This window comes from Martes martes, assembly GCF_963455335.1.
Source record: "Martes martes genome assembly, chromosome: 5".
NCBI lineage: Eukaryota > Metazoa > Chordata > Mammalia > Carnivora > Mustelidae > Martes > Martes martes.
Genome location: NC_137892.1, coordinates 138018337 through 138140232, shown reverse-complemented (window position 1 = coordinate 138140232; position 121896 = coordinate 138018337). Strand labels below are relative to the sequence as shown.

General features: G+C 40.8%; 2 protein-coding genes across 3 annotated transcripts; one reads left to right on the top strand and one right to left on the bottom strand.

Moving 5' to 3' along the window:
• Window positions 1-7116: 7116 nt before the first annotated feature.
• On the top strand, window positions 7117-32020 carry IL7R (interleukin 7 receptor). Its single transcript, XM_080803774.1, has 9 exons — window positions 7117-7315; window positions 11233-11371; window positions 22477-22634; window positions 25886-26043; window positions 28234-28396; window positions 29319-29412; window positions 30310-30385; window positions 30785-31028; window positions 31172-32020. Exons 1-9 carry the CDS (start codon window positions 7234-7236, stop codon window positions 31453-31455), a joined length of 1398 nt encoding a protein of 465 aa, XP_080659900.1. The 5' UTR covers window positions 7117-7233; the 3' UTR covers window positions 31456-32020.
• Window positions 32021-45032: 13012 nt separating this feature from the next.
• Window positions 45033-65259, bottom strand: CAPSL (calcyphosine like). 2 transcript variants are annotated; one of them, XM_080804894.1, is made up of 6 exons: window positions 65131-65212; window positions 60823-60959; window positions 57604-57781; window positions 57094-57303; window positions 52448-52551; window positions 45033-46587 (listed from the first exon to the last, which is right to left on the bottom strand). In XM_080804894.1, exons 1-5 carry the CDS (start codon window positions 65185-65187, stop codon window positions 52450-52452), a joined length of 684 nt encoding a protein of 227 aa, XP_080661020.1. In that variant the 5' UTR covers window positions 65188-65212; the 3' UTR covers window positions 45033-46587; window positions 52448-52449. The 2 variants fall into 2 exon arrangements, with proteins under 2 accessions (XP_080661020.1, XP_080661021.1); XM_080804895.1 differs by lacking the exon at window positions 52448-52551 and having other exon boundaries at window positions 65131-65259.
• Between the last annotated feature and the right edge of the window lie 56637 nt (window positions 65260-121896).

The window sequence follows — 121896 nt, the reverse complement described above, 5'->3', positions numbered from 1 at the left end:
GTTACTATTCTCTTGGTTCAGAGTATTTTCTCATTGGTTCATTCAGCCCCTCCCTCAAGTATAGTCTGTCTATGGTGGGACTAAGAAAAGAGAGGGATTTTCTTTTCCCTATTTCTAGCCCCATCTGAACGGCCATTCTCCTCCAGCACTTAGCAATTATATGAGACTTTGTTGGGGGGAAAGCCAGATCATATTAGAGCATTGTCTTCATTGGGAATTTGGAGGGGAAACTGATGACTGTGGTGAAATGAAATCTTCACGATTTCTTGTGGGAAGGATGGCTGGCAGAGTTCTGAATTATGGCATTGTGTACAGTCCCCAAGAGTGGAAGGAAGTGGCTCTGACTCACCTTGCAAGAAGATCCCAGGTGCTGGCATGTGGTTTGCAGTTGTGGACCCCATTCCTTCCCACCTGAGCTCTCCCAGGTGCTCCCTCTCAGCCTGGGAACATGCCCTCTTTTCCCACCTCATCTCTCCATTCTCCTTTCCCTCAGTGTGGATACTCATCTAGTCTAAGGGATGGAAAGAGTGGTATTTGAGAGGGCAGAGGAGTTGAGAATCCTCTCCTTTGTGACCCTATTTATGCCACTCTTCTCTTTTACTACCTCCAAGGCTCAGACTTCTGAATTCAAAAGCCAGGAAGAGACTCTCCACTTAAATGTTTTCAACGGGCAACTTTCCTCCCTGAGTGAAGAGTTCGGAATGTCTGTCTCTTGTATGAGGAGTGGGGGACGGGAAGAGCCAAAGCGGGAAGGAAAACCCATGGGTTGGAGCAGGGAGGAGGCAATGGTTAATATTTCCCAAACATCACCATGCTGGAGATAGACCCACAACATGCTGCCTCACCTTCCCTCTCTTTTCTTCCTGCATCCTCTGGTGGCCCATAAGGCCTTTATGAGAGACACTGTGAAAATCTGTGTACAAAACACTGCCCAGAATGACCTAAGATTTTACTTGAAATAGGATTTTGCCTTTCTGAAAGACACTGTAAAGTAACCAGTGCAGGCAAAATTCAGCTTCTCATAATTAACTGGAGAAAATTGGAGTCCTTTCAGTGACAACACAAATATGAGATGTACACGGGTACACAGTCTATAGATCCCTGCCTGTCCCTGCCACCTTTATCATTCTGCATTTACCCAAAATAAATCCCCTCCTTTTTGCTTCTAGTAGTGGAAAAGAGTTTAGTTAAGAAACCACACAACTTGGTCTGAAGTTAGGGAATAGAGTATGCTGTTTGCAGAGAGGAAGAGAGTTGCTTTAGAAAGGGTGCATGCAGAGCCTAGACAGAAGAAAATGGTGAGGAGCCTCCCTAGCAAGGTCAACCCCTTTCCAGGGAATGGGGGTAGAATAAGAAAGGACAGCCTTACCTGCTCCAGAGTAGGGAGGTAGAGGCCAGCACAAATATTCAATGTCATACTGTCAAACATAACTCCCCTCACCTGCCAAGATTGACGTGAGAGAAATAGCCAGGAAACTCAAACCAAGAGTCTCAGACACAGCTGCCTGACTCTCTAATTGTCCACGGTTCCCCTGTGAACAGCTCATCTACTTTGTCATGGTGTCTACATCCCCAGGTCCGTGTATTGGATTTTAAAGTTTTGTGTCACTGTCCCTTCTAAGGTTCTAATAAGAGAGAAACCTTTGATCCCCATATATGGCTTAGAGTTTCAAGAGATGCATGGAGTACCCAAATTTAGAACCCTAGCTTTAGAGTTTTAATTTTCTTTAAAGCTCCTTGGGATCAGAGACCTGAGATCAGAAAAAATGGCCCTGGTTTGAATATTAAGTCTTACTTCTCCATTGGGCAAGTGCAAGTTCTGTCCTGCCGGATCTAGGTCCATTCACCTGATAAGTCACTTTGCATTCTTTAATCCCGAGATCAAATGCCTCCTCTCTGGTCCTGCAAGTGGAATTGGCTACCACTGCCTGTGTTCTTTATGATGTGTACTTTGGCATAACTACTGAGTCTACGACCCTTGTAGAGGCTCCTTGTTGGTGCCAACATTCATTCTCCCCTTCTTCCTTTTACTAATAGATTCTCCAGTTTTAGTTTGAAACATAGTTACTGCTTTTCAGACTGTATTTTCCTTTCTCCCTTACCACTAAAAGTGGCCGTGGTGACTATGTCTAGCCAATAAGACAAGAATAGAAGTGATAAACACCATTTTCAGATCATGTTCTTAAAAAGGAAACTGACTCCTCTTCACTCTCTTGTTGTATCTGCTTCTCAAAGTCTGGAATAAGATCCTGGTACAGATCAGCTGACCTTAAAGACACAGATAAGAGCAACATCCTAGGAAATGAAAGAGTGGGCTGGGCGCCAAATTGAATGAACCCAAAGAACTGCCTCACTGCCGTGGGCCACCTTCTGAGAGAGCAATAAAACGTCATCTTCCTTAGAACCACTCTATTTCCAAGTTCCTTCATTTCAGCTGAATAGCCCAACTAATACATACAAAAAGAAATGAAAGTCCTATATAAAATTCCAAAGTCTCCTGAGACTGATAAATAAAAGCCCAAAAGTTTACACATCCATAAGCGAAAGTAGGCAGGACTTCTCTGTTTTCTTGGAAAGTATCTGGAAGTCACAGTTGTGTCTTAAAAATTCAGCGCAGTCTCATGTAATCTGCCAACAGACAGACCCCTTGCTCCTTCTTTTCCAGGAACATCTGCCGATTCTATGTGGCAACTCCATGAACAATATCACTCAGGGTCACTTCGCTTATGTTGATATTTAGCTTAGGAAATTATCAGACACCAGTGCTATTCTTGAGGACTTAATTGCACCGTTTCTGGGTTCTAAGGGGGCAGGGAAACATAAGAAGTAGAATTGAGGGCTGGCTCTTACCAGTTTTTCCAGTTATCTGGATTTGGATACTGGTGCGGCAATCAGCACCACAGTTCTCTGGAAAGTGTTCTGCAGGCATAGCCTTTCCTGCATAGAGCTTCCCTGAAAGGACATCTGCGCAGAAAGAGTCACAGGCCAGGGCTCAGGATGGTGTCACTTAATCCAGACTCTTCTCCAAAACACTACAAGGCACTGACTCTAGAGCTGTGAGCAGGAGCCTTCTGTGAACTGTCTGTTGGGAAGGGCCTGAAGGGAGAGACAGACCCACACCTTGCCCCGGCTGCCCCCCGAAGTGCCAGGATCTGCACCCATTGCCAACAGGCATACCACTTTCCTCAAGGATCGACATTCAGGTTCATGTTTGTATCAAAATTTGTGTGTGTGTTGACAGCAAAACACTCTCTTTCTGGCAGAAATGTCTTCAGCAAAGAGTGAAAAACAGGCACTCAAAGACTGCATTTTTGTTGTATCCAAAGACAGAGACTAAAATCTTGTCAGGGCAAAAGAGATCTGACATTTCAAACTCTGCTCAGAAAGAACTCATTGCATGACATGACAGCAAGACATGGGGCTGAAGACACAGGGTAAGGAGGAAAGGGAAATGAAAGAAGAGCCACAACAAGGAAAACGTTGTGCTCCTGGAAATGAAACTTCATGATGTTGGGACTCCCCCTCAGAGCCCTAGGGACTGACTCAGCACACACTGATAAAATGCTAAAGATAATTCATTTAGGACTAGAGCAAGATTACGTCTGCTTACAGTCATCCTCACCTACTTGACGCCTTGGGGGGTTTCCTCTTTTGTTTCATAGTTTTTGGGGGTCCCCAGTTACTCCACTGAGCTACTGTGGATTTCTTTCTTCCAGCAGAAAGCAGGTGGCCAAGACTGTTTCCCATCTTATGGATAATATCTTACTGTTAATTAAGAAAGGTAAGTGATGGTGGGGGACGGGGGGACACTTCCACAGATTTCAGAGAACATGTTTTGGAAATTTCTAAGTATTTTTTAAACATCAGATTTTGCCCAGGATATTCCTGTAGCAACATATACTGCTTATTATTTCTATTGGAGCTGCCGTTTCATTTTATTGTCCTTCAATGTCCAATCACAAGGTGAGTAACTTCTAAATGTTTCTCATTGGGGACAAATTACTAAATGTTACTGACTGTTTTATAAGCCTTGTACAAAAATGGACTCTGAGAAGTGCTTTTGCTCTTAAAACAGTTTGTTTCCCAAGGGTGCTGAAAGAGTGTTGGTGCCTGACCCACTAAATTAATACTTTCTGTCAAGGATGGAAATGAAATTTCTGGTCCTAAGGGATGAGTTCAGAGAGTGAGGATGAGTAATAAGCCAAATTTGCCTAGGAAAATCTTTGTCCCTACAGATTGGGACAAAGAGACAAAACCTGGGGCTTCCTGGAGTGGATTTTCACTAAGAAAACAAACAGTAAACAGTCAAGTAAAGAGTACACACCGTTTCCCACCCCCTATCCAGGAACCTCAAATCTGGCTAAAAGGTGAGTTCTCTGAGCTCCTCAGGACTCTACTTGTGATATACAAAGTTATAGACATAACTTATTACAGTAGGAAAATAAAAGAAAATCATTCTTGCTTTCTCTGTTTAATAGTCTGAATGATCACGCGGCGCGCGCACACACACACACACACACAGGAAGAAAGGAAAGTTGTGACCAACGGATACTGGGAGTCTTACAAAGTCACTGAGTTCTGTTTGTATATGAGAAACAATAAAATGCCTTTCCTTTTCTATGATTCACCACATCATAGGAACGCGTGAGACTAAAGGAAGACAGAATATAAGAGAGGGAAGAGAGAAGGTAGTGATATAAGGAAATGACAGGAAAAGAGAAGGGGGACGTGTACAATGATCAGGCTTCAGCGTCCAAGGATCTGCTTTGTCCTCAGTCCACTGCTGGGATCCTGACTTAACAGGTGGAGACTCAAGTGCCCTGAGCATCTTTCCTGATCTGCTTATCTTAGCTCTCCACTTCTCTCACAGATTGATGACAAAACAACACAATGAAACTCTCTCATCTGGAGAAGTAGGTAGAAGGAACTTCTTCCTAAGTTTCCAAAGGCCTAGCCAGACCTGGGTGAAGAAAGTAGAGAAGGCACCATTGCTCCCCCAGAATCTCTAGAAGGACTAGTGAGGCTTCTCTTTTCTTTGAACTCCCCGCACTATATCTAGGTTTCTCTCTAGGTCCTTAGGCATCTCCTGCCCCACCCAAAAAGAGTAAGTACACAAGTGGAAATCCCCTGAGCAAACTAGCACATGCTGTACCAAAATATTGTGTCTTGGCTTTGTTCTTTTACATCTTCACAACTAAAGGAAAGAGATACAATCAAAATGATAGTCCACTAAAATGATAAACAAGAGAATTTAAAGAGACACAACCCAATTACTCACCCATGGAGTGACAACTTGAGCAATCCATGGGACCTATGTTGGTGGAGAGATACAATACATGATTCCTTCTCTAACACTTACTTAGTTTATGGGAATTCATAGTTATATCTTTCTTGAAAGGATATTCAGCTCATTGCAAAAACATACCAATTTTCATGAATCAGACTCGTGGTTTTTCTAGCCAAGCTTTCAAGACAAGATTAGAAATGAGGACACAAATTATTATTTGATGCACAAAATTGTTACTCTTTGAAATATGTTTGAAAATGCCAAAAGAAAACCTCAGCAGGTGGAGGAGATAGATTGTGTCCATGCAGCTGGCTTCTTGCTCTGAAATGTCCCTTGAGCTTGCGGTCCAGAGTGTGATCTTACGAACAGGGCACCCCTTCTCTTTCACTGGATCTGCCTCAACAATGGAGACAGGCTTCCAGAAACTAGTACTGATGCCCCACTTCCTTTCTTATTTTATGAGTCTGCCACAATAACTGTAATGATGACATCCACGAACTCATGCAGCTTTCAAAGACTCTCTGTGTTTTACACTTTGGGGTGTTGTTCATCTTTGCTAGTTCAGCCACTTTTACAGCCCTGTAGGACCAATATCTATTCAATGTCTGTAAATCAAACAAGAGTTCACTATCATTGTCTACTCCACATCTCAGTACTCATCACCTTGTAATTTTAGTCTTATGGCTTTTTTTCTAAAAAAGAGCTGAGGGGTATTTTATAGCTCCAGTCCAGGTGATTAGCCAGTGAAGACCTGAGCAGTCCTCAGTGTTATGGAAGGCCTGTCTGTCTGTTGATAACAGGATTGCTATCAAGCAGCACCTTCATTTGAATACTAATAGCGGTTTAAAGAAAAAGATACAACAATTACCAGGAAGTCTGTTAGACTTAACAAATATGACTACTTTAACCCAGGAGCCTGGGAGCAGTTTTGTTTGGCAGAAAAGTTTGGGGAGAGTCTGAATTATTTTTGTCATTTTCCTAAGCTTTTGCCCAGTACGTGTAGGGAGGTACCAGTGTGGTTTGCGAATGCCGTATGTTCCCAAAATGTTGTGTGGCAATCACATTTTCACAAATATAATACTACTAAAAACGCACAGAGAAAATAACTGTTTTATCCAATAAGCAAGGGATCAACAGCTTTTTTCTGTGAAGGACCAGAGCATAAAGATTTTACATTTTGTGTACCATATAGTTTCTGCAGTAGGTCCTCAACTCTACTGTTGTAACACAACAGTAACTCTGTTCCAATAAAACTTTATTTGCAAAAACAAGTGGTGGGCCAAATTTTGTCCCTTGGCCATAGTTTGCCACCTCCTGAACTAAATAAATAATTCTTGAATGCCTACTTTGATGAGCAAGGCATAAGTAAGTACTAGGGACACACAGAAAACCAAACAAAATTGCTATTCTTATGAAACTCTCTAGTGTGTATGTTCAGAGATTGGAGGCAAACTATTTAAAATAACAATATATTACCTCATAAAGTGCAGAACCCTTCCTTAAAGAGAAACTCGTCCCAGACAATCAATTGATTAGATTTCTAAGTTTAGAATTTTATCTTGCTTTTTTTTTTTTTTTAATTGAACCTTATTCACACTCTAGTCTCAGGTAGTTTGGGGCTAGATTTGAATGTGCTACCTTACTCTGGAATAAGCTGAATAAGTCTGGGGGCTGACAGGAATGTCAAAGAGGCACAATAATTCAAAGGCTCTATCCCTTCATTTCCGCTACCTCTGCTTACAACAGCAATACTTTTACTCAGACTTCCTGTTTCTGGCACTTGCCTTCTTTTTTGCTGTGTTTATACTTCCCCCTGTCTGTGGTTAAGTAAGTATAAAGTGCTAAAGCTGTAGATTTGTCTCTGTCTCTCTCACTGCTGCTCTTTCTCATTCATTCCTACACATAGGCTCACACACCTCCTCTCTCCTTTCTTTCTCTCTCTCAGAATGATGATTCTGGGTACAGCTTTTGGTATGGTTTTCTATTTACTTCAAGCCGTTTCTGGAGAAAGTGGCTATGCACAGAATGGTGAGTCATTTCTAACTTTTCTTTAGGATTTCAGATTATCTCTAGCATATGCTTCAGGTTACTCAGATCCCTAACAGACCTGATCTGGACACTGGGATAGAAAGGAGTTGGAGACCTTACCACATACTCAGTCATTTCATAAGTTCTAACCACCAGGACGGGAGGTCTTAGGGACAATACTGTGGGTGGTTTATAAAGTCTTAGAATTGTCAGAGAAGAATGCATTTGACTCTCTAAATGTGGATCTTAATTGTTGGTCAATGTCTCTACTCTTACAAAAAGAACACCCATATAGACACAATGGTTGTGCTTATTGGAGAGTCTCCAAGGAAGTTTTACCTTGTTAAAAAATCAAGCTAGATTTCTTTTGCTTAGCTTTTCAGGAAGTTCCAAAAGCATGACTTTCATGATAAAATAATTTCCAGAAACAACAGCTTTGTCTGCATTCACCAGTGCCATAACTCTAGCACCTAAAAGAGTGTCTAGAACATGTACACATTCAGTATTTGAATTGAGTATTTGAGAATTTCTTCAAAATACTTTACTTTTGATAGACTTATGTGAGATTCTTACTGAATAACTGAACAGAGAAAGATCTGAATGAGTTGTCTCATTGAAATATATTTAATTTTCTACATATTGGCAAATTTATCATCCTATAATAATCTTTGGGATCCTTGAAATACTTAACACCTAGAAGCCAGTGCTGCCTACTTAGTAAACAGGTTGTAATTACAACAGGACTGTAGACAAAGGCAAAACAGCCACAACAGGAGCCAACTGGGAATTTGGACCACCCATTTGTTTCTGATAATTAAGCCCTATCACTTTAAGAGTTAAAAAGGATTTTCTTACCAAGGTTATCAAATACATCAGCCTAATGATTCAGCTTAGATATGTCAAGTCATGTATTTACTAAGGGTGGAAATTCCTAGAATATTTTCAGTAGGGGAATTATCAGAGGGCTGACATTTTTCACAGCGTGACCATGTATGCTCTTTGTGGGGATGATTATTATTTGAAAGTGTTGCCTAGTGTTTGCACAGATAGCTGGTTAGCAAGAAACACCTAATTCTTACTCTTCAGAGTATAATCTATTCCCTCTATTTCTTCCTGGTGGCCATACTTTCCCCCCCCCCAAAGAAATAAGAATTCTAACTGAAAACTGAGTTTTCACTTCAACTTTTTAAATTTCAGATGGATTTAGGAGATCTAACCACTCATCCACATTGATCATCTGAAAACACGTTTCAGTTTGGGGTGTATAATAATCAGCTGCTATTTGTTGAAAGATTCATTCTTTGATAACCACAAGGATGAACAAAAGAAGAAAGGGGTATTTTTTAAAAATCCAAGCCATTTATGCTTTTAATTAACTAATTTCTTTCAGTAGGAAGATTTCTAAACCACATGGTCTTGTCTATAATACATATTCAAATAATTAAATTTTTATAGAAAAATATGCTTAGATAGTGAGCATTTAAAGAAGGATATGTTAACTCACTGTTTAAAAGTTCTAAGTAATTTCAAGCCATAGTAATAATACTTTTTACATAGGATTCTTTTTCAAAGGAGCCCCCAAATTTTCCACATATATTTCAGAATTAGAATTCTTATTTTACCTTTTCATTTCTTATTTCTCAAAAACAACAACAACAACAACAATAAAGATGATAGTCATAGCTAACCTTTATTGGGTGCTTACTGTGTTTTAAGCTAAGTCTTTGCATATATTTTGTTCAATCAGTCTTCAAAATAATGTGAATTTCCATATTGAAACAATGAGACATAAAGAGGTTGAGTAACCTGACAAGAACCACAGCTAAAAAGTAGAATAATAAGAATTTAAACCCCTATCTCTCCAGCTGTGGGTGCCGGAGGCCTTAACCACTATGTATATAACCTTTACCTAAGGATTTTTCAGCTTAGATCAAGTATAATATTCTCTTTGTAAAATGCCTTGCAATTTTGCAAGTTGTTGAGGGGAACTTTTCTTGGTTATAAAGCAACTTTATTGGCTAAAGAGCCAATGAACTGCTTCTCAAAACATAGCCACTTTAATTGTATGACTGGTGCTTTGTATATTGTATGAAAATGTACATCAGACTCATTCCACCAGACAGATGGCTAAGGTAGGTGGCAGTGCTTTGTTCTACTGGTGCTCAACATCTGCTAGACTGTGTTCTCTCTCTGGTTTATACTGATCTCGAAGAATTTTGGAGACAAAGCTGATCCACAAAAGCCTGAATCCAAACAGTAATGTAGGTTCTGTTGTATAGGATTGGTGGAAGATTTATAGAAGAGAAAACATCAAGACAGAGTGAGGACTGCTGAGTAAAAGGCAGGCTAAAGACACCTAGAACCATTCCACTGAGAAAACAGTCAGTTCTTAGGAGATAAGAGCTTAGTCCTATAAGATTAGGAATGAACATGTTTTAAAAGGTGAGCCCTAAATGATGGGTTTCCCCTCATTATTTAAAACTGTCATCAGGAAGAAGGCTATACCTTGCTGAAATTACATAAGAAGTCTTTGCTAGTGGCAGAATTGTGAGCCTAGTGGGTTCTAGGAATGGTCAGAAAGAGAAGTGCCAACAGCTCTTATCTAGATCTAGCTTTTCAAGATTTGTGGCTTTAACTGAACCAAGCTGTCACTCAGCTAGTTGGTCCGCTCACAACCAGCTTTACTAAATTTCTCACAGACCTACTTAGTTATTGAAATAAAGAAGATGCTGTTTCTACATTTCATTGCATTCAGGACACTCAACTGGGGTTTAATTTTAGTACATTCTATATCCTACTTAAAACCCTAAGAGATTCTAATTTCTGTTGTTGATGGGTCAAAGTAATTTCTTGTATTGATGGACCTGGAAGCCATCACAGGCTCACATTTGACCACTCTGAGAATGGCTTCAGTTACGCTGGATTTTTTTCAGGTCCCAGTCCAAGTGTATTTGCTGGCAATTTTTTTTATTAAATACTGTGAAATATATATACAAAATGTCTGTTTAATCTTAGGGTCCTCAACCCAGTCTAAGAAATTTAGTACTATCTGTGACAGATTGTACTGCCCAAAAGTGGCTGAAAAAAAATTCTGGTTCCCTCCATACTTCCAGAATTCTGATGTCTTTAAGATATAATATCTATAGAGGAAGGATCTTTATACTTACAGAAGCAGTACCTGTAGGATTCATGCGAAGGTCTACTAGATCTGAGTCCTGGCAAATCTAATTTTTTCTAACCACATTTGTCTTAGTAGCTTAAGACAAATTTTTTTAAAATAAATATTCATACAATGGAGATAATCAATTATACTTTTGGTTGGGATGCCTATTTAAGCAAGGAAAAGCTATCCCTTAAAAAGTGAACTTCTGACTGTGATATGGTTCTCGTTTTCCTTCATTCAAAAAAGAAATACTTGGGAGTAAATAAATGAAGATTAGTGATAAAGTCGAAGGCTAGATTAGGTAGCATTTGAATAATGGAGATAAAGTATCTCATATTTGAAATGTACCATTTAACAAAAGAAATTAACAGTATAAAAAAAGAAAGAGTATATTTAGTATTTTATTCTAAAGAAAGAGTATACTTAATATTTTATTCTAGATCTCTGGTGCACTAACTCAATAGCAGAAATACTTAGAAATATTTGGAGGTTATTTAGTAATTGTGATGATTTGTTCCCTGTTAGAAAAATCTGTGCTCACTAGAGATCAATTTGGTTTGGGTTTGGGCTTTTTCGGTTTGGGTATTAGCATTGGTTTTTCTGTCTTTTCCCTTGGGCTTTTCTTCTTTAAATAAACCTATAATCATTCTTTCATTTCTGCCCCCAAAGGCTACCATTTCTTTAATGTCACTCCAGATTTCAAAAGGAGGCACTCATTTGCTTCATTAACAGCTGCAGATTTGTTCTTCCCCAGGAGAGTTTGAAGATGCCGAACTGGATGACTATTCATTCTCTTGCTACAGTCAGTTGGAAGTGGATGGAACCCAGCACTTGCTGACCTGTGCTTTTGATGACCCCGACGTCAATATCACCAATCTGGAACTCGAAATATGGTGAGGTGCCTAGAAATCCTGCCTCTCCTTTCATGTGCTACTTAGCAAAGGAGGGAGTATGGGACCTAATTCTCAAGTACTAAAGTCAAATAGATTCCAAAAACTTCCTGAAACTCCCTGTTCTTCACCAAAAGACTCCAGCAGAGATGTTCTCACAGGTTCATCCTTCAGGCCTTGCTGCTACAGCAAGCTGATGGGATGGAGCTTGGAGACCTCACAATCCTGACTTCATGGCAGAGTTTAAATCTTGCCTTCCTAGGACACTCCTCCCCCAGATTTCTTTGTCCAACATGAGACAGTCTAGTGCTTTGTTGCACTCTGGAGCACAGTTACCTGGTTTCTGATCCCAATACTGCACGGATTTGGTTTTTTAACCTAAAGCAAGTTATGTAACTCATCTATGCCTCAGTTTCTTCAGCTGTTAAATGAAATATACTAAATCATAAGGAGGTTTGGATGATTAGATAATTTAATACTTTAATAATTTAATTAGAAGACACATGCAGTATATAATAAGTAACGGGGAAAGAGCATTAAAATAACAAAATCTGAGTACAGACCTAACTTCAACTCTCTTGACATAGTTTCACTTCACATGATACCCTCAGTATCAATTTTCCAAAAATCCACAGGAAAACCCAGCTCTTGGTTTCATGAGGTCTCAGAGAAATGGCAAGGGAAAAGAGAAAGTCTCTCTCTGGTTTGAAAGTTTGGTGAAGAGTTCAGGGAGCTTTCTTCTCCCTCCACAAACCATCTTTTGTTGCTGAGGGTTACTCTCTCTGATGACTTGAAAAAAATACTCCAATGTGAAATTCTAACTTAGGGTTATCTCCAAATTCATATCAGATGACCTAATTAGTTTCTTAGAAAAAAAAGTAAGTCAAGATCCACCAGTCGGAAAAGAGGGCTTCTTAAACTCAGTAGACCTTCAGCCAAGCCCCTCTAATACAAAGTCTAGACAAGCCCTAAATCACATGTGTTACATTAAATTACAGGAGCTTTCCTGCATGTGCTCATGCAGTGCTTCCTGATGGAGTCATTGGAGAAGAATGGTCTTGGACTTGAATTCCATAGTGCGTTCTCACTCTGTCTCTGTAGGTTCGCTTCTCTAACACACTTTCCAGAAATAAATCATCAGAAGAACAGCAACCTTCAATGTCCAGAATCTCTACTGCAACTAGACTATACCAACACAGCCAAACAACTCATTCAAACCATCCACTCATTTTTATGGACAAAACTCCCTCAACAGAGGTTTGACGTTGGGTTTTCCACTCAGCTCTTTGGTGGACTGTCGTGCTGCATAGTTTCTCCTTGGGAGGCTGAGATGGCCTTTCTGGCCACTTTTCCTTACACCACTTCCTTGCCTACTTGAACAAACTTGCCCACTTCCTTTTTCAAATTTCTTGATTTTTTTTCCTGTCATATTGTAATCTGTCAGCAGCTTCTGTTGGGGGTTTTCAACTGGATTTAGATATTTTAGTTGGAAAGGGATTGTCTTAAGACATGGTTTGCAGCATGAAACAAATATGAGGAGGTTAAGGTGCTCCTGGAGACCAGCTGTTTTTATAAAGGTATATGTTGACAGGGATTCTCATGCAATTCCTAGGCCCAGCAGGGACATTGTTTCTCAAATCAAAGTCACCTGGTGTGCTATATTTGCTGGATAGGCTAGGTTGTTTTTCCAGTGAAACTAGATTTATTGGAACTTTATTGGAATAGAAAGTTCCAATGTTAATAAAGAAGAAATGTTAATAAAGAAGAAATTGGAAATGACTCAAAAATGTGCTTTCTGATGAGGTCTTTACACAGTTCAGATTGTTGATAGAAACCAGGTATTATTTGCCAGTTTACTAGGGGCATTTTCCTAAGTGAGTTTACCACCTGTCCGATCTGGCCACCAATCTCCCAGTGTTAGAAACCAAATGACTTAGTGTTCAGTGAGAGGATCCGCCTCTCAGGAATGTACTTGGATTAGCCAAAATCATAGGATTAGATTACTGGCATGCCAATTGATGATTTCACAGTGGTAGATAACAATTATTATAGATACACAGATATTCATACTGGACTCAGGACCTATGAGACTTGGTCTTGGGGAAGAAGAGAAACAGAGAAGGCCAGTAGGGTGTATATCAATATAAATCCACTCTTACTGGGTGATCTGAAAATTTTTCATTCACCAAAACATTAACCACTTTGCAGGTACCTAGAATGACAAAACAGAAGCACCAAAAACAGTCACCTAGGTTAGAATCCTAATAACAACCCTTACGGAGCTCTGTGACCAAGGAGTTACTTAAGCTCTCTGATCAGAACAACCACCTTTCATTGGGGTTTTTGGCATATGGTCAGTACCTGTAAATGGCACTTAATTCTCAGTGTAGACTGATTTTCGTTAAAAATGTGATCAAAAGTTTGTTCAGTAAATACAAAGTAAAACAAAGGAGTTTGTTTGTTCATTTTAAGATGAAGGTTATTTGGTTCAGACTTTAAAGTGCTTATTAATTTTTTTAGGATTAGCTGCCAGCACTTAAACATCTAGTTTATCTCTTTAAAAATCAGGTTTGATAATAGTGGGCCCATACAGCACAAGTACAAAGTAGAATTCCAGCTGCTTCTGTGGGTGGACATTCAAATCTCAGTCCAGAAGTTAGGCCCACTCTTATAGATACCATAGGCACTTGAATTGGGAACCCTGCTTTTTAGCTGTTTGTGTAAGTTCTACAGTCAGCATTCAGAAGGCAACAGATTTCCTTTATTCCCACATTCTTGGGGGCACCACATTCACTCCCAGTTGCCACCTACAGATATCACTTCACATACGTCACTCTTGGTTTCATCATTTACCACCTGTGACACAGGCACCCTGCCAAATCTACCTCTAGAATTACCTAGCAATATCTGTCAGGTAATTAATTTACTCTTTCTTCAGTAAACCATATTAACTTTCAAAGTTGTTCAATATATCTGAGATTGATTCTATCTTTCAAGGCCAAATGAGGAATAAAAGCTACAGTTTGCTTTTGTTTCTGTTTTTAATATTTCCATGGAGATACCTGTCTGCCCCCCTCAGGAGAAATGCATTTATCCAGATAAACCAGACATGATTGCAGGAAATTTAGGAAGCTGGAGACAGGGTAGAGAGGCAGGCACTATGGTTTTCCCAACAGCCTCTCCCTGTTTTCAGAAACAGAGGGTTTTTGTGAGTGGCTTAGGGTTGAGGTCCCCCGGGAAGGTCCTACAGGCCCAAATTTGTTAGCCTGAGGTCAAAAGTACATCAACAACAACAAAACAAACCAACAAATAAAACAAACAAAAAACAGAAGTAAAGCCAGCAAATCACTGAAGTAGTAATTTCTGAGAGTTTATTGTGCATGTACCAAAAAGTTTGCAAACCAGGAGCACTTAAACTAAAATATGGAATGAGGCTTAGAGATATATTGTTATAAAGCAACTTATATAGTGTAAAGGCGATGAAGGTTTATTCTTTACAGTGCTTTGCTATAATGTTAGAATTTTCTTAACTGAATGGAAACTGGTTAGTGGTTACCTCCTATCAATTTTGGCAAATGATTTAAGTTTTGCTTGTGATTGTCAGAAGCATAAGCAAGAAGTCACCAAGGTTAAGTTAATCTTGCTTGTCTTACAAAGTAAGCTAAAACATTTGCTTACATGACTAACTTATTCTCTCTGCCCAGAGAATATTCAAGTTTGGTTTCTGTGTTTAATTTTAACATTGGATAATTATAATGCTTTTTTTTCTCCCCCCAAAATACCCTAAAATGGCTCTATCTGACAGAAATACAGTGCAATCCACAAACATCTGAGCCATATACGTAATTCTAAATTTTCTAGTAGCCACATTTTAAAAAAAGAAAAATAAATAGGTGAAATTAATTTAATTTACATTAACATATTTAATATAATAATATATTTAATTTAATAATATATTTTATTTAAGTTAATATATCCAAAATATTATCATTTCGACCTGCAATCAATATAAAAATATTAATGAGATATTTTACACTCTTTTTTGCATGCTAAATCTTCAAAATCTGTTGTGTATTTCATAGAGTACATCACAGTTTAGACTAGCCATATTTCCAATGTTCAATAACCACATACCAAGTAGTGGCTATTGTGTTGAACAGTGTAGTTCTAGAATATGTCTAATCTTAGCAATAACTACTCAGCAACCAAGTAAATTGTTTTAACCTAGTTAAGTTAATTCAAATTCAATTGGATTGACTTGAGTTTAACTAATCATGGGGAAGACACTAAGTTTCCTCTAATCACCTGAGGCCAAGGCCACTGGCACAAAGTGAGGTTGTCCACTGTAGGCCACTGGGTTTTCTTATCTCCTAGCATGGCTTCCCCTCCATATAGCGTGGATCCTGGAATTCAGACACTTAAAAGGATGCCAAGGCTCACAAACCAACCGTATGGTAATCCTTTCTATTTCATTGCTTATTAATCTCATTCTCCAAAGGTGGGAATGAACCAAGAATACCATTTTAGGTTCTTCTTAAATTTCCAACAATACCAAGAACTTGCTTCTTGTTAAGAATTTATAATTGAATATTCTACCATGCTTTACTTACAAATATATGCCAAACTCGATGACTAAACTAAAAGCTATTATCTTTCTAATTTCTCCACATCATGTCTTACCTAAAATTCAGAAATGCAATACCACTCCAATTCTCCCCTTCTATCCTTATTCATCTAATTATGATGCATTGCCATCTTCAGAACTTTCCATGTGACACTCGTCCCAAGTTTGTGCCCTGGAATCCATCTGGCCTAACTTAAAAATTTGCTTTTGATATTTACTCTACCCCAAGGGGAAAAACCTCAATGAAGGATATGCTCTCTAGAAAGTCCAACACACACACACACATACACACACACACACACACACACACACACACACACACACACAAAGCCAAAACAATTGCATACCTTAAAATATAACAACAAAAAAACTATAATTGGGGGTGGGACAATTTTAAGGAAGGTGCCACAAGTAGTAAATATATTTAGCCAATTAATAAACTTAAAATTTCTTCAACCATCTCTATCTTTGTCTGAATGCAGAAGCATAACCAGTCACTCAAAGATCACAGCAACCCAGAGCTGGGAGACTCTGCCCCTAAAGCTGAGGCATCCTTCTCAGATTTTAACCCAATGCCCACCTCATCCCAAGCCACAAACATGTTCTTTCTGCTCAGAGTCCAAGAACAATCCCAGAGAGGGCTCACTTGAGCACATGTTAAGATAAGTACACCCACATCCAGTTTCCCAAAGAAAACCAACACATTCTGGATTGTAGATAGTAAAAGATCTTTTTAGAAGATACTCCCTATGATCTTTTTAAAAAATAACTTGTTATTTAGAAGAATTCTTTCCCTGTAAGCAAATCTGTACAAAGCCTTTATTTTTCTGCCACTATCCCCACTTCAAATTTGAGCCAGCTATACTGCTATTCAGGGCTATTTGGCTAGAAATGCATGTAGAGAAAAATAATTGGTAACCATGTTTATCACAGGAGAGGGACATTAAATTGAGGGTTGAGGAAGGAAGAAAATGAGTACTTTTATTTTTATTCTTCATTGCTTAATTATTTTTACAATGAGAATACATATTTTGCTTCCTTCTTAATATGGAACATTTCTTTCACCCTAGAAGGATCCCTCCTGTCCCCTTTCAGCCATTCATCCCATGTGAGCAATCTATCACCCCCCTGGTTTTGCCAGTTTCCAATAGTTCTTATAAATGGAATGACATACTGTTTACTCTTTTCTATATGAATTCTCTCACACAACAAAATGTTTTCAAGAATTACCCATGTTGATGTATGTATCAGAGCTCATCTTTTCAACTGCTATTAATTCCACTGCATGAATACATCACAAGCTTTGAATCCTTTCTCCTCTTGACGGACACTGGAGATTTTTCAAATTTGAGACTATTATTTTTTTAAGCTGCTACTAAATTATTTTGCAGATGTGTTTGTTAATGCACACTTTCATTTCTCTGTGGTAAAAACCATAGTGGAATCACTGAATCATAGGGTAGGTGTGTGTTTAACTTTGTAGGAAACTGTCCAGCAGTTTTCCAAAGTGGTTATACCATTCTACTTATCAACCAACAAAATGTGAGAGCTACACATCGTCTCCAACATGTGGCTTTGGAAACAGTATCTCGTGATTTTTCTTTACCTTTCTCAAATAACAAATAATGTTGACCATCTTTCTGAGTAGTTGCTGGCCATTTGTATGTCTTCTTGTGGCAGGTGTCTGCTAAAGCCATTTGTCTTTTTTACTGAGTTATTTATCCTTTTATTGTTGATGGGTATGAATTCTTTGTATGTTCTGGATATAATTCCTTTGTCAGATATACGGATTACAACTATTTTTTGCCAGTGTGTAACTTGTCATTTCATTTTCTTAATGGTGTATTTCAATGAGGAAGAAGCTTTCATTTTGATAAAAGTCCAATATGTCTTTTTTTCTCTTTTATGTTTAATTTTTGTGTGTGTCAATACTATTTTTGTCCACTCCCAAAGTCAGAAAGATATTTTCGTATGTTTTCTCCTAGATATTTTATAGTTTGAACTTTAAATTGAGGTCTATAATTCATATCTAATTAATTTTTCATGAGATTAGGGTTCATATCTTCCATATATTTATTCAGTTGTTTCAAGACAGTCTGCTGAAAAGATTTTCTATTTCCCATCATATTGATAAGGCACTTGTATTGAAAATCAGTTAAACTTCTATGTGCAAGTCTATTTCTGAACTCTACACTTTCTGTTGATCAAGTTATTGATTCTTTTTTTTAACATTTTATTTATTTATTTTTGAGAGAGACAGAGAGAGTGTGCACATGAGCAGGGGGGTAGGTGCAGAGGGAGAGAGACAAACAGACTTCCAACTGAGCGGGGAACCCAGTTCGGGGCTTGATCTCAGGACCCTGGAATCATGACCAGAGCCAAAGACACAAAAGACTGAGCCATCCATGTGCCCCAATTTATCTAGTCTTATGCCAGGTCTAAAGTAGCCTGATTATCATAGATTTATAGTAAATTTGAAATCATCTGCTCTGAATCTTCCATATTTGCTCTACCTTTTCAATGTTGTTTTGAGTATTCTGAGCTCTTTATATCTCCACATAAATTTTAGAATCAGCTTGTTTTTTTTCTTTTAAGTCCTGCTGAGATTTTGATTAATATTATATATGTTACATTGGGGGAATTTGCTATCTTCTCACTACTAAATTTGCTAATCCTTGAATATGCCACTCCATTTATTTAGATATCCTTTAATAGCTCTGAGGAATGTTTTATAATGTCCATTGCAAAGGTCTTGAACATCCTCTATTAATTTTATCTCTAAGCATTTTATGTTTATTGTTATCATAAATGGAGTTGTTTTTAAAATTTATTTTCTAATTGTTTGATACTAGCTTATAGAAATATAATTGTCTTTTATATTCTGACCTTGAAGAATTCACCCTACTAGTTCCTGTAATTGTGTTGGAGAAGCTATATAATGCTGTCTGCAAATAAAGGTTTTTTTCTTCCTTTTCAAACTGGGTGTCTTCTTGTTTGCTTTTTCCTCTTGCCTTACTCACTGGCTAGAAACAGTAGTACTCTGATAAATAAAAGTGGTGAAAGTGGTTATTCCTGTTTTGTCCTTATCAACGGGAGAAACGTTCACAATTTCACCATTAAATATGATAGTAACTCTAGACTCTGTAAATTTCCTTTATCAGGTTGAGGTAATGTTCTTCTATTAATTGCTGAGAGTTTTAATTATAGGTGGATGTTCAATTTTGTCATATGTCTATCTGCATTACTTAAGATAATCAGATTATGTATGACTTTTGTTCTGGTAATATGGTGAATTGTATGATTCATATTTGATTGCTGAACCTGCCTGGATTTCCTGGGATATGACCTACTTTCTCATAGTAGTAACATCAATGTGTTAATATTTTCTTGAGGAAATTTCAATATACACTCTAGGGGGACATTTACCTGTAAATTTCTTCTCTGTGATATTTTTGCCAGCTTTTGGTACAAGAGTTGAGCTAACTTCATAAAATAAGTTGGATAGAGTCTGTTTCTACTCTATTTTCCAGAGTGATTTCTGTAGAACTGGCACAGTTCTCAGTTTTCAGTTCTGTTCTTTCTAGAGCCATCTAGCTATTGCTAACCTATGCTTTTCTTAGTATGTTTCTTAAATATTTGCTAGAAGTCACCAACATTGAAGTATCTGGCATAGAGTTTTCTTATTAAGGAAGTTTGTTGATGATAAATGTAATTCCTCTGAAAGAAATAGAGCTATTGAGATACTCAATTTCTTCCTTATTTGTACTTTTGGGCAATATCTTTTTCTTAGTGATTGCTCTAATAGTTAACTATATTCAACCTTATCATATTTACTTAGAGTTAATATTGTATTATTTCATATATGAAATCTAAGAAACTTGTAATGATACATCAATATACTTTCACTTATCACATCCTATCTTATGCACTATTATTATATATTTTACATCTATCATACATTATAAATGCCACAATAATGTTATAATATTTGTTTTAAGCATTCATATAGCTTTAATTAATTTTAAAAAAGAAATATATATTGTCTTTTATATTTACCAAAGTATAGCCTTTCTGGTACACCTCGTTGTCTCCTATAGATCTGCAATCCCTTATGGTATCAATGCCCTCTGGTCTAAAGAAGTTAAAACAAATTATCTCAATTTTTATTTATCTGGAAATATCTTTACTTGGCCTTAGTTATTGAAGAATATTTTGTGCATGTGAGATTTCAAGGTGGACACTTTTTTTTTCTCTCTTCCAGAGTTTTAAAGGTATTATTCCAGGGTCTTCAGTTCCCATAGTTTTTGATCAGAAGTGATATTTTTCTCTAGATACTTTCAAAATTTTCTATTTGCCTTTGTTTTTCAGCCATTCAACCATGATGTGCCTAGGTGTGGTTTCTTTTGGATTGATCCTGCTTGGATTTCCTGAGTTTCTTAAACCTAAAAATAGACATTTTTGTTACACTTGGGAAATTTGCAGCCATTATTTTTTATGTTTTCCATCCTACTGTCTTTTCTTGTTCTGGAATTCTAATTACATATTTATTTATCCCTTGAGATCATCCTATAGGCTCTGACCATTTCTTTATTTCAGACTGAAAACTTGTCATTGCTCTATCTTCAAGTTCACTGACCCTTTCCTCTGCCATCTTCAATCTGTTGTTAAGCCCATCCAATACCCTCAGTGCGTTTTTACAAATTTTGGATTTACTTGTTCATTACAGTATTTTCATCTGGTTTTCTTTTACAATTTCCACTGCTCCATTAACATTACACATCTATTCAATCATTATGGCTATATTCTTTGTTTAGCCCTTGAACATATTTACAAAAGCTGCTCTAAAGTCCTTTTCTGCTAATTCCAATATCTGGTCACTTTAGAGTGACTGCTTTACATTGACTGCTTTTTGTCTTGACTATGGGTCTCATTTTTCTTTTTTTCATCAATTGTAGTAGCTTTTGAATGTATGAAAGACATTGGTAACAGGTTTTCTGGATTCTGTTAAATTCCTCTGCTGAATGTTAGTTTTACCTCTGTTAGTAGGTTAACAGAACTAGATTAATCTTCAAACTCTCTTTTATTTTGAGACAGCACCTAAAATCTCATTTCAGTACTTTCTAGAGCCATCTATCTATTGCTAACCCATGTTTTTCTTAGAGTCTCTCCCACACTTGACAATTAAAGGGACATACACTGATATAAGCAAAGTTTATATGCAGATCTGGTGTCATACATCCCCATTAAAAATATCCAGCCATGCAGACAAGTCCTCTAACTTCTCAAGAAAATAAAATTGTGGCTTTCCATTATATTCTAGATGCCTATCACAGTGTGACCTGAGGATTGCCTCTGCTTTTTTTTTTAAAAAAAAAAAAAGCAGAAACAAGGATACCATCCACCTCTTTTTAAAGGTTTAATTTCCCTCTCATGTCTGCATACTTTTGGTTACTCTCTAAAGCTTTTAAGTAGGATTTCCCAAAAAATAGCTTGTCTAAGGTTTATAATGGTTACATATTACAGGGCTAGTATGACATAAGTTGTTCTGCTATTACTGGAACTCAAATTTATACTTTTTATTTAAAAAGTACAATGTGGAACTTTTTAAAAAATATATTTATTTATTTATTTATTTATTTGAGAGAGAGAGAGAGAGTATGTGTTTGTGTGCACGTGCGTGTGCATGAGTGGGGGGGAGGGGCAGAGGGAGAGGAAAAAGCAGATTCCATGCTGAACAGGGAGCCCAACACAGGGCTCAATCCCAGAACCCCGGGATCATGACCTAAGCCAAAGGCAGACACTTAACTGATTGAGCACCCCAGTGCCTCAATGTGGAGATTTTGATGTTAGTTGTACAGTAGGCAACAATCTCTCTTCCTCAGTTTCCTGAAAGTCTGATCTGAATTGGGAAGAGGAAGTTACAGAATTCAATTCCTAGAGCATGGCTACTGTGTGTTAAGCTAGGGAACATGGGAAGAAGGGTTGATTTTAAAGTCTGTTGATTAGGTAAAAGTGGAGCACAGTCAAAATTACCTTTGAAAATCCCTAAATTACCCATTAAGTATGTATGGTTTTATGTATACAATTCTTTAGACTATTGTATCATTTCCTTTAAGTTTTCTGGGGGCAATATTTCTTTACAGGTTTTTTCTCAATTTATTTCTGCAGGATATCAAAAAGAGCAATTACCTTCTCACCTAAACAAGTATTTTTTTTCAATGATTGATCGTTTAAAAATAAGAATTTTCCATCTTTTTCATGAATATGCTTTGATTGTTTGAGATTCAGTATATCACTAGGTATGACAATAGCAAGAAGCCACATTATTTAATTCTCTCTCTCTCTCTCTCTCATAAGCATCTATGCATCCACATACCTATGGACAGAGTTGAAGTCACACAACTGAAATATCCATGTAATGCTACTCTATTGTATACAGAGACTCCGACTTGATTTAAGATGGATTCACTTTTTGTTTCTACAGTGGAGCCCTTTTGAATGTCAAATGCCTGACTTTTGATAAGCTGAATGAGATGTATGTCATTAAGACAAAGAAATTCTTACTCATTGGAGACAGCAAAATACATGTGAAACTTGGAGGAAAGAACATAACTTCCAAGAAATTGAACATAGTCAAAATAGGTAAGAAGTTATATATAAGGGTATGGTTGCATATATGAAGACACTGATTCAGTGTCATAATCTGTAAGTAATGGGAAAAAAATAAAGTTATTTTCAAAACCTCAGACAGACTTTGGTGTAGGAGAATGTCTAAACCTATTACAGTGCATCAGTGCAATGGAATAATAACTACCCATATTTATTCAACCTATGGAGATTAGATAAAACAATATACACAAGGAGGAAACTGGACGAAGTGATTGAAGAGATGCATTCTTTTGCTGGTTTTAAATACTATGGTTCACTTTCTCTCCCTATTTTTGACCCCTTCTTTGGCACCCAAAAAGAAAATTAAAGGTAAGAGAGCAGTATTCATTAGAGACAACAAGGAGGTGAGAAACTTTAAATCTACCTCAGCTTTGCTTCACTAAATTGGTAAAATATAGAGTAAAAGCAGAAGTTCTACCTGTAAAAAATTACCCTGAAAAAAGGCAGAGACAGTGAAAAAGACACATTAGGCAGAGGGTTGTGCATGTTGGCCACACAGCAACATAGGCCACAACCTATGTGAAAGCTAAGAAGGAGATAATAACAACAAGGTAATTATGAGTATGGGACACAAGAAAGTTGGGTTTTGTCATTTGTAGACTAGGCTGTCATGGGTGGATGGTCAGTGTGTGCACTGTGCAAGAGCATAGTATCTACAGGTTCATCACTGGAATTACACATATATATATGTGTGTGTGCATATATATATGTATATATACATATATATATGCACACACACATATATATATATATATGCACACAAACAAACAAATACACAACTACACACACACACACACACACACACACACATAATTGCAAATATGTATCTCTCACTTCTCTGAGAGCAGGTAGAAAAGGCAGAGATTCTCAGTCTTCTGACAGACTCCTGGCATTTTAGAGACTCCAGGTGGCACCCTGTCCATCTGAATCCCCAAATCATACCCAGTTCTCTCAGAGGCCCAATTTCTATATCCCAGCAGAAACAAATCTAAAAAACCACATCTGAGGGGCCAAGGGGAAAAAGCAGTAGTGCTTACACCTGGTAGCATGTGCCCCTGTGAAGTGGGAGTTAGGAGTCTCTTGGGGTTTTAGAAAGCACCCTGAAGCAACCAGGATGAGAGATAGTGGAGGCATATTACTCAGTAGCACCTTCTTCTGGTTCTTAAAGTTTTATTTCATTGGCATAACTGTCATTGAATTGAATTTAAACTGGAAGTCCCTGATTGAGCCCTAGACCAGAGTTCCCCTGCAACCACCTGGCCCTCACATACTTCCCCTTCTTTAGGTTTGGGCCCTCTGATAAGGCTAGAGGGGTAGCTTCCTCCATTCCCATTAGTCTTGGCGGGGTAAATCTGTTATTGTTCAGATTGTTTCCAGAATAAATTAATTTATAAAAATATTGCTTGAGAAATGAGCTACTTTTTCTAATGTGCTCAAAGGCACCTTTTGGACCAGAAACAGACCTATTTGGAGGACACCTGGCAAGCCAGTATGAGATAATGGAGCACAGAAACAAAAGCTAGAGAAGAGCAAGCCTCAGAATCAGACAGAATTGGCTTTAAATACTAACAAACTATTTTATAGAAGCCTGAACTTAATTAATCTCTCTAAGACTCAGTTTCCTCATCAGTATAGCAGTAATAAGGGATTGTTGGTGGAAGTTTGTGTAACTAAAGCACTTGGTGCTTAGTAGGTGTATAATCAATATCAGTTTGTTCTTCCCTTATTGGGAGTCCTTGGGAGATGGGAATGAGGCAAGGAATTCAGGGTCAGAGGTTTCATTGAGAAGGTGAATCTTAATTATTCTCTTGAATGAAGAGTAGGAACTGACTTGGCACGTGAAAATGTTGACAATATTCTCTGTTGGTCTGTTTCTTTATACCCACCTGCCTTTCCCCTTGTTCCCCCTGGGCACCTTCCCTTTCTATAGTGCATCTAAGAGTAAAAAAGAATAAACTTCCTCTTTTACAAGACATCGAAGGGCAAAGGAGACACTTCCTCTTTTTCAGGATCTCTGGGGCAATGCAGGAAAATCTTGGGTGGTTACCACTCTGAGCAAGTGACTACAATAAGTGAGCCAAATTCCACCACATGAGTTCACTTTACTGGGTCAGCAAGTCGGTCTTAAAGCCCAAATCAGGTAGCTTAGTCTCCAGCTCAGTCTACAGAGTAAGAGTTTGATGAGCACATACTCTCTCATTAACAGTAGGTTTAGCTTAGATTTTAGCCTATGTGCTCCCCATCTCTGTCTGAGATCAGCCATGCAAAAAAGTGGCTGTCCCATCTTTAGACAACTAACATCCCAGGCTTTGGCGATAGAGTAGCTAAGAACCCAAGACAGGATAGCCCCGGGACAATGGTGGAGAGGGCACCTGACACGCATGCTTTTCAAAGAATTTAGTACGTTTCTCTGGGATCGTTTTGCCTAGAATAAAACCTATCTCCCTCAATAGCATTTCATATATGGTGCACATGATCCTAAGAGGAACTTTGCATGGCAAGCAGGCAGAAGGAAGAGACCAGAGAAGAATTTAGAGCCAATACAAACTAGACTGAAGTCACACCAGAAGTTATGAGCTTAGGGCCAGGAGGCAGACACTCAACTTCTATATAGCTGAGATGTGCAGGTCTCCCAGCCTACAATCTGATTTTATTAGAATAATGAGTACTCAAAGTTCAAATACTCCTGTTTGGGGGCTAGTTATTAACAAGTTCTCTAGTTTCAAAAGGCAAAGAGAATATGTTTTAGTGTAGAATTGGCACTAGCTTCTATAACAAATAAGCCCTAAAACATATGATATCTCAAACACCAAAAGTTTATTTTTTGCTCACGTAAGAACCAAAATAGGTACTTCTAATCTGTGGTTGATGCTCCTCCAAGCAATATTCAGAGTTCATTCTGTGGTTCCATTGTCTTCAACATAATGTCCAAGTGTTAGAAAGGGAATAAGCATAGGGCCATACATGTAAGGTTCCTGGGCCAGGATGGGAGATGGTGCACATCACTTCCACCCACATTGCTGACAAGACCACACCCAACGGCTGGGGAGGCTGAAAAGTGTAGTCAGGCTGTGAATCAGGAAGAAAAAGAAACGGTTTTCTCAACAGTGGCCCAGTTACTCACTCAGAAAAAGAATGTGCTTTTCAGAGTAGATGAATTTTAAAAAGTATAATTATTTTCTTGACTCCCCTATAGACTGACCTCCTTTCTTTTTCCTTTCCAGTTAAACCTGAGGCTCCTTTTGACATAAGAGTCATCTATAGAGAGGGAGCAAATGACTTTCTGGTGACATTTAACACATCTCATTCACAGAAGAAGTATGTGAAAGAATTAATGCATGAGGTGGCCTATCGCCAGGAAAAAAATGAAAATGACTGGATGGTATGTAGATTACCCACATTTATCCATTACAACATTCATAAAGATGTATAGATGTATATATAAATATACTTCATAAGTAAATTTACATAAAATACACAAAATTTAAAACACTTACATAAAACTATAAAATAAAAACTTCTTAATGTTATAAATTTCATTGTCCCAGAGGTGAATTTACCTGGGGAGGGCCCCTAGCAATTTTGTGGTCAAAATATACCTTTTCTTGGGGAGTCTGCATGGCTCAGTCGTTAACCCTCTGCCTTCAGCTCAGGTTGGGCTCCCTGCTGGGCGGGAAGCCTGCTTCTCCCTCTCATACTCCCCCTCCTTGTGTTTCTTCTCTTGCTGTATCTCTCTCTGTCAAATAAATACATAAAATCTTTAAAAAACAAAATGTACCTTTTCCTGAAAGAAGCTTCAGGTTCCACAAAACCTAGGTCTTCTCGGGGCCATCCCATTCTAGCTCTAATTTTTTTTTTCTTGCTCTATTTTTTTCTTTTTATAATGTTTCTAAATTAGGCTGTTGAATTAACAATATAGATTAAGACAGAATCTATCCTCTTTATCTGGGGGTCTCAAAAAGTACACAACTCTCACAGGCAAATCAGGCAAAAACCATGACCAAGTCATAGCCACAGTCTGGGTCACAGGAGTTGTGGAATCAGCCTGAAGTAAGGAAGCGAGTGGAATATTTTTCTTCAGTTTTTTAAAAGCCTGAGTTCTTCATCTGCTTAGTAACAAGATTCATTTGTATCATAATTTGGAGGATTATTTAGACTCTATGAGTTACTGTTGTTGGAATGGTCTAGCTGTCCCTGAAATTTGTCTTGAGGAAGACAGGAGAAAAGTAGAGTGTCCCAAATTTTCAGGTTCCTCTTAGCCTACTGGCTTAACTTCTGTCTTTTTTGTACCACATGGACAAAAACCAAATGATGGCTTCTCCTTCTCAAGGTGAAGAGTGTCTACTTACCCATACTCTTCCCTTTTCTCAGGCCAGGATTAGCCTTCTTTTTCCACAGCATGTTGCTGTACAGTACTTATATTAAGTGTAATGTCTGCCCTAAACAGCCTTCTCTGTCTTTCTACCCATCCACCCCACAAACTAGGCTACCTTGATCCTGCCCTCTTGAACCTTCATCTGAAAATGCACCAATGGAAAAACAACTGTAGTGAAGAAAGGAAGGATCTTGAATAAATGATAGCAGGACAGTCAGTTTGCTACTTGCCAAAAAACTCAAGTTAAATGTTTAACTTGCTCCATATAAAAAAAATAATAAAATAAAAAGATGATTTAAGGAAATTGTATAAAAGTGAAACTACAAACAAGGTAGAGAAAATATAGGTAAATTCTTATATAATCTTGAGATGAGGAAGAATATTCTAAGCATAAAAGCAGTAAAAGAAGACAAAAGATTGATACGTGTGACTACATAAAAATAAAGGCTTATAAATGTCAGCACATAAAATAATCAAAGTCATTAGGCAATTTAGAAATTAGAAAGTAGGATTAAATTGCCACATATACAACTGACAGATAGTTAATATCTTTCCTATATAAAGAGGTCTTATAAATCATTAAGGAAAGGACAAATGTAGAATAGAAAAATTAGCAAGAAACTTGGAAATGTCTCATAAATTAGAAATATATAAATTCAATAAATACATGAGAACTAATAATTGAATAAGTATAAATGTAAGTAACAATGGAATAATAACTTTTTATTGATCAAATTGAAAGATGCTTTTTTTTTCCTTAAGGGTAATACACATTTTTGAAGATACTATTGTCTCTATATTGCTATCTACAATATAGAGTGGTATATTTTCTAGAGAGAAATTATTCCTGCTCACTAACCTTACCATTCCCTTTTATTTCCTTTTGGAATGTGAAATGGGGGGAAATGGGAAAAAAGAAATTAAAGTATAGAAAGGAAGGTGGAAGCCTGGGAGTGATTTATATCCCCCTGGAGTGGAGAGCCCAGCTCACCTGAACAAAGACTTATGGTACTGTTGCCCTCCTTGACCCTGGTAGCATCATTTAGGAGCTCACACATGGTCTTCACCATGTCATAGCTTCTTTTCCTAATGAGAGTATCCATGTGACTGAAGACATTCAACTTGAAATGATTCAGGGGATCTGGGTAGCACTTCTTTTTCAATCCTAGACATGTAACGGCGTACTTTATTCTTTAGCATGTGAACATATCCAATACAAAGCTGACACTCCTACAGAGAAAACTACAACCTGATGCAATGTATGAGATTAAAGTCCGGTCCATCCCAAATGCCAACTATTTTCAAGGCTTCTGGAGTGAATGGAGTCCAACCTTCCACTTCAGAACACCAGAGATCACAGGTGGGAAGTGACTGCAGAATCTTTGTGCCCTTCATAAGGCTTTGCATGTCAAAGTGTGTGAGCAGGAGTGAGAGCCAGAGAGGCTAAATGAACCCACAAGTTAGGACTCCCCTGAGGGCATTCTTACAGTTTTATAGAATGACCTGCCATCTTTGCCCCTTTGGTGAGGAACAAGGAAGTGGTGGGAGCAAGGTCCTTAGTTGTTGATCAAATGACTCTACTGGTATCATCAATGACTCTACTGACATAGATGCTCTTGGGAGATGCTAATTCTGAACAAAATGCCCACCTACTACCTCCACTTTACCAATTTAGACTGGAATTCCAGTGGCTGGTCTCTGTAAAGCACCTCTAGGGAACACCTGTGGTGATGGAAGACGGGCAACCAAATGCTGCTCTTCCATGCCTCCTTTTTCAGAATAACAAAGATACCCACATGGTCTAGGAAGCAAGAATGGCCAGAAAAAAAACAAAGAACATGGCTCAGGCAGGCCCCTGAGGAACAAAAACACTGCACACATATCTTATCTTTGAGGTATGAGGGGAACTGTTCTGCCATCCCAGACTCCCATTCTCAGACTGGAATTTGCCGAGTCTTCAGTATAGAGAATCCACCTCATCATTCTCCTACTGGGCTTCCTTCTCTTGGTGGTGGGAGTTGGGAGAGAGTTCTGGCAGCTTAATGCCTGTCACTTTTATATTTCAAGTGACAGATGTTCTAGACCTGGTCACCCAGTTCAGTGCCACTTACAGAAACCAAAATTCTTAGTTTATAAATCTAGTACATCATCCTATTCACCGTAAAGTAACTTTGAAGAAATAATAGATGGCCCTAAGTTACTAAATAAATTCAAAGCACCCTGAAAGCTTCCCCTACTACGTGGTTAATGATTGCTAACCAAGATCTATCCTTGCATTCCAGGGAGGATGGATCCTGTTTTACTAACTATTAGCATTCTGAGTTTCTTCTTTGTGGCTCTGATGGTCATCTTGGCCTGTGCATTATGGAAAAAAAGGTGAACTTTAACTAATAAAGAGGATGGTTACATGGGGTCCCAGGCAGTTGGAGCTCTAACCCTATTTATTGATGAAAAAACTACAAAGGGGAATAAGGCATTTCTGAAATTACAGTGCCCATATTCCTCCCCAGCCAGGGGCACTGTTGAATTTCAGCCATTAACTTCATAAGGGATGAAAATATGTAAATTTGACACAGGGCAAACCCTCCTCCCAAACTTTTTCTCCTAACAGAGTAGGAAGTATGCCTCCAAAATGTCTGGGCGGCTGAGGGTACCCAGGGAAAATGCAGAACATATTTGAAAGCTTGAATTTCAGAACATGACTTTATGGGGCTTTGCATTCTACCCCATGACAGAGCCATGTTGGCTTCATTATAAAAATGATGTTTTTGGCACATACCTTATTAATGTTCTAGAAAGCTGCCCACAGCACAGAGCCATGTATTCTCATAAGACTCCAACTTGAAAAAGAACAACTTAGAGCAATTTCCCTGGGTGACTTAGAAAATATTCCTCATCTCCACCAGAACAAGAGCAGAGGAGTCGCTGCCAGTAGAGAGGAGGAATAAGATAACAACAATTGTATTAGGGGTAGATGAACAGGGTGAATGTTGGCTTCATAGCTACATCATTGCCAAACTTCACTGTTCCTCTTCCCCAGGGCTCTCTCCCCACGGTGTTCACAGAGATGACTGACAATGACCCCTCTGTGAATTGATAGGACACTGAGGCCCAGGGAAAACAAGTCACTTACGCAATCTCACCCACCTAGTTGTAGCAGAGCCAAGACTAGAAATCCACTCTTCTGATTTCTGGCTCAGAATGAATGGAAAGACCTACTGTGCATGCTCCCACACCATTCATTTCCTCTCTCTCAATGTTCTTTCATTTCAGAATTAAACCCATTGTGTGGCCCAGCCTCCCTGATCATAAGAAGACTCTGGAACAACTGTGCAAGAAACCCAAAAAGGTGAGGGCTTCTGGCGCTTCTACCACAATGTTAGAGGCATCCCAGTACCCAAGAATGATACTGCAGGATAGAGAATAGTTGAACAACAAGTTTTGGTCTTTTGTGCATACCATGACTAGGGTCCCTCATGAGATCCTGGCTGTACCACCCTAGAGGTAGGAAACTAAAATGAGATAAAAGTTTCAGAAATCTCCCAGGGTGGAGGACATAGCCAGTCCCTTTAGACCTTGATGTGTCAGAGCGTTTCCAGAGGCAGAGTCAACTAGAACATGTGGGTAGTTCTCCAACATTCTCTGGTAGACCCCTGTCAGAAAGTTCTTTACATCCTTCCATGAACTGAACCTTTGCTTGTGTGTCCCTTTGGAGCACTCTCCATGCCTTCTCTCTTTTTTGGTGCAGAATTTGAATGTGAGTTTCAACCCTGAAAGCTTCCTGGACTGCCAGATTCATAAGGTGGATGGCATTCAAGCTAGAGATGAAGCAGAGAGCTTTCTGCAAGACACTTCTCCACAACTCGATGAAACTGAAAGACAAAGGCTTCGAGGGGGTATGCAGGGCCCCGTCTGGCCATCAGAGCATGCAGTCATCACCCCAAAAACCTTCAGAGGAGATTCACCCTTTGGAACCCTGGATGGGAGCATCGGTATGTGTGACGCCCTTGTGCAACCTTCTTCCAGGTCCCCAGACTGCAGGGAAGGTGGCAAGAATGGGCTTCGTATGTACCAGGGCCTGCTGCTTGGGTCTGGAACTACAAATAGTACTGGGCCCACTCCGTTTCCTTTCCAGCCAGGAATCCTGACACTGAACCCAGCTGTCCGGGGACAGCCCGGGCTCACTTCCTTGGGATCAAGTCAGGAAGAAGCATATGTCACCATGTCCAGCTTCTACCAAAACCAGTGAATTGTCAGAAATGCAGGACTGGAACCATGAAGACCAAGATGACTGAGCTCCTACTTACTTTCCCTCATAGGACAAAGAAGACAAAATTTATGCCAGCCCTCCGTATAATCTACAGGATTCAGAAACATAGCTTGGACCACTCCTCCCCACTCCAGGATCATTTGGCTTGAGGCAGGAGCACTCTGCTGCAGGCAACCCAAATTATTCCATTATTTCAGAAAGAAAAAGAAGCAGGAAAGAATGAAAGAAAGGGTGGAGGAGAGGGGAAAGGGGGGTGTAAGGCAGGAAGAAGGCAAGGGCAGACAGAGGGATGATATCTTTCATTACTAGGACTCGCTGTGTGTCCTGTGCTCTACACACCTTGTCTCCCTGCATCCTCATGGTAATCTCAGGCACTGGCGCAATGTTTATTGTTATTATTATTATTATTCTCTTTTCTAATGGATACTGCAACTGAGGCTTGGAGACGTTAAATAACTTGTCCATTTTGGTCCCCCTCAGCATGGGGTTTGATGGTTGGCATCTAACTGTGCCCACCGCCCCTCAAGCCATGTACCTTCTCCTTGATTAGGGGTCGTTCAATTTACAAGTGGCAAACTTCAATAATATGGAACAGGATGACTGTATAATTTATTGTCCAAATTGGGTCATTTTGAAAGTGAAAGGGGAAGTTATAAATACTCATTCCAGGACAAGCAGCATAAGCCAGGAGTTTCCCAGACACATGGGGACAAGGCCACCAAAAAAAAAAAAAAAAAAAAAAAGCTAAGAGAAAGAAAGGGTCATGTAGTATGTGAACTACCATGGCCAGCCACGTCTATGAAAACTGAATAAGGCAAGAAAAAGCCACAAATGCCACTTGATTTTGTTTTTCTGAAAAAGGAAAAGCCCAAAATTTCTACTGTTGGTTATCAAACACATTATTGTCTTGCTACCACCACCCAGCTGCATCCATTGACAATAGAAGAATCTGTTGCCAGCTCTGGATATAGGTGCATTTGAGCAATAAACCAAGAATAACCTTTCTATGTGTGTAGAGACTGCCCCAACCCAAACGTATCTACAGACTCTCCTGAGTTTTACGGCCTTAGATGCTGCCACAAGCTTCAAGGGAGAACTATAAACATACACAGTGAGTGAGCTGACTTGGCCCTGGTCTTGAAGATAAAGAAGATTTGACATGCGCCCTCTTGCATTTCTTGGTCTAGATGAATTTCTGGTTATTATTGCAAACCGGGTTAAGACAGCTAAGTAATCGCAACCCAGGGGAGTGCAGGGGAGGTCTCTCCCACAGGCCCCCAGCCCCTGGGCACCTGCAGAACCACACAGGACACCTGAGGCACAGGATGTCATGAAGGGCATGGGTTAATGATTTTGTTTGGTTTTGTCCAGGAGTTTGTCCCTGCTGTTGTTGGGGTTGATATTTCATATCTTTTTTTTCTGTTTTTAGTTTGTTGAGGAGATGATGTGTTTTTAATCTCTATTTGTTTTGTTTTGTGATATCTGGGAAGGGGGTTTTAAATTCTGTCTAACAGATCTTATTTGCTGGCTTAGCAGCCTAATTATAATAAGGTCATTTATTCTTCCATTGGGCATTGTACTTTACAAATGCTTTTCTCTGAATCGGTAGGGAAGAATATAATCTCACATTCCCTTAGATTTGCTTCGTGTTTTTGTGATTCTCAAAGCATTTCCATAAGCATTATCCTTTTCATTTCCTTGACAAGTATGTATGGAAAGACTGCTATATGCCGATCCCAGAGCTGGGCGTGAGGAATCGAAGACTAATAAAGTCAGGGGCCTCATAAAGTGAGCAATCTAATAAAAGTGGCAGCTTTGTAAACAAATAATTATAACCACATAAAGTGCTATAATAGAGGCATGTTCATTCAAAGTGCCCTGTTGAAGACAATCAGAGAAAATACCATGTCTACATGGAGGAAAAGCAGAATCTGCCCGGTGTGTCAACAGCAGACGACATTTTCCACCAGGTAGACGTGTGTTCTTTACCTTTTGTAGAAATGGGAACCAGGTCTCAAAGAGGAGGTCATCACAGGAAACTTCATATCAGCCTAGTTCTCTGGTACCTTATCCACAGAGGTCCTATGAAGTGTGTTGTTAGCTTTGACTTACGGAAAAATTGGGGGACAGAAAGGACAGGTAAGTCATTCCACCTGAGGTGTGAAGTCAGGACTTAAAGCCAGAAGTTTGTTTCCCTGACATAACAGACAATCTCTCAAAGAAATGAGAGCACAAGTTTAGAGGAAGATCCAGGTCGCTCCAGCTCTAAAATCCCGTTTCAGTATTGTTGGGTCCAGATTATCATTTGAATTTTGTGTGTGAGTGTCCGTCTTTTACTGGTGGGATTTAAAATCATTGTACTATCCTCTTATAATCATAACTGCTGCTAATGTGTGATCTTATACTCAAGGATAATGTATAATATCAGATTACAAGTTGGTTCTGACTGACCTTTCAGATTTCATTAAGAAAGAAAAGCTGGTGAGAGACAACGCAGAAGGCAGAGATGTAAACTGCTAGTTCTGTACAGAATGTAATGATTGCTGTTTGACAGGCAGCTCATTTGGTCAATTAAACAATCCTGGCTGGATCTAGGGAGCCTGAGCTTATTCAACTGATTTTCCACTAGCTTTTGCCTCGCCTGTCCTTCTGGTTTCCATGGAAACTGGCTTCAGAAAAGCCAAGGAGAGGCTATTTCAGATGTGCATGCATGTGTTTTCATAACACTTCTGGAGGCACTATAAGATGGCCAGGAAGGTGGTAAGAATATGTGGTAAGACAATTGGAATGGTACAGATTAGATGGCATTTGTGTCAGCTCAGTGGTTTTTCTCTGGGGTTCTAAAAACGCTCCAGCGTTCACTACAGTGAAGGTCTCTGATTGGACCACGTACTTCCCATGGGCATTACAAACATTTTGCAGAGCTGCTAAGTATCTAAGTGTCCAATGTGTGTTACCATCTCATATTTAATTAAATGCTATGGAACTCTCTATGCCTGTGCTTGTCTTCTGTGAGGAAAAAGGGACAGAATGGGCCACAGTTCTCCTCAGCCACTGAACACATTCTGGTGTCATTTACTGTTATTTTATATTTGGATCACTGGGGGAAACTCACTCGGTAATTAAGTAATGAATTCACAAATTAAGGAATTAACAACAGTTTGTTGAGTATCTGTTTCACATCACTTTGTCCTGTGCTAGGCACTGGAGTTACAGAGATGAGATGCCCTGTTTCCATTTCACCATCACCGGGGGCCAAAGACACACAGGAACAGTTACAATGTCATATCACATACTTGAAGGCCAGGTATCACCAGGATTCGCAGTTGAAGCAATAAAAACAAATGCAGGCTGATATGTCAGAAAAGGAATTTAAGAAAGGCTACTAGAGTCCTCCCAGAATATCTGAGAGGATCGAAGAACCAAACATGGAATTCACAAAGCCGTCCCTTCCCTCTAGCACAGGTACCTTCAAAAACTGAAGTCAGCCTCCTCCACCACCACCACCAACCCCAGAGCAGACCTGACCGCCATGTCTGGCAACTTCACGTCCCTGGAGTCTGCAGTTAGGTGTAACAATGCCTACCTAGCTCAGGTGCCTGGGCTCAAGCAATGGGAAGCAGAGAAGAGAAGAGCTTGTGTTTGCATCTTCTGCAGTAAGAGGCTGTGCCTCGTAGACTGGGGTTGTCTCAAATACAGGAATGAATTGCTGCTGCTGGGTGAGGAAGGAATACAAACAAACCAGGAGCAACAATGTGAAGGAAATCACACTTGATGTGACAATGCAGTGGAAGCAGGAATGTGACAGAGATACAGGAACCCTGAGGACGTTTCCTGGCAGAGAAAGCTGCTCAAAGTCACGGAGCTGTGACAGAACATGGGATGTTGGGGGAGTTATAGAAACAATAGGTGATGCCTCCTTGTCTGCCTCCATTGCGAACAGTAAGGTGTTGGTTTTTCCCAAAAGTCAGACCCAAGGCACTTTTATGAAAAGTAATACATTGCTGCCTGGAACACTTTATTTTAATTAAAAACATCTGACTGCGTGTCCATTCAGCACTCATCTGTAACAAGACCAAAGCTGCTCCTTTGGGTTGTGGGTTGTTGACCGTAGTTCCACGTCGTCTTTCTTGGGTAAAGCACACGGCAGCACATCATCTACTCTTTCCAATTTTGCCTTCTTTAAGATGGATAAGGACCTTCCAACACTTAAAAAAAAAACTAATTGTAGATGCCTAGCTTTGTAAAGGTATTTAATTTTTCAAAATTTTTTAATTTTTTAAAATTAAATTTAAAATTAATTAAATTTAAAATTAAATTTAAAATTAATTTTCTATTTTTTAAATTTTTAATTATTTAAACTCTTTAAAGGTATTCAATAGCCCTGTCTCGTGCCATCATGTTTTCAGCCCTGTGGCAGCATTCTTTCATGACAAACATGCCTTTGTCAGGTTTTTTTCAAACCATTGAACATAGTTCTCATAGATCCACATGAGTTTTCCTTTGCATACTCAAACTTCATCAGCCTTATAATATGATCACAGTAACAGCTCTGGTTGGCCTATACAAGTCTGAAACATGCAGGACTGACATGGGTGAGTTTATGTTTCACTAGAAGATAACCTGCTAGCAGCCAAGTCTCAGCGGAGGTGTCACTGTACCTCACAGAGAGAATGAAGTGTGCTGGTTCATTCAGCAGGTGGTTCAGTGGAAGCCATCCACAGGCAGAGATTCTGCTGAGTGGGGGCTAAGATGGTACTTAGGGGAACTGGTGGGGAGCAATGGTTAAGCATTTGACAGGCCAGTCTCAGAAGTTTTGATTTAGTCTTCAGGGAATATGTGGGAGGATTTTAATCAGGGTTGTGGCATAATAAATTTTATGTGTGTATCAGGGTTAATGGAGGAATCCTGTAACACCTTAGGCTTACCTCTATTCACCACATTGATTTGGCATTACCTGATCTGACTCCCCTTTGGGCTTCTAAGTACTCTGACAGAGAGAACTGTGACTTACTAGTGTGTATATGTGTTGTTAAACACAGTACCTAAGAATCAAGAAGGCACTCAGTCATAACATGGAATGAATGAATCAGCATGCTAGTGAATGATATTGTATTAGTCAGTGTGCTTCCTTATCACCATTCAGGATAGATTAATGCCAGGATAGGAGGCTCAGAGACAGGCACTGCATCCCTGAGAGAGTAGCACATCTGGGCAGCCACGTGTAAGGAGTCAGTTGCCTTCCCCATCCACAGTTACCTCCCCAGCTGCGCTCTTAACCACCGTAACCACAGAAGTGGGGAAACAATAGGGTGGGGGGAAGAATTTTCCAAAGCTTCATTTCTCTGGTGAATATCTGCATTTAATTTTGTTAATTTACTTATTTAGTGTATTTTTGATGCACATCAAAGTCTAATCTAACTTTACATTTTAATGGCTTGCGGCATTTCTGTGGGATTTGTGTATAGTTTGCAATGAGGTAGCTGTTCAGGCAAAGAAAGTATGATGCATAAAACTTCGTGGGTCAGAGGAGTACATTAACACTCATGAAAAAAAACTGGGGAAAGCAAATGTGAAGCAAACAACACATGAAGCCCCTGAGGTTTGAAAAATAAAATTTTGATGTTGAATTCTGCAGAAACAGTTGAGCTGATCTGGTGGATCCTTCAACTGTAAATTATGAGGGTCAATTCCTTTCTACTCTGGTAAAGGTTTCTCAATGAGAAGAAAACTCACAGAGGCTGAGAAGGACTTTTTCTTTTTATATGACAAATTATTTTGTTGCAAATTATGGACTGGTCATTACAAAAAGGACAAGTAATCAGAAAATATTTTAATAGTAAGCCAAAGACACTGTTGTCTACTGATAACAATGAAATACTACTTTATAGGTTAAGGAATAATTAGCTTAGATAAAAATTCAGTAAATGCTCTTCCATGAGACTGATGAATATGCTGTCAAGTCCCTTCTTCACACATCAATAAACTTTCATGGATTTAAATGTAAGGGTGCAAATGCAGATTTGAGTGGTGCTTAGGATTAATTTTTTAATTAAAAAAAAAAAGCTTTAGCAAAATAAGAATAGGATATAAGCCAGGGTCTTGCTCAATGGTAAAATATTAAAAGTACCCCACTAAACTTAGAAATAAGACAGAAGAAATTCCACTGTCACCACATTTAACATTGTTTTTGAAATGCTAGAAAGTGCAATTAGACAATGAGAAAAAGTAAGAGGCATAAATATTAAACAGGAGGAAACTAAGTGATCATTACTGGCAAATGAAATGATTGCATACCTGGAAAACTCAAAGGGATCAAGTAAAAAAATACACTAAAAGACACAAAGACTTTATTAAGGCCTTTGACTATAATATTTCCACATGTTGAATTATTTCTTTAAATCTTCATTGAATATTTATTATAAAACTAATACTTGCTTATTCCTCAAAATTCAAGAAACACAGACCTATATGACGAAACAAGTAAAAGACCTCATTCCCCAATTCGCTGCTCAGAAATAATTATATTTAATAAGTGATGTGTAGTCTTCCACATCATATATATATATACATATGCTATTGTTCTAAATATCATATGGAGAAATATGTATTCAAGAAGAGCCTGCACAAGTCTGGAGAAGAAAAGAATTGAAAAGAAACTGACCAAATGAGTGATTTGACATTTATTCATTTTTTAAAGATAATACAAATTACACTCATTTTATATTTAGAAATGACAAAATGATAAAAATTATCAGTGCAAAAAGCTACAAAGTTACTTGCCTAGAAATTATAGATATCCCTGGTTAGATTTTCCTTTTTCCTTTTTCTTTTTCTTTTTAATTTTTGCTTTCTGTTTTTTGACAATCATAGACATAGACATAGAAAACCTATGTGTCCAAATCTGGGTACTTATAAAAATTTCATTTACTTCTAATTAGTGGAGAAAAGGTAGATTATTTAATAGAGATAAGAATAATACACTAGCCATTTGTAGATAAAGGTGGAAGTACTGACTTCTAAAATAAATCCAACATAGATCAAAGATATAAATAATTTTTAAAATGAAAACAAATATGCTAGAAAACATGAGCAAATCATTTTATACTCTTTGGATGTGAAAAGCATTTCTAAAAAAAATCACAAAACTCAGAAACCATAAAAGAAGTGATACACTTGAGTATGTAAAATTTAGAATATTTTAATTTCCTTATTAAATTAAAAAATGCACAACAAAAAGAAGATACAAATAAACTGGAAAAATGAGTAACTACAAGACAGGCACAGTGCTAATATCCTTAGTATCCAGAGTCTTACAGATCAATAAGCAAAAAATGAATAATTTAAGAGGAATATGGACAAAGCACATTAGCAGATGGTTCACAAAAGCGAAATTTATTCTAAAAATAGGAAATATGAAATATGCTGTCATTCAGAATAAAAAGTCAAATATTTTGCCTATTAAATTGTGAAAATTAAAAATATTGCTAAACTTCAATGCTGGGAAAGACATATGAAAATAGGCTTCTTCATATACTTTTGGTAGAACTATAAATCAGTGAAAACTTTTAAGAGGATGCTTTAGACATACATAACAAAAATCTAAATGTGTATATTCAGAAATTCCACTTTCAAGAATTTTCTACAGAAATAATCAGAGGCACTCAAAAATACATGTACCAAAATATCTATGCCCCACTGTTCATAAAGGAGAAAAATCATAAATATTCTACAGAAAATATGGTATATCCATACTATGGAATAATAACAAAGTCACTAAAAGAAATATGGTAGAGATTTAGATAAATGATAAAGAAAAAAGTCTGTGCCATTTTGTCAAAGGCTTCTAGGAAGAGGAAATTCTGTAGAGGTCTCTGCCTCTCTCTTACTCCCTTCCTCTATCATTTCCACGATGAGAAAACACCAGATTGAGCTGTGTAACTGTTAGCTATTGCTGTATTGATGGTCAGTAACAAACCATGCCAAAACTGAGTGGCTTTAAACAGCATCATTTATTGTCACAAATTGTTCATCGTGTGGGAGTTGGATGACCTAGGCTGAGTTCTGCTGGGTGATTCTACTAGTATCAGCTGCAATGACTCTTCATCGGCAATAGAAAAGAAGTCAACTGACTTATGCTGGGTTCAACTGGAAATACACTGATCTGTGAGTTGCCCATCTTTTTCTTGATAATTCTTACTTGAATCAAAACTTTTGTTTTTTTCTGTAAAGTTCATTTTTCTAGAATCACATTGATATTGACTTACTCAATTAAAAATATGCAAACAATGAATCATGGAACACAACATCAAAAAATAAGGATGTACTATATGGTGACTAATGTAACATAATAAAAAAATGAGATTCTCTTGTTCTAGAGTCATTATCTGATTTCTTTTTGTGGGTGACACAAAAGTGAACTTCAAGATGTCCTATTCTCCCATCTTTTAAATAATTTCTGAATTCCACCACAGTTCATCGAGCACATCTTAGTTGCAAATTGCAGTGATAGATGCTATGAAACAAGAGGAAATGCAAGAGCACCTGGCTCTAGGGGTCCCAAACAGAACAGATTCAGCCACTCATCACTGATAAAATCCAGTAGTGAAACAAGAATTTATTTCAGCAAGGCCAACATTAGGAACACAGAAGACTAATGGCCCAAAGCCTGTCTCCAAAGTGCTGAAAATACTTCTAGGTTTATATAAGGAAAATATGGGACCCAGGTTGGTGGGTATGTTTAGCCGAGCAGTAAAGATAAGGCCAATCATTGCTCTGGGGACAATCATGCAGGGTCTGGTCAGCTAGCATCAAGGCAGCCATTATTGTTTGAGGAGGTGGTTTCGGTTCCCATCATGGGATGCTTTGCCTGACAGGTCTTTTGCCTGAGTTAGGAGATAGGTTGGAAAAAAGAACTTAATTCATTAGAAAGTACAGACCAAGGTCAAACTGGAGGTAAGTCAAGTCCTGTGTCAATATAGTATGTCTCTATGGTTCCCATCTCTTCTTCTTCATCCTATCTACTATATTGTCCTGGTAGAAATCTCACAATCCTGCCAAGTGGTGTCCATATAAATTTGTGCTTTCCTCTATTGGTGCTTGGTAGTGCTCTCTCCCCTCCAAGGCCCTCCATGATTCCTGCCAAACCTCCACCTCTCCAAATCCCCCCATTAAACCTCAACTCTTCTCATTCCCAGCAGGTATTTTTGCCTTTACTTTGAGAAAACTAGGCCACGACTCTTTTTCCTCTCTTCATATTTCCATCTACAACTCCCAAATTCCCATAAATCCCTACCAACTCTTCTCCCAGTCAAAGGATGAGACATGCCTCTGTCAGCAGAAGACCAACTCAACCATTACTGTCCTTTACTCTACCCTTCCTTACCCCACTCCAGAACTGTGTCCCTTCAATCATCTGATATCTCCTGTACTTTTTCTATTTCCATTACACTCATTGGCTTTCTACCTTCAAGACTTTCTTATCCATCCAGACCTATACCTTGGGCTTTAGAATCATGTCCACTAAGCTGAACTTCCATGAGTAAATATATCATATGTCTTTTGTTCAGGGTTAAATTTCTAGCACCTAGGAAAGTACTCACTGGTAGTACTGAATATTTGCTTAATAAATACTTTCTGGTTGAATGAATGCTCAACTGCCTATCTGTTTCTCACCTAGATATTCATAGAACTCTCAAAAAGAGTTCTTCATCTACCCCACTGGTAGCTTCTCGAATTTGTCACTTCCCAAGTCTGGTAGAGAAGCTGCCATGATTTGATGGACTTAAGAGACCCTGAAAAGAAGTACAGTAGATATCTCATGTATAGCCGATATGAACTGGGGTTTTCCCTTCCCTTCCCCTGTTTGCCTCATCTGAGAACCATAGAACAGGAGGCATCTGGGTGGCTTAGTCAGTTAAGCATCTGACTCCTGGTTTCAGCTTAGGTCATGATCTCATGTTGTGTGATCAAGACCAGCATCAGGCTCTGTGCTCAGAAGAGACATCTAGAAATATATAAGTCAGGACAAATTATGGAAGCCTTAAATGCCATGCCATATGTCTGAACTCTCAAATGGGCTTGGGGAATTACTGAGTATTTTTAATATCTTTAAGAAATGAAGTGACATGATTGAACCTGAGGTGTAGGAAAAATCACCCTGGTATTAGCATGAAGGGTAGAGGAAAAGGTATAAGACTGTAGGCACAGACTTACCTCGGGACCATTTCTACATTTGAGGTAGGAAGAACTCAACATGTACAGTGGGGAAGGAGAAAAGGACACACACACACACACAAAAATCAACTGACTCAAAAAAGTGCTGTAAAATAATAGCAAACCCTTCTACAGAGCTTATTTAGCACCAGCTGAAGTTCTAGGTGCTTCCCATATATTAACCCACTATCTCCACTTAGCAGATGAGAAACTGAACTGTGAGAGGTCAAGTAGTTTTTCTAAACTTATAAAGCTAGTAAGCCACATAGAATCAGACTTGAAACCAGGCAGGCTGACTCTGGCATTTGCACTCTTAACCATTTCTTGGCAAGGGAGGGAACAAAGATCCTTGGCTCATGTAGCTGAAGACTACAGACTGAGATAAAAGCATGTTCAGTATTAGTAGAAGATGGGGTGGGACTAATGGAGGCCAGGAAAAGGAGTAATGAATTTTATTTTGGATCTGCTGATTTCAAGTGAACGTGAGTGACATGTGCAAATGTCTGTTACCTGGGCTCTTTTAACTGGAGAAAGTAAAGTCTCCCTTCCTGCCATTTTTTGGAGCTGGCATTATGTGTTAGAGCTAATATCTTAATGATGTCCTAATTTTTAACTCTATTTGATTCTAAAAATTTTCCCTACAATTTCTATCTGTAATAATAGTCTACTTTGTCAGTAGACAATACTCACACACCCTGAAAACTTCCCATAACTTATTACACTAGGATGATTAGTTATTCTGCTGAAACATTTCCAGATAAGATTGGTCCGATTTAATTCTTCCCTCCAATATGAGACAAGAAAGTATCTGATGTCTGGTCAGTTCACCAGGGCTTCAGTTAGGTACATTTCAAATGGCATGGAAATAAGATAGTCCACAGAGCAATATTATTTTTACTGTGATATTTTATACACAATTAATTAGAACAGAGGTATAGAAAAGTACCCTACAGAGACTAACATCACCCTCAAATGGATGAGGTAGGCCAGATCCTGAGTGATTTCATTGACATGTCTAATTAACATATCTAAAGTGAAAAGTGTGTCCCTTTCATGGGTAGTTGCTCAGCTATGAAACATTGAGAAAGAGAGAGGTCAGGGAGGGAATTTTTGTTAGTTCCCTCCAGGGATTGTTATGAAAAGAATATTATGGTCTTACTGGCAAGATGAATGCAATGCAATAAACTGTCAGTCTAATTTCATTAAATATTCTAATATGCATGCCCTTTGTTCTTATTCCAGGGTCTAAATAACCTTATAATTGTTTCCAACAAAGAACCTGCCTCTAGGGCAAAAATTTTCTCATTTACTAACATAAGTAACCTGGTTCCAGGATGCGAGATAAGACAACAACTCCCCACAGAAAACTCCTGTGTGGACATAGATGGAAAATTCCTAGCTCCTATACCATAGAGGGAGATAAAGGATGAATTGCCTCAGTGTTGGCATAGCAAGAATTTCAAGATCTAGAACAGAGCCATAAGGCCAAGAGACAAGACAGGCCAAGTGGAGAATCATTACCTGATGTGGTTGTAGAAGTTGTTTTCCTGGTTGCTAATATGACTAAGAGTAGAAAGACCTCGGTTCTATACTCCTCCAACCTGGCAAATACCTTACTCAACATGGATTAGCAGGACCACCAAACATGCCTCCCTAAGAAAATGGAAGGCAGGGCACCTGGGTGGTTTAGTCAGTTAAGCATCTGCCTTTGGTTCAGGTCATGATCCCAGGGTCCTGGGGATTGAGCCCGTGGGGCTTCCAGCTCAATGGGGAGTCTTCTCCCTCTCCCTCTGCCATGCTCATTCTCTCTCTCCTAAAAAAAAAAAAAAATTGAAAGAAAGAAAGAAAGGAAGAGAATGAAAGAAAGAAAGAAAGAAAGAAAGAAAGAAAGAAAGAAAGGAAATGGAAGGCAATGGGAACTGCTATTTTAAGTGGTAGAGACAGCTAGTGGTCTACTAAAATTTGTACTCTCCCGCTGTTAGATAGATTTGCATTGGCAGGAAGATTTCCTGACCGAGACTACTCTTCCCAGCCTCCCCTGCATTTAGATCATGCGACTAGTCGTCATCAAACAAAATGCAAGCAGAAGAGACATGCGTCCCTTCCAGACCATACCTTTTCAGAAAGTTCTTCAGCCTTCTCTACATACTCTTTCCCTTCAGATACCTGGATCTCAGTGACTACAGAGCCTGGGAAAACAGCAGAATCATAAAATGGAGGAATCGTGCAATCCAGAATCACCACCTGGAGGGAAGCTATTCACTAACCACAAACAGTGGATACATAATACTGCTTCAGGAATGAAAAAAAAAAGATCTATTGTATGAGCTATGATAAATTTTAGGGTTTGTTTACCACAAAAGTTACCTAACATGCCATGTGTATGTCTTCTGCACTGCTTAGTAGCATCTGAGAATAAACTGCTAAGTGACTAAATTGAGAGCTGAATCGTCACTCTCTCCCATCCTCAAACCCAGAGGAGGTTCTCTGATCTGGCCTCAGCAAGGGTGATAATTGCATTCTCCATAGTGGATGAATGGCTTGGCATTCCAGTTTTAGAATCAGTTGCTATGAGCTCGCTCAACATAGGTCTGTCTTAAGAGAGGGACCCACTCCCGGTGGGCTGACACATTCAGAATCTCAAGGCTGGAAGTCTCCAGGACTCAGCCCTCAGCTGTGAGAAATGCTCCAATCAAAATGCTTCCACACAAGGCCTCTTGGGAGTGCAATTCCGCTCCTACACATGCCTGGGGGCACATATATTTTCTTGGTACCTCCTTCATATTTTCAAGACTCTGAGGGCAAGGAGAGGATGGCCCAGCAATTGAAAATCACAAATTATGATGGCCCACAACAGATGGACAAATAGCGAAACAAAAACACTGGAAATATACAAGCTGGTGTCTCTATCCCTCCCTGCTTGAAGTATTATCTGAAGACCAGGGGCATCAACATCACAGGGAAGCTTGTTAGAAAGGCTGAAGTTCAAACCCCACTCCAGCCTTCTGAATCAGAATTAGCATTTCAACAAGTTCTTCCAGTGATTTGGGGGCTCATTAAAGTTTGAAAAGCCCAGGCTTTCATCCCCTCTCCCACCTCATTTCTCCAAGATGAAGGTCTGTGGTTATATGTGTGGTCAACTTCCAGCCACTTTTGTTTCCTGAGAAGCAAATATTAGAGGAAGACAAATGGGTCAGGAAACCTTGCATCATCTGCCTTGTGGAGGTGCCTAAAAGTGGGTTCCAAAGATGAATTCCCAAAACAGTTTGAAAGTCTCCCTCACTAGTGTACCCTAAAGTTCCAGAAAGCCTCCAAGTCTTTTTTTCCTGATAGGTTGACCCAGGAAGTGATCCCACAAAATCCTAGCCTTCTACCAAGAGGGCCAACTGAGCTCACCTTCCTTTTGTCACCAGAATCACTTGTGATCCCTGTTCATGCATGTGTGGGCATTTGTTGACTTTAAATCCCTGGCTTAAAATATGAAGATAGAAAAAAAAAGACCATTAAATTTCAGAATAAAACAAATTTTATTTATATTCACCAAGAGACAAAATAAGTAAGCTCAGGAAATTTTACAAAGTCAGATGTTCTTCCAATCTTTTTATCATCACCCCCTGCTAAAGACTGCAAAGACAGGGAACAAGTAGAGATTTGGGGAAACATCTACATTTACCCCTGTAAGGGGAACAACTATAACAAGAGGTACGTTATTTCACCGAAGAACCACTTGCCAGTCTCACTTCATGGCTTCCTTCCTTCCTTCCTTCTGGTCTTCCTTTCTTTCTGATTTAAAAATATACCCTCAGGCATTTAAGCAATGCATATATTCCAGGCCATTAAGTAAGATGACTGAAGATCTATTGCTTTTAAAATCCTAGCTCTTTCAGAAACTTTAGTTTACACCTTATCAAGAATCTATAGCATTGGACTTCTTTCAGTCATTCCACTCTCTGAGAGTCCCCAATTTCCAGAAGAATTAACAAACAGAAAGTCATAATCTCCAGGATTTTGTCATCATCAAAATGAAATAGGCATCAGTGTCAATAGAAGCACTGACACCAGCATAATAGTTCAAAAACTCTTCTTTGGAAACCTGAGAGGGATAAAAGGGATAAAAGGCAGGGGGAAAACAAGGAAATGGTGTCAAAATATGTGAGACATGGTAAGGCATTTTACATTCTCCCTGAAATGTTTTCAATGGAGTCTGATCTGCCACTGACAATCAAGGAGAGTCAGGTAACTGGGGATCAGGGAACCTGGCTTGCCCCTCCCCTCTGAGGTGGGGCCCTTGCACGGTAGGCTAAAGACCCACCTGCCCAATGGCCATCACTTTTTGCATTAAGATAAACATGTTTAGAACTGTGCTATCCAATACAGTAGCCGCTAACCACACATGGCTTTTTAAGTTTAAATTTGTTAAAATTAAACATAATGAAAAACTGAATTCCTCTGTTGCACTAGTCACATTTCCATTGCTCAATTGCCGTATGTGGCTAGAGGCTGACATCTTGGAGAGCACAGATGGAGAACATTTCCGTCATCACAGAAGGTCCTATGGGACCGCTCTACTCCAGAGCATACTTGGCATGATTATACTTATGATTATTATTAATACTTTAGAATAGAGAAATTTACAGCATAAATGTATAGGTAAAAAAGCTCTTTAAGGAAAGGAAGTTTAAGTAACATGACTGAAATAAAGGATAGAACTAGAGAATGGGGTGCATCTCAGGATCCTTGGACACCCAGAAATCCATGATGGCTGGGATTCAATAGCAGGATGTAAGGCACTAGCCACATGGGAGGTGCTAAAAGGCAAACTTCTCATTTTGGTCAGGATGTGTATTAGTGTTTCGTCGTTGGCCCTGTGAAGCCTATAATGGGCAATGAAATTAAAAGAGCAGAAATCAGCCCATGGTTTACATTTCTTTCTCCTCCCTCTTAACTCCCCCTGTTTCTTAATACAAAAACACAGAGTATTCTATTCCCCACAGTCTTAGGGGTACCACTCAGAGGCTGGGCATTGCGGGAACTTGCTTGGCCTGCTAGATGGGAGTAGTCCAACCCTGCAGGAAAAGGAATATAGACATCAAATTTTCAAACTCTCATTCTTGGCTGTCAAAATAATTGGGGGTGGGGGGGGTAAAGTTACATTTTGTCCTTTTAAAAACATGAGCAAGTACAATTTGAAAAGGGCCTTATCATTTTCAAAGAAGAAATTTCATCACCTTCAACTGAATTATCACACAAGTAACATTTTAAATGATCCAAAAGCACCATCTGGGAAGTAAACTTTTAAAGAAGCATGATATGTAACATGTTAGCTATTAAAGAGAAAAATATTTTGGAAAGATTTTAAAATAGAAACAAAAGCTAGATGAACTCTTTTAGTACAGAGTTGTTAATGTTTCAAGCCTTCAACTGAGGGAATTCTGTTAAATTAGAAAATCATGTGAATGGCAAGACACAATATGATAATGTGATAAATTGACAAAGTTGGTATTAGATATTAAATCAGATCTAACTTTGTAGCTCAAAATCTTCTCAATTTCTGGTTCCTCAAAGCAATATCCTAACTGTTGCCATTATGACAAAATCATGCTTTCAATGCATACATAGCTTACCCACTACAAGCATGTATAGATTTTTTTAAACAAAATATTTGAAAATTTATATCATAAAAGTCACTGAAATTCAGCTTTATAAAACACTTTTTCAGCTTCAGTTTCAATTAAAGATACTATCAGGATAAGATTTCCATATAGGAACTCCTCACTATCTAGAAATTGTTTGAGTCACAGTTAGATAAATAAAGTATTGCCAATGAACAATTGGCCTAGGGCCATTTTCAGATACGTGGGAACTTTTTATGACTAGCGTTTTCATTACATTTATGTGCAAACAGATATCTCCAAGTACCTGTAAAACATATATGCATATAAGCCGGCACAGCTCTTATAATCTTTCTATACTGACTTGCTTAAGAACCCATTCTTTTTAGTGTTGGTGAGACGGAAGTAAATTTTCACTCAGACCTTATCTAAGTGAGCTCAATTAGAGGAGCTTAAATTAATGGTGATTTACTCTGTTTACCGTGCAGCTTCAAAGATAATCTTAAATAAACGGTTGCGGAACGGTGTTGCTAAATGAGATTTTAGGCACGACTCGGGATGAAATCTGTGGAGCAGAGTTTATTCTGCAGTCCCCTTGGAAACTAAAAGAATGATCTGGGTTTCAGAAGGTAATGCCTGATGTTTGGTAATGCTCTGCGTTTGTGCGGCACTTTATCCCATCAAGGTGGAAGCAATCGGAGGCTCACTATGACCCCGGCAAGAGAAGCTACTCTGCCATCTGTCATTTTCTGTCAATTACAGGTTCCTTTTCTGTTCCAAGGCTCTCTCAGAGCACGGACCATCATCAGTTCCGCATGTGGTCTGAGTGTTTCTAGGAGACCAGCAACTCAAACCTTTCAAGTATGAGATCAAGATGTTCCCAGAATCAATACCCGTGTCTGAGTGCCAAGTGCAAAGGTTTGTAAAGAAAAAGTTATTCAAGTCTTTCGTGACAGAATTACAAACTACATACTCAGATCTTGCTTCAAAATTTCAGGTGCTTGAGCTCTGAGTCACAGGGTCCCTCTTAAATTTATTACGGGGTCTCGTGCAGAATGACACATCTGAGCCACGCGGCCCTTTTCCCCATGTTGGGAATGAAAGTGGGAACAGGAAACTCGTGGTGCTCACAAGAACTTTGGTGAAACAGAAATGGCATCTACCATGTTCAGTGGCTGTTAGAATTTGTATCATACTCCAGAGAAATCATAAACAAGTAAATTCCATTTATAAAGAGTAAGAAGACGCTAGAACAGGCCAGTTCATTTTGAGATTTTTCTTTCCCTGATATGATATACCTTTCTGGTTGTTGCAAGTTCCATTATCAAAACCTCAGCTACTGGTCGGTGGCTCACATTTTCAGTGGGTTCACTCCTAAAGAGCACCTTTCACTCTATTCTGCTGAGGGAAGATACTGGCTTTGGCGAAGCAGGTGTGAAAATAAAACAAGAAGGTCATGCTATTCTCAGAGAGGAAGAGCTGCTTCACCACAAGCTTCTCACCGCACCAACTGAGGTGGCAAAAGAACTCTTCTCACACAGCAGTGTTCTCAGAACCCCCATCAATCATTTGTTTATGTTTCTTTCAACAGATTTCACTCATCATCTGTTTTACAAGACATAATTTTAGGGGATTCATTTAGTAAGTTTTTTTTTTTAAAGACAAGGAAAAAAACTAGTTATCTCTATCGAAGTTATATAGTTTCCACATCAGCAACTTGGAGAAATAGAAGCACACTTAGAAACTGGCTTTCCAAAGGATCAGTTACATGAAGATGACATTATATGACAACCTACCAGATCCTTTGGCAGCTTTATTTTTCCTTGAATCATAAGCATTTCTAAAATTTAAAACTTTGCTGCTTCTTTCAACGAGCTCTTAATTTACAACAGCAGCTTATAATTTCCAGGAAACCAAGTTTGTTGACCGATCTGAGAAACTGGAATTCAGAGGCGGGGGGGTTCATTTTATGCCCCAGAGGGTTGTGCATAAATCCAAAAAGGTATACCACTCAGAGGGTGTTAGTAGAATTTCATGAAGGAGGAGCAGAAGGGCCCCCACACACCAGCCAAGAATACATATTTGGTTAATTTCATCTCTCCACTTGATTAAACATCAGCAGAACAAATTGCCTCTGTAGGTTGCCTAAAGAGGGTTGAATCATTACCTACTCGTACTCTCGTGGCTCAGTGAGGCAATTCACAGTGGCCAAGGGAAGTGAAACACTGACAATGATCTGCCTCCAAGAATAGAGGGGTCTTTTCCTGGCAGTGTCTTGACAGACTGCCTACATTCAGTAAACGTACTGCATGGTCCTACAGCACACTGCCATACAAAGGGCCCCGACTATCCTGCCTTCAGTGCTGATGCTTCCCCTCCTCTCTTATCTCTGAACTCTGGGCTCTTAGTTTGGGTTCAAAGCCAGTGGTTTTGTTTGCATTTATTCTGTAGCTTCTTCCTCTATCCCCAAAGCCTACAGTAGAACAGGGCACATAGCAATGACTCAATAAATATTTACTGATGGGATGTATTCAACCTCGAACTGTGACAAAGGCAATCTGCAGCCTCCTTGGCGGGGACCCAGCTCTGCCTTAAAAAGCTGCTCTTAGGGTATGAAGTGCTGTTCCGTGTAGCCACCAAACTACAAAGAGCCATACATCACCCTTCAGAGTGTCATTTGGGTCTGGGACAAAATCCTAACAAGGTTCAAATGTCTAGGAAAATTAGCCGTGCAGATGGGCTGGAAGAATTCTGCCTCAGGCTACAATACCAAGACTTCCTCAGGCAGGGTGGGAACCAGCCCTTGAAGAAGCTGGTTAGGGTCAGACCACTGTTCTTGCCTAGTTCTGCCTTTGCGGGGTGGGGCGGGGGAAAGGGTTAGAACCCAGATTCAGTACTGATATTGGTGGCTTCTTGTAGCCAATCCTGATTCTCAGAATTTTTACATACTGTTTCTGTTTCATGAAAAGCTGCTAAGCTCATCCTCTTCTCTTTGGCTTGTTTCCTTCCTTCCTGTCTGGGGTCCCGGCCCCAAAGGTAAGGTGTTCCAAAGGGTTGGAGATATTTTATTGTGTTTAGCTTCTGACCTCAGAATTTACTTTTTAAATTGCAAATGGAGTAATATTTAAATTGTGTAAGTTAAATAAATAGAAAATACATCCAGAAAAGTGTTCTTAGCAAATGATTTTTCTTAAATGACTGTTTGTTCCTCCCACTGCTACCAGAAGGAGTAAGAGTTAAATTATGAGTGAGCCCTGACGAGGCCAGAAATCACAGTTAAGACTCAGAATAGGAATGTAGTGATTCTTGACCATCAGGTTGTTAGATCTTCTTTACTGGGCACGGGGGATGGGATTGCGGGGGGTACGGGGGGGGGGGTCCTTGGTGGAATCCTCACTTGTGGGCCCAGAATCTACCTGCTGGAAGGGAGACATCTGAATGTGACCAGATACACACTGAGGTACAGGTTATCTGAAATCTGATTGCTGTGCCCCAATTAGACAGGAAACGAGAGTACGATTGGGGAAGACAAAGCTGATAGCTACAACCTAGTCCTTGTTCAGAATCACATGCTAACTCTATGGCTCCAATTAAGCAGAGGTATGAGTCATTCCCAAAATCAAAGGCACAAATCTATCTAGAGAAATACGCTTGAAATCATGGCCAGGAAACCTGGGACCTCTCCTTCGCCATTATCTGCAAGTTGCAGGTTACAGAAAACATGGATTTTTTTTTTCCCTATGCATTCCATCATAATCTCTTCTGGATTTCTACCTCATTTCTACATATCTCTTCATAACACCTGGCATCTTTTGGCCTGCCAATCTCTACATAAGCCTAGAGAATAAAGTCAGTTGGAAAGCCAGACTTGTGCAATCAATTTCTGAAAAACTAACTTCCCATAATTTGGGAATGCTCCCATACTCAAGAAAAAGGTGACTTGTCCAGCCTGTCATAAGGAAGTGGGAAATTGGCTTCTTGACAACAAACAAACTTCTATGATTCTTATCTGGAAACACCTGCTTTCACAAATTTTAAATCAATGTGTAACTTGATCTCCACTTCCAACTCTCTGAGATAAAAAGTAAACAAGTGAATTAGTACAAAATACAGCAAGTGTGTTTGATTGACCCTAAACCCAGAGCCACTTAAATACATTGGATCTTAAAGGGGACTATTATCCCAATCCACATCCCCAAACCAGGGGATGAATGCAACCAGGGACAGAGGTGACAAAAAAGACTGTCCTCGAGTAACAAGGCAGGTAGTCATTATCTCCAGCACCATAGTCAAAGGGCTGTCACTGTGCTTCTACCTCTGGCCCCAGATACAGAACACATAGAGGGACAGTGGTGGTTTCAATATCTATTTGCTAGTAGCTGGGGCTGCCTTTGCTTTTAAGCCTTTCATGGGGAGATTCTCACACACTGACAATATGAAGCTAAAGCTTAGATCTGGGAGGAGAACACTTTGGGCCATGAAGTGTCAAGATGGAAAATCTTCTTGGAGTAGCAGGCCTACTCAAGTACTTGTACTGGTAGGAATGTCAATATTATTGGCCCATGGAAGGGACAGGGGAGATGAACATTCCACCAGACAAAGGTTTGCTGATATGGTCTGCTCACTCACAGGGCAAGAGCTCCCACATAATAACTGAGAGCACAGCCCAGCCTGAGACTTTAACCACACGGATGGTCCTAGCTCACCTGCTCAAGGAAATGGCCTCCCCTCGCACAGATACTTTAGATGACCCAAAAATGTCATTCTAAACCTACTCACCAAACTGAGGCTTCCCTAAACCACTGGCAGAGAAACTTAAGATTCAGGTATAAAAATTGAGGCCAATGTGTGGTTCTTCTGGTCTCAATTTGGAACTGAAGCACTTAAATATTTACAGTCATATATAAAAACAGGTGAATTCGCCCACCTAGAAACAGACCACCTAAAATGAAGTGGAGAAAGACTGTGGGTACGTGGGTAGGGAATGTAATTAAAATAGTCAAACTTTTATTTATGGCCAAGGAAGACACCTATGTTTATTAGACATGTGTATGTATCCCAGAGCCCGGCTCTAGTAGCTTTCTGAATCTTATTTTAGTTAATCCCTCTAGTAGATAGAGTTAAGGAAACAGCTTTAGCAAAGCGAGGCCACAATGAACTACATCCTGTCTTTTCTGTCCCAGAAGATGCAGTGTGCGTTGACACGAAAGAAACTGGGATGAACATGAAATCAAATGTGATCCCGGTGTGGCGCTGATGTTTAACCATTTGGAGCCACATGGCTATACCCAAGACCCTGGTCCCCAGGTCCTACATTTAGAGCTTCCAGGCAGTTCTCATCATGACAATGAAATACACATCCGTGTCAATGGACGCGCTCACCCCCGCGTAGTAATTCATAAACTCTTCAGGGGTCACCTGTGGTGGAAAAGTGAGACACAAAAACAAAGCTTTGCTACCCACCGCTTCTGTAGAGGCCCATCACCAGTACCTGGAAATGAGAGGGAAACTTTGGGCAAGGCTCTTTAGTGACACAGATCAAGAATAGATCTCAGACAAGAGGAAACAGTCAAGCGGAGGATGGCCGTGAGGGGTAGCCGAGGGGAAAGAGGAGTAGAAAGTCTTGAAAATTTCCAGACCAACCTAAATGAAAAGTGAGACACAGGCTCTCGCCTTTCTTTAAGTGCAGGAGCCCATCCGTTTGGAGAAGTGTGACTGAAATGCAGAATGAGAAAGAAGTTTCTTTAGTGGTAGTTAGTACAGACTTTCTGCGACATGTCAGAAATAGAGCCTCAGGTTCTGGGTCAGGGCAAGTAATGGTTCACCTTTCAGAAAGTGGGATTCTGCCCTGTGAATAAAGAAACAGATTTCTACTTAAATACTCCTTGGCCTCATGTTTTTTTTTTAAGATAGAATGTACTCGTTTCAAGGCACAAAGTGAGTGGGGCAAAAAAGGCAACCTCTGCTCCATGCCTTCCCGCACCCCCTAGGATGGGTCCTTTCTCCATCCCGTGTCTATAACTGTCTCTTTGGAATACCAATTAATGTGTTTACCTAGGCTAGAATTTTATTTTACTTTCCTTCTAGAAAGAAGAAACAATAGTTATCAATCTTATTTTTTAATAGGTGTAGGCAGTATGTGCGTTACAGTTCAACTATCGGGCTGACGTGATTAGGTGACTCAGGGAAAGAACTGTTTTCCTGTTTGACTGAGCTCTCTAACCAATCAGTTTAGCCCAAGTACAGCCCTGCTTACACGGGAAGACACAGAAGCAATTATGATGGCTGTTAGCCCTCAATGTTAAGTGTCAGAAAGGATTAAAAGCATCACAAAAAGTGAAACCCATAAATAAATAATAAATAAATCTATATAAATAAACCCATAAATACACCCATGAAAAATAAACCCCTCTTCCACAAAATACCTACCTATATCTTCTAAGAATCATGGAGCTGACTCACCTACTTACCTGTTTTTGCTGCAATTAAAAGTGAACAGAGAAGAAAAGTCACAGGATCCATATTTCGCTCCCTATACCTAGCTCCCACATGAGCCCAACATAGTAAGATCCAGAAGGAAGAAAGTCATTGGACTGAGCTAATAGTTAAGCTGGGCTTTTCAGTGGCCTAGAAGTAGAAGTCAATGTGCGTAGCTTTTACTATAATCAGAACACTCTTAATGTTCTACTTTCTTCAATTTCTTTACCTATGTCTTCCTTTGCATTCGTCCGTTATCTAGCATTAAACCCCATCTGAGAGTCAGGTTACATAAAACTGGACATCAGAGCTCAGATGTTTGATCATTTCAGAAAAGGCCTTCAGTTATTCTTAGTGAGGTGTCTGCTTGTTTCCTGAGACTCACCTTATACAGAGAATAGCCTGAATCGCAAATCCTATGATTTCCCCAAGTTTGCCCTCATCGTAGTAAAGCACCTTTCACTAATAATACCTGACTACTGAATTATCTTGTTGGACATTAGTAAAAAGTGAGAAAGTGGATGCCCCTGCTCTTGGTCAGCCTCTTGATGATGCTACCCTTGGCTGATGGAATATTTATTATATGATGGAGTGTGTCCCAGATGGGAACGATGGGAATATTTGAGTCAGGATACAGAGTACAGTACCCTTTTCTCTGTTTAAGACGGATTTTAAAAAATCATAAGATAAGTTTAGGTTATTTGTACATACTCAGTAATATATTTAAAATAATTTTAATTATTAAAAAACACTCTATGAGATAGATGAGACAACAAGACCCTTATTCTCTCAAAGGCTAATCTACTTCTGAGAGATTTTTTTTTTAAATTTGTAATTGTAAAATGAAATATATAAATGAAAACTTTCAAACATAGATATTAAAAACAAGAAGTAAAAATCACAACCAACTAGGGTGGGTTTAGAGATAGAATAGGAGAGAGGGTGGTGCCTGGGTGGCTTAGTTGGTTAAGCGTATGACTCTTGATTTTGGCTCAGGTCGTGATCTCAGGGTCATGAAATCAAGACCCACCTCAGGCTCCATGCTCAGCGGGGAGTCTGCTTGAGATTCTCTCTCTCTCCCCCTGCTTCTGTCCCTTCCCCTGCTCAGTCTCTCTCTCTTTCAAATATATAAATACATCTTTAAAAAAAAAAAAAAAGAATCAGAGTGAATAAGGTTCACTTCATACATTATGAAGTTGCTTTCATCCACATGACTTCTGGTGCACCCATTGCTTGGAGGGTGAGGTATGGGAATTATTAGTACAGGACCATTACATCCAAATCCATGACTACTATAAACCCCAGGAGCCTTTATAACTACTTGAGAGCTTAGCCCACAAATTTGAGCATCATCCTTAGCTGAGAAGTGTACTAAATTTCTTGCCTTAGTCTAAACTCTGTCTTATTTGGATATGAGCTATACATTTTAACCATAAATGAGTGCACTGGCTTCAAACATAGCTATGCTTCACCATAAGAAATCTTGATGTATAAAAAACTCAATTTGGAAAGATAAGTTAAGAACCAATTATCCTCTTTATGAAAGAATTTACCATGGAGTTTCTTTACATGAACAGTTCCTTGTGCATTTAAAATATGATTCAGTGTACAAAAGTCTGAACCACACATCACATTCCAGAAACATTTTCATTATGTCTTTTAGGTGAGATCTCCCTGTAAAACCCTTAGTACAATACCCAGTAGGTAAGTACTCAATAAATGATCTAGATCTGAAATTATGCCGCATAAGGTTCATGTACGTATTATATGTAGTAATTAAAAAGGGGCACTTCTGAATCTTTTAGAGACAAGGATCTCAAATGTGAACATGATTAAGAGTCATCTGGGGCCCTTACTAAAATTGCAAATCCTTGATCTCCACCCGAAAATCATCAGGTTCTGTAGTTCTGCCCGGTAGCCAGTAATGTACATTATTAATCCATCCCCCCAGATGCTGATCAGGCACAGTCAGCTGGGCATTTATACAGGGTCTGTGATATTCAGGTAATATCAAACACTATAACTGCTAAAAACCCCCAGTGACCTTTATGAGTATTTGAGAACTTGAGATGGCTTGTTAAAATAAATGTCAGAAAGGACAGGGTGGGAACTTTAAATCAGCTGAATCATAACAACCGGCCACTTTGACTTGGGTTAGAGCAAAGAGCAGCTGAGGTTTCCCCTGGCAACGGGGAGAAGGAACCACCTGCAGAGAGCAGGCAAGTACACCCTGGGATCTCATGTAGAGGTGGGCTAATTTGGGGAAATGGCAGTTAACTATTTTTCCACTCCCATTTCAGAGATCAAAGGCCGGCTATGTTGGAAGAAAACATACGGTTCAGTTCTGTTACGTCTGTCCCTAAGCATTAGGCCGCCCTACAAAATCTACCCCCAACCCCTTCTTTTAATCCACCTCTATAATTCCTTCAACTAAAAGGAGGGGTATTTCTCTGTCCCCTGGGGGAAAATGTCAGCAGGAAGGAAAGAAAGGTAGTCCCCTAACCCCTTGCTAATAAGACTTTCCATGAAGTTTCACAGAAAAATTTGGGGGAAATTCCCTTCAGAAGGGGATGCCTTGTTTCCTATTCCTACCATTGTCATTTTTCTTCCTGCCCAGTGCCCCACTCTTCTTCCTCTGTAACTTGGGGGTGAAGAACCCTCCCTAGGGTTCTGCTGCACTGACTGTCAGCCAAGGAGAACACTCCCTTCCCCATCATCAGAGCGGCCAAGACACCTAATAGCAGAACTGAGGCCAAGTTCAAAAGTCCACTTACGGCTGTTGATAAAAGACAGATGACTGACACTGTCATCTCAGTGTGACACAGCTGCAGAGATGCAATTCCTTAGCCTATCAGACTATGCATTTGTAGCCTAAAGATACCAGTTAATGGAGGTGGGGTGGTTGCCTTTTTTTTTTTAAGGCCACTGTAGTTTCCAAATGCAAGTTAATCTCAAAGCGCACTAAAGATGAAATCAAAGTGAATTCTGTTATCTGGCATTCCCTTTACTGAGGGCCTTCCTTAAATGGCATGCCTGCATAGCAAAGCGTGATGACACACAATGTTGTGTGGGTGAGTGTGAAAAGCACTGACACAGCCTGAAAAACCTTGTGAATCATGTTCCAAAAAATTAAATTATGGTTTCATTTTGAAGTTAAATAGGCTCTCCTGCAGTCTAGTTCATTGGAATGTGGCTGGCTAAGTATGGTAAGTACAGTGACCATGAAATGGAGTGTTAAATCAAAAGACCACGTTCTCCAGATGATGGGTATTTAGCCGTGTGTGGATCCCTTACCAATATATGTGCACACATACATATCTTATCACTTCCTTTCCCAACTTTCTAGATAGTCTCTAAGGAAATACTTTACTTCTACTTATAAGGAATATGTTACACATATCTCTTAAAGCTTTGGCTCTATTCCTAACTAAAATTACAAATTCGACAGAAGAAATTCCACTGAAGTTAAGCTCTTCTACTTACCAATCCATCTTTGTCATAGGGTGAATCAAAGTTATCCAAAAATTTCCTGAATACTTGTTCCTCCGTCCATTCTCCATTTTGGTACTTAGGGTGGTGTTTGGCGTTATATACCTCACGAAGATCTTCAATTGTTATAACTCCATCTCCGGTCTTGTCTAACTTCCTAAAAGCTTGCATAATTACCTCTTTTCTGGCTCTAGACATTGGAGGCTAGATAAATAGGAAAAAAAAAAAACCACACACACACACATACAGACAACACAAGTAAATGAGCTTGTTTTGTATCATACATCATGAAATATCTGTTTCCTCTCAAGGGTATGAAATGGTTTGCGTGCCGTTAAACAACACGCATGACAATTACTCTGAAAAGTCCCTAAACCTGTTACTGATCTCCTTCCCATCTCCTCCACAGTGCACTGACAACTTCTGAAAACAAAACCTTAAAATAGCCAACCCAAACCATGTGAAAGCCATACTCAGCAGATACAGATTCATGAGGCCACTTACTCTTAATGTAAGAAGAAATTCATTGAAGTCTATTGTTCCGTTTCCATCTTTATCAAATCTCCGAAAGAGCTCTTCCGCCTCCTCCTTTTCCATGACCACGGCATAATCATTTAGCCCTTTCACAAATTCTTTGAAGTCAAGAGTTCGGTTGTTATTGTCATCCATAATTCGAAACACTCTAAAGAAAACATAAACGGACACAAAAAGAAAGAAAGAAAAAAAAAACAGAGAACAAGGCGTAAGAATAAAGATGTAAGAATAAACACTCTCAAAGTTTTTTAAAGTAAAATACAGAAGCCCTAGATTCTGCTCTGAACCCTCCTTCCAAAATAGGAGAGCCTCTTCCCAGCCTCTCATAAAATAAAATGTACTATGTGATTCTAATTTTATGACATTCTGAAAAACGCAAAGCTATAGAGACATTAAAAAGACAAGGGAAAGAGGAGAAGAGAACAGGCAGAGCACAGGGGATTTTTAGGGCAGTGAAAATATTCTGTATGATTTTATAATGGTGGGTACGTGGCCCTATGCACTAGCTAATGCCCACAGAACTTTACAGTACAAAGAGTAAACATTAATGTGTATAAATTTTTAAAAATTATTTAGGAGGTCAGGAGATCCCAGGAAGGAATGTAGACGGTGACAGGAGAACCTAACTGTATTACAAAAGTTTGAACTAAACTCACTGAATGTGGGGTGGGGTATGCTGACTTGTAACTGCGGAAATGAGAAGAGTGCGTAGGACTAAAGGCACAAGGAACTGCACATAAGCACCGGACTCTAGTCGATAAAGATTATTTCCCGTGGAGATTTGAGTGAACAATTCTGACATGCTATAAGCTATACTGGAATTAAACAACTGAGTAAACAGCCGGCAGGTGGTGGAAGCTAGGTGTATCACTGTTGAAATGAGAATTTAGATGAGCTAGGGGAGGAGGCTAGAATGGTCTGACACATGCGGGTAACGGGCTAGAGTTGGAGACACTGATATGAACCCATGTTTAGCTTAATATAAACAAAATGATTACATATAAAAAATCTATAGCTATGTACATATATCATATATTTTCATTTTCTGTCAGCTAAGAGAACCTAGAAGTAACACCCCATTAACAAGCACATCTAGAGCCTAGATCTTGGTTTCTAATACAATTCTTCAATAAAAGGAATGGGGCTTTTTGGAGAAATGTCTGATTCTAAGACTGGGGCATGAAATACACGAGATGAGCTTGGAATATCTTATACCAGAAAGTAAGGAAGTGCTGAAAACAAACAAAACTACATTGATGGGGCTACATCAGAGGGACACAGGAGCCAAGTGAAAGATCTCCTAAGGCCCAGACTTCAACATTTAGGGCAATAAAATAGTGTTGAGTTGTAACCCGAAGTATAAACTAAATATCCATGAGTCCGTATTGGTTTAAGTAAATGATTCAATAAAGAAATAAGCAAGTATTATTTAGAAAAGGCAAATTTCTCTTGCAGAAATATTCCAGATAAATTGTGCACATACTCTGCCCTCAAGGAGGAAAGCATACTCCCCAATCCCTATGTGTGGCTCTGCACAGAGACTTCCTTCCAAGGAGTACAATACAGAAAGGGAGGAAACAGTAACTTTACATTGGAGAAGCCAGACTAACATTGTCTCAGCCAGATGACCAAGGTCAACATCAATAGTGATAAGTCAAGTTGACAGTATGCATCCTTGACATGATGCAATGAAAATGGTGCTTCCTTTCTGTGGTGTCAAAAAACCATAACCCTAGTCTAATCACGAGGGAAACAGGAGGGGGTAGCTTCCACTTGAGTTGAAGAGTGATTAAGGAAAGGGCAAAACCGGTAAAGGGGCAGGGGCAGACGGCACATTGGAGAATGAATGAGCCAATAAATGAGCCAATAAACCGGCTCATAGGGGCAGGGCTGTTAGGGATTGGTCTGGGGGATGGAGATGCAGGCAGCAAGAGGGACTCAACTGAGCAGGTCAGTGAGTGGACGAGAGGGCAGTGTCCCTGAGGGGTTTGCACCAACGACAGTGATAGGACTCCAGAATGAAAGAGATGGAGTTTGGAAGTTAGGGTGATACGGTAGTGAAGGGAAGTGGGCTAGTCTTCCTGCTGGACTGTGGCCGCCTGGCCACCAGGGTCCATGTGTCCACAGTCTGGACTTCTGACGACACTGGGCTTCCTGTGAGAATTTGAGGCCATTGAACATGACACTCCTGATACTCAGCAAGTACCTCACTGGAAGAGAAGCCGTCCACAACCTCCGCATGCGAGGCCGGGGCCCCTGCTGGGGTGCCCTGTACTTCTCTCACACACGACATCACCACAGAGATTCTCACTTCCGTGACACTCAGTCTCCTCAGTCTAAGGCCTGCCTGGGGCCTGGAGGGACCTTGTTCACCCACGAACGTACACGCACCTGGCTCATGGCAGGCTCTCCTGTAGTCTGTCAGAGGGAGGTAATGGGGGGCTCGGTGGTTCAGTCAGTTAAGCGTCTGACTCTTGATTTTGGCTCGGTCACGATCTCAGGGTGGTGGGATCAAGCCCCGTGCTGGGCTCTGCACTCAGGGTCTGCTTGCCTCTCTCCCTGCTCCCCCTGCCCACCACGGAAACGCTCTCTCTCTCAAGTAAATTAATTGATTGATTAATTTTTTTAAAACTTTTAAAAAGGAGAGAGAGAATGCACAGGATCTGCCCACTGGAGGCTAACAATCTCTTCCTCCTTAGGTTTCGAGGACTTCTCCCACTATCAGAGGGTCCGAGGACAGGCTCTATGGAGCTGGGAGGATCCCACTGCAGTGGGATATCCCACAGGCAATTCCTGTGGCCCCCCAGAGGTGAGCAAGATAGGACCACCTGAGAGCAACCTCCTCCCTCTTCCACACCAGCCCCTATTTTCACAGCTGCTAGGAGCGTCTCTCTCCAGATTCTGCTCCGTGTCTCTGGGATCTGGACAGGCTTCTCTCTTCACTTCTAGGTGTCCCAGTAGCTGTGCTCTCTTGTCACAGACACAGCCTTGCTGAATCTCAGACAAAGAACTAAAAATTGTCACAAGGGGCCTCAGAGATCAGTTCTTCCAAACTGCATTTTACAACTAGGGAATGGAGACCCTGGGAGGCCAAGACTTGCTCAAAGACCCAGAGCTAGTCATAGCCTCACCTGGCTGTGTCCCGCCTCTCTACTTTGGCCCCCTGCTACCCCCTGGCCCAGATCCTACCTGCCGAGTCCTTTGATGCCTGCGGAGCCCCGGGCCAGGCACTGCAGTCGGAGTCTTTCAATGGGGTCAGTGGCCGTGGTGAGCTTTTTCTTGGCCTGGATCGCCATCTCTCGATCGTGCCGTGCTGTCCCTGCCATCTGAGAGGAGAATTCACAGCACATCAGCAGAGCTCGGGGCTCATCACCTGCTTCTGGCTGGGCAGGGGGACAGCAGCCTCTCCCAGAAGGAAAACACTCTTATCCACTTCCTGGGAAAAGCCTCGAACTTCCCAGAATTTCCAGCTTTTAGCTAGACCAACTATATGCCTGGAGTATTCCTTGCTTACTTCTCTGGTCCTGAGGACATCTGATTTCTCCAGCCCGGACAACAGTTCTGGACAACGGTTCAAATAAACAGCCTTTCCCAGATACACTTTCATCTCGTCGAAACACTCCTCCCACCATAAAATGAAAAGTCACACTTCCCTATATTCTCCTTTTTGAGTAGCCCTTCTATGTTTTATTCTTGTAGTTAGCATTCTACATATTCCCTTGGACTCCACATTTAATATTCTCCTCTTTGGTCTAAACATTAATTTTTATTGTTCCTGTCTTGGCTGAGCTTCTCCACGCTGGGTCCTCGTAATTCCTGCCTGTAACTGGCATGTTTTCATTAACAGGTTGGTGTTCATTACCACCTGGATTCCTGAGACAGAGAATGGTAAACAGCTACTCTCTCTCTCCTGACAAGTAGATCTAAGATCTTTTTTTTGTCTACAGTTTGGCTTTTGTGTTTTAAATATTCAGAAATAGGAGAGGGTGGGTACCGTGAACCTCCCTCCCGAGAGGTCCCTGAGCCACATACAAACTCCTACAGGGCGGTTTGGGGTTTCAGAACCTGCAGAAGTAGAAAGCAGTCTGGGATGAGGGCTTGGAGACCCAGGTTCTAGTCCAGACTCCAACTCCCTCTCAGCGACGTCTGAGCAAATCTCTGGGCCTCTGGTTTCTCCTTCTCTGTCAAGTGAAAGGCTTGAACGATTTTACAGTTCTTCCCTGTTCCAAAAACAACTAATCCTCCTATGAGCTCACTGACCCAGCAAATGAGGGATTCTAGAAATTACTTTTCTTAATGGAAGTTGTGAATGAAGGAGCAAGACAGTTGAGGGGTAGGCAGACACAGCATTCAAATGCAGAAAAGATGGTGTTGGAATGGATCTGCCCTTGGCTCAAGGGCTCCCCCACTCCCACGCCTTGTCCCTGGCCAAGTGCTGGCAATTCTCCTGAGGCCCACACCAGGAGGAGGGAATTCTTTTCATAGGGCCGACAACTCTCAGACGGATGCTCTCTAAGGCTGTTCATCTACACTACAAGTCATGAGTTCTCCCCACAAAAATCTCATTATTTCACTTTGGAACGAGGGAATCTTAGACTGAAAACTGAGACCAGAACAGAGAAGTCAGGGATGTGAATTCCCAACTGCCTCGTTTCCTACCACGCGTCCCAAGAGCCAACTTGTAAGTTCTCTCCTTCTTGATCCGCATTCTGGTTCCCACGACATGAATGTAACTGGGAGTAATTCTCAGGTCTCTTAGACCCCCAAGGCAAGAAGGAGGCCTTTGTCCATTAGGTCCTGGTCGCTTTACTCCACATGAAGAAGAAACTGGTCTGCCCAAAGCTGGCTGGATCCTTTCTCCCTTCCTCCAGCAGCAAAGGAATGGGTTTGCCAGAATTCAGATGGCCACCCGCCATGCTTTTGGAGACCTCTCTCTCCACTCCCAGTGGGCCTGTACACACAGGTCTCAAACTCACCCAGCAATCTCAGCCACAGCCCAAATCGGCTGCCTTCCTGGAAGCATTAGCTTCTTCAAACCTTCATTTTCCTGTTACTATTTTGTCACCTGATGTCAAACTGACAACTCCTGGAGCTTGACCCCAGCTTCTAGCCCTAAGGCCATCCCACGGAAGGCTTCAGCCACAGTCAGAACCCTGGGTTTCTGTATGAAAACTGAAGTTCCCTCCAGGCACCCCCTGCCCCCTTACGCAGCTAGCCTTGCCCGAGGCTCTTCCTAGCCCTGAGCAGCCTGAGGAGCCCTGACCAGGGGCTGCCAGCAGCACCACCACCGTGCCCCTCCCCGCCACCAAGGGAGCTGGAAAGGCAATTGGCAATCTCGTGCCCTCCTCATTCTTAAATCCACCTCAGTGATAGCTCCTTCAGGCCCCCAGCCATCACTCAGAGCTCTCTGCCCCATGGTTGTCCCTCCCCCTATTTACCTCCCTGTCCTCATTTCCACTACCTCTTCCCCTGCCTTTTTCACCCCGCCCTACTGGCTCTGGTTTGCCACACCAGTCACGGGGCAGGCGGGGAATGGAGAGACACACAGGCTACAAACCAGTAACGGGGTGTGTGAGAGACAGCACGAGAAAGGACCCACGTGGGGCCCTACTGACACACCTTCAAAATTAATAGCGTCAATTGCTAGAGTTTCTGGCTCCCCGACCCCATGGTAGGCGTGTGCCCAGGCCTCACAAACCCCCAAGGAGCTGAACTGAAAACAGAAGCTCAATCAAATACGCGTGCATCCTGTTCACAGCCACATTCCTCACAGTGGCCAAAGGCAGAGAAAGCCCAAATGTCCGTCCACAGAGAAACAGATGGACAGAACATGGTTCCGCTTCTCCAAGGTCACCCAGTCTTCAGATGCCCTACGTCCTTGTGGACCCGGGTTTGGGACCATAATACCACTGCATTATCCTTTACTGTTCCCACGCTCCTGCCTGGTCCTTCTGTGCAGTAAGTGTAACCTTGACCCATATAAAGAGTGGACTCGTCTGCTAATTCAACAGCTATTTGTTGGGTAGGTACCGTTGGTCGGAGTCTGCTGGGGGCTGGGAACCCGAAGATGAACCCGGGTCTGTCCCTGTTCTTCAGGAGCCCAGACTTCACTAGCGGCTGGAGGAGGGGAGGTGCACATGGATGATTAGGGTAGAGTGAGAAAACTACAAGATTGGGGCTTCAGCAGAGAGCCGCGGGAATTGGGGAAGGGACCTCACATCTGGCCTTGCGGGGGGAGTAGCAATGCAACAGGCAGAGAGTGGGACAAAGCCATTCTGCATGCACAGACACAAGAAGGAAAAGCCAAAGTCACATACGGATTCCATGTATGGGGAACATCTAGAACAGTCAAATGCACAGAGACAGAACACAGACTGGCTGTGGCCAAGGCCTGGGGGAGGGCGGCCTTGGGGAGTGGAGTTTTTTAGAGGGGCGGGAGGGCGGGTGATGAAAATGTTTTGGAACCCGATACAGATGGTGGTTGCACAACATTACGAATCTACAGTATATTTTTAAATGACTAATTTCACATTATGTAAATTTCACCTCAATTAAAAAAAAACAAACCCTGTGAGCTAGTTACAGTTATGGTTTCTATTTCACTGATAAAGTCAAGGGGGGCGCCTTCGGTGTGGCTCCCAGGAGGTCACCCCAAGCCCCTCCTCCCTCAACGGACTGGGGAACTGAGGCGTGCGCTGGTAAAGCAACTTGCCCCCAGATCGTGGCTGACACCCAAACGTAGTTCTTCTGACGTTCCAGCAGAGCTCTTTCTACACCACGTTTGTGAAATAAGATAAAAGAATCTGAAAGCACAGTAGGTGGTTCCCATCCACAGGAGAGCAGGGCAGAGCCCAGGAAAGCCTCCTGCGGGTTCTACCTCTTGTGCCTGACCCCACACAGTGACCATGCACATGGTGGCCTCTGGGGTTGACTCTGATATATTCAGTAAAAAGAAGTCCATTCCCTCCTGCCATGATTCTTGAAATGCCTGAGTTAACCACTCACATTCATCGCTTAGTTACCCGGTTCATCAACAAATGTATGTTCTGTGCGCTGTTTTCAAGTCACAAGTGTCAGAGAGGAAGGATGACTGAGCAGCAACTCCTTGAACAGCGCAGAATCTTTTTTTTTTTACTTAAAGATTTTTATTTATTCATGGACAGAGAGAGATCACAAGTAGGCAGAGAAGCAGGCAGAGAGAGAGAAGGGTGGGGGGGGGGGGGGAAGCAGGCTCCCTGCTGAGCAGAAAGCCCCATGAGGGACTTGATCCCAGGACCCTGAGATCATGACCTGAGCGGAAGGCAGAGGCTTACCCCACTGAGCCACCCAGGCGTCCCAAACAGCGCAGAATCTTAACCACTGAAGATTAACCACTGAAGTCCCGTGGTTAAGCAGGACAGGAAACAAAGTTTGGTAAGAACTGGGGGGTTTCAAACAAAGCCCAACAGGGGAGGGTTTTGGTGATGAAGGACGACACTCAGGGCTTCCGGAACTTACCTTAAGGCTCCAGGCACCTGGGCAAGAGTCTGTCCCCAAACGTGTGTCACTTAACATCACTGCACGAGGTAAAGCGTCCCTAGACTGCAGAAGACCCTCCCTGAGCTTCTAGGAGCCGGCCTGGTGACCGCAGAAAGAGCGTGCCCTCCCCAAGCACGGGGCCGCAGCGCCACCTAGTGTTGACACTGTGTCTGCACATTTCCGCAGGGGGGGCTCGGTCCTTTTCTCCAACAAATGTTTATTAAGGGCTTAGTTTAGAGCGGGGGAAGAGGGAGTAAGAGGGTTGGGGAGAGCAACCCTACTACTCAGCCACCACAAATCAGAAGAAGGCAGCTAACCTGACTTGGAGCGGGGCTTTCTGAAGACTTCTCAGAGAAGGGGCTGTCTAAGCTTTTATCCTAAAGGAAAGAGTAGTTAACCAGGCTAGGGTTGTGGGGGGCAGAAGAAGGAAGGGCACCGTACATTTCCCGAGCGCCAAGGCCCAAACGAAAGAGAAAGTGGTATAATTACAGAAATGCAAGTATTCTAGCATGATTGCAGAATGGTGGGCTGGTGGTGAGATGAAGCCCTTGTTGGGAAAGGTAGGGAATATGGAAAAGGGAGATTTGGAGAAAGATGACACTGGGAAGGTAAGCAGGCATCAGATCACAAGGAGCCTGGGACACGAGCTGGACAGTTTGGATCTTGTACCGAGAGCAACAGGAGACAACAGAGGACTTCAAAGAGGCAGTGACAGTTTGTTGTCAAAGAGCCCTCTGATTCAGTATGGCACAGACTGGGGACAGCCAGGTGAGAGGTTCTGCTGACTGAGCGGAGGTATTGGCAGCAGGGACAGAGAAAGGAAAAGAGATCTGAGATAGAGAGTACTCGAATGTACAGTGTGAAGGAGAGAGAGGTCTCAGCGGTGGCAGAGATCAACCACCCCCCACCCCCCGCCAACACCCCCCACCCCCCGCCAACACCCCCCCTCTCAACTCCCCCAGCTGGTGAGGAGGAATGTTCACAGAGCAAATACAGGGAGGGACCTGGAGATGTGGGGCACAGGCCAGGTGGAGCCTCCAGCAGCAAAGCCAAAGGAGACTTTGCAGCAAGGGTCACTGGGGCTTCTCACACAGAAGCTAGTTAAGGCTCCCTCATCCCACTGTCCAGCTGCACAGCCTCCTGCCCCTGCCAAAACGCTCTGCTTGGATTCTAAAAGAATCATTGTGGGACAAGATATGGAAAGGTAAAATTGCACGGAGGTCTGTCTTTTCAAGAGTCTCAGTAAAAGTTGTCTTTGCAGAGTTCAGGGACTGATTTAAACTGAACCTTTGGTGCCTTCTTGCGGCCATAAGCTGAATTACAACTCTCTCATGGCAGTAAGCGGAGAGAGGTCTCCGTCTCTCTGTCTGTCCCTCTCTCTCATGAGACTACACCCAACAGCTTGCACATGGAAGTGGATCATAAAAACCAAAGAGAGAGCCCCAGGAGTCATTTATCCAGACACCGACACAGAGAGAGCACCAAGATCTTCCACATTCTCTGACACAAAATCCAGAGGAAACGTCTCATCTGTGAAGCACACTACCCTCTGTTTTCTGTGACATTACACTTCTGGTTTTCCTCTTTCTCAAAAAGGACGGTTGCAGGAAGGTGCGGAGGGAACTGCAGCAGGGTTAGTCAGGTCAGACAAACTTTAGAGAAAGGAAGAGTTAGCCTGTAAGGGTTGGGGGAAACTGAATTAGGGAAACGTGGTAGAGGGAACAGAGGGGAGGAGGGCTGTGGGCTGAGGAGGAGGAGGGAGAGCAGGCTGGCCTGGCCTGGCTACACAGGGATGTTCACCGTGATGATGGGACGTGGTTTTGCCCAGACAGTCCTCCTTTGCACCCCACTGCTTGGGGCGCAGAGACAGGGGGACACTGTGTACTGTGAAGGAACTGTCCTACTGAGGAAGTCACAGAAGCCCAGCTCCATGAAAACAGTAACCGCCAGCAGAGCCGTCCAGTCTTTCCAAAGACTGGACCTGCCTCTTCATGCCATCAAGCCTATTTTCCCCACAGCCAGGCCATGTAGTGAATCTTGCCTTAAAAACCTTTTTAGGCATTTCTGTAACCGTTAAGTACCTGTGCCTTTACATTAGCCATTTCAATAGCAAGGGACCCAGAGTTGCTATAAAAGCTCTGTGTGATTTTAAACATTCTTCTATTTAGAGAAAAGAAAAGAGCAAGGCAATGTCACGAGTAGGTAGGCTGCTGCTTAAACTGTAGAGCTTCGAACTCACCCTTAGGAAATGGAAGACATACTGACCTTCTCTCAAGCCCACATCCAAGCCAAACCTTTCCCCATCTTGACTTTGTGGGGATGATCCTGTGCCTAAGGGCCATCCCTATGTGGATGGGGACATGTGGGGGTCTTTAGATTGTCTCTACTTGGGAACAGAATGTAAGACTCAAATTTTGATTTAGACTCAGTGCACCTTTTACTAATTAAAATGTCATCCAAGGATAGGGTAGGACATTCAACACATCGTGTTTGAAGGCAATGGTAGGGAAATATCAAACCATCTCTACTGACTCCAATTCGTTTGATAAACTAGCTCCTGCTATGTGGCAGATGGCAAAATCCTGTAGTTCCTCAAGAGTTTCCCTTAGAAAATGCTCCTCAGGAATGAATTGGCTCCCAGCGCTCAGAGTAGCCTAGCAGGAGGCTAGAAGATGCCCCTCTGAGACTGAAATGAAAGACTCAGACGATTTGAAGAAAGACATGTTTTCTGCAGTAGAGTCCTGGGAACCTGCCCTCACCCCAAGTTTAATCACAGGTGTGGGTCAGTGTTGTTGACATCCTGGGGGATCCTTCATTGAACCCATTTGAGCTCAGTTCAGTGAAACAGACCCTTAGCATCTCTAGCTACTAACAAGGGACGGTGCTGAGTCTTCAGGAGGGGGTACAGAGCTATGATTCCAACCAGGTACAATTTCACCCACCCTTCCCTCCCTCCCCATCCCCAGGGGATATTTGACAATGTTTGGAGACATGTTTGGTTTCCACAACAGGAGTCTGGGGTACTACAGGCATCTAGTGAGTAGAAGCCAGAGATGCTGCTAAGCTCCCTACAAAGCACAGGACAGCCCTTAACAACCAAGAATCTTCCAGTCCAGAATGCCGGTAGTCCCAAGGTTGATCAGCTCTGCCAGAGAGAAGGAACTAGAGTGTCAGGAGCAACAAGGGCACCGGAGGTGTTGTTGATGAATAAATGTCCGTGCCCCATCCCAAGCACAGGAAATTAGAATCTCCAGGTTTGAGTGCAGGGATCTGTACGGGGCTCAACACGTGGCTCAACATGGGGCTCAAAACCCCAACGGGGCGATCAAGACCTGAGCTGAGATCAAGAGTCAGATGCTTAGCCAACTGAGCCACCAGGATGTCCCTTCAGAGGATTTTAAGATGCACCAGAGTTTGAGAATAGAAGTAAGCAACAGGAGCTACAGGGTCCCTCTAGTGGCAGGAGTGAGACCTTGAGGGACAGGGCTGGAGGAGAACTAAAACATAACACAGGACGAAATTCAGCCACGAGGAAAAGTGTTAGCAACCACAATTCTAACCACTCTGGGGGCCACGTCTGTGGCTCAGTGCTCTACATGCAGGAGCACATGGCCTCAGGCAGTGGGTTCTATCAAACATTGCCACCCTATTCCAGGACGTTGGCATAAACCCGGAGAACCCAGGTCCTTGGCCAACCAAGAAAGTGCCAGGGGCAGTGGCAGAGTCAGCGCTGACACCTGAATGTGCTCTGGCGACGTCCCCACGTTCAACAGGGACGCCCCGGTGCTCAGACACTGCTTTGGGAATTCAGGGAAGGTCCCTTACGTGAGAAGGAAAGCCAGAGCTCCAAGGAGGAAAGTGCCTTGGAGGGCTAGAAGGCTTTCACTGCAGAGGAGGGAAGGGGACAACAGCACAAGGCCAAGCCAGGCCACACAGGGGGGTCCTAAACACAACCCCTTTCCCTCCTGCCTCAGGGCCTTTGTTCAGTTAGTAGAGTGATGTGCAAGGTGTTGGTTTTTGGTTTTGGGGGTTTTCTTATTTTTTTTTTTTTTTAATGACTTACTTTGACTTCAGCTACTTTTTTTGTTTTGTTTTGTTTCTGTTGTTTTTAAAGATTTTATTTATTTACTTGACGGACAGAGATCACAAGTAGGCAGAGAGGCAGGAAGAGAGAGGGGGAAGCAGGCTCCCTGCTGAGCAGAGAGCCAGATGCGGGGCTCGATCCCAGGACCCTGGGATCATGACCTGAGCCGAAGGCAGCGGCTTTAACCCACTGAGCCACCCAGGTGCCCCTGGGGTTTTCTTTTTTTTTTTTTTTTTTTTTTTTTTTCCCGAAATCTAAGTCAAAGCTACTGAGCTGATTATCTTCCATTATATTTGCTCTTTTCCCACAAATTATTTTTAAAATTGTTCCATAACCTATGAATACATGAAACAGCTGGGTTTTGTTTGGATTGCTAATTTCCACATCAATTTAAAATATGATGTTATACAATCTATACTTTAATGATAAGAGCACACTGGAAATGAGACGTCACTGAAGTCTGGCATCTTATCAGGTTCTCTCTGTGCCAAAATACATTTTCATAAGATGTTTAAAATTCATGCTTTAGCCTTTGTCAATAGGCAGGTTTCTCTAGAGCCCATGTCTCCTAAATCATTGTCTTTTTATCCTCTCTGCTGTTCTTTGGGATGTGACTTAAGTCCTCGTGTTACTGTTTATGATATGGCATGATTTGAGAATAATGTATTATAAATATCAGTGTTGGAAAGTGTCTACTTCATATATCTGCTTGAAATTTCATTTTATTAATTCAACCAGGGCCAGGATTCAGGCCCAGTAACGTAGGGGGCTAGGGTGCAATGTTTAAGGAGGTCCTTCATCTCAGGACTGTGCAAATGTCAACATTGCACTTGCCCAAGCCTAAGAGTCAGTGCCTCCTTAAATATTGTGCCCTAGGTGCCTGCTTTGCCTCACCCTGGTCCTGGTCCTGAAGTTAATGTCTGTTGACTGAACACCCATTATGTGCCACACCACAGTGATAAATGCGACAGCCAAGGTCCCTTCCAGGAGTTTCCAGTCCTCAGAGTAGTTTCAACTTTGTTGAATTTGAACTACATCTGATGTTCCAGACATTGCAACTGGCTTATTCTAAAGTCATTCCAATCTCCTTTGTCTGCTGCATTCCACTTTCAGTTGGGTGGCCACGTGAATGAGTTCTGGCCAGAAACCCAACTGAAAGTACTGAGGGCTCTAGGAGAACTCTTCCATGTCGTTTGCCTCTTCCTGCCTTGAACAAGAATGCAATGTCCAGAGATTTGGCAGCCTTTATGCAGTCATGAGGAAAAAGCCGAGGTAATCACAGATACCAACTTAAAGCAATACTATCACTGTACTGCTGAACCAAGTCAGCAACTGCCTGACTCCACGCTCTTGTCATGAGGAACCTGTCAGTCAGGTTCTCTATTGCAGCCAAAAGTATTTCTAAGAGATACAATTGGCAAAAACTTATGTGTACAGAGCTTGGGTTGACCTTAGATATTGACCTTTACCCAAGTAAAATAACTAGCAATCCAATGTGAGGAGAGAAGTAGTCGAGAGGAGATAAAGTAATTCCATTATAATCTGTTCTCTCCATAGAATTTTATCAGCGCTCAGCAGCCTCTGGAGCATTTTTGGCTATGAAGAGAATGAGAAATACTCTTCAGCCTTATACTCAAGGACCCGTATAACTAACACAACGTGACTCTAGCACAGAGGTCCCAGGCTTACGAGATCCTTATAATGAGCATCCCCCGGGAATCTCTGGAGGCAGGAGACCATGTAATAACACTCTCCTTGCTGTCTCCTTCTCCATCTTTCTCTCCCTTTAGTCTCTGGGGCTTTTACCAGGAAATCGCTTGCAATCTATTCCAGTCAGACAGACTGTTACACGAAAGATCTTAAAGAAGCAGAATAAGAAAACACCTAAACTACACAAAAATAAGCAAAGATTTGGCTGGATTTGTGTACAAAATGCAAAACAAACAAACAAAAAAACAAGACAAAAGAAAAATAAAACTTTTGTTCCAACTCCCTGGTTTTAGTGACTATGCTCTTAGAACCAACCAGGCAACATTCCAATATCCCACTTTTCAGGTACCGTGAGACCTTGGCCTCAGTGATTTCAAACCCACTGCAAAGACAAACCCAACTATCTTCCACTACTTTTAGATGGGAATAAAGATCTGAGTACCATTTGTATTTTTGCAACATTAGAAACCGAACTCACTTAAGTAACTATTTCATGGTCACTGGAAATGCTTCCTTTGAAGTCATTTGTCTATATAATGTTTATTTTATAGCCACTTAGAAATCCAGCCAACTATTCGCATCTTGCAGGCTTTTAACTGATACTTCCAGAAAACCAAGAAGTGCCGATGGATAGAAATCCAATGTCAGAGTGACAGTATCTGTGTAGCTAGCATATCAGACAGAAATCATGTCCAGCTACTCATAACAGAAACACGTAATTGTCTCTGAATATGATAGAGGTTTATTTTTCTCTCATGTAAAGGAGTCTGGAGGCATTTCAAGGAGTCCATGTCCCAAAGAACTACAATCTTTCTACCTTACCATTGTTTGTATCTTCAGAGTTGCCTCAAGTTACAAAAGAACCACTGCTGCTCCCACCATTACATCCACACCCCAGGCAGCAGAGAAGAGTGAGGACAAGGTGAGTGCACTTGGTAGCTGAGTCATTCCTCCTTAATGGCTCCCACAGCTATCCACCCAACTCCTTCCCTGAAATATCATTGGCCAGTCCCTCAAAGGAGGCTAGTACTATGATCTCTGAATCTTCACACCCTTCCAAAATTCATAAGTTGAAGTCCTAACTCTCGGTATTAAGAGGTGGGGACTTGGGGAGGTACTTAATTCACAAGGGTAAAATCCTGAACGGGATTAGTGTCTCATAAAGGAAGCTCCAGAGAGATCCCTTGCCCCTTCTACCACCTGAGCAGTAGCACAAAGGTGATGGCTCTATACCAGGTAGAGGGCCCAACCATGCTGGTGTCTTGGTCTTGGATTCCTAGCCCACAGAATTGTGAGAAAAATTTTTTGTTTTATAAGCTACCCGGTCTGTGGTATTTTGCTGGAGCACTCCAAACAGATTAAGACAGCTAAGAAACCTAATTTTGGGCTGGGTACTTTGCCATCCTTCAGGTTGTGTTTATAAAGAAGAGGAAACTGGCAGGTTCTGCCACAGTTGGCAGAAGAAATAGAGTCCTTCTAGAAATTGTGTCAGCACATCCAGATCAGTTTTTCCCACAGTATCATGCAAAGCCACCATATCATCCTGACGGAGAACACCAGTGTGAATCCTGGAATCAGAAGTGAGCAGGTTGATGATTTCTGGGCTCTCAACCTCTGTTCCCCCAAAGAAACTAAGATCCACATTTCCCTGGGCAGTTGTCGAGAAGACCCTGAGTGTACGCCAACATACCCTAAAATGATCTAGACCTGGGGACATCAAACCACAGCCCGTGGGCCAAATTTGCCCCTCCATCCAGGTTTGTAGATAAAGTTTTATTGGAAAACAGATACACACATTTGTTTATGCATGATCTGTGGCTGCTTTCATGCTACAGCAGCAAAAGTTAGTAGTTGCCACAGACACCTCTGGTCTACAAAACCTGAAATATTAGTTTGACATTGATTAGATTCCTCTTTCAATCTTCTCAACCTATGCCACGCTCCTCCACACCTTGTCTTGAAAATCACAGTAATAAAGGAGATGAACTCACTTGCATCACCTCCTCCACGTCTGTACAGGTATTTATCTCCAAAACCATCCTGACTTTGTCCTCCCTGCCCTGTAGGAAGTGAGAATTGCCTCCCACCTAAGGATGATCTCCACCTAAAACACAAATTCCAACCCCTCTTCAACCCTCAGCCATCATTTATGCCCCTTCCCTACCCTCCCCCAGCTCCTCTTTTTAGTTCATGAATCTGCAGTGATCCCTCCATCCTAGACTGCCTCGAGCTCTCTCCCTTCAAAGCCCACTACCTGGAGAAGTCTCTTGCTTCTCCACTTTCTCACCTTCCATTCATACTTCAGCGCACTGCAGTCTGGTCTCCGCTGTCCCTCCACTGGCCTTCTCTCAGGAAGCACTGCCGACCTGATTACCACCACCAACAGTCACTCCTCATCTATTTCACTTTGCCCAGCAGTTGACTCTGTTGATCATTCTTCCTTCTTAAAACTCCTCTCTCACGGCACCTGGGTGGCTCAGTGGGTTAAAGCCTCTGCCTTCGGCTCCGGTCATGATCTCAGGGTCCTGGGATGAGCCCCTCATCGGGCTCCCCGCTGAGCAGGGAGCCTGCTTCTCTTCCTCTCTCTACCTGCCTCTCTGCCTACTTGTGATCTCTGTCTGTCAAATAAATAAATAAATCTTTAATAAAAAACAAAAAAACTTCTCTCTCAATGAATCTACTTTCCTCTGTCTCCCTTTGTCTCAGGTCTGACCAATTTTGCCTCTCCCTTCTCTTTTGCCTGCTTTTTAAAATGCTCTTTCCCAGGATTTGCTTATTTATCCTCGTCATGCTCTCATGCCATCCCATGGCCATTTTAGCCGCATCTACTGACAGAACGATGGCTCCTGCATCTTTATTCCAGCTCATGCACTGTGCTAGCTTCACAGTCAGCTTTCAAATACCCCACAAAATGTGTGTGCTTCAATGACCTACAGGGAACTCAAGTTTAATGTTCCAGAACCAAGTTCATTATCTTTTCCTTCTATTCCTTGCCTCAGGAAATGACACCACCATTTCCCCAGGTCATTCACTGAACATTATCCTAGACTCCTCCTCCCCTCTGTATTGAATCGGCAGGCAAATACTGTAGAATTTCACCATCTTGACACCCCTTGCCTCTCTGTTCCCTCCCTCGTCTCCATTGCCATGGATACCACCTAAGTCCAGGACCTGGTCACCTCCCATCTCCACTATTGCAATTGCCTCTTAGCTGATTCCTTTTCTCTAGTCTTCCCCTCTCCAACCAGCCTTCAGATGACCGTCATAGCCATCTTTAAAATTGGAAATCTGAACTTCACACTCTAATCAAAAACCTTTTTGTGGCTCCCCACTGTGTACAGGTAAAGAGTAAACATCTTCGCATCTGAAGTAGACACTGGCCCTGCCTGTCTCCCCAGCCTTGTTTCTAGCAATTCTCCACCTCTTTACAATCTATTCTGCATTTATACCCACTCACATTCCCCAAACGCACTATGGTATTCTGTCCCTGTGCCTTTATACATGCAGTCCCGTGTTAAGGAACACTTTTCCTCACTTGTTGGCCTAGAAAAGTCCTGTTCTTCCTTGTATAGTCACTATGGTGAAGCCTGGCATAACCACTCTCACTAGAGGGAAACAGCTTGCGTCTTTCTTTGCACCATCTGTGCAAAACCCAGATAGTGTCCATGCTGAATCACGATGCAACTCTCCGCTTTCAGAACTGCCTCTCCTACTAGACTATAAGGTTCTTAAGGGCATAGGTTGTAAACTTTGTGTCTCCAGTCACACCATCAGCACTCAGCAGGGTGCTACTAGATTGTTATTAGATCACTGCTATTTGCATATAAATAGCAATACGTGTCCACAATTTAAATCTCAGTATTTAAGATGCACTAATTACAAAATACATTTCTGTAGTAATGAGATTTTGGTAAAAAATAAACAAACAAATAAATAGGAGCTCTAAAAACTGGAAACAATTTCATCTACTTAGTATTATTTAACGACACCCTAGAGACTGAAGGCAAGATAAACAGTATTGCTGTTTAATAAGGTCCTTCTCAATTTTGTGACCAATCAAGTCAACTCGACAACGTCTAGCAAGCAGTTTCCAGCCCACTGCTGTTTTCTGTCTAAAAGTGGTCAGTTCAGCAGGGTATGACAGAAATACATTTTTCAATGCCGGAAAAACCAAGGTCTGAATCAAAGCTCAGTCTCTTGATGGCGTTAATGACTTGGAGATGCTTCACCTCGAAGCTGTGTTTCCAATGGTCATACAGGCTAGATGAAGCAATGCACCCAAACGCTTCACACGTCACTACCCTACACATAGCGACTGCTCAGTGACGTGTATTGCCTTCCCCTTCAGAGAATAAAATTGATTTTGTACCTTTTTATCTGAGCTCTTCTTCGCAAAAGATGACAAATCGTCATCCCAGAACCACACTATTTCCTCCCCAGCCTGACAACCAAGAAGTCTCATCAATGGCTTGTTTTCTCTTTAGAAAGTAACACCTTTCGTCTTCTCTCTCCTTCTTTCTTTCTTTAGCTAAAACTAACCAAAGTGATCAAGACACCATAATAGTTCAAAAACATTGATTTACCTTCAATGCTACCCTGAGGCCACCAGTTGCTGGGAACCGAAACTACGGACGCGCTCCCGGGTGTGCGCCTGGGCGGGCTCAGGCCCCTCCATCCCCCGAGGCCTCCTCCGCGCCCCTTCCCTCCCAGCCTTGCCGGCCGCCCTCGGCGCCCATTGCACGGCTCGGACTCCCTGAAGCAGAGTCGCAGCCTGATTGGCTCAACTCACTGTCCATCCCTTCCCTGGCCCTGCCCTTTCTCAAGTGTACACTTTGGTTGCCTAGGAAACGCGGGGGGCGGAGAAAGCCCGAGCAGCTCCCCGCCGAGCGGAGCCTGCAGGAAGTGTACCTGGCGATTGTTTGGTTTCAAGGACGGCGTCAAAACTTACCTCGTTTGTTATATAAAATGATGTTCAGCAAATTGTCTCACTCCCTCAGGCAACCCCTTCCCGCCCTTCTGTTGTCTCCAGGCGGCCCCCTGCTAGGGTGTCTCAATATCTCTCAGGTGACACTGAAAACCTCAACACACAGGAGACGCCACGTTATTCTAAGGGATTCAAAGTCCTCCCTCCTTCTCCACAAGCTCAAGCTGACACGATGCCATTCTGTACGGTTTCCACCCTTGGTTACCTCTTTTCTCCTTTCTTCTCACTTCCCTTCTCTTTTTACACTTGTTGCTCACCAATGAGTTTGCCAGATTAGAAGCAGCCTAGTGCCTGTTTAGAAAAGGTACCTGACCCCAGCTCTCCTCCCTCCTTGTACCCACGACATCCGCCCGACTTCAGCATTTCCACCCCTTCTCTCGCTTCTGCCATGAACTAGTCCAAAGAAACCGGGACTCTAATGATGAGGACAGGAGTTCCACATTCTGTTCGTCATTCTACATTATACGGATTCTCAGACAAGTGTGGTCATTGATTTCTACCGTCTCTACAGAGGACCTTACATTTCTCTTGTCCGCTTGTCACCCTCGCCCCGGAGATCAAAGAGGTAGTGTTCTCTGGGGATTTTAATGAAGACTTGCCTTGGTTGAAGGAATTTCCATCGGAGTGTGATTTGAGGAGCAGGAAGGGCCACTTGCAAAATAAGTCCTTTGTTTCTCTTTTAGGATAAATGTTGTTTTCAGAAAGCCCCTCTCAAAGGTACACAACACCCACCAAGCAGTAAAAAGCTATTGACACTGGCAAGGGTATTTGATGTGGGACCCACCTTCACCCCAGGATAGTTCTGAGCATCTTCCCCACACACCATTAGCTTTTCATCCAAACACATCCCTCCTTACTGCCGCTGACCCCAAGGTATTACGTTGTATCATTTCATTTTCACTAAGTGAGATTACTAAACTAAACTGACCATGAGACAAGAGGCACTGCCAATGACAGATAAGTCTACTTTTCAACTAATTAATCAGTAAGACTGTGGGAAGTCACATGAGAGGACCAGGAAACTCTGCATCATTTTTGTATCTTTCAAAGCTCCCAGCATGATGCCTTGTTACAAATAGGAAATCAGTGGATGTTGGCTGAATCAAATTGTTGAACTGGGTAAAATGCACTCATGTTAAGGACATTTAAAATATGAAATCTAGAAAGAGCTAGTTCCTTGGACTAGGTAGAAGTTTGCTTAAGACAGCAAGTATTCCATTTACCTCCTTTTTCAAGGGTAATTGGTTGACACTTAAACAAATAACCATCTCACAGTAGCCTGCAATTAGGATGTGATTTTTTAAAAATATTTTATTTATTTATTTGACAGAGAGATCACAAGTAGGCAGAGAGGCAGGCAGGGAGAGAGAGGGAAGAAGCAGGTTCCTGGGATCAAGCCCTGCTTCGGGCTCCATCCCAGAACCCTGAGATCATGACCTGAGCCAAAGACAGAGGCTTTAAACCACTGACCCACCCAGGCACCCCAAGGATGTGATAAACCAAACAACAGAAGACTGACATGGGGGGAACCATGTCAATTACTGTAGGAACCAATATGTGATCATTTTTGGTGCTAATATAGAAACAGATAAGCAGAAGAATCATTACATAATGAAGGGAAACATAAATGAGAGATTGAACTCTATATCAGCATCTTAAAATGTACCTCCAAATACATGTATTTTGTATGTAGATACTGAGTGTCATATTTCATGCCCATTAAAGATCAACATATTATTTTGCCTGTGTTTATCATTTCTCAAATGTGTTATTTTAGGTTATAATTATGGAACAACTCTAGGTCCCACTCACAAAATAAACTTGAATTAAGTCTGATACATGTATCTGATCACTTAGTCTGATTATTCAACTCCAATTCTTTTTTTTTTAAAGATTTTATTTATTTATTTGACAGACAGAGATCACAGGTAGGTGGAGAGGCAGGCAGAGAGAGAGAGAGGTGGGGAAGCAGGCTCCCTGCCGAGCAGAGAGCCCGACATAGGGCTCGATCCCTGAACCCCGGGATCATGACCCGAGCCGAAGGCAGAGGCTTTAACCCACTGAGCCACCCAGGTGCCCCTTCAACTCCAATTCTTATACACACTATCTCTTCTCTCTTCCAAACTGTACTAGCTCTACTTTAGAAATTATTAAAATGTATTTGAATTTCTAATCATGTTCGAATACAACAATAATTCTTGAATACTACATTTTAAGGGACTCAACAGAGTGACACTGAAAAACACATCTCACATTTAGAGATTTTCAAATCAATTTTAAGTATAATTTGTATACAACAAGCTGCATCCATTATATGGCTATAATACAAATGCTACTTCATTCATCTATTGATGAGCATGTAGTTTTTTTCCGGGGTTATTATAAATAAAGTTGTTATGAACACTTGTGTACAGATTTCCAAGTGGTCATAGGCTTTCATTAACTTGAGTAATTACCTATAAGTGGAATGTCTTGGTCATATGGCAAGCGTGGCTGAACTGAGAAACTACAAAGCAATTTTCCTGTGTGTGGCTACACCATTTCCCACTCCCCTCAGCAATGGAATGGATATGAGTGCCAGTAGGTCTGTCTCCTTGCATTATAACTGTTCATATCATCAGTCTTTTTAATTTTCCTCATTCTAGTAGGTGTGCTATGATACTGTGGTTTTATTTTGTTTTTCTCTAATGACCAACGTGTCGAGTAATTTTTTATGTGATTATTGGTCCTTTGCATATCTTCTTTTGAGAAGTGTCTGCTCATACCTTTTGTTCATTTTTGTACTGGTTGTGAGATTTGTTTATATATTCTATATACAAGGGTTTTGTCTGAGAAATGTGCTGCAATATTTTCTCCCAGCTGATGGCTTACATCTTTGTCTTCTTGTACGTGTCTTTAGAAGAGTGAAAGTATTTCCTTTTTATAAAATCTGATTTATCAAATGTATTTATTTTATGATTTGAGCTTGTGTGATCTGAATAATAAATCTGTGCAATCATAAGACTAGGATGACTTCCCTTTAGAATATTCATAGCTTCAGTGTTCACATTTAGATTGATGATACACTATGAGTTAGTTTTTGTATATGGTATGCAGTAACAGTCAATGTCTTGCTGTGTATGTTATTGAGGAAAAAATATAAGTCATTCAGATATCAGTTGTTCCAGTACAATTTGCTGGGAGATTTTTCTTTTCCCATTGACTTGTTTGTGTACCTTCTTCATGAATCAACTAAAGATGTCTACGTGGGTCTATTTCAGAGTTTTCCAGCTACCTTTGGAAGTGGTAACCAGAAACAAATCACAGAAGGCTATATCCCACGCAAGGAGAGCCAACAAAGGATCTGAATCAGGGAATGATGAGATCAAATGTCCATACCATCAAGGCCTTGCTGACAGTCTGCCCCATGGAGAAGATTTCAATGAAAGGAGACTGGAGGCATCAGCCTGGCTCACTGGCTGCCTTTGATCAGATTCCTTGGTTGGAAGTGGAACTTAGGAAGAAGTAGGCACAAATCTGGCTTCCCTGAGTTATAAGTGTTCAGAGAGGATGACTTGCTGGGAGTGGGAACAGGACTCATCAACTGGAAACTTCATCCTTAGGTCCCTTTGTTGGTTATGAGGGGAAAAAATCTTTGCTATTTGTTCTAATGCAGGTCTGCTTTTCAGGAATTATTACAGAGACCAATTTCAGAGATTTCATAAGAATTGCAGAAATAAAACTTGAATTACACACACACACACACACACACACACACACACACACACGTCTTCATGGACATGCTTGTGGCTGTAGGTGACATCATACAACACGAGAACTCACAGAATCTGGTAGACACCTGGCACCAGCTCTGCATTCTACCCAGAAAATCCTATCTTGACATGAGCAAGGGTGGGCCTCTTGCCACTTCTGCATGGAGTATTTGTGGTAGCTGCTTCATCTTCCATTTGAATTATTTTGACATGTGGTCATAATCCCAGAATTAACCAATTAAAAACTAGGGTGTCTGGGGCTATCCTGGATATCTACTGTTTTCTTTACTATGTTTTAATCCACAAGGTAACATACATTTAGAACTTTTAAGGAAAATTTACTTCAATCTGAAAATGCAAAAGCAAATATAAGCACAGAATCTGAAAATTGCTTCATAAGAATTTCTAAGGGAGGCAGAAAATAGTGAAAATCAATTTTTGTACCACCCTCCAGTATAAATATGGGAAGACACCAGGGGTGCCCTGTGTTAGGGGAAAGCCTTCTATAACCAAGACCTCCACAAACGTGCACCAAGGCTGCACCTCCATCAGGACTTCTTCAGCTTCCTGAACCCACACAGCCAGCTGGCCACCGTGCCCGGCAGCTTCCCACAGAGCTACAGTGTGCCCAGGGTGACCACCAGCAGGGGCAAGAAGACATCCAGCAGGTACTACTCATGCCACAGCTGCTGCAGGCCATGGGCCTTGAGGTGGGCTACATCCCCTCTCTGGATGATGTGGTTGATCCAGCCCACCAATCCTCTGGGTGGGGTCAGAGGATGGGAGCACCTGATGATGGGGCGGCCACAGCTGCTGACTTGTACCTGTTGGCAGAGACAGAGGTTGGGCATTGCTCATGTGGTCTCAGAACTCTTAGAGACCTTGTATCTCTCTCTCTCTCTTTCTCTCTCTCTTTCTCACACACACACACACACACACTTTCAGTAATATGCACAAAAGACTCTGTTTCAAGGAAAAGTTGTTGGCCTGGCCTTGTCAGAGTTGAGCTGGGTCCCACTGAAAAGTTCAAGCTGGTCCTTCCATGCAAAGATGCATGCCTAGTGCTAAAAGTGCTAAATTATTTTTTTTTTAAAGTGACTAAGTGTAAGGATGAGTCTCTACCCAGGAGGCAAAACTATAAAGAAGTGTCTGAGCTGTAAACAAGCCTCTACACAAGGACACTTACAGTAGGCTAAAGGAAAGAGTATATAGGAATACATGTGATAGAACATACGCTGGGTTCAGAGTAAATGTCCTTGAGACCCTAATAAGATACCCAGTTCATCATGATTATAACATCATTGTACCAGAAGGGAATTTACCAAAGAGAAGATGGGCCCTTTTACTGACTCACTTGAGAGAAATTCATCCCAACTTACTTTTGTGGCAGGCCCTGAGATAGTCCCTGAAAACACAGGGGAAAACAAGAGACACTGGGCTGTCGAGGGGAGCTAACTCTCTACTTTCTAGTGTGAGGGACACTCAGTAAATTAAAACAGAAAGAAATGGGTAGTTACTACTCCTGAGAAGTGTTAAGAAGGAAAAATGAATTATGATTGAAGAGGGTAGAAGAGAGGAACACATTTAGGACTATCACACAAAGACTACATGCCTCTCTGATGAGAGGGTACTGGAGATGAACCCAACTGTCAAGAAGGAGCCAGACCTGTAAAGAGAAGAAAAGATGTCTGAGGGAGCAACACTGACAAATGGTCTGAAGCAGGAAACACTGTGGCATATTGGGGAACAAGAAGGTGTCCTCCTGCTCAGTGTAATTCTGCTATCAGTAGCCCCCAAATATAAGATCTCTCAGAGACACTATGTAAGTAGGTGAGAGTCCTCACAACACTTAGGGAAAAATTGCTCGCAACATCTAACCTAAATTGCCTAGTCCTGTTCTCAGAGGAAATACGTCATCTGTTAATATCACACAGATATCATTCCATGTCCCAGAAGTTTCAGCTTTTATTACAAAAAAAAAAAAAAGAGCCACATGTTGCCCTTTTTGCTTAATGTCTTCATTCAGCCTAAGTGAACACAAGCCCAGAGAACTCCATACCGCTTGTCTTCAACGACTTCATCTTCAGAGCCAATGTCTCTGCCTTGATCTGCTTTAGCTGGATAGAGACACCAAACTTTTGGCTTCTACTTGGACCAGGTTGTCAGGCTGGTCTCCAAGGACAGGAATCCCCACCATGGTACACCATGTTGGATGGCCTCCATTATGCTATTCAATCCACCATGAGTGACAAAGAGACAGATCTGTGGGTGAGCTGTTGCAGATCAGGAACAGAGCAGAATATTTCAAGATGAAAACTTCAGGACACCAGGGAATGTATTTGGATAGGAAAAAATACCAGAGGATCTCAAGGTATTTTAGATAAAATGGATTTACTGATTTAGTTTTGGACACACTCAAGGGAGCATATTCCAGGATACAAAATTCTGGCCTTGACTCTGTACAGAGTCTCCTCTAAATCAATCTATCTAAGACTCAGAGCCCAGGGAAATCTGCAGAGAAGGGCGGTAAGTAAGGTATATTCTTCCTCCCACCCATCCAATCTTCTTTCTATCCTTTTTCTCTCTGCTTCCCTCTCTGTGTTCTCTCTTTCTCTCTGTCTTGTCTCTCTCTTACTTTGTAGGTCTCAGGCTCTCCCTTTCACTGCCCATTCACTTCCTGCTTACATGAAGGTTAACACTTTCACTAACATCACATCTCATATGGCATCCATCAGACTTACACTGCATATGTCCTTTCTCCTCAATTTCATAAGAAATCTTCTAAAGTAGGCAATGATGGACCACCAATCTAGGTATATCCAGTTCCTGTATGCTCACTCCATTATTATTTAGAGAAAACTAAAACAAGTGTTGATAATGAAGAGTCCATCTCAAACACTGCCTCTCAATAGGGATGTGCATCAGAATCTATTTGTGACTGGGTAATGTGTATTATTAAGGAGGGCACATGTGGTCATGAGCACTGGGTTTATGTGCAACTAATGAATCATTGGACACTACACTAAAAACTAATGATGTACTAGATGCAGGCTAATTGAACATAATAATTAAAAATTAATTAATTAATTAATTAATTAAAAGAATCTATTTGTGTTTCTTTGAAAATTAGAAACCTTTTCGCCTACACCATGTCTTATGAATAAATGTGTAGAATCCTGTATCATAAGTTCTCAATATGTTTTTGAGCCATAATCTTGGGGATCAACTTCTGATGTAATCAGTGGTTTTGGTAGTGAGGGGGCTCTAAAAAGTGGCACAGGACAAAGACAACCTATTAGGGTACAAGAAGTTCTCTGTTACCAGATAATTTGATGGACAAAATAACTGGCTGAGAGGTTACTGAGCTTCACACTCAGAAGTTTTGGCACGTTCTTCAGACGCTGTCAACATAAACTTTGTGAAAGTGTGAGTACACCTTTTGGGGAAAAAGAGGAAGAACCAATGTGTATTGATTGGAGTGTTTCTATAATGGCATGTGGCCTACCAGGGACTCGAAAGGCTAGGAACAACAGTGGCAACAAGAACCCCAAATGTATTCCCAGAGTCCACAAACTGTCTTTGATTGTGACTGGACAACATTGGTCTGTGCCAAATATGGTAAATTCCAAGTAACCTAATGAAAATATTGCTTCTGGTGCAAGAATCAGGACTGGAATAGAAAGGAAGAAGAAAACATGGCAGCTGTAGCCATTTGGGAAGCAGAGCCTGATTTCCCAAGAACTCCAGCTGGCTGCTCCATTCCTGTCCTCTAAAGATTACCTTTAGCTACAAGATGCCCTTTCTCATGCTGGTGGGGTTGCCCAGTGGAAACCTAAATATACATAAATAGAAAGAGAAAAGAAGATCCAGGCACTCCTCACCCAAGAGGTCATTTTGAGGAAGCCAGTCCACGATTGCCACATTTTGCTGCCAATTTGACATCTTTAGGCCAACGAGAAGGATTACACTTCCATGTCACCCCTTTACAGATGAGTAAAGGCACTGTTCATCTCCCTGAGAACTTCCTGGGACTGATAGATGCTCACAATGGAGCCCAGGGCCACAAGAACAAAACCAGTCTCCATACCCGGCAATGAAATTCTCACACTCCTAGAGAGAGGTAAGAAAGGAAAGGAGGTTAACACAGTTGCTCGTGAAAGCCTGGATGCTTTGAAATGAAAGTCAGCTATTTACTGATTACACCTTCCTGTCAGTGCCTAGAGCTCACTAGGTTCTCCCAGCCCCTAGACAACTCAGTGTCCTCTGCACTCTGCTCATATCCATGGTCTGGTGGACTTGAAGTCATTTCTCTAAGATCTCAGGACACATCCTACCATATAAACACTTTCAATAATCACAAATGAATGTGAAGACAGCTGTAGGTGTCCAGCCACTACCACAATAGTCCAAGTTGCCCTTGAGGCCCTCAAAGCATACTGTAGCACCAACATCTAGATCCAGGATTTGTGTGTATAACAATGTTTTATAGCAAAGGAAAGTGGAGGTGGTGGGAATCTCTTCCTTCATTGAAAATATGGTCCCGGGGTTATCCTCATCCCTCATTCTAGGTGTGGGGATGTATGGTCATTTAGGAGCGTTCAATGCCAGACCAGAGGTGCTAGTCCTGGGAGAATGCCAGTTGCTATCCTGTCCCAGTAGGGGGCAGCATGCCTTCTGGAGGCTGAGGTGGATGCTGGGGAAATGTTTCTATTATTGTCTCCTTCATATGCTTATTAGCTATCTGTCTGTCCTCTTTGTTGAGGGGTCTGGGAAGGTTTAATCATTTTAAAATTTTTGATTGGGTTTTTTTATTGTTATTATTGAGTTTTAAGAGTTTTTTGTATAGTTTGTATGTATGGTTATGTATTTCTTATAATAGTCTTTATCAGATATTTCTTATACAAACATTTACTTTTGGTTTGAGTTTCCTACTTTTATTCCCTTAAGACTGTCTTTCTCAGAACAGGAATTTTAATTTCAGTTTAGCCCATTTACCAACTCTATCCTAGAACATGTCATAGGTTTTGTATCTAAAAGGTATTACCAAACCCTATCTTTCATTCAGTTTTCTCAATTCTTTAAAACACTTTTCTTTTTTCCTTTGTGTTTTTAGCAGTTTCCAGATCCCAGCCTCTACCCCATTGTTCCACTCAGGCTTTACATGACTCCATACAGCACAATACTATAAAAATTACTACTCCAAAGAACCACTTGGAAACAGTTTCATTACCCTTTTACAATTATAATGATCAGTGTAAATACATTACTTAAAATTAGAAAAGGCAGAATATGATGTCAGGATAAGAAGGTGAAGGCTCTCATTTCCTCACAGGAACATTTAAAACAAGAAGAACTAAAGACTGACTCTCATAACTTTATAGGCCTTGGGGAAACAGTATATACAGAAACCACATATGCCCACAGAGGAACAAAAAACACACGCAAAATGCTGGAACTTTCTATGGCATTCTTACTCTCCCTTGCCCTACACTCTTCCTGGAGAGACATGTCACAGTCTAGAGACAGCAGTGCTGGCATTGCCTTCCCCAGCAGCAGCAGAACAGAAAAAATTTGCAACATTACATCCACTCTATGGGCTCCCAAGTGGCAAGTTTCTGTCTCACCAGACTTGGAGCTTTCACTGGGAATGGCAATATAGTCCAGATATCAGGCTGGCAGGACTCTTGCAAGGTAATAGGGGCACCATGACATATAAAACATGCACAATTCCACAGAACTTAGAGCCTTGGGGCAAGAGAGATGGGCAAAAAATAAAATAGAACACCTAAAGCCCTGAACAGAATCTGGGTGAGAGTGTCTGGGAACATAAGACATTAAAATTAGTCAAGTTTGCACGAAGAATCAGCGTTGAATAAATAAATAGATTAATTAATTAATTAAATGCATATAAATAAATAAATGCAAATAAATGTCCTAGACAGGACAAATTCCCAAAAATACCTGAGAGACTTTAATCCTTTGTCCCTGGCTCTTCCAAAAACTCATAGCATGCCCACTAATTAGTAAAGTTCTTCCATGGCAGTCTGCAAACACTCACTAAGGTGACTGTTCTTCCAAATGCCCAATTTTCTACAAAAGATCACCAAAAAAAGACAGAAACAAGTCATCCAAAGGACGTAAATAAATCTCAGAAACCCCCCTTGAGGACACACAGAAATTGGATTTACTAACCAAAGACTTACAAAGTTGACTAAATATGTTCAAAAAAACTAAAGAAAAATGTGGACAAAGATCTAAAGAAAATCAGGAAGACAATATATGAATAAAACTGATAATATCAAGAAGAGTAGAATTTTTTTAAAAAAGAGCAAAGGAAATCTGGAGCTGAAAAATACAATAATTAAATTGAAAAATTAAGTAGGGTATTTCAATAGCAGGCCTAAACAAACCAAAGAAAGATGTACTCAGCTTGAAGACAGAGCATTTAAAGCATCAAATATAAGAAGCAAAATGGAGAAAGTATCAAGAAAAGGGAATGGAGTCTAGGGAGTTATAGGACCCCATTATATGGATTAATGTATATGTTATGAAGATCACAAGATAAGAGAGAGAGAAAGAAGCACAACAATTGCTTAAGGAAATAATGGCATACAAGATAACATTACATGTAGATATTATATGTAACACCATATTATATGTAACAATTCCACACACAATAAAAAAACCTGTCAGAACTGATAAACAGTAATGAAAAGTACCAAAAACACCAAAAAAAAAAAAAATTAGCTCACAAATATCAATTGCAATACTGTATATTAATAATGAACATTTAAAGAAGGAAATGAGTAAAACAATTCTATTTATAAGGTACTCCAAAAATAAAATACTTAGGAATAAACTCAACCAAAGAAATGAAAGATTTTACATTGGAAACTATAAGATATTGTCAAAAGAAACTAAAAAGACATAAATAAACGGAAAGAAGTCCAGGCTTCATGAGTTTGAAGACTTAATGCTTTATAAAGATGTCAATACAAACCAAAGTGATCTACAGATACATGCAATCTTTATCAATAGCGAACAATATTTTGTTACGGAAATAGAAAACTTATCCTAAAATTCATTTGGAATTTCAAAAGAACCTGAGTACCCAAAACATCTTGGAAAAAAAGGAAAAGTTGGATGTCTCACTTTTCCAGATTTCCAAACTTACTAAAAAATAACAATAACCCAATAATCAAAATAATGTGTGACTGGTATAAAGATAGATAGATACATCAATAAATTAAAAAGCTATCCCAGAAATACACCCTTATATATTTGGTCAAAAAACTTATGACAAATGTGCCAAGACCACTGATGAAGTAAAAGACAGTATTATCAACAAATGGTGTTGAACAATTGGATAAAACCATAACTCAAAATGGGCAAAGACTTGGATATTTCTCCAAGAAGACATATAAAAAGCCAATAAGCTTATGAAATGGTGAACATCACTAATCAGGGAAATTCTAATCTAATCACAGTGAGACCATACTTCCCACCCATTAAGAGGGCTAAAAACAAAATTATAACACACACACACAAAAACAGAAAATGACAAGTATTTATGAAGATATGGAAAAGTTGGAACTCTTATGCATTGTTGATAGAAATGTAAATTGGGACAGTCACTCTAAAGGACTATATAGCAGTTCCTCAAAAAATTAAATATGTAATTGTCATACAACCCAGAAATTCCATTTCTCAGTGTATTCCCAAAAGAATTAAAAGCAGGGACTCAAACAAGTATTTTCCATTACTGTTAATGAACATAGCAGCATTATTCACAATAGCCAATATTGAAAGTAACCCAAGTGCCTTGGATAGATGAATAGATAAACAAATGTGGTATATATATACAATGAAATATTACTCAACCTAAAAAGGAAAGAAATTTGGACACATGCTACAACATGATTGAATCTTGAAGACATTATGCAAAGTGAAATAAGCCATCACAGAAGAATAAATATTGTATGATTCCACCTATATAAGGTAACTAGAGTAGTCAAATTCATATGACAAAAGAACAGTGGTTGCCAGGGTCTGGAGGCAGAGAGGAAATTAAGAGTCATGGTTGAGTGGGTATGAAGTTTCAGTTTGGAAAGAAGGAAATGTTCTGGAGATGCAGTGTTGGTTGCCAACAGTATGGAAGTTTTTAACGACCCTGAACTGTACTCTTCACTGTAGTTAAAGTGAAAAATTTTATACTATGTATATTTGGTCACAGTAAAAAGAAAAAAAAATGGTAAAGGAGAGAAGAAAAATTACACAAGTATTTATTGTCTCATAGATTACACACTCTAACTTCCATTATTCTCCACCTTAATAACTCCTGTCTCAGTTCCAAGACCTGACTCACCATCATGTCAGCTAAGATCTGTGTTTTGTCCTAGTCTTATTTGTATAACTGAATCTTCCACTACTCTAGTGTGGCCAGTGTCACCGAAGGAACCCAGCCTCATGGCCATCTCACTTATACCTCTGTACATCAGACCCCCTATTCTCTCAACCTGCTGTTTCTTCCTCCCCAGTTCCATTTCTTTGAAAATGCCACCATGAACCAAAGTCCATTTTGCCCATGAATCATTCCCCAGCTTTTTCTGTTCACTCAATACAAGGCCAGCAGAGGAAGGGTGGAGAACTTGGTGCCTAGAAAGCCCAGTCCAGATCTAGGTTTTGGTGTTCTGAGCAGAATGGTACTGGAAAAGATTATATATATACACATATATATATATGTGTGTGTATATATATGTATGTATACATACATACATATGTATGTATGTGTATATATATATTGTATACACACACACACACACACACACACATATATGTATATATATATACACACACATATATATATCACCTGAACATCTGTCCTCTCATTTATGAAATTGGAGACCATCACAGTTCCCTCAAGGTGGCATGACGTACAATCTATGAAGTAAATTCCATATAATAGCAACCCAGTACCTACAGGCAACAGGCAGCCACTAATCTCAGCTCTACTTCATTTTGATAACTTCTAGAGCAGTGGTTTTGAGTTCAGGCTCTGCATTGAGACCACCTGAGTAGCATTTAAAACTTATAATACCTAGCCCCAATCCCAGACCAATCAAATCAGAAAATTTAGACTGAGTCAGGAATGGGGCCTCTACAGGAAGGAGCCATTGGAGATGATACCTGCAGGTCTTGCTGTCAGTCGCACCCAGTTCTGCCTTGTTACTATGTCTCTTTTGTTTTTTAAGATTTTATGTATTTATTTGAGAGAGACAGAGAGTGAGAGAGAGAGATCATGAGGAGGGGGAAGGGTAGAGGGAGAAGTAGACTCCCCACTGAGCAGGAAGCCTGATGCAGACTTCATCCCAAAGCCCTAAGATCATGACCTGAACTGAAGGCAAATGCTCAACCAACTGAGCCACCCAGTGGCCTCTCTCTCTCTCTCTCTTTTTAAAATATATTTCATCATGGATAGCCAATGTCCTTAAAAATCCTTTCATGTGGTAGCCTCTCACTTCATAATAATTATGCATGTGATCATAAAAAATGAAAATCAAAATATCGACATATTGAAGCATTTTTACCAGCAAGGGTAGGACCAGGGTAAGGAATAGGAAGAGCTTAAGGCTGTTCCTCAAGGAGGTTCACAATAACAGGGTCACATAGGACCTAACAACACTTCCATTACCCTTACAGGAAGGGCTTCCTTAAAAGTAGGTCCTGGAGTCAGCAAGATGGCAGAGTAGGAATCCCTGGACATTCTTTCCCTCTGAAAACACAACAATTTGCCAAAATTTCATGGTCAAATTCCCCTTGTAAAAAATCCAGAAACTCAATGAAAGGGCACTGCACCCAAGGCAAATGTTAACCAAATTCATCAGATCTGACAGATAGTTTTGAAAATACCCTCTCATCAGAATTCCAGCATGTGGATAGCCACGTGAACAAGAATAGAGTTGGACCTCTATATCATATAAAATTTCAAAATCAATGAAAGAATTAAAAATAAGACCTGAACTACAAAGCTCTTAGAAGAAAACATAGGAGGAAAATATCATGGTTTTGGTCTTGGCAATGATTTCAGTGATACAAGACAATGGACAGGCAACAAAACCAAAAATAAACAAGTGGGACTATATCAAACCAAAAAGCTCTAATAGACTAAAAAGACAACTTAGAGAATACAACCTAGAGAATAATACATTAATTATTATTATTATGCATTAATACATTAGTACAACCTAGAGAAAGTATTTAAAACAATATACCTGATAATAGGTTAATCTCCAAAATATACAGAGAGGCCTACAACTCAATACCAAAAATAAAAAAAAGAAAAATTCGTATAACCCAATTAAAAAGTGGGCTAAGTACTTAAATGACGTTTATCCAAAGATAAAATACAAACAGCCAACAGATACATGAAAAAAAAGCTCAAAAAGCACTAGTCATCTGGGAAACACAAATCAAAACCACAATGAGGTATCTCTTCATATCTGTCAGTACAGCTATCACCAAAAAGCAGAAAGACAAGTGTTGAAGACATGAAGAAATTGCAACATTATAAACTAGTAGTTGGAAACACAAAGTGGTGTAGCCACTATGGCAAACAGTGTAGTGATTCCTCAAAAAATTACAAATACAACCACCTAATGATTCATCAATCTGATTTCTGTGTATATAGCCAAGAAAAAAATCAGGATCTCAAAAATATTTCTGCGCTCCCATATTAATTAAAGCAGGATTCATAATAGTTGAGATGTGGATACAATCAAAATATCCATCAAAAGATGAATAGGTAAAAAAATTATCATGTATAGATACACACACACACACAGGAATATTTACCCTTTAAAAGAAAGAAATTTTGTGCAACACCTGGGTGGCTCAGCTGGTTAAGTGTCTGCCTTCAGCTCAGGTCATGATCCCAGGGTCTTGAGACTGAGCCCCTTTGCCTCTCCCCCCAATTCATGTGCTCAATCTTCTCTCTCTCTGTCAAATAAATAATAAAAAATCTTAAAAGAAAAGAAGGAAATTTTACAATATATGAAAACATGGATGAATTTTGATGATATTATGCTAAGTGACATAAACAAATATTACATGATTGTAATTATACGAAGTATCTAGAACAAATTCATAGAGAGAAATTCAAAGAGAGAAATTCAAATTCAAAGAGAGAAAAACCACATGGTCCTCTCAAATTGATGCAGAAAAAGCATTTGACAAGATACAGCATCCATTCCTGATTAAAATGATTCAAAGTATAGGGATAGAGGGAACATTCCTCAACTTCAAAAAATCTAACTATGAAAAACCCACAGTGAATATCATCCTCAATGGGGAAAGCTGACAGCCTTCCCTTTAAGATGAGGAACACAAGGACACCCACTCTTGCCACTCTTGTTCAACATAGTATTAGAAGTCCTAGCAATAGCAATCAGACAACAAAGAGAAATAAAAGGTATTCAGATTGGCAATGAAGAAATCAAACTCTCTCTCTTCACAGATGACATGATACTTTATATGGAAAACCCAAAAGACTCCACCCCCAAACTACTAGAACTTGTACAGCAATTCAGTAATGTGGCAGGATAAAAAATCAATGTACAGAAATCAGTTGCTTTCTTATATGCTAACAATTAAAATACAAAAAGAGAATTTAGAGAATCAATTCCATTTACTATAGCACCAAGAACCATAAGATACTTGAGAATAAACCTAACCAAAGAGGTAAAGGATGTATACTCAAGGAACTATAGAACACTCATGAGGAAATTGAAGAAGAGACAAAAAGATGGAAGACCATTCCATGCTCATGGATCAGAAGAATAAACATTGTTAAAATGTCTATACTGCCTAAAACAATCTATACTTTCAATGCCATTCTGATCAAAATTCCACCAGCATTTTTCAAAGAGCTGGAGCAAACAATCCTAAAATTTGTATGGAATCAGAAGAGACCCCAATTGCTAAGGAAATGTTGAAAAAGAAAAACAAAACTGGGGGCATCACATTGCCTGATTTCAAGCTATACTACAAAGCTGTGATCACCAAGACAGCATTGTACTGGCACAAAAACAGACACATAGACCAGTGGAACAGAGTAGAGAGCCCAGATATGGACCCTCAACTCTATGGTCAAATAATCTTTGACAAAGCAGGAAAACAAAATACAGTGGGGAAAAAAGTGTTCAATAAATGGTGTTAGGAAAATTGGACAGCTATATGTAGAAGAATGAAACTTGACCATTCTCTTACACCATACACAAAGATAGACTCGAAATGGATAAAAGACTTCAACATGAGGCAGGAGTCCATCAGTATCCTAGAGGAGAATATAGGCAGTAACCTCCTCGACATCGGCCACAACAAATTCTTTCAAGATATGTGTCCAAAGGCAAAGAAAAAAAAAGCGAAAATGAACTTTTGGGACTTCATCAAGAGCTAAAGCTTCTGCACAGCAAAGGAAACAGTCAACAAAACAAAGAGGCAACACACAAAATGGGAGAAGATATTTGCAAATGACGGTACAGACAAAGGGCTAATATCCAAGATCTATAAAGTACTCCTCAAACTCAACACACACAAAACAGATAATCACGTCAAAAACTTGTTTTTGTGCCAGTACCATACTGTCTTGATGATGACAGCTTTGTAATAGAGCTCGAAGTCTGGAATTGTGATGCCACCGACGTTGGCTTTCTTTTTCAATATGCCTTTGGCTATTCGAGGTCTTTTCTGGTTCCATATAAATTTTAGGATTATTTGTTCTATTTCTTTAAAAAAAAGGGATGGGATTTTGATAGGGTTTGCATTAAATGTGTAGATTGCTTTAGGTAGCATAGCCATTTTCACAATATTTGCTCTTCCAATCCATGAGCATGGAATATTTTTCCATTTCTTTGTGTCTTCCTCAATTTCTTTCATGAGTACTTAATAGTTTTCTGAGCACAGATTCTTTGCCTCTTTGGTTAGATTTATTCCTAGGTATCTTATGGTTTTGGGTGCGATTGTAAATGGGACTGACTCCTCAATTTCTCTTTCTTCTGTCTTGTTAGTGTAAAGAAATGCGACTGATTTCTGTGCATTGATTTTATATCCTGACACTTTACTGAATTCCTGTAGAAGTTCTAGCAGTTTTGGAGTGGAGCCTTTTGGGTTTTCCACATATAGTATCATATCATCTGCAAAGAGTGATAGTTTGACTTCTTCTTTGCCAATTTGGATGCCTTTAGTTTCTTTTTTGTTGTCTGATTGCTGAGGCTAGGACTTCTAGTACTATGTTGAACAGCAGTGGTGATAACGGACATCCCTGCCGTGTTCCTGACCTTAGCGGAAAAGCTTACAGTTTTTCTCCATTGAGAATGATATTTGCAGTGGGTTTTTCATAGATGGCTTTGATAATATTGAGGTATGTGCCTTCTATCCCTACACTTTGAAGAGTTTTAATCAGGAAGGGATGCTGCACTTTGTCAAATGCTTTTTCAGCATCTATTGAGAGTATCATATGGTTCTTATTCTTTCTCTTATTAATGTATTGTATCACATTGATGGATTTGCGGATGTTGAACCAACCTTGCAGCCCTGGAATAAATCCCACTTGGACGTGGTGAATAATCCTTTTAATGTACTGTTGGATCCTATTGGCCAGTATTTTGGTGAGAATTTTCGCATCTGTGTTCATCAAGGATATTCGTCTGCAATTCTCTTTTTTGGTGGGATCCTTGTCTGGTTTTGGGATCAAGGTGATGCTGACCTCATAAAATGAGTTTGGAAGTTTTCCTTCCTTTTCTAGTTTTTGGAACAGTTTCAGGAGAATAAGAATTAATTCTTCTTTAAATGTTCGGTAGAATTCCCCTGGGAAGCCATCTGGTCCTGGACTTTTGTTTTTTGGGAGATTTTTGATGACTGTTTCAATCTCCTTACTGGTTATGGGTCTGTTCAGGTTATCTATTTCTTCCTGGTTCAGTTGTGGTAGTTTATATATCTCTAGAAATGTATCCATTTCTTCCAGGTTGTCAAATTTGTTGGCGTAGAGTTGCTCGTAGTATGTTCTTATAATTGTTTGTATTTCTTTGGTGTTGGTTGTGATCTCTCCTCTTTCATTCATGATTTGATTTATTTGCATCCTTTCTCTTTTCTTTTTGATAAGTCTGGCCAGGGGTTTGTCAATCTTATTAATTCTTTCAAAGAACCAACTCCTAGTTTTGTTGATTTGTTCTATTGTTTTTTTAGTTTCTATTTCATTGATTTCTGCTCTGATCTTGATGATTTCTCTTCTCCTGCTGGGTTTAGGCTTTCTTTGTTGTTCTTCCTCCAGCTCCTTTAGGTGTAGGGTTAGGCTGTGTATTTGAGACCTTTCTTGTTTCTTGAGAAAGGCTTGTACCGCTATATATTTTCCTCTCAGGACTGCCTTTGTTGTGTCCCACAGATTTTGAACCGTTATGTTTTCATCATCATTTGTTTCCATGAATTTTTTCAATTCTTCTTTAATTTCCTGGTTGACCCATTAATTCTTTAGAAGGATGCTGTTTAGTCTCCATGTATTTGGATTCTTTCCAAATTTACTCTTGTGATTGAGTTCTAGCTTCAGAGCATTGTGGTCTGAAAATATGCAGGGAATGATTCCAATCTTTTGATACCAGTAGAGACCTGATTTATGACCCAGGATGTGGTCTATTCTGGAGAATGTTCCATGTGCACTAGAGAAGAATGTATATTCTGTTGCTTTGGGATGGAATGTTCTGAATATATCTGTGATGTCCATCTGGTCCAGTGTGTCATTTAAGGCCTTTATTTCCTTGTTGATCTTTTGCTTAGATGATCTGTCCATTTCAGTGAGGGGAGTGTTAAAGTCCCCTGCTATTATTGTATTACTGTCGATGTATTTCTTTGATTTTGTTATTAATTGGTTTATATAGTTGGCTGCTCCCATGTGAGGGGCATAGATATTTAAGATTGTTAGGTCTTCTTGTTGGACAGACCCTTTGAGTATGATATAGTGTCCTTCCTCATCTCTTATTATAGTCTTTGGCTTAAAATCTAATTGATCTGATATAAGGATTGCCACCCCAGCTTTCTTCTGCTGTCCATTAGCATGGTACGTTGTTTTCCACCCCCTCACTTTAAATCTGGAGGTGTCTTCAGGTCTAAAATAAGTTTTTTATAGGCAGCATATTGATGGGTTTTGTTTTTTTATCCATTCTGATACCCTGTGTCTTTTGATTGGGGCATTGAGCCCATTAACATTCAGGGTAACTATTGAGAGATATGAATTTAGTGCCATTGTATTGCCTGTAAGGTGACTGTTTCTGTATATTGTCTCTGTTTCTTTCTGATCTACTACTTTAGGGTCTCTCTTTGCTTAGAGGACCCCTTTCAATATTTCCTGTAGAGCTGGTTTGGTGTTTGCAAATTCTTTCAGCTTTTGTTTGTCCTGGAAGCTCTTTATCTCTCCTTCCATTTTCAATGATAGTCTAGCCGGATATAGTATTCTTGGCTGCATGTTTTTCTTGTTTAGTGCTCTGAATATATCATGCCAGTTCTTTCTGGCCTGCCAGGTCTCTGTGGATAGGTCCGCTGCCAATCTAATGTTTTTACCCTTGTATGTTACAGACTTCTTTTCCTGGGCTGCTTTCAGGATTTTCTCTTTGTCGCTAATACTTGTAAATTTTACTATCAGGTGACGAGGTGTGGACCTATTTTTATTGACTTTGAGGGGCGTTCTTAGCATCTCCTGGATTTTGATGTTTGTTCCCTTTGCCATATTAGGGAAATTCTCTACAATAATTCTCTCCAATATACCTTCTGCTCCCCTCTCTCTTTCTTATTCTTCTGGAATCCCAATTATTCTAATGTTGTGTCGTCTTATGGTGTCGCTTATCTCTCGAAATCTCTCCTCGTGGTCCAGTATTTGTTTGTCTCTCTTTTGCTCAGCTTCTTTATTCTCTGTCATTTGGTCTTCTATGTCACTAATTCTTTCTTCTGCCTCATTTATCCTAGCAGTGAGAGCTTCCATTTTTGATTGCACCTCATGAATAGCTTTTTTGATTTCAACTTGGTTAGATTTTAGTTCTTTTATTTCTCCAGAAAGGGCTTTTATCTCTCCAGAGAGGGTTTCTCTAATATCTTCTATGCCTTTTTCGAGCCCAGCTAGAACCTTGAGAATCGTCATTCTGAACTCTAGATCTGTCGTATTACCAATGTCCATATTGATTAGGTCTCCAGCCTTCGGCACTGCCTCTTGTTCTTTTTTCTGTGGTGAGTTTTTTCACCTTGTCATTTTGTCCAGATAAGATTTGCTTTCTCCTCCTCTAGAATTCCGTTGTTCTTGGTGAGTGAAGTTGGTCTTGGCTGGGTTTCTTGTTGATCTTCTGGGGGAGGGGCCTGTTGTGGTGATTCTCAAGTGTCTTTGCTGCAGGCGGAATTGCACTGCCCTTGCAGGGGCCGGGCTAAGTAATCCGCTTGGGTTTGCTTTCAGGAGCTTTTGTTCTCTGAGCGCTTTCCGTAGAGTTCCAGAGGACGGGAATGAAGATGGCGGCCTCCCAATCTCTCAGCCCAGAGGAGCCAAGAGCTTGGGGTTCCGCTCCTCAGTGCACCCTCAGAGAAAAGTGCCCAACCGCCCCACCTCCCTGGTCTGCGGTCGCGCCGGTAGGAAAGCGATCAATTGCTCGCACTTGGAGAAATGCGCCCGGTCGCTTTCGTCTCCGCGGCCTCTGGTTGCGCTCCAAGCCAACCCAGCCTGCGACTGGCACAAGGTAACCCCGGGCTGAGAGCTCACTCTTCGGCTTTGTCACTGTGGCCGACTTCCCCGCTTTAATACCTGTGAGCTCTGTGGCACTCAGACGTCCCCGGTCCTTCTGTGACCCCGTGGGACCTGGGGTTATGCTGACCCCGCCTGGGTTTCCCCCCGTTTAGCCTCTGGAGCAATGTCCCTCCGTGGAGCAGACTTTTAAAAGTCCCGATTTTGTGCTCCGTTGCTCTGCCACTTGCCGGGAACCAGCCCCTCCCCCCGTGGTCTGTCTTCCCGTCGCTTTGGATTCACTTCTCCGCAGGTCCTACCTTTCAGAAAGTGATTGATTTTCTGTTTCTAGAATTGTTGCTCTTCTTCTCTTCGATTTCCCGTTGGATTTGTAGGTGTTCACAATGGTTAGATAAGCTATCTAGCTGATCTCCTGCTACCTGATGTCGTCTCAGCCTGCTACTTCTCCGCCATCTTGACTCCTCCCCCTCATCTTTTGTATTTCTTACCTGAAGTAGTTATTACTGTCATGGTGGCAAAGTAGTGCTTAAAACCACATTTTCTTTATTTTTTATCATACGGTATTGTATTGTATCGTTACAAAACAAAAACAATTTTATTGTTACAAAAACCTTTCCCTTTGTCCCTTCTACCTAGTTTTCAAGCCACCAACCAATCTATTTATCTATCATCTACCTATGTCAATTTATTACCATTATTTATTGATTGATTTATATTTATTCAGTGCTCTATAATTTCTTCCTCTCATCATTTATTAGATTGCTTCTGCTTAACCTCAACCATTTTGGAACTTCTTCTTTCTTTCTTGCACACAATTTCCAGACTCCTCCTGTACTTTCTTGTCTCTTTCTTAAATTCTTCCATTTCTCAAGAAAACCTTTTAATAAAGAATGGTATTTAGAGAGGCGCCTGGGTGGCTCAGTGGGTTAAAGCCTCTGCCTTCGGCTCAGGTCATGATCCCAGCATCCTGTGATCAAGCCCCGCATCAGGATCTCTCTCAGCAGGGAGCCTGCTTCCTCCTTTCTCTCTCTGCCTGCCTCTCTGCCTACTTGTGATCTCAGTCTATCAAATAAATAAATAAAATCTTTAAAAAAAAAAAAAAGAATGGTATTTAGAGACCTGGACACAGTTGGTAGAAGTGTTCATTGCTAATGAAGCTCCTGTATTTATAATCAATTTTCAGTAGACAGAGTTATTAAATAGATATAGATATGGATATAAATATTATATATGTATATTGCCATATTTGCACTATATTTGTGAAATATTGTGAATTCATGCTGTTAGCTTCCATTCCAATACACCACTACGGAAGTGATTTTAATCCATTCCATTTCCACATTAGTAATTCCCATTGGGTTTAAGTAATCTTTCAATATCTTTGGTAAATATACTCCTTTGCTCAATCATAAAATGCACTGAAAAATGGTTACCTACTGTATACTCATCCACCAACTGTGAATATCAACCCTATTCAATAGATTACTCAAAAAATAGTCTATGTGGGGCACCTGGGTGGCTCAGTGGGTTAAACTTCTGCCTTTGGCTCAGGTCATGATCTCTGGGTCCTGGAATCAAGCCCCACATTGGGCTCTCTATTCAGCAGAGAGCCTGCCTCCTCCTCTCTCTCTCTGCCTACTTGTGATCTCTGCCTGTCAAATAAATAAATAATCTTTAAAAAAAAATAATCTACTCAAAAAATAGATTTTTTGCAGTTCTTTTTTTCTTTAGATTGACAAATAGATATTCAAAGTACTATGTTCAAAATGCAGTTGTTCACTTATTGTGAACTTACTTTGGTATGGTGCAATTATGTTACACATTTGAAAACATTTTGAGTTCATTTGCTTCTCTTTGAATTCGATTTTAGAGTTTCCTTCTCCATTATTTTTTGCTTTAAATATAATTTTGTTATGTGAAATACTAATGTGCCTCAGAAAACCAAACTATATAAATACAGAAACCTATAGACCTGCCATTTGCTTCTCTGATCTTCATGCTATTCAAAAACAACTTTAGGGATAATCTATCATATTATTCTGATTTTTTCTCCCTCTGCTTCTTTTTGCAAAAAAATGCAGATATATTTATACTTTTAATTCTTTCCCCCTTTCTCTTGTCTTAAAAATAAAAGTGAATTTATATATTTATCTTCATACTATATTCTTCCTTACTTAACAGATTAGAATTTAGTCAGCATTAAAGTTGTCTTGTTCAGTGTAGTTTATACCTGCCTATTGTTTCAATGTGTGCATTTACTATAGCTTCATCCCTTAGTTTTAGTAGTTTTTTTTTTAATTAAATTTTTTATTTATTTTCAGCATAACAGTATTCATTGTTTTTTCACCACACCCAGTGCTCCATGCAATCTGTGCCCTCCCCAATACCCACCACCTGGTTCCCCCACCCTCCCACCCCCCGCCCCTTCCAAAACCCTCAGGTTGTTTTTCAGAGTCCATAGTCTCTCATGGTTCACCTCCCCTTCCAATTTCCCTCAACTCCCTTCTTCTCTCCATCTACCCTTGTCCTCTATATTATTTGTTATGCTCCACAAATAAGTGAAACCATATGATACTTGACTCTCTCTGTTTGACTTATTTCACTCAGCATAATCTCTTCCAGTCCTGTCCATGTTGCTACAAAAGTTGGGTATTCGTTCTTTCTGATGGAGTAGTTTTTTTTAAATATTAGGAATAGTAGTTATTTATATATGATAAAAATTGTATATTTCTCCCACTCTTCCATTTGTATTTTGACTCTACTTGTGGTGAATTAGCCATGCAAAAAAATTTTATTATGTCAAATTAGTTAAATTAGATAACTTTTCTTTGTGGCATCAGGAATTTAGAAAGTCTCTCCATATACCCTTGTTATGGAGAAATTCACGTTTTCCTGTTAGACTCAGTATGTTGTCATTTTTATATTAAATATCTGATGTGTTTAGAGTTCACTTTTACACATGGTGTGAGATATGGATCAAATATTGTCTTTTTTCTAAAAGATTATCCAGTCATCTCAGCATCGTTTGTTCAAGCCCCAATGCCATGAGCTATAACAAGATAAATAGAACTCTGACTCCTAGGGTCTTAGACTTTCCAAATATAGACACAAAAATGTTAACAAAAAATTTCAATATAGCAAGAGAAATGCTTCAAAGAGGATATACAATGAGCTCTGATGCAAGTGTTAAAGTCAAATATAATCACACTAATGTGAACATAAAGGTGAAATAAATGTTTGCTAGGAAAAACATGAAGAAGCTTACCATTCCAACAAGAGCTGAATGGCATTTCTGAGAGAGGACACAACTGGGTCAAAGACACAAGGATACAAACAACACAATGTGTTGGGGCAGGTGGAGAAAAGCTTCCCTTTTTAGATAGATTTTTATCAGGATCCTCTGTATCCTCTTTTAATTGGGGTTCAAACTTGGCCTGCTGCCCTGCCCTTGGCCCACTGAGCCCATTTAAGCAAAGACAACACATCTTCCAAAGACCCAGCATGGTGCCTTCTACAAACATGAAATTAGTCAGTGTCGGCTGAATCATATTGTTGAACTTGGTAAAATGCACTCATATTAAGGACATTCAAAATATGAAATCTGCTTTTCAGAAATAGCTAGTTCCTTGAACTAAGTAGAAGTTTGCTTAACACAACAAATATTCCATTTAACTTCTTTTTCATGGATAATTGGTTGACATTCAAACAAGTAACCATCACAGTAGCCTGTGATTAGGATGTAATAAGCAAAACAACAGACAACTGACATGAGGGGAAATCACATCCATGGAGCATTTAGTGTAAGGAGGCACACAAGTAACAAATACACGATCATGGTTGGTGGTAATGTAGAAACACATAAGCAAAAAGTCACTACATAATGAAGGGAAAGATAAATGAATGATGCTGAACTCCATTTCAGCATCTTAAAATGTACCTCCAAATACCTGTATTTTATATGTAAATTCTACACGGCTGATCTGGTGAGGAGGAGACAGACTCAACAGTCTTTATTGTTGGGATCCTGAGAAAAATTTAAACACAGTTGGTAGCTGGTGCTAATGAGTTGTCTCGTGAATCCCTGGGTGTCTGGAAGTTGAGTGAGTTGTTGGAGTGAGGTTAGGTTGATTCCTCGGTAATGAGACTGGGGTACTGGGGTTTGGCTGGCTAGGTCCTTTAGTAGAGTCATACCCTCTCTTGGAGGGCAAGATCTTGGATGCCACCCCCATCCAAAGAATCAGCCTGGGCTAGATAGGTCCAACATACTGGACCCAATTTGGGATATTTTGTACAGGGGGACGGAGAGGTCTGTGTCAAGGTTGCCATCCAGAAAGTCTAGCCAGGAGCATGGGAGGAGTTGCAAGTAGTTGGAGTTTTTCCCTGGTAACAGGCCTGAGGCATTTGGGTTAAAGAATTGAAAGTAGCGAGAACTTCCAGAGCCTTTCATGCAGTTACATTTGGTGGAGGTCCCCAGCAGGAAAAGGCAGGAGAAACTTAATAGCCCAAGTATGAGGCCCCAGCTGGTCAAGGAAGGAGAAGATGTATTTCAGAGTTTAGGGGCCCCTCTTTGAAGTGACCTTCAGAGGGTTTGATGGTGACAGATGTGAGGTCCAGGTAGCTTGGTTTGGGTTTGTCTTTTTCACTTATGAGTTGTGGATCCATGGTGTGATGTTGGAGACCTTGAGGGTAATAGGGGTTATAAGGATTACTGTATGTGGACCAGTCCAGGTCAGGTGCAGGGATTCATGTTTCCAATCTTTTACCCAGACCTCATCCTCAGGGCAGAAGGAATGGATCAGAGTTCCTAGAGATATGGGGGCTCTCTCTAACAGGTGGGCATGTAGCTTTGAGAGAACTTGTCCTAGGGATTTTAGTTGACTCTCTGGAGGTGTATATCTCATAAGACTCTGAGATTGCCCAGGGTGGAAATCAATAGAGGGGGTGGTCTGCCATAAAACACTTCAAATGAAGAGAAACCATGTTTTTGTGGAGTACAGCAGGAGCGGAGGAGTGCTAAGGGAAATAACTCTGTCTACCCCAGAGAGGTTTCAGCATGTAATTTGGAGAAGGTTTCCTTTAGGGTATGGTTCATGTGCTCTACTTTCCCTGAACTCTAAGGTCAATAGACCATATGGAGTTTCCATGAGATGTTAAGGGCTGAAGTTAGTCCTCGTAGAACTTCTGAGATGAAAGCAGGGCTGTTGTCACTGTGAATGGTGAGCAGGATCCCATATCAGGAAACAATTTCCTGGAGCAGTACCCTGGTGACCTCTTTGGCTCACTCAGTTTGGGTGGGAAATGCTTCAACCATCCCTAGAAGGTGCAGACTAAGACCAAAAGATATTTTATACCTTGGTGAGGGGTCATCTCGGTAATATCTATCTCTAAATCTTCGAAGGGTGTTGCCCTAATGCCTTGTACCCCAGGGGTGGGGTGGGTCCATTTTTTGGGTTATGTATAGCACGTGTGACACAATGGTCCGTGACTGACTTACACAGTGTTGCAAGTCTGGTGATGTAGAAGTGTTTTTCCAGAAGTCTTTTGAGTCCTGTTTTTCCCAGGTGTGAGGTCAAATGTTGTCCCACAACCGCATGGGGGCGAGGGCTGCCGGAAGGAAAAATTGCTCATCAGGGAGGATACACCATGCTTGCAGGTGCCGGAATGCTCCTTCGGTCTTGGCCCAGCTATCCATGGCAGCTGTGTACGTGGGATTCTGTAGGGAGGGAGTAACAGGCACTATGATGGCATGTTGCCCATTCTGTGCAGCTTCTCTGGCCGCTTGATCAGCTAGGCGGTTCCCGGTGGCAGGTTCGTTATCCCCTTTCTGGTGTCCCTGACAATGAATGACAGCTAGGCTCAGGGGGGCCCATAACACCTCTAATAACTGGGGGATTTCCTTTTTGTTTTGATGGTCATGCTTCTGATGTCAGGAGCCCCCTTTCTTTGTAAATTGCCCCATGCACATGTAAGGTGGCAAAGGCGTATCTTGAGTCAGTGTGTATGTTGACCTTTTTGTTCCTCGATAACGTAAGTGCCTGTATTAAGGTCCAGAGTTCAGCCCTTTGAGCAGACCATCCTGAGGGAAGAGCTTTAGCTTCCAGGACCTCCATGGCTGTGGTGACAGCATAACCCGTTTTCTTTGAACCATTACTCAGGAAGGTGCTGCCATCAGTGTATAGGGTGAAGTCAGCATTTGTTAAAGGGGAGTCCTTGAGGTCTGAATGGGTGGCATATACTTCAGTAATGACTTCCAGGCAGTTATGTTCTGGTTCTCCTTCTGCCATCAGAAGGTATGTGGCTGGGTTGAGAACCTGTACAGTCTGCAAGGTAATGCGGGGATTTTCCAGGAGTAGTCCTTGATATTGAGTGAGCCTCGCATTTGATATTCATTTTTGACCTTGGCCATTCATTAGAGTTACTACTGAGTGGGGAAACTTTATGGTTAGCTGCTGTCCAAGAGTGAACTTGTCAACTTCTCTGATAAGGAGTATGGTGGCTGCCAGGGTTCACAGACAAAGGGCCATCCAGAAGCAACAGGATCTAGTTTCTTGGACAGGTACACGATGGTCTTTCCCCAGGGGCCTAAGGGCTGAGTTAGAAGCCCTAAGGCTGTTTTATCCTTTTCATGGACATATAGGCAGAAAGGTTTTCCAGTGTTGGGTAAGCCGAGGGCTGGAGCTTTTCCAAGTAGGTCCTTAAGTTTCTTAAAGGCTTTTTCTTGTGTGTCTTTCCACTGTAAAGGTTGTGTCTCTGGTCCTGCTAACAAATTGTGTAGGGGCCTGGCTATGACTGAGAACCCCACTATCCAGATCTGGCAGAATCCTGTGGCTCCCAGGAACTCACGTAGGGCCTGTCTAGTAGTGGGCCATGGAAGGCTAGTTATTATAGCCTTCCATTCTAGGCTGAGGGCTCACTTTCCTTGAGTTATTATGAACCCCAAATACTTCACTTCTTGTCTGCATAGCTGAGCTTTCTCCCAAGAGACTCGATATCCTCTTTTTGACAAGTGTTGTAGGAGGTCAAGTTGTTGCTCAGTGGCAAGTCTCTGCAGTTGAGCTGCCGATGAGGAGGTCATCGACGTACTAGAGGACTGTGCATCCTATCTGGTCCCCGGGGAAAGTCAACTATGTCAGAGGCTAGGTCTTCACTGAATATTGTTGGTGAGTTTTTAAATCCTTGTGGGAGCCAGGTCCAAGTGAGTTGCATTTGGCACCCTGAGTTGGTGTCTGTCCATTCAAAAGCAAAAAGGGGCTGACTTACTGGGGCCAAGCAGATGCAGAAAAAGGCATCCTTTAAGTCGAGGCAGGTGAACCAGGCAGTGTCTGGTGGGACCTGGCTTAAAAGCGTGTAGGTGTTGGGCACTATTAGGTGTAGGGTTGAGTAACTTGATTCACAGCATGCAAGTCCTGGATGGGTCAGTAGTCACGATTAGGCTTTTTGACTGCAAGCAGCAGGGTGTTCCAGGAGGATTGGCACTCAATTGGGATGACTGCCTCTTTCAGTCACTCCAGATGAGCCTGTAGCCCAACTGAGCTTCCCGCGTGATAGGATATTGTCTCTGCCACTGAGGTTGAGTTCCAATTTTTAGTTCTATAATATCTAGGGCTTGCCAGATGGTGAGCCCAGGTAGGTTATCTTCTGCCCATACATCAGGGACTGTGGTCCAGATGGCTTCACGGTTGGCTTCAGGATGGTCTTTTTCAAATAGTCTCAATTCCTTATCTTGGGGTGTGTTTAAGGACATGATAATCCCAGGCTCAGTGGGGCTTAGGTTCATGGTGGCCTGTCCTGATGGCTCAAAAGAAACCTGCACCCCTAATTTTGAAAGTTACTCTCTTCCCAGTAGTGGTATTGGGCAGTCTGGTACATAAAGGAATTCATGGGAGACTACATGTCCTCCCAGTTTATAGGTCCGAGATTTGCAGAAGGGTTGACTTGTGGCCTGATGCCCCGTGGCCCCCATGATGGTTATGGTTCATCTTGTTAAGGGTGCCACTGTGTGGTCACAACTGAGTGCTCTGCTCCATTGTCGACCATGAAAGTGATCTTTTGGCCCCCAACGCTCATATCAACCATGGGCTCTCAGGGCCTAGCATCATTGAGCCCATTCTCCATCAGTCTGAATCTATATTGACTAGCCTGATGAAGTCAGGATCTTGGTTTGCCTGAATCTTGGGTTGGGTGGAAGGCTTGATTGACCTGGGCTTCTGATTCAGGCATTCATTTTTCCAGTGTCCCATTTCCTTGCAATATGCACATTGATCCTTTCTGAGGGTTCTGTGCTGCTGAGGTCGTGCCTTTGATTGTCCTGTTATTCCATGTAGTTGGGATCCTTGTTGGAGGGCTGCAGCTAGCAGAGACTTTCTGTTTCATTTTCTTTTCAGCCTCTCGTTTGGCTACAGTGTCACGGTTGTGGTAGACCTTGTTTGCTATTTCTAGTGGTTGAGTGATGTTCATCCCAGTGAACCCCTCAAGTTTTTGGAGTTTGTGATGGATGCCAGGGGCTGACTGAGCCACAAATGCTGCATTTACCATTTGTTGGTTCTCTGGTGCCTCTGGATCTAATGGAATGTATATGTGGAAAGCCTTGCAGAGCCGCTCATAATAATTACTGGGCATCTCTTCTCCTGAGTCACATCAGCCATTTTTGACATATTAGTAGGCCTTTTGGCTCCTTGGTGGAGGCCCCACAGAACAGCATCTTGGTAGTGCTTGATGGCGTTCTGGCCTTCCTCTGTGTTGAAGTCCCAGCTGGGCCAGTTGTCTGGGGCAGACTCTTGGGCCCATCCCTCTGGGTTTAAGGTGTCAACTGGTGCCACCTCTTCGAGCCATTTACATGCCTTCCAGAGAATTCTTCTTTCCTCGGTATTGAACAAGGGCAAAGGAGCTGTTGGCAGTCTTCCCAGATTGGTTGGTAGGTCTGGAATATGGCTTCCATAAGGTCGATCATTGTCTGTGGTTTTTCTGAATAGGCAGGAGAGTGATGCTTCCAATTCAGGAGGTCTGTGGTGGTGAAAGGCTGGTAGTAGATAATGGGTCTGCCTGGTTGGGGGTTGCCATCTACTCCAATTATGTCAGGACCTCAAGTTTCTCGGAGGGGCATCTGGTAAGCAGGGATTTCTTGTGTTTGGATGTGACATGTGATGTTCCATTGCTTGCGATCTGGGGAGGGACCCCCATCAGGAACAGTCAGCAAGGAGTCTGGAGAGGGGTCCCCACAAGGAACAGCTGGAGAGGAGGCTGGTGCTGGTTGCAGGGTTACTGGCATCTGGGGAGTCAGAGACAGTGGGGAAATTGTTGCTGTTGGTGGAGCCAGAGGCATCGGTGGGGTGACTGAGGGCATAGGAGTGGGAGAAGGCAGAGAGGGTATGTCTGGTGGTGAAACAGAAGGTGGTGGTGTGTCAGGTCCCACTTCGGGTGCAGTTGGGTGGGCTGAGGCATTTGAGAGAGCCAGAAGCCCATAGCGTGGTGGGAGTTCATTGCGTCTGGGTCCCCTTGATGTATAGCCTTATTTCAGATGCCTTTGGTCAGTTGTGTGATGAGAATCTTGCACTGTTCCTTGCCATTGGCACAGAACCGTACCCATGGGGGGAGGGTCCTGGCTATCTCTAACCAGGAATCAATGTATGGGAACCTGTCCAGATGTCTTGGGGCTCCTGTGACTACACAATAAACTCATCGGATGGTGGGGAGGTCTAAGGTTCCTTCTGAGGGCTAGTCAACATCAAAAGTGGGCCACTCCAGCTCACATAGGGTTCTCAGTTTTTCTGGGGTCATATGTACCCCGTAGTCATCACTAAAGCCTTCCTGAAGTTTTGAAGCATACAATCTAAGACAGTGGGTTTGCTGGGTTTCCCACCCATTGAGAATGGTGTCACAAACAAAGGGTGGGGTACTTTCAGGTGCTGTCCTGCTCACATCCCTCATGGGAACTTAGGAACATCTTAGCTAAGATCTATCTATATAGGCTTCTCTGTAGAGTAGATGACCATTATGCCATATCATGCTCCATGAGACTCAGGGTACAGCCCACTCAGACTTGGAGCTGAAGCAGTGGAGCCATACAGACACACGCATACATTCAGATGTTCCTCAGATTCAAACAGATTGGACACCCCACTCTGGATATCCCTGGCTAGTGGGAAGTGATCACTCTCCCCTTCCATCCTGATAGACGGGTCTGCCTCAGACAGTGGCCCGGGGGCTTACCTGGTTTGAGGGGTGGATCCAGTCAGTTGTCCCTGGTCTCCTATTGTTGGTCCAGCAGGGTGGAGGCGAGCCACTGCTGTCCAGAAGAGCCCAGCCTTGGGTCCACTGAAATCAGCAGGGTGCGCCTAAACCCTAGGGCAGTTTACTCCGTTGCCCTCCACGGCCCATCTCCAGACCCACAAGGGTGGCATGATAGGCCAGCATGGTTGGGCTTCCCAGTCAGGGAAACAAATGTTACAGAAGTTCTGAGGTGACCGAGAAACTCAAGCGGCACGCAGAGAGCTGGGACAATGCAGCTTTATTATCCCCGGCAGGTTCAGTGGGATCCCTCCCAAAGTCTGAGCACCCGGCCTTTGTTGGGACTGATTTTTATAGGCAAACTAGGGATTTTTTGTGGTTTCCACAGCTGATTGGCTCGGGGAATCTCGCGGTAGTTCGTAAAGCTATGCGGAAGTGACTTGGTGAAGTGCCAAGTCATCCTCGGTGACACCTCATCTCAGTGAGGTGGCCATTTTGGGCTTTCTGCCTCAGGAGTAAATATCAGGTGAGGAGACGTGGGAGAAAACAGCAAAACATGATTAATGTAACAAAAATAAAATGAAGCTCAAATAAGTTTTTTTTGCTAGTTGACAAAAAAGCCCTTTTCCAGTCCAGGAGTTTAATCTATCATTAACCAGAGAGAGGGACTATTTAAAGTGCTAACTTGAGTATGTCAGAACCCAAGAAATATTTTATGATAATCTGGAACATAGACATAGTATTTTGTTTTTGTGATAGCACAACTTCTACTTTGTGTAGCAGTTAAAACATTCAACGCCATTCTATTTTATAAAGCTGCTTTATGCATTTGTATCACCATAGCATTTTAATAGAGAAATGGTACTTTGAGGGTCATTTAGGGCTGACTATGTACTTATTAAGAGTTTTATTTGTGCCAAACATCCTTCAGTTCCAAAAGGGGAACAAAAGTGGATATTGGTCATACCAATGAGACAGAACGAGCTCACCACTGTTTTAAGTTTTGGAAAGTTGGCCAGGTTGGCAATGGTTTTAATAATGCATTCATGATTCCAGGCAAAACCCAGAGTACAGTGGCCTAACCAGCCTGGGGAAAGCCATGAGCACAAGTTAGAGTCATATAACCACTGGATCCCATTAGGAGACAGTCCTCCAATTTTGGGTTTCTGTAACTGCAGTCAAGATATCAAGGGCTATTCAGTTTTAGAGGGTCATTTTTTTAATGTGTAATAAAAGGCAGCCCTTTGTTACTTTGTAGGGACCAAGGGAGTCCAAACCTAGGGACAATTTTCTTTCACGAAGTTTTTGTCACCTCCACAGCCTTATTGTCAAATCAGTGGCCTGGTGTAAACCCTATATTCCTTTCATTGGTTCCTAAGGTCATATCCTTTGATGTCCTTTGAAGTGAATTACAGCTATCTCCTTAGGTAGGTGTACAGCCTTAAGAGTAATAATTCTAGGTCTGTATTTGATTGTGGAGTTATAGCTTGATAATAAACCCCTTTTCTTTCAAATTGCTCCATGGACATGTAGGACTAGGAAAGCATATTTGGATTCAGTATTAAGATTTATTTTTAAGACTTTGGCAATTGCAAAGTGCTAGTGAGCACTATGGCATACCCAGCTTTTCTTATTCTTTTTATGAAAACTATCATCATCAGTAAACCAACTGTCATTTGTATTTTTAGTAAGGGCATCTTAAATCTGGCCAACTACAGTAAGCAAGATCAATAACCTCTAAACAGTTTTTGCTCTATAGAGAAAGTACTATGGTCAGGTTCAGGCATATGGGTAACTAGGTTTAAATTTTGACAAGTTTTAAGTATTATTTCTGGCATATCTATTAGTGTAGCCCAGTATTTAGTAAGTTGGCCTCCATCATCCGTTGGTGGCTTTTGGTTTCTAAGACAAATCTGGATCTGATGTGAAGTCATTATAGGCTCCTTTTATGGAGAGGACTCTTCTATGCTTAGCTAAAGCCTTTGTTTGCAATTATACCTCAATAGAGGTGGCTTCTAGGATAAATATGACTAAGGGATGAAACCATTAAGAAGCCCTTTGAGTGGTCCAACCTTAACAATATCCTAATTACAAAGGATCACTGGCAAGTGGGCGAAAACTTGTCAAGAGATAAGGGGAGTACCACATGCATTATCCAATCCAATCATAAAGAAAGTGGGGTCATCTATAATCTCCACAAGTCCATAGTTAATCCTATGGAGTGGGGTATGCTGGCTTTTAGGCAATTTCATTATCTTAGGCCCACAGAATTAGTCAAGGTGATAGTTAAGTTATACAATTGTTGGAGAATCAATCCCATTTTCCAGTTGTTTAAATAATTATGTGCCATGAGGTCCTGTTAGCCTCACAGAATAAAAATCAAGATCGTCTAAATGAACTATTGTGCAACTCCTCTGAAGTTTACCTCAAATTGTCTGCTTAGGTAAACAACAGACATTTAAAGACAATCAAATCTAGAACTTAACATCCACAAAGGTGTGTTACTGAAACATAATTTTTCTCTCTAAAATAACCCTCATTTCCAGAAATGGCCAAATCAGGACTAATTTATTTGAAAAACAAGTCCAGTTTTAACAAACTTGGCCTAATTATTTACGTAAGCTCAGCAAGAACAGTGAGTGATCATATAGATCTTTTAGAATCTGCTTTACTGGAACTTCTTACAAGGAATCTCCAGGTTGAACTTTTACTAGCCTCTCCAGGCCAGAAGCCAAGCCACATACTTGCCATCAGACATGCCTGTAGTACCTGTAGATTGGGGCAGATTCCTCTTCATGAGGTCCCCAAAGTATCCTGAGGTTCCTGCACTTGCCAGGAAGTGACATTCTTTACTCACCTGGCTTCTGGGAACTCTGTAAGCAAGGTATCAGGCCAACAGTTCCAAGGGGCTTTATGGGTCCATGTTTCATAAAGTCAACCTTAGTTCCTTTAAGCTCTCTGGTCATATCTGAGTCTATGCATGTCCATCTCAAATATGACATTCCAGTCAAAGCCTTGGTAAAATAACCAATGTTTCCAATAGAGAACAGATTCTTATTGAAATTAAGCAAATGACTGATTGCCATGGGAAAAAAAAATTTACTGAGACCTTGAGTTTCAGAGGGTTCAGATAGAGAGAAAAGTTGAATGCTTTGATTTGTTTACAAATGAATATTTTTATATTTCTGTAAGTCACAAATATCTTTTTTTTTAGTCACAAATATCTTAAGAAAGAAGTTTCCTTAGTCTGAAAGAGTAAACATTAGAGAACCAACATTGTTTAAAATGAGACACAACACTAAGAGACACAACACTATAATCTTTTTTTTTTAAGATTTTTTTTTTTTTTTTGAGAGAGAGAGAGAGAGAGCCAGAGCTTGAGAGGGAGAAGCAGACTCCCCATGGAGCCGGGAGCCTGATGTGGGACTCGATCCCTGGACGCTGGGATCATGACCCGAGCCAAAGGCAGTTGCCCAACCAACTGAGCCACCCAGGTGCCCAACACTATAATCTTTTATTCATTTAGTCCCATGTTACTAATTTTGGTTTAGTTTGAATGCAGCTTTAGTTAGTTCTGGAAATTCTTACTCATTTCAGTTCTGATCTTAAAGATATTGAATACCTGTGTTGTCCTGACAGTCCTTTATAGGAATCTCCATTAAGGTGAAACTCATTTTGCAAGAGAATTAAAATAATTATAAATGACAAAAACTCAGAATAGATATGGTTAAAGAGTTGATGAGATGAGAGTTTATACTATAGCTGGCAAGTAAATCAGGTTACTTCTGTAGCACATAACATTTCAATAATTAAAATAGCAAGTGATGACCTTATCAAAACATAAAACTTTAGGAAGTGTATAGAACCTCTGGAATAGTTATAGCATTTACCCAAATGTAACCCAAGGTCTATCATTTGTTTAGCAGTATTTCCTGAGTAACTTAGGATACCAAGGAAAAGCCTAATGAGTTAAAGAGATTTCATTTACAATTTAAATCTTGTCAACATTTGCTAAAATCTTATAAAGTTTTAAAGCACATGCCTAAAAATAATTAAGGATGTTAAAGACCTGATATAGGCAAAATGTGGAAAATGGTTTTTCTGGACAGGCAAAGAGGAAACTATTTACATTTTCTTCTTAACAGCTGATCAATTAATCTAAGAAAACTTTGTCTTTTTGAACAGAGAGAAAGCAGACTTTCTATACCAGTGTCTTTTTAAAATTGATTTCAATCTTAGTCCATCCTGACCATACCTAAAATTCCATTGCAAGTTTTCCCTTCAGAAACCTTCTACAACTTTCCTTTGCATTCAGATTGTGTCCCAAGCCATTTCTTTCCAAACAACCATCTCCTCAACAAAATGCATTTCCATTCCTTATCTTTCTTACATATCTCCTACTTTTCCACATACAGAGTTGTTTCCCTTATTTCCATCAGTCTTAGTTACAGTTAGCAGAATTTCGTTTTCTTAGAAACACCTTAGTCTCTATTCAGTTAAGTATTAACCAATTGTGAACTGTTACAACAGAATTCTTTAGACAGTAAATTTATGAATCAGTTAAGCACAAAACATGTTTACCATATTTAATTTAAATATTTACATATTTAAATATTCTTAGTTTCTTTGCAGTAAGTCAAAATTACAAACCTATGTCCACTAATCAATGTTTTAGCACTTTATCCTATTGGGAAAAGACCTAGATGACCAAAAAATTTAATTCCATTTGTCATCCAAGCAAAACGTGATGAACTTTAAGTTTACCAAAGAGTTTGAAAGCTATCTCAACAATTACCCATGAAAAGTTTGAGAGAGACAATGAACCATCAGTTTAGTCATCTTTTTGCTAACAACCCAACAGAGGTAACACAAGGTTATTTGACCTTCAGTAAACCTTGATAGAATGAAAGTTTCACATTTATTGCTGTAACTTCAAAGACATATCTATTTTAATTAAACCAACAAACTTAGCTTAGTTTAAATACTGATTTATGTTGTACCTGGGCCCACCCTATTTTCAGTGTTTACCTGAGTCATGGGTGGGGAAATCTGGAGTGGGGAGTGTTAGGTCCAGGGGGTGCTCTTCTTGCTCCTTGACAGTGAAGAGAGAAGGAGCCTTGGTGCATGGTCTAGAGGCCAGTCATGCAGGCCACACCCACGTTGGTGCAGAAACAGGAGAAGGGGGAGACAGAAGAAACAAAGTGCTGCCAGGAGGCAGAGAAAGGATTCCCAGTTTTAGAGCTCATCAACCCCAAAAGAGGAGCAGACTCCATGCTTTCCCACCAACAAGGTTTGGCAGTCCATGTCAGGCCAGAGAAGACAGGGAATTTCCCCAAAACAAAGGGAGTTTGGGCAGGTGCTTGGGAATATTCCTTAAAGTCTCCATCTCGAGTTAGACTAACCCCAGTTGCCTCCAGTTATAGTCATTAACACAGGAAATAACTGAGGGAGAAGCCCTCACATCTCTTAGGAGGAACATAGAGAGAGAAGGTCAGAGTCCCCTTTGCTAGGGATGGCCTGGGTGTCATCCAGCAAACTGGGTTTACTAGAAGAAGGCTTATTTACATAATTATCATCCACTATGTCAGGAGGGAGTTTACTAGTTGACTCATTCAGGCAAACACATTCTGCAAAAGGCCCTTAGGCCAGGGTCCTGGTGTAGAGAAATGAAAGCCTAGGTATGAGCAATGAAGGTATCCTAGGTCCATTTGCCCTGTTTCCTGCAGAGGAGATCTAACTGATAGATCCCACTGAGGCCATGCAGTGTTACAGGGGCTCAGTACTTTCCTAAGCTTTGCAATCCAAATTATCTACAGTGGGTTAAAAGGCACCCCAAAGTAGAGTCCCTGGGAACTGAAGAAGCCTACTGAGGCTATGCTCCCAGATAATTAAGGAAGGTTCATTACCAAATCCCCCCTGACTCCTGGGTGGTGTCCCATGCAGGATATGTCAGAGGTTCCTGTGTGTCAAAAGCAACTGGAGGCGTCCCTCAACAAGACATCACTATTGATCATAATCCTGCCTTCCCCAGGAAGGCATTCCTGCCATAAAAGGCCCTGGAGGGGTGCTGGCACCCCTACCTTTCCCCATCGCATCCTAGGATGCCAATGGGTGCCTGGTAAATGGACCAAAAACATGCCATGCCATTGTCTGTCCTGAAGATTGCATACTTTTTGCCATTTTATTTTATTTTATTTTATTTTTTTTAATTTTTTAAATTTATTTTCAGTGTACCAGAATTCATTGTTTATGTACCACACCCAGTGTTTCATGCAACACGTGCCCTCCACAATATCCACCACCAGGCTCACCCAACCTCCCACCCCCCCACCCCCTCAAAACCCTCAGATTGTTTTTCAGAGTCCATAATCTCTCGTGGTTCATCTCCCCCTCCAATTTAGCCTAACTTCCTTCTCCTGTCCATCTCCCCGTGTCCTCCATGTTATTTCTTATGCTCCACAAATAAGTGAAACCATATGATAATTGACTCTCTCTGCATGACTTATTTCACTCAGCATAATCTCTTCCAGTCCTGTCCATGTTGATACAAAAGTTGGGTATTATTCATCCTTACTGATGGAGGCATAATACTCCATAGTATATATGGACCACATCTTCCTTATCCATTTATCCATTGAAGGGCATCTTGGTTCTTTCCACAGTTTGGCAACTGTGGCCATTGCTGCTATGAACATTGGGTACAGATGGCCCTTCTTTGCACTACATCTTTATCTTTGGGGTAAATACCCAGTAGTGCAATTGCAGGGTCATAGGGAAGCTCTATTATTAATTTCTTATGGAATCTCCACAATGTTTTCCAAAGTGGCTGCACCAACTTGAATTCCCACCAAAGGTGTAAGAGGGTTCCCCATTCTCCACATCCTCTCCAACACTTGTTGTTTACTGTCTTGTTGATCTTGGCCATTCTAACTGGTGAAAGGTGGTATTTCAATGTGGTTTTGTTTTGAATCTCCCTGATGGTTAGTGATGATGAACATTTTTTCATGTGTCTGATAGCCATTTGTATGTCTTCATTGGAGAAGTGTCTGTTCACGTCTTTTGCCCATTTTTTGACATGATTATCTGTTTTGTGTGTGTTGAGTTTGAGGAGTTCTTTATAGATCTTGGATATCAGCCTTTTGTCTGTACTGTCATTTGCGAATATTTTCTCCCATTCCGTGGGTTGCCTCTTTGTTTTGTTGACTGTTTCCTTCACTGTGCAGAAGCTTTTGATCTTGATGAAGTCCCAAAAATTCATTTTCACTTTTGTTTCCTTTGCTTTTGGAGACATATCTTGAAAGAAGTTGCTGTGGCTGATATCGAAGAGGTTGCTGCCTATAATCTCCTTTAGGATTCTGATGGATTCCTGCCTCATGTTGAGGTCTTTTATCCATTTCGAGTTTATCTTTGTGTATGGTGTAAGAGAATGGTCGAGTTTCATTCTTCTACACATAGCTGTCCAATTTTCCCAACACCATTTATTGAACAGGTTTTTTCCACTGTGTATTTTTTCCTGCTTTGTCAAATATTATTTGACCATAGAGTTGAGGGTCTATATCTGGGCTCTCTACTCTGTTCCACTGGTCTATGTGTCTGTTTTTGCACCAGTACCATGCTGTCTTGGTGATCACAGCTTTGTAGTAAAGCTTGAAATCAGGCAACGTGATGCCCACAGTTTTGTTTTTCTTTTTCAACATTTTCTTAGCAATTGGGGTCTCCTCTGATTTCATACAAATATTAGGATTGTTTGCTCCAGTTCTTTGAAAAATGCCAGTGGAATTTTGATCGGAGTGGCATTGAAAGTATAGACTGCTCTAGGCAGTATAGACATTTTAACGATGTTTATTTTTCTGATCCATGAGCATGGAATGCTCTTCCATCTTTTTATGCCTTCTTCAATTTCTTTTATGAGTGTTCTGTACTTCCTTGAGTATATATCCTTTACCTCTTTGGTTAGGTTGATTCCCAGGTATCTTATGGTTCTTGGTGCTATAGTAAATGGAATTGATTCTCTAATTTCACTTTCTGTATTTTCATTGTTAGTGTATAAGAAAGCAACTGATTTCTGTACATTGACTTTGTATCCTGCCATATTACTGAATTGCTGTACAAGTTCTAGTAGTTTGGGGGTGGGGTCTTTTGGGTTTTCTATATAAAGTATCATGTCATCTGCGAAGAGAGAGAGAGTTTGACTTCTTCATTGTCAATTTGAATACCCTTTATTTCTCTTTGTTGTCTGATTGCTGTTGCTAAGACTTCTAACACTTGTTGAACAAGAGTGGTGAGAGTGGGCATCCTTGTTGTGTTCCTGATCTCAATGGGAAGGCTGTCAGCTTTTTCCCATTGAGGATGGTATTCGCTGTGGGTTTTTCATAGTTCGATTTTATGAAGCTGAGGAATGTTCTCTCTATCCCTATACTTTGAAGTGTTTTAATCAGGAACAGATGCTATATCTTGTGAAATGCTTTTTCTGCAACAACTGAGAGGACCATGTGGTTCTTCTGTCTTCCCTTATTGATTTGTTCTATCACATTGATTGATTTGTGAATGTTGAACCATCCTTGCAACCCAGGAATGAATCCCACCTTGTTATGGTGGATAATCTTTTTAATGTGCTGTGGATCCTATTAGCTAGGATTTTGTTGAGAAACTTAGCATCCATATTCATCAGGGATATTGGTCTGAAATTCTCCTTTTTGGTGGGGTCCTTGCCAGGTTTGGGGATCAGGGTAATGCTGGCTTCATAAAAAGAGTCTAGAAGTTTTCCTTCTGCTTCAATTTTTTGCCTATTATTTTTATTTTTTATTTTTTTTATAAACACATAATGTCTTGGGGCACCTGGGTGGCTCAGTGGGTTAAAGCCTCTGCCTTCAGCTCAGGTCATGATCCCAGGGTCCTGAGATCGAGCCCCACATCGGGCTCTTGGCTCAGTGGGGAGCCTGCTTCCCCTCTCTCTCTGTCTGCCTCTCTGTCTATTTGTGATCTCTGTCTGTCAAATAAATAAATAAAATATATATATAAAAAAAAACATGTAATATCTTATTAGCCCCAGGGGTACAGGTCTATGAATTGCCAGGTTTACACACTTCACAGCACTCACCATAGCACATACCCTCTCCAATGTCCATAACCCCACCAACCTCTCCCTAGCCCCCCCATCCCCACTAACCCTTGGTTTGTTTTGTGAGATTAAGAGTCTCTCATGGTTTGTCTCCCTCCCTTCCTACCCCCAAACCCCCCCATGTTGCATCTCCACTTTCTCACATCAGGGAGATCATATGATAGTTGTTGTACTCCGATTGACTTATTTCGCTAAGCATAATACCCTCTAGTTCCATCCACATCATCGCAAATTCAAGATTTCATTTCTTTTGATGACTGCATAGTATTCCATTGTATATATATATACCACCTCTTCTTTATCAATTCATCTGTTGATGGACATCTAGGTTCTTTCCATAGTTTGGCTACTGTGGACCTTGCTGCTATAAACATTCAGGTGCACTTGCCCCTTCGGATTGCTAGGTTTGTATCTTTAGGGTAAATACACAGTAGTGCAATTGCTGGGTCATAAGGTAGCTCTATTTTCAACTTTTTGAGGAACCTCCATGCTGTTTTCCAGAGTGGTTGCACCAGCTTGCATTCCCACCAACAGTGTAGGAGGGTTCCCATTTCTCCGCATCCTCGCCAGCATCTGTCATTTCCTGAGTTGTTAATTTTAGCCATTCTGACTGATGTGAGGTGATATCTCATTGTGGTTTTGATTTGTATTTCCCTGATGCCGAGTGATGTGGAGCACTTTTTCATGTGTCTGTGGACCATCTGGATGTCTTCTTTGCAGAAAAGTCTGTTCATGTCCTCTGCCCATTTCTTGATTGGATTACTTGTTCTTTGGGTGTTGGGCTTGATAAGTTCTTTATAGATTTTGGATACTAGCCCTTTATCTGATACATCTTCTCCCATTCTGTCAGTTGTCTTTTGGTTTTGTTAACTGTTTCCTTTGCTGTGCAGAAGCTTTTGATCTTGATGAAGTCCCAATAGTTCATTTTTGCCCTTGCTTCCCTTGCCTTTGGCGATGTTCCTAGGAAGAAGTTGCTGCAGCTGAGGTCGAAGAGGTTGCTGCCTGCGTTCTCCTCAAGGATTTTGATGGATTCCTTTCTCACATTGAGGTCTTTCATCCATTTTGAGTCTATTTTTGTGTGTGGCGTAAGGAAATAGTCCAATTTCATTTTTCAGCATGTGGCTGTCCAATTTTCCCAACACCATTTGTTGAAGAGACTGTCTTTATTCCATTGGACATTCCTTCCTGCTTTGTCGAAGATTAGTTGACCATAGAGCTGAGGGTCTGTTTCTGGGCTCTCTATTCTGTTCCATTGATCTATGTGTCTGTTTTTGTGCCAGTACCATACTGTCTTGATGATGACAGCTTTGTAATAGAGCTTGAAGTCTGGAATTGTGATGCCACCAACTTTGGCTTTCTTTTTCAACATTCCTCTGACTATTCGAGGTCTTTTCTGGTCCCATATAAATTTTAAGGTTATTTGTTCCATTTCTTTGAAAAAAATGGATGGGATTTTGATAGGATCGCATTAAATGTGTAGATTGCTTTAGGTAACACAGACATTTTCACAATATTTGCTCTTCCAATCCATGAGCATGGAACATTTTTCGATTTCTTTCTGTCCTCCTCAATTTCTTTCATGAGTGCTTTATAGTTTCCTGAGTATAGATTCTTTGCCACTTTGGTTAGGTTTATTCCTAGGTATCTTAAGGTTTTGGGCACAATTGTAAATGGGATGGACTCCTTAATTTCTCTTTCTTCTATCTTGTTGTTGGTGTAAAGAAATGCAACTGATTTCTATGCACTGATTTTATATCCTGACACTTTACTGAATTCCTGTACAAGTTCTAGCAGATTTGGAGAGGAGTCTTTTGAGTTTTTCACATATAGTATCATATCATCTGCAAAGAGTGAAAGTTTGACTTCTTCTTTGCCAATTTGGATGCCTTTAATTTCTTTTTGTTGTCTGATTGCTGAGGCTAGGACTTCTAGTACTATGTTGAAGAGCAGTGGTGATAATGGAGGTCCCTGCCGTGTTCCTGACCTTAGTGGAAAAGCTCTCAGTTTTTCTCCATTGAGAATGATATTTGCAGTGGCTTTGATGATACTGAGGCATGTACCCTCTATCCCAACACTTTGCAGAGTTTTAATCAGGAAAGGACGCTGTACTTTGTCAAATGCTTTTTCAGCATCTATTGAGAGTATCATATGGTTCTTGTTCTTTCTTTTATTAATATATTGTATCACATTGATGGATTTGTGGATGTTGAACCAACCTTGCAGCCCTGGAATAAATCCCACTTGGTCGTGGTGAATAATCCTTTTAATGTACTGTTGGATCCTATTGGCTAGTATTTTGGTGAGAATTTTCGCATCTGTGTTCATCAAGGATATTCGTCTCTAATTCTCTTTTTTGATGGGATCCTTGTCTGGTTTTGGGATCAAGGTGATGCGGGCCTCATAAAATGAGTTTGGAAGTTTTTTGTCCATTTCTATTTTTTGGAACAGTTTCAGGAGAATAGGAATTAATTCTTCTTTAAATGTCTGGTACAATTCCCCTGGGAAGTCTTCTGGCCCTGGGTTTTTGTTTGTTTGGAGACTGTTGATGACTGTTTCAATCTCCTTACTGGTTATGGGTCTGTTCAGGTTTTCTATTTCTTCCTGGTTCAGTTGTGGTAGTTTATATGTCTCTAGGAATGCATCCATTTCTTCCAGATTGTCAAATTTGTTGGTATAGAGTTGTTCATAATATGTTCTTATAATTGTTTGTATTTCTTTGGTGTTGGTTGTGATCTCTCCTCTTTCATTCATGATTTGATTTATTTGTGTCCTTTCTCTTTTCTTTTTGATAAGTCTGGCCAGGGGTTTGTCAATCTTATTAATTCTTTCAAAGAACCAGCTCCTAGTTTTGTTGATTTGTTCTATTGTTTTTTTGGTTTCTATTTCATTGATTTCTGCTCTGATCTTTATGATTTGTCTTCTCCTGCTGGGTTTAGGCTTTCTTTGTTGTTCTTCCTCCAGCTCCTTTAGGAGTAGGGTTAGGTTGTGTATTTGAGACCTTTCTTGTTTCTTGAGAAAGGCTTGTATCACTATGTATTTTCCTCTCAGGACTGCCTTTGCTGTGTCCCACAGATTTTGAACCGTTGTGTTTTCATTATCATTTGTTCCCATGATTTTTTTCAATTCTTCTTTAATTTCCTTGTTGACCCATTCATTCTTTAGAAGGATGCTGTTTAGTCTCTATATATTTGGGTCTTTCCAAATTTCCTGTTGTGACTGAGTTCTAGCTTCAGAGCATTGTGGTCTGAAAATATGCAGGGAATGATTCCAATCTTTTGATACTGGTTGAGACCTGATTTATGACCCAGGATGTGATCTACTCTGGAGAATGTTCCACGTGCACTAGAGAAGAATGTATATTCTGTTGCTTTGGGATGGAGTGTTCTGAATATATCTGTGATGTCCATCCAGTCCAGTGTATCATAAGGCCTTTATTTCCTTGTTGATCTTTTGCTTGGATGATCTGTCCATTTCAGTTAGGGGAGTGTTAAAGTCCCCTACTATTATTGTATTATTGTAGATGTGTTTCTTTGATTTTGTTATTAATTGGCTTGTATAGTTGGTTGTTCCCATATTAGGGGCATAGATATTTACAATTGTTAGATCTTCTTGTGGGACAGACCCTTTGAGTATGATATAGTGTCCTTCCTCATCTCTTATTGTAGTCTTTGGCTTAAAATCTAATTGATCTGATATAAATATTGCCACCCCAGCTTTCTTCTGATGTCCATTAGCATGGTAAATTGTTTTCCACCCCATCACTTTAAATCTGGAGGTGTCTTCGGGTCTAAAATGAGTTTCTTGTAGGCAGCATATTGATGGGTTTTGTTTTTTTATCCATTCTGATATCCCGTGTCTTTTGATTGGTGCATTTAGTCCATTTACATTCAAGGTAACTATTGAAAGATATGAATTTAGTGCCATTGTATTGCCTGTATGGTGACTGTTACTGTATATTGTCTCTGTTCCTTTCTGATCTACTACTTTTAGGGTCTCTCTTTGCTTAGCGGACCCCTTTCAATATTTCCTATAGAGCTGGTTTGGTGTTTGCAAATTCTTTTTGTTTTTGTTTGTCCTGGAAGCTTTTCATTTCTCCTTCTATTTTCAATGATAGCCTAGCTAGATATAGTATTCTTGGCTGCATGTTTTTCTCATTTAGTACTCTAAATATATGATGCCACTTCTTTCTGGCCTGCCAGGTCTCTGTGGATAAGTCTGCTGCCAATCGAATATTTTTACCATTGTATGTTACAGACTTCTTGTCCTGGGCTGCTTTCAGGATTTTCTTTTTGTCACTAAGATTTGTAAATTTTACTATTAGATGACGGTGTGTGAACCTATTCTTACACATTTTGAGGGGGGTTCTCTGCACCTCCTGGATTTTGATGCTTATTCCCTTTGCCATATTAGGGAAATTCTCTACAATAATTCTCTCCAATATACCTTCTGCTCCCCTCTCTCTTTCTTCTTCTGGAATCTCAATTATTCTAATGTTGTTTCATCTTATCTCTCAAATTCTCTCCTCATGCTCCAGTATTTGTTTGTCTCTCTTTTGCTCAGCTTCTTTATTCTCTGTCATTTGGTCTTCTATATCACTAGTTTTTTCTTCTGCCTCATTGATCCTAGCAATAAGAGCCTCCATTTTTTATTGCACCTCATTAATAGCTTTTTTTATTTCAACTTGGTTAGATTTTAGTTCTTTTATTTCTCCAGAAAGGGCTTTTATCTCTCCAGAGAGGGTTTCTCTAATATCTTCCATGCCTTTTTCAAGCCCGGCTAGGACCTTGAGAATCGTCATTCTGAATTCTAGATCTGACATATTACCAATGTCTGTATTGATTAGGTCCCTAGCCTTTGGTATTGCCTCTTGTTCTTTTTTTTTTTTTTTTTTGTGGTGAGTTTTTCCGCCTTCTCATTTTGTCCAGATAAGAGTATATGAAGGAGCAAATAAAATACTAAAAGGGTGGGGCACCTGGGTGGCTCAGTGGATTAAGCCTTTGTCTTCTGCTCAGGTCATGGTCTCAGGGTCCTGGGATCAAGCCCCGCATTGGGCTTTCTGCTCAGCAGGGAGCCTGCTTCCCCCTCTCTCTCTGCCTGCCTCTCTGCCTACTTGTGATCTCTCTCTCTGTCAAATAAATAAAGAATCTTAAAAAATAAAATAAAATAAAATACTAATAGGGTGACAAAGACACCAGGAAAATGTGCTTTAACCAAATCAGAAGAGACCCCGAATCGTGAGGGGAGAAAGGGGGTAAAAATTTAAGAAAAAAAATGTAAGAAAAAAAGAAAAAATATATAAAAGTATATATATATATATGTGTGTGTGTGTATATATATATATATATATTACACTGGTGACTAGAACAGGGTCACTCACTTAATTTTGGGAGCATTTTGGTCTCTTAGAAGAACCTACCTCCCAAAACTTTAAAGAATGAAAAACATGTATAAGGATAAACACAATGAAAAACATGTATAAGGATAAACACAATGAAGGGATGGAATATGACTATAAAGATGAAAAAAAATTTTTTTAATTTCTAATAAAGGAGTTGATAAGGTAAGTTGGTTGGGAGAATAAAGAAAAAGAAAGTGGAGAGAATTTGCTCAGGCTGGAGACTAGCACAAGCCCGGTGCTAGACTTAGGGTGTATTTTGATCTATTAGAAGAAGTTGTACCCCAAAATTTTTGAGAAAAAAAAACCCCTATGTGTATACAAAAAATAAAGTTAGATACAATGAAGGATAAAATATGACTAATAATGAAGGTTCAAAAAAGATTTTTTTTAATGAAAGGTATTGTTAAGATAAACTAGGTAAAAAAACGTTAAAAGAGGAAAGGGTAAAAGTTAAAAAAAATTAGTAGAAGAAAAAAATAAAATCAAAAGAGTTTATTAACTTTGCAAGATTAAAGAATCATGGGGAGAAAGCCTTGAATTCCATGCTTTGCTTTCTCCTTCTCTGGAATTCCACTGTTCTCCTTGGTAAGTGAACTTGGTCTTGGCTGGATTTCTTGCTGATCTTCTGGTGGACTGGACTGTTGTAATGATTCTCAAATGTCTTTGCCTGAGGCAGAATTGCACCGCCCTTACCAGGGACC

What these genes read in the sequence shown, in the direction of transcription:
- IL7R (XM_080803774.1), top strand. Translation starts at nt 7,234, where the DNA reads ATGATGATTCTGGGTACAGCTTTTGGTATGGTTTTCTATTTACTTCAA. An exon ending in AATCTGGAACTCGAAATATG is followed by an intron (nt 11,372 to 22,476) that starts GTGAGGTGCCTA and finishes TTGTTTCTACAG; the next exon opens with TGGAGCCCTTTTGAATGTCA. An exon ending in TGTGCATTATGGAAAAAAAG is followed by an intron (nt 29,413 to 30,309) that starts GTGAACTTTAAC and finishes CTTTCATTTCAG; the next exon opens with AATTAAACCCATTGTGTGGC.
- CAPSL (XM_080804894.1), bottom strand. Translation starts at nt 65,187, where the DNA reads ATGTTAAGTGACACACGTTTGGGGACAGACTCTTGCCCAGGTGCCTGG. An exon ending in CAGGTGCCTGGAGCCTTAAG is followed by an intron (nt 60,960 to 65,130) that starts GTAAGTTCCGGA and finishes TTCTCCTCTCAG; the next exon opens with ATGGCAGGGACAGCACGGCA. An exon ending in GGCATCAAAGGACTCGGCAG is followed by an intron (nt 57,782 to 60,822) that starts GTAGGATCTGGG and finishes TGTTTTCTTTAG; the next exon opens with AGTGTTTCGAATTATGGATG.